The following is a 144,179-nucleotide window of genomic DNA, read 5'->3' as shown; positions in this document are numbered from 1 at the left end:
GAGGCTCAAGAAGTCAATACCCAAGATCGGTTTATATGACAGTTATATCAGGTTTGAACCATACTTGACACAGTTGTCGGATATCATAACAAAATTTTTTCAAATCGGATAAGAATTGAGACCTCTAGTTGCTCAAGAAATCAAGATTCAAGATCGGTTTATATGACAGCTATATCAGGTTATGAACCGATATTAACCATACTTAGCAACGTTGTTGGATGTCATAGCGAAACACGTCGTGCAAAATTTCATTCCAATCGGATAATAATTGCGCCCTCTAGAGGCTCAAGAAGTCAAGACCCAAGATGGGTTTATATGGCAGCTTTATCAGGTTATAGACAGATTTAAACCATACTTGGCACAGTTGTTGGATATCATAACAAAACACGTCGTGCAAAATTTCATTCCAATCGGATAGGAATTGCGCCCTCTAGAGGCTCAAAAAGTCAAGACCCGAGATTGGTTTATATGGCAGCTATATCAAAACATGGACCGATATGGCCCATTTACAATCCCAACTGACCTACACTAATAAGAAGTATTTGTGAAAAATTTCAAGCGGCTAACTTTACTCCTTCGAAACTTAGCGTACTTTCGACAGACAGATGGACGGACAGACGGACGGACGGACAGACAGACAGACGGACATGGCTAGATCGACATAAAATGTCACGACGATCAAGAATATATACACTTTATGGGGTCTCAGACGAATATTTCGAGTAGTAACAAACAGAATGACGAAATTAGTATACCCCCATCCTATGGTGGAGGGTAAAAAATAACTTTTTCTTTTTTGGGACACTCTAATGTGCATACATGTTAAATATGTAATATCTTTACATGGGAGCTATATCAAATATTTTTCTCCCAAATTCTTATTTTCCTTCAATGGAATTCCTGTTATTCCAATATATTCTTGAAAATTGTCCAATCAGCTTTTTTTTGGCCATTGACCTCCCCGAAAAAAAAACTATTTGCAATTTGTTTCTACATTTTTATCTGGCTTTATTAGGAGGAAAATGTCGCTCTAAGCCGCATATCAATCATTGCCTGCTGCCATTACAATCACAAGAATGGGTATTTATGTCATGGCAAAATACAAAAAAAAAACCAAACACATTTGCAGATAACAGGAGCATGTAACAGAAATGAGCCAACCAACCATCAGGATAACAAGTTAAGATGTTTGTTTGATAAATGTGTCGGTCACATAAAACACTTTTGCAGCCAACATGTAGTTGTGATTTTCGCATCAAATGAATGGGACCATGGTGGGTTGTCTGTATAAATGCGTAGATAAGGCAGAGAGGCAGAGAAAGTTTATAGTAAGAGTTGAAAAAACTCTCAAGGTTACAATTCTATTGAAGAAGATTTTAGGGGGATAACATTTTGGGAGTTTAGAAGTGTACCAAGCTTAGGTTCTAAGCTTATTAAAGCATAGTGACCAAAACAATGATTTTACATCATCTCAAACGATTAGAGATTATTACAAATGAATTTGTTTGATTTGAGGGGAGGGGAGGCCACCGTAGCGGACAGGATAGCATGTCCGCCTATGACGCTGAACGCCTGGGGTCGAATCCTGGCGAGACCATCAGAAAAATGTTCGGCGGTAGTTTTCCCCTCCTAATGCTGGCGACATTTGAGAGGTACCATGTCATGTAAAACTTCTCTCCAAAGAGGTGTTGCACTGCGGCACGCCGTCCGGACTCGGCTATAAAAAGGAGACCCCTTATCATTGAGCTTAAACTTGAATCGGGCTGCACTCATTGATATGTGAGAAGTTTGCCCCAGTTCCTTAGTGGAATGTTCATGGGCAAAATTTGCAATAAACACTACTCCCTCTTTCTCCCCTGCAACCATTAACTTTCCTAATTGCCAACGCAATGCACTGCATATAAAGGGGACTTCCTCTGCGTGTTGGTTACGTAAAAAAAGAAAACGGACGGACATGGCTGATCGACTTAATATGTTATGACGATCAAGAATATATTGGGTTGCCCAAAAAGTAATTGCGGATTTTTTAAAAGAAAGTAAATGCATTTTTAATAAAACTTAGAATGAACTTTAATCAAATATACTTTTTTTACACTTTTTTTCTAAAGCAAGCTAAAAGTAACAGCTGATAACTGACAGAAGAAAGAATGCAATTACAGAGTCACAAGCTGTGAAAAAATTTGTCAACGCCGACTATATGAAAAATCCGCAATTACTTTTTGGGCAACCCAATATGTTCTTTATGGGTCTCAGACCAATATTTCGATGTGTTTTAAATTGAATGATGTTGTTTATATACCCCCATCCTATGGCGTAGGGTATAAAAATCTTGAATATTTTTGCTTTCACAAGCATATCTGCATGATTCAGTCAGTTCTGTCAGTTCAGTCAGTTACATATCCAAGTTTGTCATAGTCATTCGCTTTGAATTGAAAGTCAACAAAAACAAATTGAAATGTTTCACAGGCTCATTCACACAATGCTTGTGAGTAAAAGAATTCTTTACTAACACACAAATACTAGCAAATGCAGCCTTGCATATGTCGCATATAAGAGAAGAATGAAGAAAAAAACTAATAGGCAGGCATTAAAAAGAACATTAAATCCTTTGCCATGCACTTTTGAGATTATCTTGCTGATGGCAGCTTCTATGCAACAATGTTACAAACAAAGAAGATAAATAAAAAGCCACTATAATAGTGAACAAAAAACAGGTAAAATAGTGCTAGGTTCGGTCGGGCCAATTCTTCAAAGCCCACCACTATGGATTCTACTGAAAGCTAAGAAAAATGAACTTAGTTGAAGGGCACATATGTACTTTGCGCGCAAAATTGCTGCTTAATAAGTCAAAAATTTAAGCTTCTTGGAGCCGTAGAAGACTTATCAGGAGAACGGTTTATATGGGAGCTATAGCACCATATGCACCAATTTGGACCGTACCGTATCACGCATGTGGTAAGTTCCGGGCAATTCGGATAACCATTGCTGCTTCCAGTGACACAAAATCTCAAATCGAGAGATCGGGATTATATGCTAGCTATAACAGGTTATTCACCGATTTGGATCGTACTTGGCGTGTTGTGGCGTAACAGTACACTATGTGCACTTCAGCCAAATCGAAAAATAATTGCGGCTTGCAGGAACTCAAAATGTTTGACAGTGAAACAAAACACGAAACGAACTTGAGCTGTTTGAACCAGTGTTGCCAAAAAAGATAATAGCTAAAAAATCACTCTTTAGCTACTATGGTTTCATAAACGATGTATTTTTACTGGACTATGGCAAAAGGTGGTTAACATATACACCGGAGGTGGTGGGTATCCAAAGCTCGGCCCAGACGAACTTAATGTCTTACTTTACTTGACTTCAATCTACTCGTGCGCGGATGATTGCAACCTTTGTCAATCATTTTCATCCGACCTTAAGCCGAGTCTTCGAGAGATTGAAAACAGGAGGCGAATTATGGACGTAACACTCTGCCGAGAATTGCTGGCAATTTCTGAGTGGGGTCGATTGAAAAGAGTGGATTTTGAATGCATGCGTGACGCAGTAGCCAACATAAATAAGCGGAAAACCACCGATGAAAAATGTTCACGCCGAGATTTGAACCCAGGCGTTCGGTATCATAGGCGAACATTCTAACCTCTGCGCCATGGTGGCCGCTTTAAGGTCTTAGACCTTACTGATATTTGGCACAATGAGCTGTGTTAGGCCCTTCAACACCCGCGTTCAATATGGCTTCGATCTTTCCATAATTGGAAACTAGTCATCGTCATATGGACTAATCTTCCGATTTAAGGTCTTGACCCATAAAAGTCGCATTTATTATCCGATTTTGGTAAAATTTGGTGCAATGTGTTGCGTTAGACTCCTCAACATTTGTACCGAATTGGTAAGATTGGTTTATATTTCGATATAGCTGCCTTATATACCGATCTCCGGCTTGTAGTCCTTGGCCCCCTAAAAGGGTCCCCATACTCGGTACGTAAGTCGAAGGACTAAACATAAATCGCTGTGCAAGAGTTCAGTGAAAACGGCTAAGAAATGCACCTTTGATGTGCATAAACCCTTAAAACGAAAGATCGTTCTATACGGGGGCTTTATCTATATAATGTCCTACACCTCTCCAGGGGGGCTTTAACTAGATAAAGTCCTATACCTTTCCAGGAGGAGGTCCGAAATCGTAGCATGTCGGCTAGCAAATATGGTGTCGGCAACATCTGCTTTGGCAGAAACCTTAATTTTCTCCGTCTTAAAAGTCCTCTGAAGTCCTTTAGATAACCACAAGACCCAAAAGAGGCGATATTACCCCTGCTTACCGAGTTGATTTAGTTAAAGTCTTCCTAATTGATCTCTCTGGCTTTCGACAGAGTACCCAATACAAAATATCTTTAATTCAGGAATCCTTTGTCCATGAGCGAACACCTTCATATCCTTCTGCCATCATAAGGTCCATAAGAGCCGCCAAAATAGCTTTACAATGGTGAAGATTTGCAGAAACTCGTGCATAGTTAGAGTACAGAATTTCCATCACGGTTTAAGTGGACTCATTGTTTACGTTCGACAGGACCTCAACCCAGAAAACTCGTTTGGAGTTGCTCTAGTCATAGTCTTCCTAATTGAGCCACCCAATCCCTTCTGATTTCGCTCGTGATAGTCGAATACTCTACAGACTTTAACAATGTGGATGATAATTCTGTGTTGGTTGTCCTCTCCTAATACTGGCGACATTTGAGAGGTACTGCACCACTTGGCATGGCAACCATGTACAAACTTCTCTTCAAAGAGGTGTCGCATTGCGGCACGCAGTTCGGATTCGGCTTTAAAAAGGAGACCCTTATCACTGAGCTTAAACTTGAATCGGACAGCACTCATTGATATGTTCGCCTCTCTTCCTTAATAGAATGTTCATTTTACATTTTTACTTCACGTTCGGGACCGATCAATTGGCCGCCTAGATCATGAGATTTAATGCCTTTAAACTCATGTGTTTACAGGCAAGCCCCTTTCAATTGACGCATTGGAAGGCAACATTCAAACATTTATTCTTGAGATACCGGCCGAAATGTTTGAAAGAGCATGTCAAAATTGGGCTAAGCGGAGTCACGGCGCAAATTTTATCGACCGTACTATCGATTCAAATAAAGATTTCATGAATTTTTCTGTTTTTAATTTTCGAGTGATCTTATAAATACAATTCACTGTTCAAGTTTTTTCTTAACAGAATATTGGTCTTTTGGCAGCTATATTTAAATATATGCCAATCTAAACCATGTATGGTGCGGTTGTCCAAAAGCATAACATGGGTCACCATGCCCAATTTCAGTGAAATCGAATAATAAATGGGCCTTTTGTGAGTCTAAGACCTTAAATCGGTAGATCGGTCTCCATGGCAGATATATCCAAGTAAAGACCAATGCGGGCTGTATTGAACGAGGATGTCAATGAGCCAAATACAGCTCGTTTGGCCAAATTTCATCAAAATCGGATAATGAATGCACCTTTTATGGGGCCAAGGACTACAAGCGGCAGATCGGTATATAGGGCAGCTATATCGAAATATAAACCAATCGTGGCCATATTCGGTACATATGCCGGGAGGTCTAATGGAACACATTGCGTCAAATTTTACCAAAATCGGATAATAAATGCGCCTTTTATGGGTCAAGACCTTAAATCGGAAGATCGGTCTAAATGACAACTATATCCAATTATGGAATGATTGGAGCCATATTGAACGTGGATGTTGAAGGGCCTAACGCAGCTCATTGTAAATTCGGGTAATAAATGCTATTTTTATAGGCTTAAGACCTTAAATCGCAAATGTCTGGGTTCAAATCTCGGTGTGGACATTTTTCAGCGGTGGTTTTCGGCTTATTAATGCTGGCTACATTTGTGAAGTATTCTGCCATGTTAAAACTTCTCTATTAAGTGATCGGTATATATGGGGACTATGTCAAGATATATAGTCCGATATAGCCCATTTTTAAACTTAATCTGCCTATGAACAAAAAAAGATTCTGTGCAAATAAATATCTCCATTTTTGAAGATTGTAGCGTGATTTCAACAAACAGACAGACGGACATGACTAGACGATCAACAAGTGAAAGCGTGCAAAGTTGGACCGGGCCGAAACTTATATACCCTCCACTATGGATTGCATTTGTCGAAATCTTTTCTTGGCATCTCTTCTAAGGCAAAAAAAGGATGAAAGAAAAGATTTGCTCTGCTATTAGAGCGATATCAAGATATGGTCCGGTTCCGGCCAAAATTAAATTATATGTTGGAGCAAATGCAAATTTTGCCCATGAACATTACACTAAGGAACAGGAGCAAACTTCCCACATATCAATCAGATTCAAGTTTTAAGCTCAATGATAAAGGGCCTCCTTTTATATCCGAGTCCTAACGGCGTTCCGCAGTGCGACATCTCTTTGGAGAGAAGTTTTACATGGCATAGTACCTCATAAATGTTGCCAGAATTAGAAGGGGAAAACCACCGCAGAAATTTTTTTTTGATAGTCTCGCCAGGATATGAAACCAGGCGTTCAGCGTCATAGGCGTCTATTTTACTCAAGAAGTAAAATAGAGAGGTCGATTTATAAGCGAACTGTATGAGGCTATAGACCGATTCAGACCATAATAAACACGTATGTTGATAGTCATAAGAGGATCCGAAATCGGTTTATATGGCAGCTATATCAGGTTATGAACAGAATTGAACCTTATTTGGCACAGTTGTTGAAAGTCATAAAAAAATACGTTATGCAAAATTTCAGCCAAATTGGATAGGAATTCCGCCCTCTAGAAGCTCAAGAAGTCAAGTCCCCAGATCGGTTTATGTGACAGCTATATCAGGTAATTGACCGATTTAAACCTAACTTTGCACAGTTGTTGAAAGTCATAATAAAATACGTCATGCAAAATTTCAGCCAAATCGGATAGGAATTGCGCCCTCTAGAAGCTCAAGAAGTCAAGTCCCCAGATCGGTTTATGTGACAGCTATATCAGGTTATGGACCGATTTGAACCTAACTTAGCACAGTTATTGGAAGTCATAGCGAAACACGTCGTGCAAAATTTCATTCCAATCGGATAGGAATTGCGCCCTCTAGAAGATCAAGAAGTCAAGACCCCAGATCGGTTTATAAGGCAGCTATATGTGGTTATGGACCGATTTGAACTATATTTATCGCAGTTGTTGGATGTCATAACAAAATACTTTATGCTAAATATCAGCCAAATCGGATGAGAATTTCACCCTCTAGCGGCTCAAGAAGTCAAGACCCAAGATCGGTTTATATGGTAGCTATATCAAAACATGAACCAATTTGAATCATACATGGCAAAGTTGTTGGATATCAAAACAAAACACGTCGTGCAAAATTTCATTCCAATCGGAGGCTCAAGAAGTCAAGACCCAAGATCGGTTTATATGGCAGCTATATCAAAACGTAGACCGATATGGCCCATTTACAATCCCAACCGACCTTTGCAAAATTTGTGTAAAATTTCAAGTGGCTAGCTTTACACCTTCGAAAGATAGCGTGCTTTTGACAGACAGACGGACGGGGACGGACAGACGGACGGACATGGCTAGATCGACATAAAATGTCACAACGATCAAGAACATATATGCTTTATAGGGTCTCAGACGAATATTTCGAGTAGTTACAAACAGAATGACGAAATTAGTATACCCCCATCTTATGGTGGAGGGCATAAAAATGAATGTACTTGATAGGGTCGGAAATAGATATTGTGATGTGTTCAAAAAAGAGAGGGAGAAAGGCCAGTGTTTTGTGGTCCTGCAGTCAATCTATATTCGTCAGATGAGAATCCATCTACAACAACTCTTAAAGTGCGATCTCTAAGAAAGTTCCATATAACTTGAGCGTTTGGAATGATTAAAAAGCTTCAATCGAATTAAAATTATTTTTTCACCATTTCAGGCACCGCCAACATAAATTACTATAAGGAAAGCCGAGCTTTCAATTGAAACTGTAGAAGAAATCGTTAAGCTCATCCCAATGAGCTTTTTCGTATTTCGTGAAGGATGTACAATTTCTAACAAAAACAAAAATATTTTTTATGGTAACTGTTATAGCTCTCTTTATTTGAACTTAATAAAACTTAACGACGGCATTTCCCCATGACTTCTCTAAAGAGGCTCTTTGGTTATAACATTTAATTATATTTTTGGCCAGCCATTGGTTTTCATGTGTTCTTAGGAATCCTTTCTATATGCCTGACAACTTAGTTATTTTTTTTTCTTAGGCATTTAATCCTTGACATGTTTCACCTAACCAATATGAGCAGTTTTGTCACACAAACACCAACAAGAAATAACAACTCGTACGTGTCCTGCATTTTAATACCAGCATAGAGATGAAGAGTACGAGAGAGAGAGATGCTAGCGACAGCAGTTTTGTCACTGTCAGATATGGTCCTGTTAAGATAATTTATATGCCTAATAAGGTTGCCAGTTTGTTTTTGTGTTGGTTTTTCTTCAATCAGAGTTAGTCAACTTAAATTATAACACAATCAAAGGCTGGAATTGCTGTAGGGAATTGTGTTAAAGTTAGAAATATTTTCATGACCCTCACCCTTGTTACCTTTGGGCCAAGTTAGTGATTTTTTTTTCAGCCTTACATCCTTTATTCAGCCCTACATACTTACTGCCTTTTTTTTCGAGGTTTCTTCAATTGTTAACGAAAATTCTTTTATTTTACCTTTATGAATAATTAAACCTGGAACAGCCCTTTTTCGTGGTGTCGATTAATTTTTCATAATTAGTCAAATTTCTCTTAGTATTCTCCGGAGGAAATATATTCAGCAACACGCTCTTTCAATTTATGGTTGTTTCTTTCTGTATTCTATGAAATAAAACAAGTAAGAGCATGCTAAATTCGTCCGGGCCGTATCTTATATACCCTCCACCATGGATAGCATTTGTCGAGTTCTTTGCGCGGTATCTTCTTTTAGGCAAACAAAGAATAATGAATAAGAACTGTTGCTATTGCTATTGGAGCTATATCAAATTATAGTCCGATTCGGATCATTGCGGAAGTCATTGTGTAGTATTTAAGCCCATTCGGATAAGAATTGCGTCTTGTAGGGGCGCAAGAAGCAAAATCGTGAGATCGGTTTATATGGAAGCTGTATCAAGCTTTAAATCGATTCATACCATATTGGACACGTATATTGAAGGTCATAAGAGAAGCCGTTGTACAAAATTTCTTCCAAATCGGATGAGAATTGCGCCCTCTAGCGGCTCAAGAAGTCAAGACCCAAGATCGGTTTGTATGGCAGCTATACCAGGTTATGAACCGATTTAAGCCATTCTTAGCGCATTTGTTGGAAGTGATACCAAAACACCATGTGCAAAATTTCAGTCAAATGAGATGAGAATTGCGCGCTCTATTGGCTCAAGAAATCAAGATCCAAGACCGGTTTATATGACAGCTACACCAAATTATGAACCGATTTGAATCATACTTAGCGCAGTTGTTGGAAGTGATACCAAAACACTACGTGCAAAATTTCAGTCAAATCCGACGAGAATTGCGCCTTCTAGCGGCTCAAGAAGTCAAGACTCAAGATCGATTTATATAGCAGCTATATCAAAACATGTATCGATTTGAACCATACTTAGCGCAGTTGTTGGAAGTAATACCAGAACACCACGTGCAAAATTTCAGCCAAATCGGATGAGAATTGCGCCCTCTAGAGGCTCAAGAAGTCAAGATCCAAGATCGGTTTATATGGCAGCTATATCAAAACATGGACCGATATAGCCCATTTACAACCCCAACCGACCTACACTAATAAAAAGTATTTGTGCAAAATTTCAAGCGGCTAGCTTTACTCCTTCGAAAGTTAGCGTGCTTTCGACAGACAGACGGACGGTGTTAGCATACTTTCCACAGACAGACTAGATCGACTTAAAATGTCATGGCGATCAACAATATATACACTTTATGGGGTCTTAGACCCCTTACACCCTCATCCTATTGCAAATGTTGCCCCTGAACATTCCAATAAGGAACGGCTCAAGAAGTCTAGACCCAAGATCGGTTAATATGGCAGCTATATTAAAACATGGACCCATTTGAACAATACTTAGCGCAGTTGTTGGAAGTGATACCAAAACACCATGTGCAAAATTACAGTCCAATCGGATGAGAATTGCGCCCTCTAGAGGCTCAAGAAGTCAAGATCCAAGATCGGTTTATATGGCAGCTATATCAAAACATGGACCGATATGGCCCATTTACAACCCCAACAGACCTACACTAATAAAAAGTATTTGTGCAAAATTTCAAGCGGCTAGCTTTATTCCTTCGAAAGCTAGCGTACTTTCGACAGACAGAAGGACAGACGGACCGACGGACGGACGGACAGGCAGGACGGATATGGCCAGATCGACTTAAAATGACATGCCGATCAAGAATATATATACTCTATGGGGTCTCAGATGAATATTTTGAGGTGTTTCAAACAGAATAACGAAATTAGTATACCCCCATTCTATGTTGGAGGGTATAAAAATAATGTGCTCTGACTGGCAGATACACCAGTAACGTGGCAGACAGACATTCAAACTGACGGAAGGACAGACGGAAACATGCTAATGAACATCTTTGAACTTGGCAATGGGTGCGTGCTTTACGGAAGAATAATTTGGGCGTTTATCTATTTTGGTATGTTATAAAAAAAAAACATTTAAATCAAAAAGAAATGAAACAACAACAACCACCTCAACCACAAATGATATAGAATGTCTGTCTGTTTGTCTGTAGCAAACTAAATTAAAGTCCTAAATCACTCACACACATCTAGACCACTTTTTTTATTTGCTTGGACCTTCACAAAACAAATAAATAGTAGGGGCAATGAAACAAAAAATAATTCAAGCACTCTCTTTTCGATTTTGTTTACTTTTGTTGCCCTATTGCTGGCCAGGGGGCACACTTCATCTTTAAGGAATATAAGCCCCAATAAGAAATGGTTTGCCGCTAGGGTTTACATGGTGCACAAAAAACTGTCTCACTCTTTAGAGGAGATATTTGTTTTTGCAAAAGGGGAAACGCATACCCTTAGATTTTGTTTTTTCGTTTTGACCCAAATAAGAATAATGAAAACACGATTTCCAAAGTTGGATGTAGTACTTTTAAAGGATTCCTTTGAGGTCTTTAGGTCCTAGCATGAAATTGGTAAACAAAGTTCTCATTTATATGTGGGATTTATGATGAAAAACATAAACTGTACACTGAGCCATTGCTGTAGTTGTGATGCAGTGTACGGTTTGGCTCAGAAATTCTTCGTGATTTAGTTTAGTCATGTCCGTCTATCCGCCTATTCTTTCGGTGCCGTTTGTTTGCCTGTCATTCATTTGAAAAGTATGTGGAGATCGCCTTTGTAACCCAATCATAACGAAATTTTCCATAAATCACTTTTTTAAGCTCAAAAACTAACGCTTCGAATTTTGGTTAAAATCGGTCCAAATTAAGATATAGCTTCCATATGCATACCACATGCCCGATTTTCACTTATAAGGACGCATTAACTACTATTTTCAGTTTGACGGTATTAAAATGTCAGTTCTGTGTTTACATTCTCAGCAAACTACCGCATTTTTTTGCACATTCTCTTTGTTTGAGTTTCTCTTTCTCTCATTTAACTGGCGCACGTACGCAAAAAGTAATTTCTAACCAATTGACCGACACAAACCATAACCAGTTAAAAACCGTGCTAAGTTCGGCCGGACCGAATCTTACATACCCTCCACCATGGATCGCATTTGTCGAGTTCTTTTCCCGACATCTCTTCTTAGGCAAAAAAAGGATAAAAGAAAAGATTTGCTCTGCTATTAGCGTGATATCAAGATATAGTCCGGTTCGGAACATAATTAAATTATATGTTGGAGACCTGTGTTAGCCAATTGGAATAAGAATTGCGCCCTTTGGGGGCTCAAGAAGTAAAATTGAGAGATCGATTTATATGGGAGCTGTATCAGGCTATAGAGCGATTTAGACCATAATGAACACGTATGTTGATGGTCATGAGAGGAACCGAACATACTTGGCACAGTTGTTAGATATTATAACAAAATATTTTGTGCAAAATTTCATTCAAATCGGATAAGAATAGCGCCCTCTAGTGGCTCAAGAAATCAAGATTCAAGATCGGTTTATATGGTAGCTATATCAGGTTTTTGACCGATTTGCACATTATTCGGAACAGTTGTTGAAAGTCATAGCGAAACACGTCGTGCAAAGTTTCAATCCAATCGGATAAGAATTGCGTCCTCTAGAGGCTCAAGAAGTCAAGACCCAAGATAGGTTTATATGGCAGCTATATCAGGTTAGGGACTGATTTAAACCATACCATAGATGTTGGATATCACAATAAACCACGTCGTGCAAAATTTTATACCAATCGGATAAGAATTGCGCCCTCTAGAGGCTCAAGAAGTCAAGACCCAAGATCGGTTTATATGACAGCTATATCATGTTTTTGACCGATTAGACCATATTTATAGCAGTTGTTGGATGTCATAACAATATACTTCATGCTAAATTGCAGCCAAATCGGATAAGAATTGCGCTCTCTAGAGGCTCAAGAAGTCAAGACCCAAGATCGGTTTATATGGCAGCTATATCAGGCTTTGGGCCGATTTGAACCATACTGGATATCATAACCATTGTTGGATATCATAACAAAACACGTTGTGCAAAATTTCATTCCAATCGGATAAGAATTGCGCCTTTTAGAGGCTCAAGAAGTCTAGACCCAAGATCGGTTTATATGGCAGCAACATGAACCGATGTGGCCCATTTACAATCCCAACCGTCCTACACTAATAAGGAGTATTTGAACCGATGTGGCCCATTTACAATCCCAACCGACCTACACTAATAAGGAGTATTTGTGCAAAATTTCAAGCGGCTAGCTTTACTCCTTCGAAAGACAGACGGACGGACATAGCTCGATCGATATAAAATGTCGAGACGATCAAGAACATATATATTTCATGGGGTCTCAGATGAATATTTCGAGTAGTTACAAACAGAATGACGAAATTAGTATACCCCCATCCTATGGTGGAGGGTACAAAAATGTTATCAAAATACTGAAGCTGATTCGCCAAAAATTAAGATATTCGCAAAGACAGACACATTTTGAAGTTTCGGAAAGACTAGAATCGGCCTATAAATAGTTTGTTGGCAAGCAGTACAAAATTCAGCTCTGACTTTAACCAAATGTCACCGACGATGGCCTAGTTCCTGCACCCAGTAGCTATCACAATTTTCAAATAAGTTTGCGGTGGCTTTCCAATTTCTAATATTACTGTGAACAGAAAAATTTTGGCAATTTTCGATTTTGAAAAAAATGTGGGGTGGGTCCCCCCCAAATTAAAATCCTGGCTACGTCCCTGGTTGTAGGGCATAATTTTATTTTACATACCAAACTTCAAAATTAAAACTTCTAGCAGTCAAACAACGATGATCGAGAGACCGGTTTACATGGGAGCAATATCATATAGACCGATTTTGGCCATATTTGGCACAGTTGTTGGAAGTCGTAAAAAAACATCGCATGCTTAATCGAACAAAACTTGAGGCTTGTAAGGTCTCAAGAAGTCACATCAGGACCTATATCAGATTATAGAGCGATTTGGACCGTACTTGATACAGTTGTTGGATCGCGGCTGATCGGATAATATGGGAGCTATATCAGGTTCTTGGCCAATCCGGACCGTACTTGGCGTTATTGGAAGTCATAACAGAACACCACATTAAAAATTTAAGCCAAATCGGATAAAAATTGCGGGTTCCAGGGGCTCAAGAAGTCAAATCGGTAGATCGGTTTATATGTGAGCTATATCAGGTTCTTGGCCGATTTGGACTGTACTTGGCGCAGTTATTGGATGTCATAAGAGAACACCACATGCAAAATTTCTGCAAAATCGGAAAAAATCGCTGCTGGTAAGGGCTCATGAAGTCAAATCGGGAGATCGGTTTATATGGGAGCTATATCTGAACCGATATGGCCCATTTGCAATCCTCAACGACCTTCATCTATACAAAGTATCTGTGCAATATGTCAAGCGGCTAGCTCTACGTGTTCGACCTCTATCGTGATTTCGACAGACGAACGGACGGACATGGCTAGATTCCAACTCGCCATGTCCATCCATCGAATGCCGAGACGATCAAAAATATATATACTTAATGGGGACCTAGATCAATATTTCGTGTTGTCACAAACGGAAAGACTAAATTACTATACCCTCACCCTATGGCGGTGGGTATAAAAAACTACAGGCTGACAAACGGTACAGAAAGGATATGCAGATAGGCGGACATGACTTAACATTAACTTAACAGACAGGCGGATATAACTTAACCGGAAAGATTTTATAAGTTGAATCGAAAGTAGCACCACAGTTGCAGCAATGCCGCAGGCTTAATTTATGCCTTATTAGTAGGTATTTTGTTTACCTATTTCGTGTTAGAACATAAAGACCTCAGAAGGATACTTAAATTAGTATTTCATGCAATTATTAACGTTATGTAAGTATGGGTTATCGCTAACCGATTATCATAATATTTCATATTTTGCTTATTTAGATCAAAAGCAAAAATATTGCAGGTAATACGTTGCAAGAAAAAATGGTTGAGTTTTTTGGGACACTCTAGTGCACAATGAATAAAACAAAAAGTTGGGGTGTTTTTTTGTCATTTTTAAATTTTACAGAAAAATGTTAAGACAGTATCACTCGGAATTGAGCTAAGGAAGCTTTTAAGCACTTGTTTCCCAAGAACAAGGGAAACCATCACTCTTTCACTCAGTGTTGCCAGATTTTGCGCCCCAAATACTACTTTCTAGACTTTAATAATTTTCCTAATTTTTGATAAAAAATTTTCCTACATTTCCCCCATGGTGCTTTGCCACACACTCTTATCTGATATGAGTGCCTCTACATGTTTTCATTTATGTTGGAGCCAAGTTATTGGCGGTTGCAGCCAACGCTTGTGTTTTTCTCCACATTAATAACAATTTTGTTTCCCATTTGTTGCTATTTCAGGCTCTTGAATTATTATATTGTATTTTTTTTTTTGTATTATTATCTCAAGTCATGTCAGGCCGAGAGCATTGTTGCTTCGACCTAAACCACAAACAGCTTCCGTTTTTCTACCAAATACAAATTTTGTTGGGAGTAAAGTGTTGAAATGGCCTATGAATGGAAAATGATGTGGAAAATGATGATGATGATGTGAATGGTGATGATGATTACAATGTTGGCATTAGTGTCGATGATAATGAAGTTGTAGTCGTGAATGATGATGTCTTGTGGGAAAACTCATTCGTTTTTCCTTATTCAATGCCACGGCATGGTGGCATGTGCGTAAACTAACGGTCTGTCTGTTATCGTTGTTGTTGTTGTTGTTGTCTTTTCCCAGCATCATTATTGTCTTTATCAACAACACAGTATCGCAGTTTCGCTGTTTCTGATCTGTGGTCCAAAAAAGCTACCAACAAGCATAGAGACGGACAGACAAACAAAATATTGTTATGATGGGTGATACCCCCGCACTGGGAGGCCTGTTTTGCAGGAGGTTCCCGGGTTGTCAAATTATTGACATCGTTTTTTTTTTTGGAAAAAATTTATTTATCATCTTTGTTGTTGGCCTTTTGCAAAATGAAACCATTTGTTGTTGTTGCTAAAATTTTTATTAATGATTGTGTATCTTTCGGAAATATTTTTGTGATATCGTAAAATAGGTTTTTTTCCCGCTTGAATTGTTTTCGATTGAATTGCTCAACATGCTTGTTAATTGAACTGTTGTTGTTGGAGCAGAACGCCAACAAAATTTATTATCATCTCCAATGACATAACAATCATTCTAAAAACAATTGTAGCAAAACAAGAGTTGAAACGACAAATATTAACTGCTGCTGCAGCAGCAGCCTCAACGTTGGCAGTACCATAAACAATTAACGCGCACAAAACAATGACAGTGAAAATGTTATAATTAAATGAAGTAAAGAAAACTTAATTGGGTTATTATGTTATGATGAAACGTGTAAATTGTAATGCCTTCTATAATAATTTTGATGATTTTGTTAAACGAATAAAATAAATGGATCGTGTTTGCCAAATTCTCTAAATGATTTCTGTGTATAAGCAAAAACCTAAAATGTGTCATTAGGGAACTTTAGCAGGTTGTATACTATTTACAAACCTGGATTTGATTTTTTTATACTCTACACCATTTTGTCACTCCTTTTGTAACACATCGAAATATTGTTCTGAGACTCAGCTAGTAAAAGCGTGCTAAGTTCGGCCGGGCCGAATCTTGGGAACCCACTACCATGGATGCTGCTAAAAATGTATACAAACTAAATTTAGTTGAAGCACATAATTTTTTTCTACCTATCAAACTTCTGTCAAACCAGCAAAAATTAAAGCTTTTAGGTACCGAACAAGGATGACGGAGAGACCGGGTTACATGTTAGCTATATCAGGTTATAGACTAGTTTGGACCGTATTTGACACAGTTGTTGGAAGTCGTAATAGAACACCGCATGCAAAAATTAGTGCCAAATCGAACAAAAATTACGGCTTGTAAGGACTCAAGAAGTGAAATCGGGAGATCGGTTTATATGGGAGGTATATCAGGTTATAGACCGATTTGGACTGTACTTAGTACAGTTGTTGAAAGTCATACCAGAACACCACATTTCAAATTTCAGCCAAATCGGATTAAAATTGAGGCTTCCAGGGGCTCAAGAAGTGAAAACGGGAGATCGGTTTATATAGAAGCTGTATCAGGTTATAGACCGATTTGGACTGTACTTGGCACAGTTGTTGAAAATCATAACAGAACACCGCATGCAAAATTTCAACCAAATCGAACAAAAAATATCTCTTGTAAGGGCTCAAGAAGTGAAATCGGGAGATCGGTTTATATGGGAGCTATATCCAAATCTTAACCGATATCACCCATTTGCAATCCCCAACGACCTACATCAATACGAAGTTTCTGTGCAAAATTTCAAGCAGCTAGCTCAACCCGTTCGACCGCTATCGTGATTTCGACAGACGGACGGACGTACGGACAGATATGTTTATATGGGAGTTTTATGTATATATGGGAGTTTTATGGGTTTATATGCGAGCTATATCAGGTTATAGACCGTACTTGGCACAGTTGCAAAATTTCAGCCAAATCGGACAAAAATTGCCGCTTGTAAGGTGTCAAGAAGTCAAATCGGGAGATCGGTTTATATGGGAGCTATATCCAAATCTGAACCGATATGACCCGTTTGCAATACCCAACGACCTACACCAATACGAAGTATCTGTGCAAAATTTCAAGCGGCTAGCGATCGCTATCGTAATTTCGACAAACGGACGGATGGACATGGCTAGTTCGAATCAGAATTTCTAGACGATCAAGAATATATATACTATATGGGGTCCTAGATCAATATTTCGAGGTGTTACAAACGGAATGACTAGATTAGTATACCCCCATCCTATGGTGGTAGGTATAATAAATTATAAATATTCTTGATCGTCTTGACATTCTAAGTCGATTAAGCCCTGTCTTTCCGTCTCTCCGTCTGCCGAAAGCACGCTAACATTCGAATGAATAAAGCTACGCGCTTGAAATTTTGAACGAACTCTTCCTATTAGAGTGAGTTGGTTGGGATTGTAAATGGGTCTAATCGGTCCATGTTTGGATATAGCTGCCATATAAACCGATTCTGGATCCTGACCTCTTGACTTTCTGGAGGGAGCAATACTCAACCGATTTGAGTGAAAATTTGCAACAACTGTTTTTATACCCTACACCACCACTGTGGTACAGGATATTTTAAGTTTGTGCATTTGCTTGCAACGCTAAGAAGGAGAAGAGCTAGACCCATTTATAAGTGTACCGATCGACTCAGAATCACTTTCTGATTCGATTTAGCCATATCCCTCTATGAGTCCATGTATTCTTGTAATCAAAGTGCAGGTCGTATTTGTTGTCCAATGAACATATCACATTTGTAGCTCAAGGACAAACGCTATTGATTTTTGTAAAAATCGGTTTAGATTAAGATATAGCTCACATATATATGTATCGTCCGATTTGCACTTAAATGCTCGTAGTAGCTAAAATTTTCAACCGACCTGCACAAAATTTGGCATTGATTGTTTTGTTACTGATCTAAACATATTTGCATCATTTCATCAAAATCGGCCAAGATTTGGTATTGCTCCCATATATATATCGCCCGATTTGCACTTAAATGGCCGCAGTAACAACAATTTCAACCAATCTGCACTAATTTTGGCACGGATTGTTTTGCTACTGATCTTAACATATCTGAAAGATTTCACCAAAATCTGTTCAGATTTGGATATAGCTGTAATATATATGTTGGGCCGATTAACACTTATAAGGCTGTAATAAACACAATTTGTAACCGATCTGCACAAATTTAGCACGGATTGTTTTGTTACTGATCTTAACAAATCTGCGAGATTTCATCAAAATCGGTTCAAATTTGGATGTAGCACCCATACATATTTATCGCCGGAATTGCACTTTTATGGCCGTAGTAATAAAAATTTTCAAACGATCTGTTTAAAAGTCGGTTCAGATTAAGATATAGCTCTCATATACATATATATTTATATATTGCCCCAATTTATAATTGTAGGGTGAAGGGTATGATATAGTCCGCCCGACTTTTTTGACTTACTGGTTTAATTCTAACTTCGAACAACTGTGCTAGGTATGGTTCAAATTGGTTCATAATTCGATATTGCTCCAATATAAACAGATCTCGGATCTTGACTTCTTGAGCCGCTAGAGGGCGCATCTATTATCCGATTTAGCTGAAATTTTGCAGAAAGTGTTTTGGTTTGAGCGTCAACAACTGTGACACGCATGGTTCAAATTGGTTCATAACCTGATATAGCTGTCATATAAACCTATCTTGGGTCTTGACTTCTTGAGCCTCTAGAGGGCGCAATTGTCATCCGATTGGAATGAAATTTTGCACGATGTGTTTTGTTATGATATCCAATAACTGTGCTAAGTATGTTTCAAATCGGTCCATAACCTGATATAGCTGCCATATAACCCGATCTGGGATCTTGACTTCTTGAGCCTCTAGAGGCCGCAATTATTATCCGATTTGCCTGAAATTTTGTACGATGGATCCTCTCATGATCATTAACATACGTGTTTATTATGGTCGGAATCGGTCTATAGCCTGATATCGCTCCCATATAAATCGATCTCTCTATTTTATTTCTTGAGCTCTCAAAGGGCGCAATTCTTATTCGAATTGGCTGAAATTTTACACAGGTCTCAAACATATAATTTAATTGTGGTCCAAACGGGACCTTATCTTGACATCGCTCTAATAGCAGAGCAAATCTAATAGCAGAGCAAATCTTTTATCCTTCTTTTGCGTAAGAAGAGATGCCGGGAGAAGAACTCGACAAATTCGATCCATGGTGGAGGGTATATAAGATTTGGCCCGGCCGAACTTAGCACGCTTTTACTTGTTACTATTCCTTTGTTTCTCATATTAGTTCTCATAGTTTTCCGGGGGCGGGATACTGGCCCAGCGCCCCAACCGCATGGGTTTTGTGGGATTGCACATGTATCCCTCGTTGTGGCGAGCCGCTTACTCCAAGATCCGATGATCGCCTAAACGACACTGAAGTTGAATCCCAATAACAACTCCAATGCACATGGTTCCAATGAGGGGTTTTAGAGGCAACAAATCACAGGTAGCACGTAGGACTTGAATTGACCTCCTCAAAATTGATTTCTTCAGCTAGGAGCTTATTGCAATTATTATCCGATTTGGCTGAAATTTTGCATGATAATTTCTGTCGTTGCCTCCAATATCCAAGCCAAGTATGACCTGAATCGATCCATAAACTGAAATAGCTCCCATATAAACCTATCTCTGGATTGATGCTTCTAGAGTCTCAAGAAGTCATATGGTGTCATACCAAAATTCCTTAGCCTGAGCGGAATCTGGGCAGAACAGTTTGAAAATTATATCTTTATGGGTTGTATATTAAACCGCACTTCAAAACATACGTATGTGTGACTCTACAAAGTGGGTTGAGTAATTTGGTTGCCTAAATTAATGAAATTTGGATATTCAATAGACCATTTATATTTCAATAAAGTAATTCACTTTACTGTAGTTATTATTATTAAACAAAACTCCTTTTCCTTAATTAAGTTTACTTAATGAATTTCTTGTTTAATATACACATCGACAAAAGTTTCTAGACTATCAAACTTAAGATCTTGTGAGTAAGCTATTTGACTTTCAGGGTGACTGTACTGCTAATAACCTTTAAAAAACCATTAAAACTAATTAATTTTCTTCTAATGGCAACTGAGTTAATAGTTACTCAACAATAGGCAAGTGATGGCTTTTAATTAACATAGCCAGCCATCCCCCATACAGGTCTCAAAACAAAGAAATATGACAATATGACACTCTTGTGCATATGCGATTGCGTATATTTCGTACTTTAAGGACAGTGGGTAAGTGTTGCTGTTAATGGTCCTTTGACAACCAGCCTTCCAATGTCAATGTCACAATCTGTTTTGTCTTGTCCCCAAAAAGAAGACAAATAAAACATACTACGACATTTTCCCAAATGTTAAGCTAGGACAAATTCTGGGGACAGGGTGCCGTATGCGTTTTATGGCAAAGTTTAATTGGAAAAAATAACTCATACGCCTGAGAGTACCACAAAACAGTACTCGTTAAAAAAAAAACAAGGCACACAAGCCAAATTGCAACAATTTCAATTATGGCTGCGACGCCATTATTTCCCTAATTAAAACAACACGACGCTACAAGACCTGAAACAAATTTTAATTGAATATCTGCTTTAATTCAAAAAACCTGCTGTGCGTATTGTGGTTGGTGATGGTGTTGGTAAGACGACCAAAAACCCCTAACAAATTTGGGAGAATGAGTAGAAGAAAGTCATACCATGGCAAGCAAATGAGAGAGAGAGAGAGCATTTAATGCAGAGTTATTACAAAATAGGTTATGTCAAAATAATTAAAAGATACATACCACCCCAACCAATGTCAACCTTCACATAAAACACCCATCCAAACAACCACCCACCCATTGAATCACTTATAGCTTACTCTACTTCATAATTTTATCGTTCAGTGACAAAAGGTCCCATATGTTTCAAGAAATGCCTACACTCTCGCTCTCTCTCTGTTTCCAGCCGACCATGCCTCCCCCTTACATCTGTGTCTGTGGCGAAAAACTTAAAAGCCGTAACAAATTGGAAATTGTGTATCTGTAGATCCTTTGTGTTAACAAAGATGCAAAGCTTTGGTGTGTAAAAGCTTACAGAGGGCAATGGGAGGCAACACAATTTTTGACATTTATCTTGTAATGTACTCACTCTATGCCAGATTGTGTGAGTCTTTGGGAGGAAAAAAAAAAACAGACAGAAAGAGAGAAAGAGAGAGAGTGCAAACAAATGTTTTGAGTGTAGATTTTTTTAGATTAATTTCTATGAATTTTTGTGTATTTACTATCGACTTGCCATGGTAAATTTCAGTTGCTATGCCTACACACATTTACTATTATTTTTTTTTTCATTTTGTTATTGTTCATTAATTGTTTATAGAATAATGAAGGAAAGAGAGGTGAGTTGCAGGAGAGTTTTTCTATAGTTTAGAATCGTAAGAGTATCAACTAACAACGTGTATAACCTACACCAGAGATCACATGAATAGCTACAAAACATCGATTAAAAAATGAACTTCCTGTGATTCAATAACTGGAGGCCACCGTGGCACAGAGGTTAGCATGCCCGCCTATGACGCGGAACACCTGGGTTAAAATTGGATCGCTATGCGGTATGCCGTTCGGGCTCGGACTCGGACTAAAAAGGGAGGCCCCTTAATATAGGACACTTAGGTGTGATCTTGGACAGGAAACTGAGTTGGGAGTGTTACATTCAGGAGCGTACTGAGAAGGCTTCCAGATGTTGGGCACTATGTAGACGAATGGGTCCTGAATCCAAGAAAAGTCGACTGGCTCTACAGGCAACTCTATATGGCAGCTATATCTAAATATAGTCCAAACTGAACCATAATTAGGTTAAACGTCGGTAGGCTTAATATAACTCACTGTTTCGAATTTCAGCGAAATCGGGTAATAAATAAAGATTTTATGGGCTTTAGACCCCTATCGGCAGATCGATATATATGGCAGCTATATATTGAGAAGGCTCACAGATGTTGGGCACTATGTAGACGCCCCGTAGGCTCGAAATGGGGCCTGAATTCAAGAAAAGTCGACTGGCTCTACAGGAGTGTGATTAGACCAATACTTACTTACGTCTCAGTAGTTTGGTGGACTGCTATGGAGAAAAAGAATAAGGACCATACAACAGGTTCAGAGAACATGTTGTATTGGCATAGGCGGGGCGGTGAGGACCACACCCACTAGGGCACTGCTGACTATTGTAGATATTCGACCCATTACATTACAGATTAAATGTGGGGCAGCCACTGTGGCCATGAGATTTAAGGCGATGGGAGAATAGTTTGAGGATGGGAGCAGCTTATACCATAGCGGTATAATTGAGTTAGGTAGGAAACCTGGAAGGAAGGGAAGAGTTTTCCTATCGGATACCTGAGATGAACCTTGAGGTCGAGGGCTAGCGGCCCAGTCTTAGATTGACGGAACTCTAGTATTGTCATCTGGAAGATCATGTTGCACAAATAGATCAAAGCTAGAGGACATTGAGAACCCAGAGACTGAGATCTGTTTTAGACAGTCTGACCATAATAAGGTCCTAAAGACGGAGATCCGGCGATCACATAATGCGTGAAGTGGTATGGTGCTAAAGCGAGGATGTCGAGTGTGTACATCTTTACGGACAGTAAAATTGCCATAAGGGAAATAACAACCAGGATAGTAAGGTCACGAACAGTCTGGCAGTAAAAGAAGGCAATTAACGCCTTCTCTGAGGATGGCAAAATCCGCATAGTTTGGGTGCCGGGCCATAACGGAGTAAAGGGGAATGAAAGGGCAGATGATTTGGCGGTGAAGGCCAGAGGACTGCCTTGGTGCCGGGTCAAACGTGGTAAGGGGGAATGAAAGGGCTGACGATTTGGCGGTGAAAGCAAGTGGTGTGCCCTCAATAAACTTAGTTAACCCAAAGCCTTTGGGTCGACGCTGTCCGAGTTAAAGGTGTGGGCGATGAATGCGCATGCAACCCTGTGGAACTGCGAAACGGTCGGTAGGACGGTGAAAGTCCTATGGGGGGATACAGATCGTGAGACGACGAGGCTATTACTGATAGGAAGTAAGATGGAGGTCAGGACTATGAGCTCACTTATGTAAAATCGTTACGGCAAGTTTAGGGCATGCGGAGAAGATGATGAGACGTTGGAGCATTTCCCTTGTCATTGCCCGGCCTTTGCGTCTAACAGATACCGGCACTTGAGTGGGGACAGAATGCCAGACATGAACCAACTTTGGGAAGTGGCATGGAAAAAAATTAAGGATTTTGTAAGTAGCACGGAATTCCTTACATAAAATTTTCTTTTTCGAGGTTACTTTTTAGTTTTAAGAGAGCACAACAAGCCGATTACTGGCTAAGGTGTATGTCTATAGTGGCATGGAGCAGATTAATAACTGAACCCTCTTTTCAACGTAACCTAATTTAACATATGAGAGAACTGTCTAGGGATCTAAAAGTCGACTTTCAATTAAGTCGAAAAAAGTTGTAAAGTTGAACCAACTCCTGAAATCGAAAAAAAATTCGAAATGGATTAAGTCTCAAATCCATTGGACTATTTTTTTAGCTATATTTGTTGTTTACAGAGAAAAAAAACCAAAAAATAACTTGAAATGGAGCGTTTTTAAAAAGAATGAGAAAACAAACCCAAAAACACTACCCAAAATCAAAAGTGGACCTATCGGTACAATATGGGTATCAAATGTGTAGGGCCAAATGAAAGGTAATCGTAATCTACCCGAAGATTACGAATATGGCATAAAAATCATGTCCAAGTAATGGGGGTCGCCCTAACTCTAAAAATCTCTCCAAATGGGCATATAAGCCGATCATGGCTATACGGGACTCAAGTGAAAGCTTTTTAGGAGTAGATTACAAATTACGAATTGCATTAAATTTTTTGTCTAGGTCGCGTTTTACCTCGTAAAATCACCTCAAATAGGTTATGACCCATAATGTCAATATGGGTATAAAAAATAGTATTTGAGAGTAGGAATTGAATCAGATATCCAATTTTGGGGCAAGTGTTTGGGGGTCCCATAATACCCCCAAACCGTATATATAGCATTAAAGGCAATATGGGTCTCAAATTAATACCCCCAAACCGCATATATAGCATTAATGGCAATATGGGTCTCAAATTAAAGTTATTTGGGAGTAAAGCACGAATTTGATAACCATATTTAAGGGGAAATGTCGGGGGGGCCATTCCACTCCCAAAAATAAGTCCTTATTGACCTGATTTTCAAATAAGCCAGATCTCGGGGATTATTGGCAAGGAGTATTGTCACTCAAAATTATTTCCTACCAAAATTTAAGAAAAACCGTACCAAACCCGACCAAACCCCACTAAATGTTCTATAACCCAAAAATGCGGTATTTATCGTTAAACACACCACCGAAGAGTTGGCTATTTTGCTATTCCATTTGCATACATTTCATACATTTTCAAAAATACAAAGTATACATACGAGATCGTCGTTTGTTGAAATCACTCTGTTGCCTTAAGTTCAAAGATGACCTTTATCTTGAGCTTGAGAAATCTTGAATATTTTTGCCCCATTTTCAATGAGCAACTTTGTCGAGTTTGGATAAACCGATCTCCCGATTTAAGGGTTTATTCCTAGAAATACGCTTTTACTACCAATTTTCGCCGTTATCGTAAGTTGCATATACCCCTCAACATCTGAGTATGTAACAGATCTGAACAGCTGCCCTATAGCCCTATTTTCCGATTGAAGTTATTGAACGCACGAATGCACGCATTTCTTACCCATAGTGTACGAAATTTGGAAGAGATCCCTTAACACTCGCAACAGTTCCTGTCAATATTAGAACTTACGCCCTTTTTTCCAAAATTTAAAGCAGTGCGCCGCCATGTATTAGTATTTGGTTCTCAAAATCTATGGTTTTATTTTGCTCTCTTAACGAATACACAGTAAAAAATAATTTGTAAAACAACAACAACTTTTGCCAAAAAAGCGACGACAAAATTTGTTAACTTTCCTGCAACAATTTATTTTGAATTTCAACAACCCAAAGTACAAATTTGTTGTTGAAAAGCAAGTCAACATATAACAACAACAACAATATGCCCATAAACAAGACAAAGCCCATTTAACCAACCAGCCACCAAATGTGGCTTTGCTGCACAAGCTTTGTTGTGGTGGTGTTTTGTATTTTTTTTTGTGCTGCTTGTCTCGATCGTTTACTCCATTGCTCTCTGGGTTTTTTGTCTGTCACTCTCTCTACGCATGATTTCATGTTCGGTTGTCTTGCACACATCTTTAAGCCTACCGATATCACTTTATTCATGATGAAATAACTCAATAAGCATTATTGCACTGTAATAAATGTCTCAATAAAATTAGACATAAAAATTTAAAAACCACATTTAAAAAATTTTGATTTCATTACGAAATACGTATTTTTTTAGCCGAATTTTCTAAAACGTGTCATACGTAGAAAAGGCGTTAATCTTCTTCTTAAACTACAAGACTGTAAAATATGTAAGATACTGCGCATATAGAGGGCCATCAAAGGATAGGTGTATATCAATTTTTTTATGCCGTTTGTAACATAGAAATATTTGTCTAAGACGCCATAAAATATATGTCGTGATATTTTAAGTCGATCTAGCCATGTCTGTACGTCCGTCTGTCTGTAGAAAGCACGCTAACTTTCGAAGGAGTAAAGCTAGAAATTTTGCACAAATACTTCTTATTATATTCTTGTAGGTCGGTTGGGATTGTAAATGGGCGATATCGGTCCATGTTTAGATATAGCTGCCATATAAACCGATCTTGGATCTTGACTTGTTGAACCACTAGAGGGCACAATTATTATCCAATTTGGCTGAAATTTAGCTGAAATTTCCACGCAACAATTATGTCTAGTTCATAACCTGATATATGTAGCTCTTAAAGCTGCCATATAAACCGATCTTGGATCTTGACTTCTTAAGCTACTACAGGGCGCAATTCTTATCCGATGTGAATGAAATTTAGATTACAGTGTTTTGTTACGACTTTCAACTACTGTGTTAAGTATGATTCAAATCGGTTCATAATGTGGTATAGCTGCCATGTAAACCGATCTTGGATCTTGACTTGTTGAACCACTAGAGGGCACAATTATTATCCAATTTGGCAGAACATTTTCTTATAGCGTTTTGTCAAGTATGACCTAAATTGGTTCATAAACTGATATAGCTCCCATAGCCGCCATATAACCGATCTTGAATCTTGACTTCTTAAGCCAATAGAGGGCGCAATTATTATCCGATGTGAATGAAATTTTGCTTATACACTATTTGTTATGACTTTCAACTACTGTGCTAAGTATGGTTCAAATCGGTTTATAACCAGATATAGCTGCCATATAAACCGATCTGGGATCCTTACCTCTTGAGCCTCTAGAGGGCGCTATTATTATCCAATTTGGCTGAAAATTTTCTTATAGCGTTTTGTTTTGTTTGGCAACAACTATGCCAAATATAGTCTTAATCGGTTCATAACCTGATGTAGCTCCCATATAATCCACTCTCTCGATTTTAATTCGTAAGCCTATAGAGTGCGCTAAACATGGCTGAAATTTTTGTACAAGGGCTTCTCACATGACCGTCACCATAGGTGGCAAATATGGTCTATAACCTGATACAGCTCCCATATAAACCGATTTCCTGAGTGTATTTCTTGAGCCACTAGAGGGCGCAATTCTTATCCGAATTGGCTTGAAATTTTACTCAATTCTACCATAGTCTCCAGCACTCAATTCAATTATGGTCTGAATTGGATCATAACTTGATATAGCTCCAATAGCATTGCAATTCTTATCCATTATCCTAACAAGAGATACGGGGCAAAGAACTCGCCATATGCGATCCATGGTGGAGGGTATATGAGATTCGGCTCGGTGTAACTTGGCACGCTTTTACTTGTTATTTGTTTTAGAAGTTGATTAGAAAATATATAAAGAATTATTCAGCACATCTGCCTTAATTTAGACTGGCCATTTCATCCAACTGTATCTGAGCCATTCATTTAGCGAGTTATTCATTTAGACAGACATTGCACTTTTTATAACTAAACCAAATAAGATAAAAATTGTTGTTTAACTTACTAATAATGAACGTGATTACGATGATGATGACTATTGTTTCTCTTTTTTCCATGCCATATTTAAATGATTCACAGTGTGTGTGTGTGCGTGTAATAAGCTTACAGAAGAGTATTTGAGTTGTGTTAATGATTGTCTGTGGCATTGAGTATTTTTTGTGTGTTAGGGGTTAAAACGTGTTCAGATAAATTTTTATCTCAGTGCCGACTAAACAACAAAAACAACGGCAACAACAACTAAAAAAAGTTCAATGTTTTAACAATGCTCTCATTGTTGTTGTTTGCTTGCCAATGTTTCGAATTTCTTTAACATGAATTTTTGCCCAACTGTGTTTATCCATGGTACACAAAGAGAGTTTCAGTGAGTGGATGTGGAATTCAGTCTGTGTTGGTCATTCATTGCGGGGTGTTAGACATCTTCCAGTGGTTAAACAAAAACAGAAAACGGTGAAAACTAAAGCAAACAAAATTGCAAAGCACATTTTCAAATAAAAATTATCGAACAAGCAAAAAGGATAACAAATTACGTTAAAAATCTTAAACAAAAAAAAAAATCGAGAAAATAACCAAGTGTCATTTATATAACTTTGGGTAAAAGGAAAACAAAAATTTTGAGTACGAAAAATCAAACTTCCTTTTTGAAATTGTGTTGACTTAACCTTTTTGGGGACTTCTCTAACATTTTTTTTGGATTAATTTGCTGTGCTCTTGGATTTTTCTAAGCGTCTACTAAAGGCTTTGTTTTCGAAGTAAGTATTTTGCTTTCATTTATTTTGTGTAAAAAGTCCCCGCCCTTTGTTACTTATGTAAGTCACTATAAAGGCAGACGACCAAGGCGAATACAACGAGGACGACAGTTTATTATCCACCATGTTCACTATCAGCTTTTTTGTTCATAAAATATTTATACATCTAGCCTGTCTAGCCATCAAAAGTTTTCACAGTTTGGGCATGTGTCCTTACTTCTAGTGCCTGGCAGGAGGAGGAGGAGGAGGGGTAGTTAAACTCTCCCACTCCCACTTTCACCTTCTCTCACACTCTTAGTCAAGCACACATGTGCTTAGTCAAAAATTCATAAAATTCCTAAGAAGTTTGTTTTTCGTTTTTTTTTTTTCTCTTCATAGCACCACATCAGAAAATCGATATTTCATTTGGTTTTGATAGAAAATTCGAATTTGTTTTTTTTTTGGCCTTTGGCCATGTTTTGTTGTTGCCATCACATTACTTGAGTGTTTTGTTTACGCTTAGCCTCAAACATGCCAACACCTGACAAAGTAAACCACCTTTGCCAATAAGGATATAAAATGGATAAAGGCTAAGCCATTTATTGGTCCAAATGCAAGGAATTATTTATAGTTGAAGGAATAGATGGACGGATGAATGGAGCTTAAATTATTTATGAACTGTTGAAGATTTCTTTCTCTTTGCCATAAGCCATTTACCAAGAAAAACATTCTTACTTGAAGCGTTGCTAATCTTCTTTGGAAGCAAGAGCCTGTGTGTGGGTTCGCAAAAATTTTGACCTAAATTATTTTTTGTTTTCGCAGAAATTTGTTGCATAAAGGTGTTACCCAGAGCAGAGGGATTACATTCCATGAATTTTGCCTTTAAGAGCTTGAATTTAATTAAAAAATAATGACTTTGGAAAGTATTGCAAACAGTTTAAAATAGGATTAAAAATGTTTTAAAAGAATTAGTAAATGTAAGCGATTGAAATTGATGGTAATTTTAATGTATCCGATTTAAAAGTAAAAAAAAGCCACACACTTCGACCATACTTGACATGGATTTTGAAGGCCACACTCTTGTGATTTGAAATTTATGTCATATTGGGAGATCATATGCATGGAAGCTATATCAGGAGTTTTATAATAGACCGATTTGGACCATTGAAGACGTTGATATTGGCTATATCAGAAGTCATCAGAAGTACATTTTAGACAAATCTCTTAAAATTTGAGCCCTCTGGGGTCTCAAAAAGTCTAAACGAGAGATCGGTTTATATTGGGGTTCTATCTAAATATAGATCGATTAGGTCATCATCCTATTTTACAATAACTCCACTACCATATCAATAGCTATATCTAAAGAAGGGCTGGTCTAGATAACATCTTCTGAGGCACATCTTCAGTGAAACCAGTCAATAAATCTGTTAAATCCATAGCAGATATTCTATAGTCTCTTCTTCCTTGACGTCCTCACAGCTTTGGCAAAAGTCGTTACTGGCAGCCTTCAGTCTGTCAGCATGATTTCCGATCAGACAATGACCTCTCGTTACGGACACAATGACTGAATCGTCCGTTCTAGCCAGTAACAACAAGGAGGTAGACCCCTTCAATTCTAGACCAGGCCACATCATTTTGCAATGATGTAAATCCCTCCCCCCCCATTGTGACCATCTATCATCCCTTGCCCTTCGGGCATGATCCTGAAAACTTTGCTTACATGTCGCTACCCACAGATTCCGGTTCCCCAGGAATATGTAAGGCAATTCCTAGTCTTGCAAGCTCGTCCGCTCTTCAATTCCCTGGGATCTCTCTGTGGCCCGGTACCCAGAACAGTTGAATTTTAACTATTCAGCTATCTTGTTGAGAGATCTGCGTCAGTCGAGGACAGTTTTTGAATTTTACATAGCCTCCACCATGGATCCCATTTGTCGAGCTCTTGCCACGGTATCTCTTTGTAGGCAAACAAAGGATAAAAGAAAAGAATTGCTATGTTATTGAATCCATATCAACCATAATTGAACTGAATATTAGAGACCATAGTAGAAGTCATTGTGTAAAATTTCAGCCAAATCTAGTAAGAATTTAGAGGCTGAAGAAGTAAAATAGGGAGATCGGTTTATAGGGCAGTTGTATTAGGGTGTAAACCGATTCATGCCATATTCGACACGTATGTTAAAGGTCATGAGAGAAGCCGTTGTAAGAAATGTCATCCAAATCGGATAATACTTGCGCGCTTTAGAGGCTCAAGAAGTCAAGATCCCATATTGGTTTATATGGCTGCTATATCATGTTATGGGCCAATTTGAACTATTCTTAGCACAGTTGTTGAAAGTCATAACAAAACACCTCATGCAAAATTTCAGCTAAATCGGATAGGAATTGCGCCCTCTAGACGCTCAAGAAATCAAGACCCCAGACGGGTTCATATGACAGCTATATCAGGTTATGGACCGATTTCAACCATACTCAGCACAGTTGTTGGAAGTTATAATAAAACACCTCATGCAAAATTTCAGCCAAATCGGATAAGAATTGTGTCCTCTAGCGGCTCAAGATGTCAAGACCCCAGATAGGTTTATATTACTGCTATATCAGGTTATAGACCGATCTCAACCATACTCGGCACAATTATTGGAAATCATAATGAAACTCCTGATGCAAAATTTCAGCCAAATCGGATAAGAATTGTGCCCTCTAGCGGCTCAAGAAGTCAAGATCCCAGATCGGTTTATATGGCAGCTATATCAAAACGTGAACCGATATAGCCCATTTACAATCCCAACTGACCTACAATAATAAGAAGTATTTGTGGAAAATTTTAAGCGGCTAGCTTTACTCCTTCGAAAGTTAGCGTGCTTTTGACTGACAGAAGGACGGACGGACAGACGGACGGACATGGCTAGATCGACCTAAATTGTCGCAACGATCACGAATATATATACTTTATGGGGTCTCAGACGCATATTTCGAGGTGTTACAAACAGAATGACGAAATTAGTATACCCCCTTCCTATGGTGGAGGTTATACAAATTATAAAAATCGTTTCATTTCTAAAGCCAATATGCTTTGAAAACAAAAACAAAAGTAATTTTCTTAATATTTTGTGACATTTTAGCACAGAAAAGTGTATTTTAATGATGGCAAAGGATCTGCGGGTTCTTGAGAATCTTGCACCTTGCTAACATAGGCAATATAACCTTTGCCCCAAAAACGGAATTCAGATTCGTGTTCCTGAGGTCAAAAAGGGGATTCAAAAAATTAAAAAATCGGTGGTGCGCCCTGTAAAATGCATTTTTTCCGACAAGACCTTATATGAAGGGAAATTTTTTTATACCACCACCATACGATGGGGGTATACTAATCTAGTCATTTCGTTTGTAACACCTCGAAATATTGATCTGAGACCTTGCTAACATAGGCAATATAGCCTTTGCCCCAAAAACGGAGTTCAGATTCGTGTTCCTGAGGTCAAAATTAAAGGGGGTGCGCCCTGTAAAATGCATTTTTTTCCGACAAGACCTTATATGACGGGAAATTTTTTTATACCCACCACCATACGATGGGGGTATACTAATCTAGTCATTCGGTTTGTAACACCTCGAAATATTGATACCTGGATCGTCTCGACATTCTGATTCGATCTAGCCATGTCCGTCCGTCCACCCGTCAAACGGGTAAAGCTAGCAGCTTGAAATTTTGCATATATACTTCTAATTGATGTAGGTCGTTGGGGATTGCAAATGGGCCATATCGGTTCAGATTTGGATATAGCTCCCATATAAATAACCTTATTTAGCTCCCTTGTAAACCGTTCTCTAGATCATCTTTGTACAGTTCCTAGAGCTTTAATTTTTGCTGGTTTGACAGAAGTTTGGGATGTAGAATAAAAGAATGCCCTTCAGTTAAATTTATTTTGGATAAATTTTTAGCAGAATCCTTGATGGTGGGTTCCCAAGATTACATTGGGTTGCCCAAAAAGTAATTGCGGATTTTTCATATAGTCGGCGTTGACAAATTTTTTCACAGCTTGTGACTCTGTAATTGCATTCTTTCTTATGTCAGTTATCAGCTGTTACTGTTAGCTTGCTTTAGAAAAAAAGTGTAAAAAAGTATATTTGATTAAAGTTCATTCTAAGTTTTATTAAAAATGCATTTACTTTCTTTTAAAAAATCCGCAATCACTTTTTGGGCAACCCAATATTTATAATTTCCAACATTCATGGTTAGTATTGTCCAAATGGGTTTATAACCTGATATACCTCCAATTAGTAATCTATATCGCCTAAAAACTTAAATTTTTGCCTGATTTAGCAGAAACTTGGTACTTATAGTATACTAGCTGACCCGGGCCTGCTCCGCTGCGCCTTCTTTTACTTTGCACTATATCTTAATATAGCCCATTAAGTTAAATACGGCCCCTAAAAGTTAAATTATTGCCTGATTTTGCAGAAATTTGGTACGTAAAGTTCACCTATGCCCCAAGAATGAGTTCATTTGTGTTCAGTTTTAGCAGAATCTATGGTATTGGATTCCCATGGTGCGACCCTACCGAACTTTTTTACTTATTTTACGTTTGACTCATCATCCTCACATGGAACGGTAACTTGTCAAAGGCTTAAATGCTAAAAATTTAAATTTCTGTCTGTTTTGTCATGCTACGTAAACATTGTCTACAATTGTCAAAGGCCTTGAATGGGGCTCATCCATTTGTCCTCTATACATTCATGCCTGCCAGCATAGAATGATGGCCCATTTTTAGAAAATACCAATCAAATAAAATTGTTGGTTTACTCGGGCCCATGAGACGAACACGAACGTCTTAATCATTGTGTTATGCAGACACAAATCCCACGATTTGGGCTCAAGTTTAACAACTACTTTGGCCCAACCGTTTTCCTGCCGCTAACAAACACTCGTAGGAACTTATGTGGGCATAGGATAGACGAAATGAAATACACAGGTAAACCGCCTATTATTAGTCACCTGTTATTTGTCAATAATTGGAATTTTTCTTTTGAATAATTTACGGTGGATACAAGCAAAGGGTCTGAAAAAAGGGCGCGCACAAAAAATAAACGAAAAGTAAAAAAAAAAATAAAGTTAAGTGTTTAAATGTTTAACATTTTTAAATGTTTTATAAGAAAAGGTTATATAAAGAAGTAAAAGAATGCTAGATTCGGCCGGGCTGAATCTTATGTACCCTCTACCATGGATCGCATTTGTCATTTGTTTTTTTGTACGATCATAGACCTTAGTAGAAGTCATTGTGCAAAATTTCAGCCAAATCGGATAAGCATTGCGCCATTTAGGGGCTCAATAAGTACAATCAGGAAATCGGTTTATATGGGGTTGTATCTGGTGTTCCACAACTTTTACGTATGTTTTAGGTCAAAGGATAGGTCGTTGTACCAAATATCAGTCAAATCGGATAAGAATTGCGCTCTATAAGGCATCAAAAATGAAAATAGTGAAATCGGTTTATATGGGAGCTTTATCATGTTATGAATCGATTCAGATAATATTGGCACGTATATTGAAGGCTATTGTACAAGTTATTGTGCAAAATTTTAGCTCAATCGAAAATGAATTACGCCCTATAAGGGCTTAAGAATGAAAATTGGGAAATCGGTTTGTATAGGAGCTATATCAGGTTACGAACCGATTCAGGCTATGTTTGGTATGTATGTTCAAGGTCATTGGATAAGAACTGCACTCTCTAAAGGCTGAAGAAGTATAATCGGGAGATCGGTTTATATGGGATCCAGGGACGTAGCCAGGGAGGGGCAGGGCTTTCGGGGTCTGGCCAACCCCAAAATTATTTTGTTAAAAAAAATTAATTGAATTTATTCTAAACAGTACATTTAAGTAAAAATTTTTTCTTTAATGACAAGATTTTATATTTATAATAAAGGGTGATTTTTTTGAGGTTAGGATTTTCATGCATTAGTATTTGACAGATCACGTGGGATTTCAGACATGGTGTCAAAGAGAAAGATGCTCAGTATGCTTTGACATTTCATCATGAATAGACTTACTAACGAGCAACGCTTGCAAATCATTGAATTTTATTACCAAAATCAGTGTTCGGTTCGAAATGTGTTCATTCACCGTAACGTTGCGTCCAACAGCATCTTTGAAAAAATACGGTCCAATGATTCCACCAGCGTACAAACCACACCAAACAGTGCATTTTTCGGGATGCATGGGCAGTTCTTGAACGGCTTCTGGTTGCTCTTCACTCCAAATGCGGCAATTTTGCTTATTTACGTAGCCATTCAACCAGAAATGAGCCTCATCGCTGAACGGTGAATGAACACATTTCGAACCGAACACTGATTTTGGTAATAAAATTCAATGATTTGCAAGCGTTGCTCGTTAGTAAGTCTATTCATGATGAAATATCAAAGCATACTGAGCATCTTTCTCTTTGACACCATGTCTGAAATCCCACGTGATCTGTCAAATACTAATGCATGAAAATCCTAACCTCAAAAAAATCACCCTTTATTTTATAAAGACAAAATTTAGTTCAGGCCAGGGCCGCCTAAAAATTATTTTTCTTAAGGATAAAATTGTGAAAAAATTCTTACTAAAAACAAAATTTTGATGACAATTTTCTTTAAGACAAAATTTCAGCGTAATATTCTCTCAGAACAAAACTTCAGCCAGGTTCGAACCCCATTCGAAGTTAGTTTTTTAGACAATAGTTTATTCAAATTTTTTCTTTGCAAATTTTTTCTAGAGACAATGTTTTAATTAAATTGTTTCTAAAGACAAAATTTCAATCAACTTTTTTTTTCTAACATAAAATTTTAATACAATTTCTTCTAAAGACTAAATTTCAATAATTTTTTTTAAGACTACATTTCAATAATTTTTTTTTTCTAAAGACTAAATTTCAGCCACAAAAACTCTCGACAAGTTTTGGACCTACCTCGAAATCATTTTGTAATGCCAAAATTTCAATAAAATTTGTTGTGCCTGCTTAATGCATTTTCTGACACTACATTTCGCATTTTTTTAAGTTTTTCTATTTTGGAGGCCACCGTAGCGCAGAGGTAAGCATGTCCGCCTATGATGCTGAATGATTGGGTTCGAGTTCTGACAAGAATATTAGAAACAAAGTTCTTCGGTGGTTATCCCCTCTTAATGCTGGCGACATTTGTGAGGTACTATACCACATGATATGGCAGCCATGTAAAAACCTCTCCACAAAGAGGAGTCGCACTGCGGCGAGCACCTAGAAATGTTCATCTAAAACCCCATAAAGTGTATATATTCTTGATCGTCTCGACATTCTGAATCGACCTTACCATGCCCAACCGTCCGTCCGTCTGTAGCTTTACATGTTCACGATAGCGGTCGAACGTGTAAAGCTAGCCACTAGAAATTTAACGCATAAACTTAATATAGACGTAGTTCGTTGGGGATTGCATAAGGGCCATATCGGTTCAGATTTAGATATATCTCCTATATAAACCGATCTCCCGATTTGAATTCTTGAGCCCCTGGAACCGTAACTTTTGTTCGATTTGGCTAAAATTTTGCATGTGGTGTTCTGCTTGACTTCGAACGAGTGTGCTAAGTACGGTCCAAATCGGGCCATAACCCGATAAAGCTCCCATATAAACCATATACATAAATAATCTCTAGATTTAAACTCTTGAGCCTTACAAGCATCAATTTTTCTCCCATTTTCCTGAAATTTTGCAAGCAGTGTTCTGTTACGACTTCCACCAGCTGTGCCAAATTCGGTGCATGGTTTCAACTGGTCCATAACCTGATATAGCTGCCATATAAACCGATCTGGGATTTTGACTTCTTGAGCCTCTAGAGGTCGCAATTATTATCCGATTTGGCTGATGGCTGAATTTTTGTACAACGACTTCTCTTGAAGTTCTCCCTATTTTACTTCTGGAGCCAGTAAAGGGCGCAATTTTTTTTCGAATTGGCTGAAATTTTACACATCGACATTTATTATGGTCTCCGACATTCAGTTCAACTATGGTCCGAATCGGACTATAACTTGATATTTAGCTCCAATAGCATACCAATACTTTCCTTTTATGATATGTTTGCCTTAAAAAAGATACCAGCATAAGAACTCGCCAAATGCGATCCATGGTGGAGGGTATATAAGATTCGGCCAGCCGAACTTAGCACACCTTTGCAAATGCAAATTTTGCCCATGAACATTCCACTAAGGAACAGGGGCAAACTTCTCACATATCAATGAGTGCAGTCCGATTCAAGTTTTAAGCTCAATGATAAGGGGCCTCCTTTTTATAGCCGAGTCCGAACGGCATGACGCAGTGCGACACCTCTTTCGAGAGAAGTTTTACATGGCATAGTACCTCACAAATGTTGCCAGCATTAGGAGGGGAAAACCACCGTTCAAAATTTTTTCTGATGGTCTTGCAGGATTCGAACCCAGGCGTTCAGCGTCACAGGCGGACATGCTAACCTCTGCGCTACGGTGGCCTCCAAGCACACCTTTACTTGTTTTTAATCCAATTTCAACCGCTTACATGCCTTAACATTCACATACAGAAACCTTAAGTATTGGTACAGATATTGTAGGTCATAGTGTACAGTATATGAATGAAATTCTACCCGCATTGATAGTAAACCTTGACACCACCTGTGATATTTATTGTTTAAATAAGTCAATATGTGCGAGTATGTAGTTGATACGTGTGAGGTAGGCAGATATAAATAATTTTAACCACAAAGGCACTTAATGTATAATGCTTTTTGAAGTAATTTTATAAAAATAGCAGCCAAATAAGGCATAATGGTAAATGGGGGATAATTGTTATAAAAATTTAACGTTCAATTTGAAGTACATATGAATGTAGTTGTAAGATGGCCCATCTTTAATCCAAAGAAACTGTTTATGTATTCAAAACATTCAATTTATTAGTTAATAATTAAAACATTTCTGTTTATTTAAGCAGGGTACTCTGTTCTGCTTTCGGAATAGTTATGAAAAACTTTAACAAAATATCATTATAAAGGGTGATTTTTTTGAGGTTAGGATTTTCATGCATTAGTATTTGACAGATCACGTGGGATTTCAGACATGGTGTCAAAGAGAAAGATGCTCAGTATGCTTTGACATTTCATCATGAATAGACTTACTAACGAGCAACGCTTGCAAATCATTGAATTTTATTACCAAAATCAGTGTTCGGTTCGAAATGTGTTCAAATTTTGACAAATTTTGTTCAGCGATGAGGCTCATTTCTGGTTGAATGGCTACGTAAATAAGCAAAATTGCCGCATTTGGAGTGAAGAGCAACCAGAAGCCGTTCAAGAACTGCCCATGCATCCCGAAAAATGCACTGTTTGGTGTGGTTTGTACGCTGGTGGAATCATTGGACCGTATTTTTTCAAAGATGCTGTTGGACGCAACGTTACGGTGAATGAACACATTTCGAACCGAACACTGATTTTGGTAATAAAATTCAATGATTTGCAAGCGTTGCTCGTTAGTAAGTCTATTCATGATGAAATGTCAAAGCATACTGAGCATCTTTCTCTTTGACACCATGTCTGAAATCCCACGTGATCTGTCAAATACTAATGCATGAAAATCCTAACCTCAAAAAAATCACCCTTTATATTAAAAAACCAGCAAGGAAGGGCAAAAGTCGGGCGGTGCCGACTGTATCATACCCTACATCTACCCTATAAGTACAATGTGGGAGCTATATACAATACAATTCTGAACCATTTTTGATTGTTATAACTGCGGTTGACAAATGACAACATTATTGTCAATTACCCAAAATCTGACGAACATATATATGGAAGCTATAACTAATATTGAACTGATTTCCATGAAATTCGCCAGTAATGTCGAGAGTCATTAGAAAATCCTTCCTGCCAAATTTCCAGATAATTGGGTAAAAAATGACCATTTTATCGCATTATTACTGCAAATCGGACGAACATATATATGGGAGCTATATCCAAATCTGAACCGATTTTTTCCAATTTCAATAGGCTTTGTCTCTAGGCCGAAAAACATGCCCATAACAAATTTAAAGACGATCGGATGAAAATTGCGACCTGTAGTTTGTACACAAATAAACATGGACAGACAAAATTTGGTCCAAGTAACTGGGGGGGGGGGGGGGCGCCACAACCCCAAAGCCCCATAAAAAAGGTTTTTTGGACGATCATTGACAATATGGAACTCAAATGAAAGGTATTCGGGAGTAGATTGCGAATATGATCAGGAAAGAGAAATAGGCTTTATAGTTTGTTGATTTCGGAAGGGGGCGGACCCTCCCCCGTTACCCAAAAACACCACCCAAAATCAAAAGTGTACCTATCGGGACAAATGGGTATCAAATGAAAGTTATTGGAAAATAAAATACGAATATGGTATTAAAATTTGGATCTAAGTACCCATCGGGCTGCCCCAACAATAAAATTCCCCCAAACAGACATTTTGGGCGTTCATGTCAATATGGGCCTCAAATGAAAGGTATTCGGGAGTAGATTACGAATCTAGCATACAAAATCAGATCGAAGTATAGGGGGTCACCCTATCCCCCAAAAACGCCTTAAATGGGCAATCATGACTATATGGGACTCAGTTTTTTGGTTTGTTCCGTAGAATCAAAAACGGCTGAACCGATTTTCTTACAATTTTCACAGATTGTGTAAGTTTGTCTGAAAGGAAACATACGCTATATAACTTGTAGATATAGGATGGAGGCGGTCCCTCCCCCTTACCCCAACAGCGCCATCCAAAACCAATAGTCGACCAACAGGCACAATATGGGTATCAAATGAAAGGTATTGGAGAGTAGAAAGCGAATATCGTATCATAATTTGGGTTCAAGTATCCAGCGGGCCTCCTCAATCCAAAAACTCCTCCAAACAGATATATTCGACGTCAATATGGGCCTCAAATGAAAAGTATTCGACAGTAGATTACAAATATGGCATTAAAAATTAGGTCCAAATAATGGGAGGTCGCCCTACCACCAAGTACCCCCAAATGGGCCTATTAGCCGACCATGTCTATATGGGACTCAAATGAAAGGTATCTTGGTGGCGCTTTTCTTTCCAAAAATAAGTCAATTAGGTTGATTGACTCATAATGACAATATGGGGCTCAAACGAAAGGTATTTGGGAGTAAAGAACGAATTTGATATCTATTTTCAGGGCAAAGTGGCGGTGGCCACCCCAGCCCCAAAACACCCTCCAAGCGGTTCATATTTACCGGCCATGGCAATATGGGGCTCACATTAAATGGCTGTGGGAGTCCAGCATGAATTTGATATCCATATTTGAGTCGAAATTTCTGAGTGCCACCCCTCTCCTAAAAAGCACTTCTCATTACCATAATTTTCAAAACCACCAGATCTCGGAGATTGGTAATGCGATTCGTTCGAAATTTGTTTGCACTCTCACAATCAAAACAAAACAGGGTTTCTATTGTTGGGATCGGGTGCCTCGGGGGCTAAATGAGTATAGAGACCAATCGCCACAATATAGAGCTCAAACGAAAGGTGCTTGAGAGAAAAAAACGGATTTGATATCCAATTGAAGAGTCATGCATTTATTGTCCGATTTTTCCAAAATTTGGGACAGTGAGTTGTGTTAGGCTCAGTTCAGATTTGAATATTGCTGTCATATAGACCGATCTCAATATTTAATGTTTTGGGACCACAAAAGGCGCATTTTTTGTCCGATTTCGCCAAAATTTGGGATTGTGAGTTGTGTTAGGCCCCTCGACATCTTTTTTCAATTTGGCTCAGATCGATCCAGAGTTGAATATAGCTGCCATATAGACCGATCTCTCGATTAAAGGTCTTGGGCTTATAAATGGCTCATTAGTTGTGCGATTTCGCGAAATTTGGATTAGTGAGCTGTGTTAGGCCATTTGAAATCGCTCTTCAATTTAGCCCGGATCGATTTGGATACAGCTGCCATATAGACCGGTCTCTCGATTTTAAGTCTTGGCCCCATAAAAAGCATACTTATTATCCGATTTCGCGGAAATTTGACACAGTGACTTATGTTGGCCTTTTCGACATCCATGTCGTATATGGTTCAGATTGGCTTATATTAGGATATGGCTTCCAAAAAGGCCAATATTTTGTTCTACAAAAAATTGAACAATGACTTGTACTTATTAGACCACTCAATGTCCGTGCCGAATTTGGTCCAAATCCGATCATATTTCGATATAGCTGTTGTTAGGGCATAAATAATGAATTTTTCTCCAGATTATGACGAAAGGTGGTTTACATATATATCCGAGGTGGCGGGTATCCAAAGTTCGGCCCGGCCAAACTTAATGCCTTTTTACTTGTTTTTGTATTTTTCCGCAATATTTAAAAATCTTTTAATGAAAGGCTTTTTGTGACTGTAAATGGTTTTATTTGCTTTACACAAACCACTCGCATTAACTAATTAAATTTGTCAATTACCAATTTTAATGTCATTTACAAACATTTGTACTTCATGTGCTAAATTACTTGGAAGGTTAGCATTTTATTTTTATTTTATAAATTTTTTTTTTACTCACATGCTTGCTTTTGACATGATTAAATTGGAATCTAAGTGGCATTTTATGTTTTTGTAATATAAGACTTAATTAGTTCCTTTTTTATTATTTTACGGTTTCATGCTTGAGTTCAGTTCATTGGGTTTGTAATTGCAAGCCTTTGTAATGTATTGTACATAGAATTACAATTAATCAATGCTTTGTTGATTTTTGCATAAAAATCTTTTGAGGACATTTGCGATTTTTGTTGCTTGTAGTGTGTTATAAATTATATGATAAGGATGGAATGGTTGGGTTAGTTTGAAGAAGAGGGAACGGGAATTCACCAGTCCGATATGGCCCATTCACAATCCCAACTGACCTACACTAATAAGAAGTATTCGTGCAAATTTCAAGCGGCTAGCTTTTCTTCTTCAAAAGTTTGCGTGCTTTCGACAGACAGACGGACGGACATGGCTAGGTCATGGGAACCAAAAATATATATACTTTCTGGGGTCTCCGAGGAATATTTCGAGGAGTTACAAACAGAATGACGAAATTAGTATACCGCCATACTATGGTGGAGGGTATTCAAATCTTACAAGGTTCCATTCAATATTTCAATAGATTTGCAAAATTAAAGTCTGACTAGGTTCAGCATAGAGTCCGACGTTTGTCTTTCCTTACTCGTTTTTATTTGAGAATACAAGTATAAAGTCCTATTTTTTTATGCAGTCTTAAAAATGACATCGTGTAGATGACAACCCTCACTGTGCATACTCTGATTAAATCGATTTTTGAAGTTCGTATCCACTCTTTGCAGCATATCAATAGGTATGTTGGCAATTTCGTCGTGAATGTTGTTCTTGTGATGGGCTCCGTGGTCGATCGACATATCCTAAGGATTTCAAATTAGAGCAGGCAAAATATCGATGGCACTATCGATACTATCGATATTGAATTTTTTGACTGAATATCGATTGATATTTTTCCGATAGATACCATCGGAAAAGTTAAATTTTTTGCAAAATTAAACAAAAATAAGCGATGCGACACTTATCCTTTAAGATACATTGCGCCTATAGAGGGCGCCACTATCATCCGATTATGCGAACATTTTGTACAATGATTTCTCTCATGACTTCCAACTGACTTTATTAGTCTTGCTTTTATTTAATCTGTGCATTGATATTGCTTTTATATAAATCGACATTAGAGTTTTAAGTTCTCATTTTGGTTTGAAATATAGGAGAAGGGGAAATAACGATATTATCGATACTTTCGATATTTATTATAGGTTAGGTACGAGTGGCAGTCCTTTACAGACTCATTTAGACAATTTGAAGTTCATTGTGATACCACAGTAGCGACAGACCAAGGCTTCTGGCGGGAATCGAACCCACGACCCCTGCACTGGTAATCCAAGCACGCTACCACCTAGGCTACCATATATTATAAAAACTATCGAAAATATCGAATGTTGCGATTATCGATAGTTTGTAAGCTCTATTTCAAATAATCCCATAAAAGCCATTGGAGATCGTCTTTGAGAGAGATAAGGTGGCCGGGGAAATGTCGCCAAAATCGTTGAGTCTTTTTTTATGCGTGGCTATATAGGAATGAAATTTAAGGTCCTAATGGAGAATTCGTCGAACAGTGGTGTCAGAAAGTCCCACAGCAGCTGAGTGTTTGCAAGCCGATCGCCGGGGAGAATGCACTACTGACTGTCTTAATCTTTCGATATTTTTCAGAGTTCTGATGGTCCGTTAAAGTCCATTTCTGAGATTAGCTGCATTTCAACGCTGCCGATATGGTGGTGAGCCTCTAGAGGGCGCAATTCTCGTCCGATTTGGCTGAAATTTTTCATGAGGTGTTTTATTATGACTTCCAACAACTGTGATTAGTATGGCGTAAATCGGTATAGGACCTGATATAGCTGCCATATAAACCGATCTGGGATCTTGACTTCTTAAGCCTCTAGAGGGCGAAATTCTCATCCAGATATGGCTGAAAATTTGCACGTAGTGTTTTGGTATCACTTCCAATAACTGAGCTAAGTATGACTCAAATCGGTTCATAATCTTGTATAGCTGTCATATAAACCGATCTTGGATCTTGACTTCTTGAGCCACTAGAGAGCGCAATTCTCAACCGATTTGGTTGAAATTTTTCACGAGGTGTTTTATTAAGAACTCCAACAACTGTGATTAGTATGGCGTAAATCAGTATAGGACCTGATATAGCTGCCATATAAACCGATCTGGAATCTTGACTTCTTGAGCCTCTAGAAGGCGTAATTATCATCCGATTTGGCTGAAATTTTGTACAACATCTTCTCTCATGACCTTTAACATACGTGTCTAATATGGTCTGCATCTATCAATAGCTTGATACAGCTCCCATATAAATCGATCTACCGATTTTGCTTCTTGAGCCCCCACAAAGCGCAATTCTTATCCGAGTGAACTGAAATATTACACAATGACTTCTACAGTGTTCAGCGTCGTCCAAATCGGTCTATAACCTAATATATCTCCCATATAAACCAATCTCCCGATTTGACTTCTTGAGCCCCTGGAAGCCGTAATTTTCATCCGATTTCGCTAAAGTTTTGCATATGGTGCTCTATTTTGACTTCCAACAACTGTGCCAAGTACGGTTTAAATCTTTGTATAACCTGATATAGCTCCCATATAAACCGATCTCCCGATTTGACTACTTTAGCCCCTGGAAGCCGCAATTATCATCCGATTTGGCTAAAATGTACCTGGTGTTCTGTTATGACACCCAATAACTGTGCTAAGTACCGTCCAAATCGGTCTATAACCAGATATAGCTCCCATATAAACCGATCTCCCGATTTGACTTCCTGAGCCCCTTTTTTATCCGATTTTTGTGAATTTTTGCACATAGTGTTCTATTTTCATTTCCAGTAACTATACCAAGTACGGTTTAAATCTGTGTACAACCTGATATAGCTCCCAAATAAATCGATTCCCCGATTTGGCTTCTTGAGCCCCTGGAAGCCGCAATTTTCATCCGATTTGGCTGAAATTTTGTACATGGAGTTCGGTTATGACTTCCAACAACTGTGCCAAGTACAGTCCAAATCGGTCAAGATTATGATATAGCTTCCATATAAACCGATCTCTTAATTTGACTTCTTGAGCCCTTATAAGCTGCGATTTGGCTAAAATTTTGCATAAAGTGTGCTGTTATTACTCTCAACAACTGCTCTACCTCCAACTTACATTCGGTCTTTAACTAGATATAGCTCCCATATTTTAGCAGAATCCATGATAGTGGGTTTCGAAGATTCGGCCTGGCTGAACTTTGCACGCTTTTAGTTATTTAATACCAACTACATGTCATGAAGGCTCATTTTAGGACAGCCCACGTGTCAAAATTTCCATGTTTTCTGTCGAAAAGCAGAATGGAGCTAATTAATCAGTAGCATATTATAACAACAACAATGGGTTTGGTTATCTTATTAAAAAGGGAAGGCCAAATAACAGACAATAGGAAAAATCGAGGAACATGCTACTGTCATTGGTTTCTATGTTGTCCGAAATTCATTATCAATTCCTTTGAACGACCGCTAATCAGTCTGTCCGATAATTGTATGTAGTATAGCCAAATTTGGCATAATGAGAGATAATCACCTCAGTTGCTCCCTATAGCCACTGTGCATTATCTATCGTTTCGTATTAAACCCACTTAACTTTTCTCTAATCTACATTCCCCTACTGTACCCCAGCCTTCAAAGTAATTTTCGCATATGTGTGAGCTTAGAAGAAAGGGAGCACATTGCGACCTCGCACATTCCTTGTGATATTAATTTCATAGCCAACCATGTGCGAGGACATTGGCCTAAATATTTACCAACCAACACCAATACCAAGATTCATAGTAACGCATACATGAGTAATTCTAGTGTCATACATGTGCGAGTACATACATGTATAAATATTTGCTAATTGAAAAATATGTACTTGAACCGAATACAGCGTGTAGGAGGGAGAGAGTGCGAGTGGACGAGGAGGTTAACCTTATTTTGCCACAGGACATGCTTAAATAATGGCTAAAGTGCAGTGATTTTTTTCTGTCATGGTTAGGCCCCATGGAAACCAGCAACATAGAGGATATGTTGTTTTTTCTGCCATTACTATTTGTTGGATTAAATTTAGTAACCATAGGGATTTAATATAATTTGTAGTTCTATTTATGAAACTACAAACCAGATGCTTAGAGAGGTCGGTTTTAGAAAAGCTAAATGTGATTTGTAAACTTTAAACGAGAAAATGCTTCAATGCTAGGAAGACTTATATGGAGTATATAAATAAATCGCTGTGTTCAGAAACAAATGGTTGTAACACAAAATGGGCAAGGAAGTGTATTATTCCTTTATATTGGGTTGCCCAAAAAGTAATTGCGGATTTTTCATATAGTTGGCGTTGACAAATTTTTTCACAGCTTGTGACACTGTAATTGCATTTTTTCTTCTTTCAGTTATCAGCTGTTACTTTTAGCTTGGTTTAGAAAATAGTGTAAAAAAAGTATATTTGATTAAAGTTCATTCTAAGTTTTATTAAAAATGAATTTACTTTCTTTTAAAAAATCCGCAATTACTTTTTGGGCAACCCAATAGTATTTTACAAAAGGAAACGTTAAGGACAGCCGAATCTTGAGTACTTCCCACCGTGGATACCGCTAAAAATATACTCAGTTTGTATTTTGAACAATCATATCGGCTATTGATTGAGGCTTTCATGGTCTCAAGTAGTCATATTAGGGTAACGGTTTTAAGGGTCTTTGGAAATATGGTGTGTGTATTTAAGGGCTTAAGTTTACTTCTTGTGCCAAATTTCAGCCAAATCGGATGAACATTTTTGGTTCTAGGGGTCAGAGAAGTCAAATAAATGATCGGATTATGTGGGAGGTATATCAGTTTATATATCGATTCGTATCATACTTCGCACGGATTTTGCAAGTCAGAACAGAAGTAGGTGTGCCAAATGTCAGCCAAATTGGATGAATATTTTGACTTCTAGGGGATCGGTTTATATGGGAGCTACATTAGCTTACAAACTGATTGCGATCATACTTGGCACAGATATTGAAAGTAAGAGCGCAAGTTTTAATGCAAAATTTCAGCCAAATCGGATGAAAATTGTGGAACTCAATAAGTAAAATAAGGGGATCGGCTTATATGGGGCTGTATCCAATTCTGAACCCATATGGCCAATTAGCAATCTCCAATGACCGACATCGATAAGAAGCATCTGTGCAAAACTTCAAGCGGGTATCTTTATTCGTTCGAATGCTATCGTGATTTCCATAGACGAACAGACAGACGGACATGGCTATATCGATTCAGAATGTTAAGAATATATGCTTTATGAGATCGCAGATCAATATTTCGAGGTGTTGTAAGCCGAATAACTACACAATGTATATCTTATATATAAAAATCAATTTGTGTTTGTTTGTTTCGTAAAGACTCAAAAATGGCTGAACCGATTACCTTGAAATATTCACAGATTGTGTAGGTTGGTATGGAAGGAAACATACGCCATATATTTTTTTGATATCCGGAGGGGGGCGGACCCTCCCCTTTCCCCCAAAAGTACTACCCAAAAATAAAAGTAGACCGATCGGGACAATATGGGATTTAAATGAAAGGTATTCAAAAGTAGAGTACGAATTTCATAATAAAAGTTGGGTCCAAGTACCTGGGGGGCCGCCCCAGCCCCAAAACCCCTTAAAATAGATTTATTTGACGATCATGGCAATATGGGACTCAAATGAAAGGTATTCGGGAGTAGATTACGAATATAGTCAGGAAGTAGGCATAGGCTTTCTAACTTATTGATAACGGAAGGGGGCGGACCCTCCACCGCTACCCCAAAAACACAACCCAAAATTAAAAGTGGACCGATAAGGACAATATGGGTATCAAATAAAAAGTATGCGGAAATAGATAACGAATCTGGCATACAAATTCATGTCGAAGTATAGGGGGTCATCCCATCCCCACAAAAACGCCAAAAACAGGCACATTAGCCAATCACGGATATATGGGACTAGGTTTGTTTGTTCCCTATAGACTGAAAAACGGCAGAACCGATCTTTTCGAAATTTTCGCATATTGTGTAGGTTGGTCTGGAAGGAAACATAGGTTATATAATTTTTCGGTATCGGAAAGGGGACAGTCCCTCCCCCTTATGCCAAAAACATAACCCAAAATCAAAAGTGGACCGATCGGATAGGTATCAAATGAAAGGTATTGGAGAGTAGAATACGAATATGGTATTAAAATTTGAGTCTAAACACCCATTGGGGTTGGGGCGGCCCAACCCCAAAACTCCCTCAGACAGACATATTGGATGTTCATTTGAATATGGGGTTCAACTGAAAGGTATTCGGGAGTAGATTTCGAATCTGACATACAAAATCAAATCGAAGTATAGGGGGTCACGCCACTCCTCAAAAACGTCATTAGACCCATTATGACTATATATTGGGTTGCCCAAAAAGTAATTGCGGATTTTTCATACAGTCGGCGTTGACAAATTTTTTCACAGCTTGTGACTCTGTAATTGCATTCTTTCTTCTGTCAGTTATCAGCTGTTACTTTTAGCATGCTTTAGAAAAAAAGTGTAAAAAAGTATATTTAATTAAAGTTCATACTAAGTTTTATTAAAAATGCATTTACTTTCTTTTAAAAAATCCGCAATTACTTTTTGGGCAACCCAATAATAGCGCAAGTTTTAATGCAAAATTTCAGCCAAATGAAAATTGTATGATTCAATAAGTAAAATAAGGGGATCGGCTTATATGGGGCTGTACCAAATTCTGAACCCATATGGCCAATTAGCAATCTCCAATGACCAACATCGATAAGAAGCATCTGTGCAAAACTTCAAGCGGGTATCTTTATTCGTTCGAATGCTATCGTGGTTTCCATAGACGAACAGACAGACGGACATGGCTATATCGACTCAGAATGTTAAGAATATATATTCTTTATGAGATCGCAGATCAATATTTCGAGGTGTTGTAAGCCGAATAACTACACAATCTATATCTTATAAAGCGTGATTTTTTTGAGGTTAGGATTTTCATGCATTAGTATTTGACAGATCACGTGGGATTTCAGACATGGTGTCAAAGAGAAAGATGCTCAGTATGCTTTGACATTTCATCATGAATAGACTTACTAACGAGCAACGCTTGCAAATCATTGAATTTTATTACCAAAATCAGTGTTCGGTTCAAAATGTGTTCATTCACCGTAACGTTGCGTCCAACAGCCCCCAAAAGTACTACCCAAAAATAAAAGTAGACCGATCGGGACAATATGGGATTCAAATGAAAGGTATTCAAAAGTAGAGTACGAATTTCATAATAAAAGTTGGGTCCAAGTACCTGGGGGGCCGCCCCAGCCCCAAAACCCCTTATAATAGATTTATTTGACGATCATGGCAATATGGGACTCAAATGAAAGGTATTCGGGAGTAGATTACGAATATAGTCAGGAAGTAGGCATAGGCTTTCTAACTTATTGATAACGGAAGGGGGCGGACCCTCCACCGTTACCCCAAAAACACCATTTAAAAAAAAGTGGACCGATAAGGACAATATGGGTATCAAATGAAAAGTATGCGGGAGTAGATAACGAATCTGGCATACAAATTCGTGTCGAAATATAGAGGGACACCCAACCCCCACAAAAACGCCCAAAATAGGCACATAAGCCAATCACGGATATATGGGACTCGGTTTGTTTGTTCGGTATAGACTGAAAAACGGCAGAAACGATTTTTTTTCGTAATTTTCACATATTGTGTAGGTTGGTCTGGAAGGAAACATAGGCTATATAATTTATCGGTATAGAAAGGGGGACGGACTCTCCCCCTTATGCCAAAAATACAACCAAAATCAAAAGTGAACCCATCGGGACAATATGCGTATCAAATGAAAGGTATTGGAGACTAGAAGATAAATATGGTATTAAAATTTGAGTCTAAACACCAATTGGGGTTGGGGTGGCCCATATAGTCGGCGTGGACAAATTTTTTCACAGCTTGTGACTCCGTAATTGCATTCTTTCTTCTGTCAGTTATCAGCTGTTACTTTTAGCTTGCTTTAGAAAAAAAGTGTAAAAAAGTATATTTGATTAAAGTTCATTCGAAGTTTTATTAAAAATGCATTTACTTTCTTTTAAAAAATCCGCAATTACTTTTTGGGCAACCCGATAATACTTGGCTGAAACGTTTTTCTTAAAATTTTCATAAATTGTAAACGTTTGTCTGATAGATGTCGGGTGGAGGCGGACCCTAATGATGATATCTAATTTAGGAGCCAAGTATTTTGGGGTACACACTAAAGCACCCCTTAAACTGAACTTCATTTACGTTGGGAATAAAGAACGAATTTGATGACTATTTTCAGTGCAAAGTGCCGGTGGCCGCCCAACCCCAAAACACCCTCCAAACGGTTCATATTTACCTGCCGTGGCAATATGGGGCTCAAATTAAAGGGATTTGGAAGTGCAGCACGAATTTGATATTTGAGTCGAAATGTCTGAGGTACCATCCCTCCCCTAATGAGAATATTACCCTAGAAAAACATTACCACCAGGAACCGAGAAGGGGCCAATTCTCACACATCAATGTCCATTTTCCGATTCAAGTTTCAACTCAATGATATGGGACCTTTTTTTTCGGACCTTTTTTGCGGAAGATTTTTTAAATGACCATGTATGGCATTGTACCTCGTAAATGTCGCCAATGTTAAGAGGGGATAAACACTGCTTTATCGGATGTTCTCGCCAGGATTCAAACACATTCAGCGTCATAGGCTACAAAGGCATGAATTCGATATTTGCATTCAGGGCGAAGTGTCCCCACCCTAAAAAAAAAATGAAAGAGTTGAAGAAAGCTAGTGTGTGTATAAAAAGAAAGAGGTACGATAACAAACTTTCAGTTATACGTAGCAAATAAAGGGTGATTTTTTAAATATTACTTTTTTGATAGCACTGTTTTAAACAGCTTACGCACTTTTCGTGTTTTGTTTCACTGCCAAACATCTTCAGTTTGGTCTATAATTTAACCATGAATCGTTTAACAATGAAATAACGCCTGCGTGCCCTGTTAAGAAAGTTCATCGCTCGCTTCTTCCATTTTACGACGAAACTAGTTTCTGGCTTAATGGGACTTAAATAAGCAGGATTGTCGATTTTGTAGTGAAGATCACCCAGAAACATTGCAAGAGTTACCAATGCATCCAGAAAAAGTCACAGTTTGGTGTGGTTTATGGGCTGGTGGCATCATTGGACCGTACTTCTTCAAAGATGATGCGAATCGTAACGTAACTGTGAATGGTGAGCGCTACTGTGAAGTGATATCCTCATTTTTTTTGCTCAAAATTCAAAAGCTTGACTTGCATGACATGTGGTTTCAACATGCCACACAACACGCGTAACAATGGACTTATTGAGAGGCGAGTTCGGTGAACATTTTATTTCACATTCGAGACCTGTCAAATGGCCTCATAGACCGTGCGATTTAAAACCTTTATACTATTTTGTGTGGGCCTATGTTAAAGTTCTATTCAATTGACGCATTGGAAGACAACATTGAACCATTTATTCGTGAGATACCGGCCGAAATGTTGGAAAGAGTACGCCAATATTTGACTAAGCCGATGGACCATTTGAGGCGCAGTCACGGTCAACATTTGCATGAAATAATCTTCAAACATTAAATAATATGGACTGTACTAACGATTTAAATAAGGTTAGGTTAGGTTAGGTTGAAAAGAGGGTGCAGATATTAATCCACCCCATGTCACTATGGACATACGCCTAAGCCAGTAATCAGCTTGTTGTGCGCTCTAAAAACTATAATATAACCTCTAAAAGAAAATTTTAATTTAAGAATTCCGTGCTACTTACAAAATCCTTAATTGTTTTCAATACCACTCCCTTAAGTTGGTTCATGTCTGGTATTGTGTCCCCACCGAAGTGCCTGTATCTGTTAGACGCGAAAGCCGGGCAATGACAAAGGAAATGCTCCAACATCTCATCTTCTTCCCCGCATGCCCTACACATGCTATCTCTTGCCGCACCGATTTAACATAATTGTCCCGTCTTGATACCATTAGCTATACTGACCATCTTCTAGCTTCCTTTCAGTAATAACCTCGTCTTCTCGCGATCTGGATCCCCCCCATAGGATTTTCGCCGTCGTACCTACCGTTTCGCAGTTCCACAATGTTGCATGCGCATTCGTCGCCCACTCCCTTAACTCGGACTGAGTCGACCCGAAAGGCTTTGGGTTAACCAAGTTTATTGACGGCAGTCTTCTGGCCTTCACCGCTAAATTTTCTGCCCTTTCATTCCTCCTTACTCCGTTATGGTCCGGAACCCAAACGATGCGGATTTTGCCATCCTCAGAGAAATCGTTAATTTCCTTCGTACACCGCAAGACTGTTCGTGTTCTTACCGTCCTGGTTGTTATGGCCATTTTACTATCCGTTAATATGTTCATACTTGACGTCCTCGCGTTAGCACCACACCACTTCACGCATTCCGTCATCGCCCGGATCTCAACCTATGGTAAGGCAGTCTAAAACAGCTCGCAGTCCCTGGGTTCTCAATGTAGATCCCCGGGCTCACTCTGTCCTCTAGATTTGATCCATCCGTGTAACATGATCTTCCAGATGGCAATACTAGGGTTCCGTCACTAAAAGACTTTGCCGCTGGCATCAGTGCCTAGCACTCGAGTCTCAGGTATCCGATCGGAAACCTCCTCTATTGCTTCCAAGTTTCCTATCGTCTCCTCGATTATACAGCGATGGTATGAGCTGCTCCCATTCTGAATCCATTCTCCCATCATCTTAAGTCTCATAGCCGTAGTGGCTGCCTCACACTTAATCTATATGTCAATGGGTCGGACATCTAGAATGGTCTTTAGTGGCCTAGTGGGCGTCGTGCTCATCGCTCCGCCTATGCCAAGACAATATGTTCTCTGAACATGTTGTATAACCCTATGTTGGACTTTTTCTCCATAGCAGTAGACCAAACTACTGAGCTGTAAGTCTAATTGGTCTAATCACGCTCATGTAGAGCCAGTGGACTATTCTCGGATTCAGGCCCCATTTCGAGCCTACGGCCCATCTACACAGTGCCCAACATCTGTGAGCCTTCTTAGTATGCGTCTGAATATGACACTTCCAATTAAGTTTCCTGTCCAACGTCACTCCTATGTATTTGACCTTGTCAGATATCGAAATCGTTTTGTTGAGGAAACGTGGTGTGTCAAATTTGCCCACCTTCGTCTTCCTCGTGAACAGGCATATTTCAGTCTTCTCTGGGTTTATATTGAGTCCTCTGGGTCTAGGCCAGCCACATGCCATATGCAAAACCGTTTCGACCCTTCTGCGTAGCTCGTTTGTATCCTTACCCCTATGAAATATTATAAGATCGTCGGCATAGCAGACGTGTTCAAATCCTTCTTCATTCAACATCCGTACTAGGTTATTTATGGTGGTCACCAAAAGTAGGGGCGAGAAAATGCTCACCTCTGGCGTACCCTGTCCCACATTCTCCCTCATATTTATGTCATGGGACCCTCAATTTATCCACCGGTTCCTCGGTCCACCCGTTACAGCCCTACAAAGCCCTATCGATGTCAACGCATACCGCCAGGGTGTACATTTTGGAATCGAAGGATTCTTCTATTTTATGCACAACCTCGTGCAGGGCAGTCTCCACCGACCTTCCCTTGACATAGGTATGCTGTTCGTATTGGAGCAGTTCGCTGTATGTCCTACTCTTTATCATGCTATCCACAATGCGTTCCATGGTTTTGAGCAGAAAGGACTTAAGGCTTATGGGGCTGTAGCTGCCTTGCCAGGCTTGGGTATAAACACCACCCTTGCGTCCGGCCAGGCTTTCGGCACGCTGTGAAAATAATGGCCAGATGAGGCGCCAGACAGTCGGCCTCCTTTTGTAGTAACGCCGGAAATATTCCATCAGGTCCGGGAAACCTAAATGGTTTGAAGCTCTTCAAGGTGTCCTTGACCATAAATTCCGTTGTGATAAACCTTCGGCAACATTTGTGATGTACTATGCCATGTAAAGCTTCTCTCCAAAGAGATGTCGTATTGCGGCACGCCGTTTGGGCTCGGCTATAAAAAGGAGGCCCCTTATCATTGAGCATTGATATGTGGGAAGTTTGCCCCTGTTCCTTAGTGGAATGTTCATGGGCAAAATTAGCATTTTGATAAACCTTCGATAAACCTCATTACTCCAAGATTATTGTGTCTCCCGTCGGTTTCCTTGACAATAAATTCCATTGTGATAAACATTCGATCAATCTCATTATTCCACGATTGCGGTGTCTCCGTGAGTCCCGTCGTATACTGTGGAAAATGCGTTTTCATTAAAAGCCTCAACATGTCCTCCGTTGTTTCTGCTCTCACTCCCTTGTCGTCTACTAACGTTCCAGTTTGGACATGGGTTTTTGAGAGAAACATTTTCATCTTGGCATTGTCATTAACGCTATCGATCTGTTAGCAGAAAAGCTTCTAGGAGGCACGTTTTGCCGCTCTGGTAATCTTATTGTATTCCTGGAGGCGTGTGTAATACACATCCCAAAATACTTCCACTTTTTTACGACATGCTCTGCGTAAAAAGTCTGAGGACCTCTTTTCCAATATTGCGAATCTCCCCGGTCATCCAGGGTTTTTCTTGGACTGATTTCTTTTCTCGAAGAGGACAACTATCTTCGAAAGACTCCACTAGTGTTGACTTATGTTGACATTGTAGTCAATGTTTCTATGCTTGGACAATCTGAATTATCTTGCCCAAGTCTTCTTCTGAGTAGTCTTCCGAATTTTGTCCAGTTCCGTAAGTTTATCGAATTCAGCGCTGACCGTACTATTCTAAACCTAATGCAGCGATGGTCTGAGAAGGAATGCTCCATGCAGACACTTCAACCCTGAACCTTATCGATTAGATTTTCTGAACATATTGCCGCATCTACAACTTCATGACGTCATACAACGATAGTAAAATTGCTACAATACGGTGTATGACGTTTGTTTGAAACTCTAGATTTCCAAAATCTTTTAATTTTTCTAAAGATTTTCATCCACAATTCCTTCACTTCTTTCACTACTCACTATATTAAGTCCTTCTATCATGTCCTTTAACCTGCATTAATCTTTTGTCAATCCTTTTAAATTTTTTCTACGTATTTCCTTAAACGGATTATTCTCCTTATCTTCATTTTTCCTTCATGGTTGCATAAAACTTTTTTCTTGGCGATTTATGCTCGTGGATTACCTGGGGTATTATGCCATAAGGCAATGTCATGTTGCTGGCGTCTTAAAAAAAAAAATGACAATGAACAGAGGAAAAACTATTTTCAATCTCATACGTCTACGTCATGGTCAACTACATCGTCATCATCATCATCATCATCATCGTCATCATAAGCAACAGCGTAAAACATCATCAAATCATAATAAATGATGATGGTCTTTTGTCAACCAGTCACTCATTCACTGATATAAAAAACGTAACTTTATCCTTGGAAGGCAACTCTTGGGTGGACAGTGAGAAGAAAAAACGCTCAAATATTTGTGAAAAAGGGAAATAAACATCACTTGCAAGGGTAGGGAGGGATAGACTTTCTATTTAAATGACCAAAAGGAAACGGAACTTAAACATGTCCGCTCTCTTCCCCAATCCCTTTCGTCAAGCATCTTTAGTTTTTAAATGTTTTTCTACAGGCGGAAACTCGTTTGCATGAGTCAGTGGTAAGATATTGGAGTGGGTCGTAGGAAGTAGTCAATATTGATGGAATGATTTTTGTTTGTTTCTCTTTCGAGACGAGCTCAATGGTCGGAGATGCAAATGGAAAAGGTAGCAAAGATAGCAACACACACCAACCACTCTATGGGACGCGTTTCGTCTTGGGTTAGAAGACTTTTCAACCATATTAGGTATGATGGCTTCAAGGGCAGTGTTAAAAAAAAATGTTCACTTCACATGGGCGTAAAAGGCCCCCAATTTTTAAATCAAATCTATGCTGATGTCTCTTCCACTTATCCACTTTCCCAAGTTAAATGTACATTTTGGCACTGAAGTGTTCTTATAATCCACATTTTATCCATCAAGTGTGACGAAATTGAAAAATTATTACTATTTTTTTATAGTATGTAGCGCAAAGTTTAGTATGTCCGCATACAACGCTGACACAAGGGTTCAAATCCTGGAGGACCATCACCACCGAAGGATGGGGGTATATTCATTTTGTCATTTTGTTTGTAACTACTCGAAATATTCGTCTGAGACATTTTATGACGATCTAGCCATGTTCGTCTGTCTGTCCGTCCGTCCGTCCTTCTGTTTGACGAAAGCACGCTAACTTTCGAAGTAGTAAAGCTAGTCGCTTAAAATTTTGCACAAATAATTTTTATTAGTGTAGCTCGGTTGGGATTGTTAATGAGCCATATCGGGCCATATTTTGATATAGTTGCCATATAAACCGATCTGGGGTCTTGACTTCTTGAGCCACTAGAGGGCGCAATTCTTATCCGATTGGAATGAAATTTTGCACGACGTGTTTTGTTTTGATGTCCAACAAATGTGCTAAGTATGATTCAAATCGGTTTATAATCTGGTATTGCTGTCATATAAACCGATCAGGGATCTTGACTTCTTGAGCCTCTAGAGGGCGCAATTCTCATACGATTTGGCTGGAAAATAGCATGAGGTATTTTGTTCTGTCTTTCAATAACCGTGCTAAGTATGGCGCGAATCGGAACATAACCTGACATAGCTGTCATATAAACCGATCTGGGGTATTGACTTCTTGAGCCACTAGAGGGAGCAATTCTTATCCGATTTTGCTGAAATTTTACACGACGTGTTTTTCTATGACTTCCAACAAATGTGCTAAGTATGATTCAAATCGGTTTATAATCCGGTATTGCTGTCATATAAACCGATTTGGGATCTTGACTTCTTGAGCCAATAGAGGGCGCAATTCTCATCCGATTTGGCTGAAATTTTGCATAAGGTGTTTCGTTATGACTTCCAACAACTGTGTTAAGAACAGTTCAAATCGGTTCATAACCTGATATAGCTGCCATATAAACCGATCTGGCATTTTGACTTCTTGGGCCTCAAGAGGGCGTAATTATTATCCGATTTGGCTGAAGTTTTGTACAACGTCTTCTTCCATGACCTCCAACATACGTGTCGAATATGGTCTGAATCGGTCTTTTGCCTGATACAGTTCCCCTATAAACCGATCTCCCTATTTTACTTCTTGAGCCTCTACAAGGCCCAATTCTTATTCAATTTGGCTGAAATTTTACGCATAGTCCTCTACTGTGGTCTCCAACACTCAATTTAATAAGCATAGCAATTCTTTTCTTTTATCCTTTTTTTTGTCTAAAATGAGATACCGAGAAAGAACTCGATTAATGCGACCAATGGTGGAGGGTATATAAGATTCGGCCCGGCCGAACATAGCACGCTTTTACGTATTTTTTTTTTTGTTCATAATTTTTTACTTTTTTTGTTCCAATTTAAAATTTTTGTTTTACTTCATACGTAACCTTTAAATATCTAGAAAAAATGCGAAAAATGGGGCTGGGGCGGCCACCGGCACTTTGCCTTGATAATAGATAGATATCAAATTCGTTCTTTACTCCCAAATACCGTTGTTTTGAGCTTCATATTGCCATAATCAGAAATTAAGTTCAGTTTAAGCGGCGTTTTAGGGCGTACCCCCAAATACTTGGCTCCAAAATTAGATATCAAATTCGTTTTCTACTCTCAAATACCTTTCATTTAAGTCCCATATTGTCATAATGGGTCAATCAACCTATTTGAATTAATTTTGGAAAGAAAATCGCCACCTAGACTTGAACTCAAATCTTAATGTCATATTCGTAATCTACTCCCAAATACCTATCATTTGAGGCCCATATTGACATTGGAAATGGAAATTTGCCCACGAACATTCCATTATGAACTGGGGCAAACTTCTCACAAATCAATGAGTGCAGTCCGATTCAATTTTAAGCTCAATGATAAGGGACCTCCTTTTTATAGCCGAGTCCGAACGGCGTGCCGCAGAGCGAAATCCCTTTGGGGAGAAGTATTACATGGCAAAGTACCTCACAAATGTCGCCAGCACTAGGAGAGGATAACCACCACTGAAAAATGTTCAGATGTTCCTGCCAGGATTTGAATCCAGGCGTTCAGCGTCATAGGCGGACATGCTAACCTCTGTGCTACGATGGCCTCCATTGACATTAGCGCCCAATATGTCTGTTTGGGGGAATTTTAGGGTTGGGGCGGTCCGATAGGTACTTAGATCCAGAAATTTTAATACCATATTCGTATTCTATTTTCCAATACCTTTCATTTGATACCCATATTGTCCCGATCGGTCCACTTTTAATTTTGGGTGGTGTTTTTGGGTAAAGGGGGAGCGTCCGCTTCCTTTCAAAATCAACAAATTATAAAGCCTTTTTCTCCTTCCTGACCATATTCGTAATCTACTCCCGAATGCCTTTCATTTGAGTCCCATATTGTCATGATCGTCCAAAAAAACCTATTTTAGGGGGTTTTGGGGTTGGGGCGTTCTCTACTCCTGAATACCTTTCATTTGAGTCTCATATTGTGCCGGTCGGTCCACTTTTATTTTTGGGTAGTACTTTTGGGATAAGATAAATTTTCCAATTTAATTTTTTTTTTTACTTCATACGTAACCTTTAAATTTCTAGAAAAAACGCGACCCCTAATTTTCTCCCTATACATTCAAAGGACCATAAAATTGAAATTCCGATTGAAGATAAGTCAGGAACGTGAAATTCTCATACAACAAAGCAACTCATTCGGCTTGCAAACAAGCAAGACAAGACAGAGAAGAAAAAGGTCAAAAGTTATGCAGCCAATGAAAATAGAAACAAAAAACAAAGGAATGAGGCATGCATCATAGTCAAAGAGCCGTGAATTCATGAAAATGCCGAAAAAAATGTTTCAATGTCGTAACACAAACCCCCTTCTAATAGCAACACCCTATAATACAAGTTTTTCTTGTCATCAAACTTTATGAAATAGCCACAAGCCATAGAGCACGAACGTTACTTTAGCTTTCAGCTATCATTTTGCCAGACGTGCGATGGAATTATGGCAGCAGAGCAAACAAACTCTCTCACTTAGCTATTTTCATCAGTGTTTGCCATGGCACATATTTGGTTATTGAGTACCTTTTTCAGTTCGCAGGGATGGATTTGTTTGGTGTGTGCTTTCTACTACGTGCTGTGATGTGTGCTGTGAAAAGTTCAAGGTTGCCCAGGTGGTTAGTTCCACGTGTATGGATGGCTGAATGTTGCATAGGTGTGCATATGCTCTACGTTGAAAATAAAGAAAGAGTGAATGAGTTTGAGGGGGTCCATATAAATTTTTTGGCCTTCTTCAAAGCCCTTTGCATGGGTATGAGATAAAGCCGCCTTCAGGTTTCGTAACACCAATTTTGTATAGCCATGCTTGTGGCTATTTATTAACATCTAAGGAGTGCTTAAATAAATCACTTTAACAACTCCCCCATGATGACGTGGCGAATAGTAAATGCTAGATAGCAGCCCATTAAACTATCAAAGAAAAAAGCATTACAACGTTGTTTAGTAATGTTTGTTTGTTATCTGCTTAATGTCTCTGTAGGATGATCAATTGGCAAAGTTATTGACTTTAATTGATAACTCGTATGTAACTAATTTCGGTTTGGCCCAAAAACATTTAGGGGTTGTTGATAACACTGGTCAACATGACTTTAGTTTCCTCAGATTTTTTTATATTTTTCTAAAAGGCAATGGTTTTTACTTCACCATTTTTTGTTTTTATACCCACCACCATAGGATAGGGGGTATATTCATTTAGTCATTTCGTTAGCAACACAGTGAAATATCATTTTCCGAACCTACAAAGTATATATATTTCGGATCGTCGTAAAATTCTAAGACGATTTTACGATGTCCGGGTATCTGTCCGTCTGCCCGTCCGTCTGTTGTAATCACTCTACAGCCTTGAAAAATTGAGACATAGAGCTGAAATTCGGCACAGATACGTCTTTTTGATGCACGCTGGTTAAGTTCTTAAATACGGTCCAAATCGAACCATATTTGGATATAGCTGCTATGTAGACCACCGTAGCGCAGAGGTTAGCATGTCCGCCTATGACGCTGAACGCCTGGGTTCGAATTCTGGCGAGACCATAAGAAAAAATTTTCAGCGGTGGTTTTCCACTCCTAATGCTGGCAACATTTGTGAGGTACTTTGCCATATAAAACTTCTTTCCAAAGAGGTGTCCCACTGCGGCACGCCGTTTGGACTCGGAGGTCCCTTATCATTGAGCATAAACTTGCATCGGACTGCACTCATTGATATGTGAGAAGTTTGTCCCTGTCCCTTAGTGGAATGATCATGGGCAAAATTTGCATTTTTGCTATGTATACCGATTTTCCGATAAAGGATCTAACGGGTCTAAAGCTTCATTTTTCATCCGATTGTGCTGAAATTTGAAACAGTGAGTAGTTTTGGGCCTCCCGACATCTGACCCAAATATGGTTCAGATCGGACTATATTTTGATATAGCTGCCATATCGACCGATCTCCCGATAAAGAGTCTGAAGCCCATAAAAGCTTTATATTTTTATCCAATTTCACAGAAATTTTAAACAGTGAGTAGTTTTAGGCCATCCGCTATCCCACCCAAATATGGTAAAAATATGACTGTAATTAGATATAGCTGTCATTTAGACCGATATGCCGGTTAAGGGTTTGAAGCTTATAAACGCTTTATTTATTCCCCGATTTTGTTCAAATTTGAAAAACAAAAAAAAAAAAAATTCAACGGACCGTGTCCGTGCCGAATTTGGGTGTAAAAGTTATCCAATTTTCATCGGATTGTGACGAAAGGGTGTTTACATATACACCCGAGGTGGTGGGTCTCCAAAGTTCGGCCCGGCCGAACTTAATGCCTTTTTATTTGTTATACCCTCCACCATAAGATGGGGGGCATACTAATTTCGTCATTCTGTTTGTAACTACTCGAAATGTTCGTCTGAGACCCCATAAAGTATATATATTCTTGATCGTCGTGACATTTTATGTCGATCTAGCCATGTCCGTCCGTTCGTCCGTCTGTTTGTCGAAAGCACGCTTACTTCCGATGGAGTAAAGCTAGCCGCTTGAAATTTTGCACAAATACTTCCTATTAGTGTAGGTCAGCTGGTATTGTAAATGGGCCATATCGGTCCAAGTTTTGATATAGCTGTCATATAAACCGATCTTGGGTCTTGACTTCTTGAGCCTCTAGAGGGCGCAATTCTTATCCGATTTGAATGAATTTTGGCACGACGTGTTTTGTTATAATATCCAACAACTGTGCCAAGTATGGTTCAAATCAGTTCATAACCTGATATAGCTGTCATATAAACCGATCTTGGGTCTTGACTTCTTGAGCCTCTAGAGTGTACAAATATGACATTACAATTTGCATTCAAGTCTAGGTGGCGCTTTCCTCCTAAAGATACGTCAAATGGATGATTTGACCCATTATGACAATATGGGACTCAAATGAAAGGTATTTGAGAGTAGAAAACGAATTTGATATCCAATTTTGGAGCCAAGTGTTTTGGGGTACGCTCTAAACAACACCCTAAATTGTGAATAAAGAACAAACTTGATATCTATTTTCAGTGCAAAGTGCCGGTGGCCGCCCAAAACACCCTCCAAACGGTTCATATTTACCGGCCATGGCAATATGGGGCTCAAATTAAAGGGATTTGGAAGTGCAGCACGAATTTGATATCCTTATTTGAGTCAAAATGTCTGAGGTGCCATCCCTCCCCTAATGAGAACATTACCACCAGGAACCGAGAAGAGGCAAATTCTTGCACATCAATGAGTGTTTTCCGATTCAAGTTTGAACTCAATGATAAGAGCCCTTTTTTATAGCCGAATCCGAACGGCGTCCCTCCGTGCGACACTTCTTTGGGGAAAAATTTTTAAATGACCGTCCATGGCGTTCTACCTCGCAAATGTCGCCAACATTAAGAGGGGATAAACACCGCTTTGTCCAATGTTCCGCCAGGATTTGAACGCGCTCAGCGTCATAGGCTTCAATGGCACGAATTCAATAACCGCATTCAAGTGTCTCCACCCTAAAAAGGTATTAGAGAGTTAAAGAAGGCGCAGCGGAGCGGGCCCGGTTCGACTAGTCTTGTATAAAAATGAAAATCGAAACGCAAACTAATCATAGCCGAAATTCCAAAAAAAAAAATATAACCTGTTTGTCGATGTCGAACGGTTGCTTTTCGTTCGTCTGGGCTTCTTTTTACGATCTATTGGGTTGCCCAAAAAGTAATTGCGGATTTTTTAAAAGAAAGTAAATAAATGCATTTTTAATAAAACTTAGAATGAACTTTAATCAAATATACTTTTTTACACTTTTTTCTAAAGCAAGCTTAAAGTAACAGCTGGTAACTGACAGAAGAAAGAATGCAATTACAGAGTCACAATCTGTGAAAAAATTTGTCAACGCCGACTACATGAAAAATCCGCAATTACTTTTTGCGCAACCCAATTTATTCGTATATATAGACTGTTCTTAGTATTTTTTTTTTTTTTGATGAGTTGTTAGCTTTTTTGACTCTGATGACTCCATTTATACAATGAAATTCTTTCCTTGTTGCTCATATTGCAGTTAAAACAAACTCTTGAATTAGGCGAAAAAATTCTTTTCTTTTCTATAGAGGCCACCGTAGCGCACAGGTTACCATGTCCGCCTTTGACGTCGAACGCCTGGGTTCGAATCCTGGCGAGACCATATGAAAAAAATTTTCAGGGTTGGTTTTCCCCTCCTAATGCTGGCAACATTTGTGAGGTACTTTGCCATGTAAAATTTCTCTCTAAAGAGGGGTCGCACTGCGGCACGCCGTTCGGACTCGGCTATAAAAAGGAGCTTAAAAAAACTTGAATCGGACTGCACTCATTGATATGTGAGAAGTTTGCCCTGTTCCTTAGTGGAATGTTCATGGGCAAAATTTGCTCTTTGCTATATAGACAAACATGCTATAAAAATCGCATATCCCGGAAGCCAGTGGAGATATTGTATACCCCAAAAGGGTTTTTTTATAGGGATCAAGAAGGCAAAATCCGAGATCGGTTTATATGGAAGCTATATCAGGTTAGGAACGATTTAGACCATACTTAACATAATTGTTGGTAGTAATAAAACACTTGATGCAAAATTTCAGACAAATAGGATAAGAAATCCGCACTCTAGAAGCTAAGGAAGTCAAGATCCAGGATTGATTTATATGGCAGCTATATCATAACTTCAACCGATATAGCCCATTTACGATTTCCAACCGATCTACACCTATAGAAAGTATTTGTGCTAAATTTCACTCGCCTAGTTTTATTCCTTCGAAAATAAGCATTAGACAGATAGATAGACGGGCGGACATGGTGAAATCGAATTTGAATGACAAGAAGATCAAAAATAACTATACTTTGTTGGGTCTCAGATCAATATGTGTTACAAACGAAGTGACGAATATAATATACCCTCATCCTATGATGGAGGGAGGTTCACTTCATTCTGCATTTTAATAAGAAGATGCAAAAATTTTGCTATTTTTGTGATTTTTTAAAAATTTTAATTTTACTTAATCAAATATTTCTTAAATTTTTCTAAATTCTATTTTCTTTTCAGCTTCTTCATTCCAGGAAACTAATCTAGAATCATCATTTACAAAATGTCTTTACTGACCAGCAACAGTCACTCCATGTCCGAGGAAGAAATCGATGAGTAAGTACCTACCTAGCCACAACTACCTTTATGAAATCCAATAAAAAGTCCAACAATAAAATAATGAGCTTTTAAAAAAAATCCTTAATACTTTCTAAACTCTTTTTTAATATTATGCTGATTATGAAAAACTTTATTAAAAAAGTAAAAAATACAACAGGGAAGAAGAGAATTGTGGCGAAATTCTCAGAGCTATTAAGTGCCCTTTGCAAATAGCTTTTTGCATTCCAGCTTTGGTTAACCCAAAATTTCCATAGAAAGTTTCCTTTATACGTGTATGAGGCTTATGATTGTGAGCTGAGTACTCTTAAAATGTTTGAAAACTTTTTAATGCAAAAAATTTGTTTTTTTTTTCTCCCCTTCGAGCTGAGCCAAAAAGTTTGCACAAAACGCCAAAGCCAAAAAAAAGGAAATTTTCTGGCTGTTCAAGAAAAAGGTTTCGTTCGACACCTACAAAACACACTTTTCGCATTAATCGTTGGGAAACTTTCCTTTGGCAAAGAGAAGGTGAGAAAGAGATTACAACTGAAGAGAAAGGGGTATACTTGGGTCGTTTTCGTATTAAATAAAACGAAATTAACGGCTTGTCTTCACACCATTTGGAAATAACAAAAATGCAAAATTCTTTATTTGACATGCTACTTTGTATAAGCCTCCCTCCTCTGCCTCCCTTCTCTTAACCATCGAATCTGAACCAAAGCAAAGCAAAGGGATTCTTTTGCTCATTTTGTTCAGAAATATTTTGAAATTAATTCTGTTCTAAAATGGTTTCATGTTCTCAGTTTTGACATATGAAAAATGCCCTAAGTCCCCTTCCGTTCCCTTCCATTCCTTTGCCTCCCCGTTATGCTTAGGATGATTGAAATATAACACATTTACTTTGACGGCCATTTTAGTTCGTTTTGGCCATCCTTCACCATTCCCTCTTACCTACAACATGGGATTTATTTAAATTGAAATTAAAAGCCAAAACCCCACGTCTGTAATAGAGTTTGTTATAGCCTTACACAAAAAAAAATCCCTTGTAAGTTTGGCAAATTCAACCAACCACGTTCCAAAACGGCACATCCTTGGCATGGCCAAGCCATTGGCCACGGACATGTAGGTCGTTGGTTTTTACAAAACACGAACAGCACACCATTGGGTGTTGGGCAACAAGGAAGATCTACATTTTAATTTTAACAAATCAACAGCTTCCCGTTGACGCCTTAAAGTGCGAAACCAAAAACCACAACTAGCGCGTTCCAAAGCACAAACCCTCATCAAGTACAATTTATCCGAAACATGAACAATGCAAAAAGTTACACAGTGAAACAAATTTTTGTGTTTTTGCTGTTTGGTGAACAATTTTATGATATTACTTTCTTCACATATCTCTGTGGAACACAAGTTATAATAAAATAAGTAAAAGGGTGCTAAGTTGGACTGGGCCGAATGGATGGCATTTGTCAAGTTCTTTGAATGACTTTTTCAAATATACAGCATCAGCCAAAATCTAAGCACCACCTCAGTACTATTTTTAGTAACACCTCGAAATATTGATCTAGGACACCATAAAGTATGTATATTCTTGATAGTCTCGACATCCTGATGTCCGTCCGTCCGTCTGTTGAAATCACGATAGCGGTCGAACGCGTAAAGCTACCCGCTTGAAATCTTGGACAGATTTTTAGTATTGATGTAGGTCGTTGGCCCATTTGTAAGGGCAATATCGGTTCAGATTTAGATATAGCTCCCCTATAAACCGATCTCACGATTTGACTACTTGTGCTCCGGGAAGCTAAAATTTTTGTCCGTTCTGGCTGAAATTTTGCGCATAGTGTTTTGTTATGACTTAGAACAGCTGTGCTCTGTACTGTTTTAATTGGTCAAGGACCTGATATAGCTCCCATATAAACCGATCTCCCGATTTGACTCCTTGAGCCCATAAAAGCCACAATTTCCATCCGAATCGGCCCGGCCGAAATTAGCACGCTTTTACTTGTTTAACATTTTTATACCTTCCACCATAGGATGTATACTAATTTCGTCATTCTGTTTGTAACTACTCGAAATATTCGTCTGAGACCCCATAAAGTATATATATTCTTGATCGTCGCGACATTTTATGTCGATCTAGCCATGTCCGTCCGTCTGTCTGTCCAAAGCACGCTAACTTCCGAAGGAGTAAAGCTAACCGCTTGAAATTTTGCACAAGTACTTCTTATTATTATTGTAGGTCGGTTGGTATTGTAAATGGTCCATATCGGTTCATGTTTTGATATAGCTGTCATATAAACCGATCTTGGGTCTTGACTTCTTGAGCCTCTAGAGTGCGCAATTCTAATCCGATTGGAATGAAATTTTGCAAGACGTGTTTTGTTATGATATCCAATAACTATGCCAAGTATGGTTCAAATCGGTCCATAACCTGATATAGCTGTCATATGAACCGATCTTGGGTCTTTACTTCTTGAGCCTCTAGAGGGCGCAATTATTATCCGATTGGATTGAAATTTTGCACGAAGTATTTTGTTTTGATATCCAATAACTGTGCCATCGGTTCAAATCGGTTCATAACTTGATATATTTGACATATAAACCGATCTGGGATCTTGACTTGTGGAGCCTCTAGAGGGCGCAATTCTTATCCGATTTGAATGAAATCTTGCATGACGTATTTTATTATGACTTTCAGCAACTGTGCCAAATAAGCTTCAAATCGGTTCATAACCTAATATAGCTGCCATATAAAGCGATCTTGGGTCTCGACTTCTTGGACCTCTAGAGGGCGCAATTCTTATTCGATTTGAATGAAATTTTCCACGATGTGTTTTGTTATGATATGCAACAACTGTGTTAAGTATGGTTCAAATCGGTCAAAAATCTGATATAGCTGCCATATAAACCAATCTTGGGTCCTGACTTCTTGAGCCTCTAGTGGGCGCCATTCTTATCCGATTTGAATGAAACTTTGCATGACATATTTTATTATGACTTTCAACAACTGTGCCAAATAAGGTTCAAATCGGTTCATAACCTAATATAGCTGCCATATAAACCGATCTGGGATCTTGATTTCTTGAGCCTCTAGAGGGCGCAATTATTGTCCGATTAAAATGAATTTTTGCATAAAGTATTTTATTATGATATCTAACAACTGTACCAAGTATGGTCCAAATCAGTCCAAAACCTGATATAGCTGCCATATAAACCGATCTTGGGACTTGACTTCTTGGGCCTCTAGAGGGCGCAATTCTTTTCCGATTTGAATGAAATTTTGCAGGACGTGTTTCGCTATGACTTCCAACAACTGTTGCTAAGTGTGGTTCAAATCGGTGAATAACCTGATATAGCTGCCATATGAACCGATCTTGGGTCTTGACTTTTTGAGCCTCTACGTCTCCAACATATAATATAATTGTGGTCCGAACCGGAATATATTTTTATATTGCTCGAATAGCAGAGCAAATCTTTTCTTTTATTCTTTTTGCCTAAGAAGAGATGCCGGGAAATGAACTCGACAAATGCGATCCATGGTGGAGGGTATATATGATTTGGCTCAGCCGAACTTAGCACGCTTTACCTAGATTTAATATAATTTTTTTGTTAAAAAATTTTTGATATTTTGTTCGGAGTCGGAGTTGATGTAATTTTTTTGACACCGACTCCAGGGAAAATTGCTCGACTTCGACTCCGCAGCCTTGATTGCGACCTGTACTTTCTTTCTACGCAAATTAAAATGGACAGCCCGATGGACAGACATAGCTGAATCGAAACAGAAAGTGATTCAGAATCGAGATCGTTACGATTTTCAATGGGTCGGTCTCTCTTCCTTCTGGATGTCAAAAACAAATGCAAATTTGCCGGTGAACAATTCATTAGGGAACAGGGGCACAATTTTCACATATCGATCAATGAGTGCCGTCCGATTTAAGTTTAAGCTCAGTGATAAGGGACCTCCGTTTTATAGACGATGAGAAGTTTTTACATGGCATAGTACCTCACAAATGTCGCCATCATTGGGAAGGGATAACCTCTGTGTTACGGTGCCCATCGTTCTAAGACCCTGCACTAAGTTATTATAGCATGCACCATAGTAGTGGTGCAGGGTATACAAATATGCCAGAGTGGGTGCGCTGAAGAAAGCCATTGTACGGGAATGTACAAAAAATACCGTAGCGCAGAGGTTAGCATGTCCGCCTATGACGCTGATCGTCTGGGTTCGAATCCTGGCGAGACCATCAGAAGAATTTTCAGCGGTGGTTTTCCCCTCCTAATGCTGGCAACATTTGTGGGGTACTATGCCATGTAAAACTTCTCTCCAAAGAGGTGTCGCATTGCGGTATGCCGTTCGGACTGGGCTATAAAATCGAGGCCCCTTATCATTGAGCTTAGACTTGAATCAGACTGCACTCATTGATATGTGAGAAGTTAGGGGAATGTTCATGGGCAAAATTTGCAATTTTACCAAAAATACCGGCAGAATACATTTGTGCAGCTTGTAACTCGTTTTTTGACTGACTCAAGTCAAGTCCTTCTGAAACTTAGATAACTTTCACACATTTTTGTCGTGTTAATCAATAAAAAAATGTTGTCACACAAAATATGTGGTTATACGAATTGGTTACACTTTGGTTCAGCTACCTTGTATTCGGTTTGGCGGTATCACAGCTCAGTTCGTCAAATTGAAAGAAAATCGGTCCATTTATGGGCGAAAGACCTTAAATCATAAGATCGGTGTATATGCCAGCTATGGTCCTTTCCACTTAAGGATGTTGGTACTTCTTACTCTAACCTTCAATTCAATCCCCATATTCTCTTTCATCCTAAGTTTTGATGAGGCATTTGAAAGAAAAACGAGATTTCCGGATCAAAAATGGTTCTATTGTTTTTCAAAGTCCAGCATGATTTATACACTGATGCCCAGGCTAGAAACCTGGCTTCTACATCAGAAGCCATCCCAATCGTCTTCTCAGGGCCGAAACTGAGGCCCTGCAACCAACCTTCAATCCATTCTCCTTCGTTCTCAGTCACTCCTTCAGAAGTGCTGCCTCATCCTTTGTTCGTCGATGTCGATGGGCTTTAAGTCTAAAATTGTCGTCATCGTCTTCATGGTTCTCATAGCCACGGTCCCTAGCTAAGACTGAGGCTCCCATAAAAACCTATCTTCGAATTTAAGATCTTCAGCCTCAGGAAACCGCCTTTTTCATTCAAATTGGGTGAAATTTTGAACGCGGTGTACTGTTACCGTGCCAAGTACGTTTCAAATCGGTCTATAATTTGATATAGCTCCCATATAATCCAATCTCCCGATTTTAAAACTTGGGCACCTAGAAGCCGCGATTGTTTTTCAAATTGCTTAAACATTTGCAGTGCTCTGTTACCTCTTCTGAACAATCGTGTCAAGTGCTATCCAAATCAGTCGATATCCTGATGTAGCTTCCATGTTAATCGATCTCCCTTATAGAGACTTAAACCGCTGGAAGCCAAAATTGTTATCCGAGAGACTGAAATGTTGCTCCCTGATTCGACTTTAATCACTTATTTACCAAATTTGACTTTTTTTCCCATTGAGCTTAAACTTGAATTGCATTGTTGTATGAAAAGTTTGCTCCCGTTCCTTAATAGAATGTTCATTGGCAAGTCTGCATTTACATTGACTTTTATTCTCCATGTAAGTTTCCGTCATGATTTGGCATCCCTCTAAATCAACCGGAAATTGATTTGAATTCTGAGTTAAAATAAGTTTTCCCTTTCCGCTTAATGGGAACTTTTGTAATCGGTGTTTAGTGTATTTTAGGATAGCAGACTTAACCTGCCTTTCATCTCTTTGTTATTTTTGTTAAGGTGATGAGTGATGATGCCTTTTCAATGAAATAAAAGTGTGATGGTGCTGTCGGAAAATGTTCTTTTTTATGAGGAAAAGGCTGTTGCTTAGGTTATCACTGGCACCTTAACCCAACACAAATTTTGCTTATGGCTTTAAAAGCTTTTGCCAGGAAGGAAGGAATGTCAAAAAAAAAAACTACTTAAAATCTGTTCTGGGACTAGTTAATAAAATATCCCAGAATGGGCCACAAAAATGATGCGTTTAATGGATTATATTAACCGTTCCATTTTATTTTCCTCATTTCCTCTTTTTATGGCAAATTGTAACATTTCATTTCATAGAAGAATTAAAATGAAAATAAAAAGGATGTGAAAGAATTCCAGAGACTTTGAATCCATCGTTCAGAATAATTGCAAAAGAAAATCGAAACTAACAAAAAAAAGGGTTCTGAGCAAGAGTTAAGTCCTGCAGGGCAGACTTTTACAAAAACAGAATGACGAAGTTTGTATACTGTCCATGCCAGTAAACACGGACAAATATTGTTTGCATCATTTGTTACGCCAAGCTGGTCTGTAGCGACTGTAGGATATGGCAACAAAATGAACAAACTTAGCCGGATAGTTTAACAAGTATTGTGATTCTGCTAAGAGATCTAGCAAGGGAAGGTTATATCGAACAAGTAAAAAGGCGTTAAGTTCGGCCGGGCCGAATTTTGGATACTCCCCCCTCGGGTATATATGTGAACCACCTTTCGTCACAATCCGGTGAGAAATGCATACCTTATGCTCCATAGCACCTATATCGAAATATGTTCCGACTTGGACCAAATACTAATAAGTACAAGTCATTGTTTAATTGTCTATAACAAAATATTGGTCTTTTTAGTAGCTATATCTAAAAATAAACCGATCTGAACCACATACGACACTAATGTCGAAAAGCCTAACATAAGTCACTGTATCAAATTACAGTGGAATCGGATTATAAATGCGCCTTTTATGGCCCCAAAACCTTAAATCGAGAGATCGGTCTACGTGGCAGCTATATCCTAATCAGAACCGACCTGAGCCAAATTGACGAAGAATGTCAAAGGGTCTAACACAACTCACTGTCCTAAATTTCGGCGACATCGGACAATAAATGCGCCTTCTATGGGCGCAAGACCTTAAATCGAGATATCGGTCTATATAGCAGCTATATTTAAATCAGGGCCGATCTCAGCCAAATTGAAAAGGATGTCGACTGGTTCAACGCAACTCACTGTTCCGAATTTCAGCAAAATCGGATAATAAATGTGGCTTTTATGGGCTTAAGTCCCTAAATCGGCGGATCGGTCTATATGCCAGCTATATCCAACTCTTGACCGATGTGAGCCAAATTGACAAAGAATGTCGAAGGGCCCAACACAACTTACTTTCTCAAATTTTGACGACATCGAACAATAAATGCGCCTTTTATAGGCCCAAAACCTTAAATCGAGAGATCGGTCTATATGGCAGCTATATCCACATCAAGACCGATCTGAGCCAAATTGAAAAAGGATGTCGATTGGCCTAACACAACTCACTGTCCCAAATTTCAGCAAAATCGGATCAAAAATGTGGCTTTTATGAGCTTAAGACCCTAAATCGGCGGATCGGTCTACATGACACCTATATCCAAATCTTGGCCGATGTGGCCCAAATTGAAGAAGAATGTCGAAGGGCCCAACACAACCCACTGTCCCAAATTTAGGCGACATCGGACAACAAATGCGCCTTTTATGGGGCCATGGCTTTAAATCGAGAGATCGGTCTATATAGCAGCTACATCCAAATCTGGACCGATGTGGGACAAATTGAAAAAGGATGTCGAGTGGCCTAACACAACTCACTGTACCAAATTTCAGCAAAATGGGATAATAAATGTGGCTTTTGTGGGCTTAAGACCCTAAATCGGCGGATCGGTCTATATAGTAGCTATATTAAAATCTGGACCGATCTGAGCCAAATTAACGAAGGATATCGAAGGGCCTAACACAACTCACTTCCCCAAATTTCAGCAAAATCGGATAATTAATGTGTCTTTTATGGGCTTAAGACCCTAAATCGGCGGATTGGTCTATATGGTAGCTATATTAAAATCTGGACCGATCTGAGCCAAATTGCCGAAGAATGTCGAAGGGTCTAACACAACTCACTTTCCCAAATTTCAGCAAAATCGGGTAATAAATGTGGCTTTTATGGGCCTAAGACTCAAAATCAGAGAATCAGTCTATATGGCAGTTATAACCAAATCTGAACCGATCCGGGCAAAATTAACGAAGGATATCGAAGGGCCTAACACAACTCACTGTCGCAAATTTCAACAAAATCAGATAATAAATGTGGCTTTTATGGGCCCAAGCTCCTAAATCGGAGGATCGGTCTATATGACAGCTATATCCAAATCTGGACCGATCTGGGTTAAATTGAAGAAGAATATTGAAGGGGCTAACAGAACTCACTGTCCCAAATTTTAGCAAAATCGGATAATAAATGTGGCTTTTATGGGCTTAAGACTCTAATTCGGGGATCAGTCTATATGAGAGGTATATCCACATCTTGACCGATCTGGGCCAAATTGAAGAGAGACCTCGTGTGGCCTAACACAGCACATTGTCCCAAATTTAAATGTGTCTTTTATGGGCCTAAAAAGCCACATATGGCTTTTATGGGCCTAGGACCCTAAATCGGCGGATCGGTCTATATGGGGACTATATCAAGATATAGTCCGATGTAGCCCATCTTCGAATTTAACCTGCTTATGGACAAAAAAAGAATCTGTGCAAAGTTCCAGCTCAATATCTCTATTTTTAAAGACTGTAACGTGATTTCAACAGACAGACGGACAGGGCTAGATCTCCTTAGATTTTTACGCTGAACATAGGTTCGGAAATGGATATTTCGATGTGTTGCAAAGGGAATGGCAAAATTAATATACCCCCATCCTTCGGTGATGGGTATAAAAAAGCACCACCTGATTTGAAATGTATCGAACATTAACCCACTTTTTCCAAACGATTTTGAGACAACTTTGCCTTTTTGGTTCTTAGGAGCTGGAAAAGCTCTTTGCAAAATATTTTGAAAATCAATTCACGCTTAAAGATTACCCTCCATATAAATGTCCCCTTGATAGAAATTTTTCTTTAAGAATTTTGCCAAAATTTCCATCAAATTGTACATAAAATACAATATTTAAAAAATATTTAGAAAATTTTCAAAAATTACGTAGGAAGATTTTTTTTTTTTAATGAATAGGCAAAGCATAACCATTTTGTTTGCTGGGTTTTTGTATTTATTTAAATTTGGTCCCCAAATGATTATGTTGTGTCACATTTGTGTGCACAAAATGATTGAATTGGATGGCGGAGAAAATGACAATGGAAATTCGAACATAAATCAAAATGTCAATTTTTCGTAGTAAAGTACACATATCACACTCCACCACCTCCCCTCACTGTTGTCTAAATGGATGTAATGCATGAAACACTTCAATGAAGCAAAGCCCTTCAGAGGCGCTCGATTGTGTGTAACATGAAACAGCAGATGAGGCGAGTGTTTCTTTGACGATAACAAGTACCGCGTAGGCCTATTAGGCAGCCCTTTATGTAAAAATATTGAATTTCAATATAATTGATGTGAGTTTGAAGGCAATGGCCTTCCAATATCATCACCATCGGCAGCGGTGGCATTGTAAATTGAATACTCAGCCAATCTGCATTTAGAGTAAATTGGATTTTTGTTTAATTAACTCAATTTATTTATAGAAGTAAGAACAATAACAAGCAATCTGACGAAAATGCGGAAATATGTTCCCATATCAATTTCCTAATTTTTCAATATAAATATGATCCTTAGCAAAGGAGTAAGATTTCCCAAGAGTATTTTATCTAAGTATACCAACTTCCTTCCTTCTGTTCCTTGATATTTTGCAGCAGTGGATATTTGTCTTCAATGTTTTTGCAAGATGATGGTACATGGTTTCAATTTCAAGTTTTAATGGAATTTCTTACTTATCTGCTAGCATGAGCAAGTAAGGAAGAACGTGTCTTGGAAGCCAAAATAAGTAGTTTTGTTGGTAAAACTATTTCTGCTTCATTTCCTTACTTAGGGGAATAATCCTTCATTATATGCAAGAAGCGTAGAGTTGCCGGCCTGGTAATCCAATCCAAAATAAAATAAAATAAAATAAAATAAAATAAAATAAAATAAAATAAAATAAAATAAAATAAAATAAAATAAAATAAAATAAAATAAAATAAAATAAAATAAAATAAAATAAAATAAAATAAAATAAAATAAAATAAAATAAAATAAAATAAAATAAAATAAAATAAAATAAAATAAAATAAAATAAAATAAAATAAAATAAAATAAAATAAAATAAAATAAAATAAAATAAAATAAAATAAAATAAAATAAAATAAAATAAAATAAAATAAAATAAAATAAAATAAAATAAAATAAAATAAAATAAAATAAAATAAAATAAAATAAAATAAAATAAAATAAAATAAAATAAAATAAAATAAAATAATATAAAATAAAATAAAATAAAATAAAATAAAATAAAATAAAATTAAATAAAATAAAATAAAATAAAATAAAATAAAATAAAATAAAATAAAATAAAATAAAATAAAATAAAATAAAATAAAATAAAATAAAATAAAATAAAATAAAATAAAATAAAATAAAATAAAATAAAATAAAATAAAATAAAATAAAATAAAATAAAATAAAATGAAATAAAATAAAATAAAATAAAATAAAATAAAATAAAATAAAATAAAATAAAATAAAATAAAATAAAATAAAATAAAATAAAATAAAATAAAATAAAATAAAATAAAATAAAATAATATAAAAAAATGAAATAAGATAAAAACAAATAAGAGCGTGCTAAGTTCGGCCGGGCCGAATTTTATATACCCTCCACCATGGATCGCGTTTATCGAGTGACTAATAAAGTAATGACGAATAAAGTAGGGGCTAGAGAAGCAAAATCGGAAGATCGGTTTATATGGGAGCTGTATCAAGCTACTGATTGATTCAGACCATATTAAACATGCATGTTGAAGGTCATGGGAGAATCCATTGTACAAGATTTCTGCCAAATCGGATTAGAATTGAGCCCTCTAGAGGCTCAAGAAGTCAAGATCCAAGATCGGTTCATATGGCAGCTATATTAGGTTATGTACCAATTTATGCCATACTTAACACAGTTGTTGGAAGTCATAACAAAACACCTCATACAACATTTCAGCCAAATCAGATGAGAACTGCGCCCTCTAGCTGCTCAAGATCCAAGATCGGTTTATATGGTACCCATAATAGGTTATGAACTTAACAAAGTTGTTGGAAGTAATACCAAAACACTACTTGCAAAATTACAGCCAAATTGGATAAAAATTGCGCTCTCTAACAGCTGAAGAAGTCAAGACCAAAGATCGGTTTATATGGCAGCTATATCAGGTTATAAACCGATTTCAACCATTCTAAGCACAGTTGTTTTAAGTCATACCCAAACAAAAAGTGAAAAATTTTAGTCAAATCGGACGAGAACTGCGCCCTCTAGAGGCTCAAGATGTCAAGACCCAAGATTGGTTTATTTGGTTGACGCCTGTTTCGAGGAGTTACAAACAGAATGACGAAATTAGTATACCCCCTGTGGTGGAGGGTATAATCCTATGGTGGAGGGTATGATAAAATTAAATGCACTACAACTGTTTGGCCTGAATATGCGTCGCTGGACGGCTCCAACGGAGATAAAACCTGCATCCTTTCTCGACCTTGGATTTGGTCACAAATTAGTACCCGACTTTTCAGGTAGTTCTTTATATTTCTCATCAAATATCTAGGTACATGGAAGATCGTCTCTAAGGCTTGTATTACGTCTGCCCACCTCAGACTGTGAAAGGCATTCTTGATGTCTAGGGTAGCTAATAATATGATCGCCCTCGTAAATTGACTGGTGTCTACTGCCGCTTGCACTCTTTTAGAGCTTCTAGTATCGATTTCCGGGTCGAAATCCGCAATGTCTTTTGGCTTCATCAAATCTTGGCCTATTAAGTTGCTAAAGCAGTTTGCCAGATGTGTCTACCATACACGGTGGTTTGTACGACGATGGTGATGCTCGGTCCTCCTTTCTTTTGCTAATTTAAACCAGCTTTAGCTCCTTGCAAGCGTCAGGAAAATATGCCATCTCCGAGACTGCTCGTGTACATTGCGAATTAGCTGCTGTCACTTTAATGACCTCAGCGGGTATGTCTTCAGGACCCGGTGTCTGCTTACTCTTAGGGCTCTTGGCAGCGGTTCCCAGTTCCTTAGTGGCGAACATGGCTCTGCCTTAGCGTCGTCCTCTCTTTTAAGAGCTGGCAAACTATCGATAACCGCAATTCTCGATATTTTTGGTATTTGTTATATTAAATATCGATAGTATCTATACTATCGTTAATTTCATGATTATAGATGGGCGATGGGTAACTAACTGTTTCAAATTTCATCAAAATCGGATGATGCTCCTTTTATGCATATCGGGAGATCTGTCTATATGGCAGCTATATCTAAATATGGTTCGATTTGGGCCACATTTTATAGGAATGGGAAGGGGTCTACCAGAACTCACTGTGACAAATTTCATCGAATTCGGGTAATAAATGGATATTTTATGGCCTCAATACCATATGTCGGGAGATCGGGCGATTGTTCTAAGGGCAGCTATAACCAAATATAGTCCGACCTGAACCACACTTCACAGAAATGGGTAGGGGTCTACCAGAACTCACTGTGCCAAATTTTATCGAAATCGGATGAAAAATTACCAATTTATTGCCTCAAGACTTTAAGTCTGGAGATCGGTCTATAAAGCGGCTATATGTAACTAAAATCCGGCTTTATGAGATCAAAAGATCAGGTTTATATACAAATAATACGAAATTGTTTAGAAAATATTTTTATGTCCAAAATATCGCAAAATTTAAAATACCTAAATAAATACCCCAAAGAAGTATTTATTGGGTATTTACCCAACAAATACCCGGTAGACACCCATCTCTTATTATTGTTTAATTTTGCAAAAGAATTTAACTTTGCCGATAGTATCAATGGCACAAATATCAATCATTCAGACAAAAAATAAAATACCGATAGTATCGATAGTGCCATCATTATACAATATTTTGGAGCTCTATCTCTTATATCATGCCCGAGGAATGGTGTGTTCACTAGGTTGCACATGGTATCCGCATATATCGTGTCTGCTGAGCTTATCATTCCGTACGAGCAGACATTGCTCGCATCTTAAATCGATATTGCTGGGTGTTTTAAACGTAATGATGGGATTAGTATTCTCCTATCCTATCGACGTTGTGGTAACACCGCTCAAAGGCTCACCCATACATATCTTTTTTGGCAAATATCCTGTCTACCCATCTCCATGCCAAATGTCAAATTGTATGAAAAATTGCTAAAAGTTTTATTGAATTCATTTGCTAAATAAAAACAAAGAAACCTAACTTTTTGTTTATTTTAGTTTCCCCCCAAAAGCAATATTAAAGGCGTGAAGTAAGTGGCAGCCACTTGATTTAGGGCACAATTCATAATTTTAATGTGTTCTCTGCATGGGTGTTTGAAATGAAGAAGAAGACAAAGAAAAAACAAAAGTTTTGGAACTTTGTCAAAAATTCGTAAATGGGATTAAAGTTCATTTTCAGTGATAACTCAATGAAAACTTAAGCTACCATAATAAACTCCAAAATTAATTTAAATACAAGGTTCACTCTACAAAGGGTTAAAGGATGCTTCCACACTAGCGGAAAAGGGGAATACATCAAAAGCCCAAAATAATTAATAATAAATGTCTTTTGCCATAAGATTATTTTATTTTAATTACTTCCCATTGCCTTTAAAAATTCTCGAACTTTTTTATTGTTTCTATGATAAATTTTATTTTAGCTCATGTTTTCGGGGTCTTCTCTCAAAGTTTAAAGTGACAATTGTGGTGAGAGAAGCAGTGCCACTTCCGTTTCCTCTATGCAAGGTTTCAGTGTGCTCGCAATTTCTTTGTCAAAGTGTTTAGGTTTTTTCTTTCGCATTTTCTTTGTTAACGGAAATTGCATAAATGATTATTTTTATACCCACCATCATAGGATAGGGGGTATATTCATTTAGTCATTCCTACAAATCTACAAGGAATATATATTTCCGATCGTCGTAAAATTCTAAGATGATTTAACGATCTCCGTGTGTCTGTTGTTATAACTTTATACCCCTCAAAAATTGAGATATTGAGCTGAAATTTGGCACAGATGCGTCTTTTTGATGCACACTGGTTAAGTTCTTTAACAGGCCAAATCGGATCATATTTGGATATAGCTGCTATATAGACCGATCTTCCGATAAAGGGTCTGAAGCCCATAAATACTTTATTTTTCATCCGATTTCGCTGAAATTTGAAACGATGAGTTGTCTTAACCCTCCCGACATCCGAACTATATATGGTTAAGATCGGACTATATTTGGATATAGCTACCATATAGACCGATCTGCCGATAAAGGGTCTGAAACCAATAAAAGCTTTATTTTTGATCCGATTTTTCTGAAATTTGAAACAATAAGTTGTCTTAATCCTCCCGATATCCGACCTAATATGGTTTAGATCGGACTATATTTGGATATAGCTGCTATATAGACCGATCTCCCGATAAAGGGTCTGAAGCCCATAAATACTTTATTTTTCATCCGATTTCGCTGAAATTTGAAACGATGAGTTGTCTTAACCCTCCCGACATCCGAACTATATATGGTTAAGATCGGACTATATTTGGATATAGCTACCATATAGACCGATCTGCCGATAAAGGGTCTGAAACCCATAAAAGCTTTATTTACCATCCAATTTCGCTGAAATTTGAAACAATGAGCAGCTTTGGGCCTTCCAATAACCGACGTAAATATGGTTCTGATCGGATTATATTTAGATATAGCTGTCATATAAACCGATCTACCGATAATGGGTCTGAAGCCCATAAAAGTTTTATTTTTTGTCCGATTTCGCTGAAATTTGAAACAATGAGTTGTCTTAACCCTTCCGATATCCGACATTAATATGGTTCAGATCAGCCTTAATTTAGATATAACTGTCATATAGACCGATCTCCCGATAAAGGGTCTGAAGCCCATAAAAGCTTGATTTTTTACCCGATTTCGCTGAAAATTAAGGCTACCAGGGACTCAAGAAGTCAAATCGGGAGATCGGTTTATATGGGAGCGGCTAGTTTTACGCGTTTGGCCGCTATCGTGATTTCCACAGACGGACGGATGGATATGGCTAGGTTAGGTCACTTAGACGTTTTCGTCTATTGTTATACAACAGGAATAGAAATAAGAAGATGCCTTCTAGTTCCTATCGTTGAACCATCCAGATCGCTTTGAAAAGGCCAATAACTTGCGAATGTTCACATCCGCTAAATCAGATAAGGAAATGAGAACCTAAAGTGGAACTCTTCTTGACTGCTAGTTAGGAACACACACACAGAAGGTGTTGTATAGTCTCTTCTTCCTCGATATACCTACAGCTTCTGCAAAAATCGTTGCTGGCAACCTTCAATCTGTCAGCATGTTTTCCGATTTCACCTGTCATGACGGACACAATGACTAAGACGTCTGTTCTAGCTAATGACAGCATAGCAGTAGACCTCTTCAAGTCTAGATTAGACCAAATAGTTTTGAAATGCTCACAGCTCCCTCTTTGTGACCATCTATCATTCATTGCCAGGAGAATTTTGAACTGTTCAGTCATCTGAACAAAGAGAGATCTGCGACAGTCGAGGGCGGTTTTTGTGTTCAGAAATACGTTATCCAGGGATTTAATGGCTGCCTGAGAAGATATTTATGCTAATCTTCTTGTATCTTAGCCATTCCACCACTTCCTTAATTGCAGGGATCTCTGCTTGATACACACTGCAGTGGTCGGGTAACCTCTTCGATATGACCAGTTCTAGATCTTTAGAGTACACCAAAGCCCCCCTGGTCGTTTAGTTTGGAACCATCCGTATAGAAGTCTATGTAGCTTCTGTTACCAGGGATATCGTAGTTCCAATCAGCTCTATCAGGAGTAGTGGTACAGTAATTCTTATCAAAAATCGGCTCAGGTATGGTGTAATCCACACTGCCTGGAACATCGAATATTGTATCAAGGATAACACAGTGTCCGTAGCCGCCACATGACCAATGAGAAAACTCCCTTAATCTCATGGCAGTGGTCGCTGCAATTTGGGTAGCCACAATGTCCAGAGGCATAAGATGTAGCATTTTCAGGGCACCAGATGATGTCGTCCTAAGTGCGGCTGTGTTAAAAAACAAACAAGCAATCCTTTGGATCCTGTTAAGTATTGAGCAGTAGATGGATTTTTGAAGCGCCGTCCACCAGACCACAACACCATATAGCATAATAGGTCTGACAACTGCAGTATATACCCAATGCATGACACGCGGTCTAAACCCCCAACTTTTGCCAATGGGTCTCTTGCATGTATGTGTATAGGGCAAGAGTGGCCTTTCTTGCCCTTTCCAAAATGTTGGATTTGAAGTTCAATTTCCTCGAATCAGAATTTCAAGACGATCAAGAATATATATACTTTATGGGGTCGTAAATCAATATTTCGAGGTGTTACAAACGGAATGACTGGATTAGTATACCCCCATCCTATGGTGGTGGGTATAAAAAGGCTGATTATTATATCCTTGATGGAGGGTATCCAAAGTTCAGCCCGGCCGAACTTAACACGTTTTTACTTGTTCTTCTTATTACCTACATATGAAGAGTGGAGCTGGCTGTTAAAAGCTCGTGCAGAAAATCTCCAGTGGCTCATACCATTTTTTAAACAGGTGAATGGGGAGGTTATATGCAACGGTTTAGAGTAAATTGCAAGATAAGAAAAAAAGTGTGTGCAACAATAAAAATTATTTTATTTTATTGCAATGCTTTTGCCTTGGATTTTATTTCACTTTTATTATACGAGCTCTTGTTATTCCAACATCTGAGTCTTAATGTTTATGGTCGTTTTGCCATAGTGATGTAGAGATTTATAATGTCCAAGGAGATGTATAAGGATGTATGTACATACATAAAAGCACAGAGATCTGCAGAACTTTAATTGCATTTCATAACCATTTAAAAACTTCTACGGAAAAAGAGAACTTAAATTAACTTATCTTAGCCTTAGCTTAGTTTAATTATCAAATTATGAAATTAAAAACAAGTAAGCGCGTGCTAAGTTCGGCCGGGCCGAATCTTATATACCCTCCACCATGGATCGCGTTTATCGAGTTCTTTGCGCGGTATCACTTTTTAGGCAAACAAAGAATAATGAATAAGAACTGTTATGCTATTCGAGCTATATCAAATTATAGTCCGATTCGGAACATTAATGAATTCAAAGCTGAACATTGTACAAAATTTCTGCCAAATCGGATTAGAATTTCACCCTCTAGAGGCTCAAGAAGTCAATATCCCAGATCGGTTTATATGGAAGCTATATTAGGTTATGTACCGATTTACGCCATACTTAACACAGTTGTGGGAAGTCATAACAAAACACCACATGCAAATGCATTTCAGCCAAATCATATGAGATCTGCGCCCTCTGGCGGCTCAAGATCCAGATCGGTTTATATGTCAGCTATATCAGATTATGAACCGATTTGAACCATACTTAGCACAGTTATTGGAAGTAACACCAAAACACCGCGAGCAAAATTACAGCCAAATCAGATAAAAATTGCGCTTACTAACAGCTGAAGAAGTCAAGAACCGAAATCGGTTTATATGGCAGCTATATCAGGTTATGTACCGATTTCCACCATACTTACCACTGTTGTTGGAAGTCATACCAAAACAAAACGTGTAAAATTTCAGTCAAATCGAACTAGAACTGCGCCCTCAAGAGGCTCAAGAAGTTAAGACCCAAGATCGGTTAATATGGGAGCTAAATCAGGTTATAAAACGATTTCAAGCACACTTAGCACAGTTGTTGGAAGTCATAACAAAACACCTCATGCAAATGCATTTCAACCAAATCATATAAGAACTGCGCCCTCTAGCGGCTCAAGATCCAAAATCGGTTTATATGTCAGCTATACCAGGTTATGAACCGATTTGAACCATACTTAGCACAGTTATTGGAAGTAACACCAAAACACCGCGAGCAAAATTACAGCCAAATCAGATAAACATTGCGCTCACTAACAGCTGAAGAAGCCAAGAACTGAGATCGGTTTACATGGCAGCTATATCAGGTTATGTACCGATTTCCACCATACTTAGCACAGTTGTTGGAAGTCATACTAAAACAAAACGTGCAAAATTTCAGTCAAGTCGGACTAGAACTGCGCCCTCTAGAGGCTCAAGAAGTCAAGACCCAAGATCGGTTTATATAGCAGCTATATCAAAACATGAACCGATTTGGACCATTTACAATCCCAGCCGACCTACACTAATAAAAAGTATTTGTGCAAAATTTCAAGCTGCTAGCTTTATTCTTTCGAAAGTTTGCGTGCTTTCGACAGACAGACGGACCGACAGATGGACGAACATTTCTGATCGACATAATATGTCACGACGATCAAGAATATATATTCTTTATAGGATGTTAGACGCCTATTTCGAGGTGTTACAAACAGAATGACCAAATTAGTATACCCCCATCCTATGATGGAGGGCTTAACACCATTTAACTTTGAAATGTTTTGCAATACGGGGAGAGCTGATCGTTGATCTTAACATCATGAAACTACTAAACTTTGAAATGTTTACAATACGAGCTATTGTCGTATATCATATGGCACACAAGCAATCCAAGTATTCGTAAAACTAATGAAAATAATGGTACTCTCTTATTATAAAGTAGTACTTCATGTGCACCAAGAGCAGCAGCAGCAGTCGCAACCATCACACAAATACACACTAAGTTTTGAGTGTACAGAAAACCTCTGCAGCAGCAGAACTGCAGTGCACATTTACCCATATGCGATTACACAGAGCCATACATACGTTTGTTATGGCAAAGAATAATAAAGTTTTCTGAGAAACCTGTTTTATTATATTATGCGTTGTCGTTGTTGCTCGCGTTTGGCAGTGTGGTTATTTGACTTGAGTTTTGTTTTTTGTTTTAATTCAAGCGGCAACCTTCAAAAAGGGGGCCTGGCTGAGGCTTGTCCATATATGTGTATTCACGTACATATGTTTGTTTATAGATTGATGTGTGAGTAAGTGGTTGTTTTCTTAACTTATTTTATTTCTCTTTGTTTACATAGTTGTTGATTTTGTGTTTACCTCCCTGTTTCCGTCGTGTTTTCTTTTGAATTTATTTAATTTAATTGTGTGTTTGTGTATTAGGTATTGCCCTCTCACGTATGACTAACGTTAAGAACAGTGTTGCCATTTGTGGATTTCCCTGACATTAAAATGGTATAATTCCAAATGAAGATGCAATTTTTTAGAAAACCTGAGGTCAAGGAAAATCGAATAAAACATTCCAATGAAAAATTAGATTAATAGCGTAAATTTTTATAAAGTTTTTTGAAAAATATCTGGATTATAGTATCTGTAATAAATTTTGTTGCTTTGGAGTGGAGAGTTTTTAAGAAGGGTTTCATTCCTCCTAATCCTTTATGGACGAGCGGGTAGAACAACAAGAAAAAAATGTGCTAAGTTCGACCGGCCGAATCTTGGGAACCCATCACCATGGATTCTGCAAAAAAATTTCCACAAATAAACTCAGTTGAATACATATGCATGTGAATTTTATGTACCAAATTTGGTACAATGAGGCGTTAATTGAATTTTCTAGGGGCCACAGAAGACTAATCGAGAGATCGGTTTATATAGGAGCTACATCAGGTTTAAGACCGATTGGGACCGTACTTGGCACAGTTGTTGGAAGTCGTAACAGAATTACTTCATACAAAATTTTTGCCAAATCGGGCAAAACTTGCGGTTTGCAGGAGCTCAAGAAATCAATTCGGGAGATCGGTTTATATGGGAGCTATAGCCAAATCCCCATTAAGATCTATAGACATGAGTGCGTTTGAACCATTTGTCGAAGCACTTTTGCCACTCTAATCAACCTTTGACCTCAAATTTTATACCCTCCGTCTGTTAAAATCACGATAGCATTAGAATGAATAAAGATATTCGCTTCAAATTTTGAACAGATATTTCTTATCGAAATGGGCCGTTGGGGATTGCAAATGTGCCAGATCGATTTAGATTTGGATATAGCGTCCATATAAACCGATCCCCAATTTTGACTTCATAAACCCTTAGAGACCTCAATGTTATCCCATTGGTTCTGACTTTCAACATCAGTGCGGAGTTTAATCCGAATCGGTCTATGAACTGATATAGCCCCATTCCCGGACTTGACTTCTTGAGCCCCTTGGAAGCCTTAATTTTCATCTGATTTCGCTGAAATTTGTCAAAAAGACTCCTATTCTGATTTCCAACGTCAGTGCCTAGTAAGTTTTGAATCGATGTGGTACCCCCATATAGACTGACTCCCGTATGTGACTTCTTTAGCTCATAAAAGCCTAATTTTTCGTCCGATTTGCCTGAAATTTGGCATAAGGACTTCCGTTTTGACTTCCAGCATCAGTGTCGAGTATAAATTGAATCGGCCTACAAACTGATATAGCCCCCATAAAATTCGTTTCGAATCCATGGTAGAGGATACCCCAAATCCGGCCCGGGCATATTTGGGTGCAACACATAATTTGGAATGCCCACAACCAGTCTGAGAATATATTTATGCTATTCGTCGTTCTCCGATCTCCGCTGGATACACGCTACAGTGGTCGGTTAAACTTCTCGATATGACCAGTCCAAATTCTTAAAAGTACACCCCAAAGCCTACCTGGTCGTCCAGTTTGGAATCATTCGTATAGAAGTCTATGTTACTATTACCACGGATATTGTAGTTTCAATGGATTTTATCAGGAATAGTGGTACAGTATTTTGATACCTTACACCACCACTGTGGTACAGGGTATTATAGATTTGTGCATTTGTTTGCAACGCTAAGAAGGAGAAGAGCTAGACCCATTAATAAGTATACCGATCGACTCAGAATCACTTTCTGATTCGATTTAGCCATGTCTGTCTGTCCGTCTGTGAGTCCATGTACAATATTTTTGTAATCAAAGTGCAGGTCGTATTGTCACGAAAATTTGCACATGTCACTTTTTTGGCCCAAGAACAACCGCTATTGATTTTGAAAAAAAAAATCGGTTCAGATTTAGATATAGCTCATATCTTTCATCCGATATGGCTTTTTAAGGCTGTAGAAGTCACAATTTTACAAAAACTTGGCATTGGGTATTTTATTTGAGGTTTACATATGTGCGCAAAATTTCATCAAAATCGGTTCAGATTTAGATATAGCTCCCATATATATCTTTCATCCGATTTGAACTATTAAGGCTGTAGAAGCCACAATTATGGTCCGATCTTCACCAAATTTGGCGTGGAGTCGTTTTTGTAAAATCCCAATTTATGTATGTTCCGATTTACAATAGATATAGCTCCCATATAAATTTTTCATCCGGTTTGGCCTTTTATCCGATATGGCCTTTTAATGAAATCCAACTCTTTTCTCCTATGGTAGGAAAATCTTACAAGGTTCTAAATTGCTATTTCAATTGGTATCCAAATTAAAGTCTGACTAGATTTCGAGAAAGTTTTACATAAAAATAGTACAACATGCACTAGGAGGTGTAGGGTATTATATAGTCGGCACCACCCGACTTTTGCCTTTCCTTACTTATTTTTTTAACAAAAAGCGGTTAAAGCAGTGTGTAATCCACACTGAGTGGCATATCGGGCATTATATATGGGATAACACAGTGTCCGCACACGCCATATGACCAAAGGGAAAACTCCTTTAACCTCACAGCAGTGATCGCAGCATTTTGTCTAACCACGATACCCAGAGGCATTAGGTAAACTCAGTGCTTTAGATGATGTCGTCCTCAGTGCGGCTGTTATGCATAAAAGTGCCATCCTTTGGATTCGGCTGAGTATTGGGCAGTAGGTGGACCGTTGAAGCGCGGTCCACCAGACCACCACACCATATAGCATTGCAGGTCTGACAACTACAGCGTATACCCAATGCATGACACACGGTTAAAACCACCAACTTTTATCAATAGCTCTCTTGCAGGTGTGTAGGGATAGACTTCACTTCTTGCCCTTTCCAAAATGTTGGATTGTGTTAAATAAAATAAACGCAAAGGATAATCATGAACTCGCTTTTAACAACAATGACAACTTTATGGGATCGGAATTGTATTTATATTATCCGTGTTCCAAGTGGAATTACAAAGTGAATATGGCCCCATCCCATGGTGATGGGTACCACATTGCCACTACTTCCTTTGCGGTAACCCTGCCTGCTGGTAGAAAGAATTCCCCTCATCATGGGTTTATTTGTGCTTTTGCTGCTGGTACATACGTTGCTGCTTTCAGCGTTTTGTTGGCGATGAGTAACAGCTGCTTTTTGTTCTTTTACAGTTTTGTGGCTTTCACGGCTTTAATGGGTCTACGTGAGTTATGCCTTACAAACCTACTTAAATGCAGGTTTTTTTCTCCTTTTTCTCTTTACTGCTTTCCCATAATTCACTAAAAATAAAGATATTGGGCACCTATGATAAGTCAGATTGATTTACCTATTTACGTTTTACTCGTATACCTTGTGATTACTCTTTTCAAACTTCATTTGTTGAAACCATCCAAACCACCTTAAAATGACATTGAAAACTAACTCAGAAAAAATAAAAGAAAATACTTTGTATGTCAACATCGAAAGTGGCTGGGACTCATTGCAATGACAAAAGGAGGTCAAACTTACTAATGGAAATTAAAAGTTCTTTATACAAACCTGTTTTAGGAAACAAGTTTTATTTGCGTATGTAAAATTTTGAGGGAAAAATTAAAAAAAAAACTAAATTCTATTTTTCATGAAAATCGGTATTTTACCACAATTTTAAGATTTTTTTTTATTTAGAGAAGATTTTCTACATAAATTTAACTTATTTCTTAATTTTTTCAATAAATTGTTAAAATTGTTCTAAGAATTTCTTTGATAAAATCTATGGTAATAAATACTTTATATTTGTAAAGTTTTGAACTCTTGTTGTAGCATGCCATTCATGGTTCCCGTTTTATTTTTATACCCACCAACATAGGATGGGGGTATACTAATCAAATCATTCCGTTTGTAACACCTCGAAATATTGATCTAGGACCCCATAAAGTATATTAATTCTTGATCGTCTCGACGTTCTGAGACGAACTAGCCATGTCCGTCCGTCTGTCGAAATCGCGATAGCGCTCAAACGCGTAAAGCTAGCCGCTTAACATTGATGTAGGTCGTTGGGGATTACATATGGATCATATCGATACAGATTTGGATATAGCTCCCATATAAACCGATATCCCGATTTGACTTCTAGAACCCATGAAAGCCGCAATTTTCGTCCGGTGTGGCTGAAATTTTGCATGTAGTATTCTGTAATGACTTCCAACTGCAGTGCCAAGTACGGTCCAAATAGGTCAAGGACTAATATAGCTCCCATATAATCCGATCTCCAGAGTTGACCTCTTGAGCACCTGGAAGCCGCAACTTTATTCCGATTTCGATATGACTTACTACTCTGTTATGATTTGGCCTGGCCGTTCATTTCCGTTATAAAAACTGAAATAATTTTTTGGAGTTGCAGAAGAATAAGAATTGACGTAATAGGTCATTTTGTATTCTATTTTTATACCCTCCACCATAGGATGGGGGTATACTAATTTCGTCATTTTGTTTGTAACTACTCGAAATATTGGTCTGCGACCCCATAAAGTATATATATCCTTGATCGTCGTGACATTTTATGTCGATCTAGCCACGTTCGTCCGTCTGTCCGTCCGTCGTCTGTCTGTCGGAAGCACTCTAACTTTCGAAGTATGGTTCAAATCAGTCCATAACCTGATATAGCTGTAATATAAACCGATCTGGGGTCTTGTCTTCTTGAGCCTCTAGAGGGCGCAATTCTTATCCGATGTGAATGAAATTTTGCACGACGTGTTTTGTTATGATATCCAACAACTGTGCCAAATATGTTTCAAATCGGTTGATAACCTGATATAGCTGCCATATAAACCATTCTTGGGTCTTGACTTCTTGAGCCTCTACAGGGCGCAATTCCTACAAGATTTGAATGAATTTTTGCGCGACGTATTTTGCTATGATATCTAACAACTGTGACAAGTATGGTTCAAATCGGTCCATAACCTGATATAGCTGTCATATAAACGGATCTGGCGACTTGACTTCTTGAGCTTCTATAGGGCGTAATTCCTATCCGATTTGGCTGAAATTTTGCATAACGTATCATGACCATCAACATACGTGTTAATTATGGTCTGAATCGGTATATAGCCCAATACAGCTCCCATATAAATCGATCTCTCTATTTTACTTCTTGAGCCCACAAAGGGCGCAATTCTTATTCGAATTGGCCGGCATTTTACACAGGTCTCCAACATATAATATAATTGTGGTCCAAACCGGACCATATCTTGATATCGCTCTAATGGCAGACCAAATCTTTTCTTATATCCTTTTTTGCCCAAGAAGAGATGCCGGGAAAAGAACTCGACAAATGCGATCCATGGTGGAGGGTATATAAGATTCGGCCCGGCCGAACTTAGCACGCTTATACTTGTTATATATAAGATTGTTTCACTTCATTTCACGATAAATAAATGTTGCCCCCTCCTAGTATAAAAATTTAAAACTATTTATCGGAAAATGAAAAATGTTATATTTGGTAGTCTGTAGAAGGCCGTTTTAGGCATTTCACACTTTTCATACCCACCACCGTAGGATAGGGGGAATATTCATTTAGTCATTCCGTTTGCAACACATCGAAATAACTATTTCCGACCCTACAAAGTGTATATATTTCGGATCGTCGTAAATTTCTAAGACTATTTAACGATGTCCGTGTGTCTGTCCGTCTGTCCGTCCGTCTTTTGTAATCACTCTTCAGGCTCCAAAACTTGATATATAGTGCTGAAATTTGGCACAGATACGTCTTTTTGATGCACGCTGGTTAAGTACTTAAACGGGCCAAATCGGACCATATTTGGATATAGCTGCCATATAGACCGAATTTCCGATAAAGGGTCTAATGCCCATAAATGCTTTATTTTTCATCCGATTTCGAAAATTGAAACAGTTAGCAGTTTTAGGCCTCTCGACTATATTTATATATAGCTGCCATATATATGGACTATATTTATATATAGCTGCCATATATATGTTCTATATTTTTAAATAGCTGCCATATATACCGATCTGCCCATAAAGCCCATGAAAGCTTTATTTATTACCCAATGTAGCTGAAATTTGAAGCAAGGGGTTATCTTAAGCCTCCTGATATATTACCTAAATATAGACCAATCGGACTATATTTAGGTATAGCTGTCATGTAGACCGATCCCCAGATAAAGGGTCGGAAGCCCATAAAAGCAGTATTTTTTAACCGATTTCGCTGAAATTTGAAACATTGAGTAGTTATATGCCTCTTAACATAGGACCCAAATATGGTTCAGATCGGACTATATTTAAATATAGCTGCTATGTAGACCGATCTCCCGATTAAGGGTCTAAAGCCCATAAAAGCTTTATTTTCCAATCGATTTCGCTGAAACAGAGGGTTATCTTAACCCTCCTGCTATCTGACCTCAATATGGATCAAATAGGACTAGTTTTATACCTCCTAACATAGGACCCAAATATGGTTCAGATCAGACTATATTTAAATATAGCTGCCATGTAGACCGATCTCCCGATTAAGGCTCTGAAGCCCATAAAAGCTTTATTCTTTAACCGATTTCGCTGAAATGTGAAACAGTAAGTAGTTTTACGCCTCCTAACATAGGACCCAAATATGTTTCAAATGGGACTTATTTAGATTCAGCTGTCATATAGACCGATCTGCCGATAAAGGGTCTGAAACGAATAAAAGCTTTATTTTTTATCCGATTTCGCTGAAATTTGAAACAATATGTAGTTTTAGGCTACCCGCCATCCGACCTAAATGTGTTAAAGATCGGACTATATTTAAATATAGCTGTCATATAGACCGATGTGCCGATTAAGGGTCTGAAGCTCATAGAAGCTTAATTTATTACCCGATTTTGTTGAAATTTTAAATACAAAATTCAACAGACCACTCAATATCCGTATCGAATTTGTGTGCATAAGTTATCCAATTTTCAGCGGTTTGTGATGAAAGGGGGATTTCATATATACCCGATGTGGTGGGTATCCAAAGTTCGGCCCGGCCGAACTTAATGCCTTTTTACTTGTTATCAAGTTAGATTTAACTATTTTTAAATCTATTTAAATATTATGGCTATGGTAAAGGAGCAAATCTTTCTAAATTTTAAGACAAAAAAACATCTTTAAAAAATTTAGTCTGACCATACAATCTACTGCTAAACATTCCTTTAAAAACACATATTTTATGTAAATTATTTTCTAAAATATCTTAAGAGTGAACACAAAATTTTAAAGATCATTAAATTTCCTTTCTATTAACGTATTATGTTGGGCTGGTCTTCTATTTTCGCAGCACAGGTAAATTTATCTACAATTTCAAAATTAAAACAAGCCAATTTTGCTTTGTAAATGAGACTCCTTTTAGAAGGAGTATGAATTGATATTTCATACTCCTCTATAATTTCAAGTCATAAACCAAACCTTCGAGTTGTTCAAGTTTTAATATTTCAATCGAGATATATTTAATTGCATGAATGCTATAATATCGAACATATGTGAAAAATACTAAATGACTTATTGAAAACAAATAAAACATCGTTTTCAATATTTTATACAAATAAATGTTCTTAACAATTAAGAAAAAAAAATTGTTTCCACTGCATATGACGATTTATTTAAGAAATTTGTAATTACACTAAGCAAATCTTGGTATTCCTAAAACGTCTTTGGTGTTGCTTAGTTCAGTAAAAAAATCTTTCAAACGAACTCCATTTTTGAGTTGCACAAAACAGTTCAAATTTAGGAAATTTTATGAACTCATTTTTAACGAAATTATATTCAACTTGAAGAAAATCGATTTTACGGAACTGAAAACAACGAAGCTTTTATCTTGAGTTAATAAAAGCGTTGTCCACCAACAAAATATTTTACTTGTTGAATAGAATTTTGGTTTAGTAATCTTACTTACTTACAAAATTCAAGTTTATGAACTATTTGCAACAAACTAAAGATGTGTCAAATTTATTTAACACTTGCAATTTTTCCTTGTTTTATGCAAAATTTTACCAAACTACATTAAAATTGGCTTACTTAATTGGAATAAGTTTTTTAATTACTTCAGTGAACCACTTTTTTCTGAGTGTAATTATGTATTGTATAACTGTTTATCCCCAGCCCATGTCTTCGTTTAAATCCCTTAATTGAATTTTAATTTCTCCTCTCATAATCCTCTCATGTTCATCGAACTACCTTGCAAATGCTTAACCATAATGCAATTAAATTGAATTTAATTGAAGCAATTAGAATTGGATATCTCAAGTTTGCAACACTTAATTACAACACTTTATCACGACATATAAGATGCTTTTATAAATCTCCCACAATCGTAGTATTATTTAATAACATCATGAGCAGCGAGATGGGGTTATAACATCTCAATTTTCAGCACATAAATCAACGACTTCACCATACCCCACACTACTACTCTTCCTGTGCAATGATATAAAAACATGCATTGCCCTGCTTTGTGTCACTTTATCTGCAAAGATAAAATGACAATTTTGCATTCATTGCTTTTAATGTCAAAGATGATAAATGCTAGATAATAGATTTTATGACAGTTTGAGTGTGCGGGTGTCTTTGTAGTGGCTGTGTAGTGTCTGTGTGGTTGGTTGTGCCTGAAATAACATTCATTCACATAAAGCTCTCTAGAGAGCAACATGAGAGTGGAAGCAATGCGGTTATAATATTTATTTCCTGCAGTTGATATTGCGACATATCTGCATATTTATATGCAACTTCATGCGTAAATGCATTTTGTTGATGGCATCGCTGCCATATATCAGGACAAATGTCATTTACATATGCTCTTAAACCCATACTCTAGGTCGTTTGCATATGTAATGCAAATTTAACATTCCCTACCCCCTCCTCCACCTACGAAACTACGTCACAAACTGTAACTGCACCTTTTGAATTCTCACTTGCTCGTTATATGAATAGGTCAACATGAATGAAGCAGAGCATAAATTTTATTACGTTGAATTGCGTAGTATACAGAAACTTACATATGAATGATACAGCCAAAGATGAATAGATTGCAAACAATGCAACTAATCAAAGGCAAAATAAAATCTAAAAATAAAATGATTCAAATGAGATTTAACTAAAGAATGAATTGAAAACCGGTAAGAGCGTGTTAAGTTCTGCGGGGCAGAAGCTGAACCACATTCGCATTTTATGCCAATCAAAACCGCATAGGGATGACTCGTGCCCAACTCGGGTTAGATTGAGACAGTTCTATTTTCGGTTACTTTTCTACCCATTCGTTGTTAATAGGTGAAATCCCAAAATCGGTCTACATTGCAGCTATATACATCTAAATCAAGCCCCATTTGGACCTGGGATAAAAGGTCCAATAAAACTCGCTTTTGCCAATATTAACCAAAATCGAGTAATAAATGCGTCTGTTATGTGCCTTAGGTCTAAAATCGGCAGCTCAGTCCATATGGCAGCTATATCTAAATATGGTCCGATCTAAACTACAATCCCAATGGAAAGGTTTAATAACATCTAATTGTTCTAACTTTGAACGAAACCGGGTAATATATGAAACTTAATAGGCCCAAGGGCATAAATCAGGCGATCGGTCGATATGACAATTTATCAATTTGCCAACCAATGCTTTATATAAGACACTAGCTGACCCGGGCACGCTCCGCTGCGCCTTCTTTTACTTTATATGGAACAAAAGTTTCATTGGAATGTTTATTTTCGACAATTAAAGATCTTTTAGTGAAATACCATGCTAAATTGACTAACAGTTTAACAATATAAGTGCCTTTATCTGAATCCCACATGATCTTTATTGGTCTACGAGTTTGGATGTAAGGTTTACTCCATTCTTAAAATACTTCATTTCAGCCCGATATTCTCATGATGTCTGATTTAGTGGTGTTTTCGGGGTAGAGGTGGTCTCCCAGATACTTGGCCCTGAAAAAAATATCAGCATCGTGCTCTTCTCTCAAATACCACTTATTTAAACCCCATATTGCCATTGGCTTAAGAGTAGTTTACAGGATAAGGCAAAAGTCAGTAAATATGTCCGGTTTGGGGTATTGTCCCTAAAAACTATGAATATTTAGTTCCACTCCCTTTAAGACCCAAATTGTCTTGGTGAGCAAATACGTCCTATTTTGGGGTTGTTATGGTGGTGGGACGTCCGCTAGACAGTTGGCCCCTAATGTTGATATCAGATACGTGGTCTACTCCCACATACCTTTAATTTGAGCCCCATATTTCCATAGTCGGCAAACATGACCGGCTTGGGGGTGTTTTGGGTCTCATATTGCAATAGTCAGAAAATACTTACAATTTGGGTGGTGTTGTGGGGGTGGCGTGGCCCCATAGACACTTTTCCCGAATATTGATATCAAATTCATGCTTTACTCCCAAAGACCTTTCATTTTAGCCCCCTATTGCTATGGTCGTAAATTTTCCCTCTTTGGGGATGTTTTTGGTGAGACGCGGCCACCCAAACACTTGGTCCCATATTTGGATATCAAATTCGTATTCTACATTCAAATACCTTTTATTTAAGCCCCATATTCCCATGGTCAGTAAATAAGTCCAGTTTGGGGGGTATTTTGGGAAAGGGGTGGACCCCCAGAAACGTGGTCTCACATTTGGATATTAGATTCGTATTCTACTCGCAAATACCTTTAATTTGAGTCTCATATTGCCATGGTCGGTAAATATGTCCGAATTAAGGGTGTTTTGGGGCTTGGGGTGGTCCCCCCTAAACTTGGTCCGACAATTGGATATCAGATACGTTTTCTTATCCTGATACCTTTCATTTGTCGTGATTGGTCTAAATATATGTTTGGTAGGTTTTAGGGAGGGGCAGCCCCCCTAGGTACCCCATCCGAAATTTGGATAAAAAATTTTTATTTTTAGCGTACTATATGAGTTCACACAAAATTTCGCTTAAAGCGCACCACCCATCTCCGAGATCTGGCGTTTCTGAAAATTAGAGTAAGGGGGAGGGTCCGCCCCCCTTTTCAGATATCAAAAAAATTTAGTACCCTATTTTCACCACGGGATTATTATGCACCATCTATGAAAATTTTAAGAAAATCGGTTCAGCCGTTTCTGAGTCTATAAGGAACACACAAACATACAAAAAAACAAACATACAAACAAACAAACCTACAAATAAACACAAATTGATTTTTATATATAAGATTGTCTTTTGTATGGGTTTTATCATAATAAAATACAAATACAAAATTCAAGTACAAATTGAATTTGGACCATGCTGAGGCGTCAATTCTACAAAGTCGGACCACAATATTGCTTTTATGAGCGCAAAAAGTCTAATAGCTAAATCAGTCTACAGAGTAGCTGGCACAAAGTCTTACCAATTCAAACGAACACATTTTTCATGTAAAAGTATTTTTAGAATTTATCCTAATCTCACTTTTGCTCGATATGGTGACTATTTGCTTCAACTGTTGCTCTGAGTAGATTAAACAAATCAAAAAGGTGCTAAGTTCGGCAGGGCCGAATCTTTGGTACCCACCCCATGGATTCCCCAAAAATTTACCCTAATTAACCCAGTACGTATTTTAATTAATTTATAACAATCAAGTCGGGAATGATTGCGGCTTCTTTGGTCTTAAGAATTCCTATAAGCTCTCAAGAAGTCTTATAAGGTCTCAAGAAGTCTTATCAGGGCATCGGTTTTTAGGGGGTCTTTATCATATCATATTTGACATAAATTCTGGGAGTCTGTGCCAAAATTCAGCCAAATCTGATGAAAAATAAGGCTTTTAGAGGGTCAAGAAGTAAAATCCCGGGATGGATTTATACAGAGGCTCGGAAACCAAATACTTTGAAGCTACAATAAAACAGAAGTCTTTGCACCAAATTTCAGCCAAATCGGATGAAAATTAAAGTTTTTAGGGGCTAAATAAAATCAAATCCCAGGATCGGTTTATATGGGGGGTACATCAATTTACCGATGGGGATCATACTCGACATGGATACTGGAAGTCAAAACAGGGACTCAAAAAGTCAAATCCCATGGCGGCTGCATCAGATTATATACCAATGGGGATCATACGCGACATGCATACTGGAAGTCAAAACAGAAGTCCTCCAAATTTCAGCCACATCGAATGAAAATTAAGGCTTTAGAGGCTCAATTAGTATTATCCCTGGGTCGATATATATGGGGGCTATATCAGTTTATTGACCGATTCGAATCATACTCAGGAGTCAAATACTTGGAGGCCACAACAGAAGCCTTTGTTCCAAATTTCAACCAACTTGGACGAAAATTGAGGTTTTTAGGGGCTAAACAAGTCAAATCCCTGGCTCGGATTATATGGGGGCCAAGTTTTAATACCGGTTCGGATCTTACTCGGTATAGATACTGGAAATCAAAACAGAAGTCATTGTATGATGAAAATTGAGCCCAAGAAGTCAAATTTGGGGATGGGTTTATTTGAGGGCTATATCAGTATATTGGCCGTTTCAAAAAATTATTGGAACGGATATTGGAAGTCAGAGCATAAGACTATGTGCCTAATTTCAGCCAAATTGGATGAAAGGTGAGCCTTCGGGGGGTTAAGAAGTCTAATCCCAGTATCAGTTTATTGAGGACTATACCAGTTTATAGACCAATTCGCATCATACTAGGCACCGATGTTGGAAGTTAAAATAGAAGTATGTACCGAAATTTATCATCTCGGATCAAAATTGTTTCTAAGAGCTCAAGAAATATAATCCGGTGATGGGTTTATATAGGGGCTATAGACCGATTTAGTACTTACTTGGCACAGATATTCGAAGTCATATTTATTATCTAAAATTGTGTCAATTTTAAACCAAGTCGGATGAAAATTGAGGAAGGCACTAGAAGTAAAATCCGAAGATAGGTTTCTATGGAGGCTATATCATTATATAAACCAATTCAGAACATACTTGGCACGAATATTGGAAGTCTGATCATAAGCATTTGTATCAAATTTCAGCCAAATCGGATGAAAATTGAGGGTTCTAAGGGCTCAAGAAATCAAATCCCAGGATCGGTTTATATGAGGGCTATATCAGTTTATATTCCCATTCGGATCATACTCGGCACCCATATTGAAAGTCAAAACAGAGGTCTTTGCGCCCAATGTTAGCCAAATTTTATGAAAATTGAGGCCTATACAGGCTCAATAAGTCAAATCTGGGGATCGGTTTATATGGGGTCTATATCCACATCTAAACCGATATGACCCATTTGCAATTTCCAACCACCTATATTAATAAGAAGAATCTGTGCAAAATGTTCAAGCCGATATCTTTATTCGTTTGAACGCTATCATGATTTCGATAGACGGAGGGATATAGAACGAGTCAGTCTTATTAAAGTAATTCACAACCGACTATTGTTGCGAACTCAAACACCTCAAATTTAACAAAATGTTTGTGTATCGCACTATAAATCGCTACTGGCAATCACTGAAGGATGTTTATATGGGAGCTATATCAAGGTTTGGATTGGTTAGAACCATAATTAGTACATCCGTTGGATGGAAGTCATAAAAAAAGTCATCGCGCAAAATTTCGTCCAAATCTGGGCCATATTAAAAAAGGATATCGAGGGCTTAACACAACTCACTGTCCCAAGTTTCAGCTAAATCGCGCAATAAATGTGGCTTTTAGGGCCCAAGACCTTACATCAAGACATCGGTCTATATAGCAGATATATCGTAATCTGGACCAAATTGAAGAAGAGTGAAAATTTCGCCAATATCGGACAATAAATGAGCTTAAATCGGGAGATCGGTCTATATGGCAGTTATATCCATATGTGGACCGATCTTGGCCAAATTGAAAAAGAACATCGAAGGGCTTAACATAACTCTTTCTCCCAATTTTCAGCAAAATCGGACAGTAAATGCACCTTTTATGGGCCCAAGAGCTTTAATCGAGAGATTGGTCTATATGGCAGCTATATCCAAATCTGGACCGATCTGGGCACAATTGGAAAAGAATGTCAAAGAGCTTAACTTAACTCACTGTCCCAAATTTCGGCAACATCGGAAAATAAATGCGCCTTTTATGGGCGCAAAACCCAGAATAAGGGTGTCGAAGGGCCTAACACAACTCACTGTCCCAAATTTCGGCGACATCGGAAATAATTGCGCCTTTTATGGACCCAAAACCTTAAATCGAGAGATCGGTCTATATGGCAGCTATATCTACATCTGGGCCGATATCGGCCAAATTGATGGAGGATGTCGAAGGGCCTAACACAACTCACTGTCCCAAATTTCGGCGACATCGGACAATAAATGCGCCTTTTATGGGCCCAAACCTTAAATCGAGAGATCGGTCATATGGAAGCTATATCCAAATATATTAAAGGGGCTAGCACAACTCGCTATCCCAAATTTCAGCGAAATTGGACAATAAATGTGGCTTTTATGGGCCTAAGACCATAAATCGGCGGATCGGTCTATATGGCAATTATATCCAAATCTGGGCCAAATGGGAGAAGGCATCTGCCTTTCCCAAATTTCAGCAAAATCAGACTATAAATGTGGCTTGTATGGGTCTAAGATCTTGAATTGGTGGATTGGTGTATATGGGGGCTATATCAAGATATAGTCGGATATAGCTTATCTTCGAACTTAACCTGCTTATTTTATTATACCCCCTTCTTCGGTGATGGGTATAATAAAAATAATATGCTGTCAATAAAAATATATCATGTAGCTATCATTTCTATTGTAGTTTGACAGAAAATATACCAGTGTGAACTTGTTGTTGTAGCAGTGTGGTCAATCATAGGGTCAATCCAGTACGTACAACCGGCAGAAATGGGATGGACCAGTTTGAACTTGAAAGCACTTAGCATCAGCTAACCTGTATTTATCTTATCCCGAGTCTACAGTAGTACAGTTGTTGTTGTTGTAGCAGTGTGTTGGACACTGAGCCAGCAGCCCTTGCCGATGAAAGAATTCATCGGTTCAATGGGATTGCCCATAGTACTCCTTCCGGTATATTACCGTTTTTTACTGGAAAGCCTCCATCCTAGAGTGAGTGAAAATCAAAATTTCGTTATTGCTCAAAAAAGTATACAAATTTTTTTAAAGAATAAAGAAAACGGAACAAATCCAGAAAAATTGCCTTACATACTACAATTTTTTTGGAGTATCTATTTTCTAAAGTATTATTTATTTTGTTTACATTTTGTGTGTATAGAAATACAAAAGTTCTTAAATGGGTCAAGTGTTTTATTCTACCCGAGGCAATGCTTCCTCTCTGCTTAAAACAAGTTCATGGTGATTCCCCACATTTGAATTTTAGTGTAATAGTCGACAATTGCTGTATTGAAAAAGCACACAGCCTATCTCATTTGAATGCACGCGATGTCTCGCAATGGCTAAGAAAGAAATCAAGGTTACGCCAGACCTGCATATCACGCTTCGTAATGAGGCACAATGCATGTGTGCTTACATGCATTCATTCGATTACGTATACATTTGGCAATGATCGCGGTGACAGCTGATTGTGAAGAGGAGACATATTCATATTCATCAACCCATTCAACAATCGCTGTTGAAAAATGCCTACAATAACGGTTTTAATGGATTTTTATTTTTGTAATCCAAAACAAAAGTGAACAAACAAACAGACACTAAAACCAATTTCCGCTGTAAGGAATTCTTGGAAGGTATGGAACAAAATTTCAAAATAACAGTTAACTGAGGATGCGAGGTGCAGAATCAGAGTTAAGGTAGATGAATATATGAACTCATAATAAGAATGAGACATGATTTTGACTATTTCTTCAATAGTTAACTATAACATAAAGGTCTAATGCTGTTTTTAAAACATCAGTATGGGGAGCAATATTCCCACCAATTCCTCTCCTTGCTGTTCATAATTCTCTAAGTCTTATAAATTTGTTATTTGTACAACATTTGTGTTTGTTTTAAATATTTTTGTATAAAAATATCGGGAGTCCTCAATGTTTGTGAATCACGAGATATGCTATGCATGCAATCAGTCGAATGTTTAAAAATAAAACAAAATCTTTGTGATATCATTTGTTTTTGTTTTCACGGGTTCGGCTAAAGAGATTGTCCTACAAATGACAATCTGTTGCCGACCACGTGCTTAAAATGAGCACGCAAAATATCACCTGTGGATTGTCGTTTCATCAACATATTGGTTATTTCTATTGTTTCGCCAAATACTTTTTTCAATAACCAGCCAACTAACACAACTACCTTACCTAACAAAAGATGTCAGTTGAAGACACATTCTTTATGTTCCTCAGTTAGATTGTGATATTACAGTAACTAAAAGTCAAACTCTTTTAGTGAGAAACGAACCCACGATCCATCCTCGATAATCCGGGCTGGCTAAAAATTTAGTTATGTCATTCATGTATTTATAATTTTAAAAGTAATAAATGTTTGCATTTTTTATACAAAACCAATTTATTCGCACTTAGTCCCTTTGTCCAATTAATCGATTGTCTGCTCTCAGGAGAACATATCTCTGAATATGATGAGTGCATTTAAAAAATAATCTAAAACAAGAGCAACACCCGCCACATCGCAGAGGCGGCATCATAAACGCCAGCATGAGCAGCAGCGGCAGAGCACTTAAACCTGAACTTGTACTCGTTGGTTATCTCAATGGACCCTCCTGTAATAGCACACTCCTATACACATGCACACTATGCAAAAGTCCATATGCTTTATGATTGTGTGTACAGTGTAGATGCTTTGTGCGCACATGATGATTGAATGAACATTTAAAGCATATACAGAGAGATGGAATAACAAGTTGATAGACGATTTGTAATAAAAAGCCCTTGTGACAAGGTGTTAACGATGTAAGCCACATAATGCAATAGAAAGTAATGAAATTGTCGAATGAAAGAACAAGTAAGAGCGTGCTAAGTTCGGCCGGGCCGAATCTTATATACCCTCCACCATGGTCGCATTTGTCGAGTTCTATGCGCGGTATCAATTTTTAGGATACAAGAAAATAATTGCAAAGGATAAAAGAAAAGAATTGCTTTGTTATTGGAACAATATCAAATTATGGTTCATTTCGGACCATAATTGAACTGAATATTGGAGACCATAGTAGAAGTCATTGTGTAAAATTTCTGCCAAATCTAGTAAGAATTGCGCACTTTTGGGGCTGAAGAAGTAAAATAGGGAGATCGGTTTATAGGGGAGCTGCACTAGCCTATAAACCGATTCATGCCATTTTCGACACGTATGTTAAAGGTCATAAGAGAAGCAGTTGTACAAAATTTCAGCTAAATCGGATAATAATTGCGCCCTTTAGTGGCTCAAGAAGTCAAGACCCCTGATCGGTTTATAGGGAAGCTATATCAGGTTATGGACCGATTTGAACTATTCTTAGCACAGTTGTTGAAAGTCATAACAAAACACGTCACGCAATATGTCAGCCAAATCGGATAGGAATTGCTCCCTGTAGAGGCTCAAGAAGTCAAGACCCAAGATCGGTTTATATCGCAGCTATATCAGGTTATGGACCGATTTGAACTATTCTTAGCACAGTTGTTGAAAGTCATAACAAAACACCTCAGGCAAAATTTCAGCAGGTTTTTTGTTTTTTTTAAATCTTATCTCTATATAGAACTTCGACCAAAATCCGTACATATTTGAGGAGGAAAGAGTTGTGCAAAATGTTGAGAAGATCGGTTGACAAAAGCGCTTGCAAGGGCTCTATAGCTATATCTTAGTCTGAACCGATTTGCAGGAAGTTCACTTGTTATCAGAAGAGTCATAAGAGAAACCTTCGTGACTAATTTCGGGAGGATCGGATGACAAATGACAACATTATTGCTATTATTGCACATCTGAACCGATTTCTTCACTAATTAACATACACAGAAAGACAAAGTATTTTAATCCAAATAAACCATATTTCACGGCCTACGAGGAGTTAGAAAAGAGGTAAATTGGATGAATGAAACTAGTTTACAAAAAAATTCCACCCATATAAGGTCATATTTTGAAGGAAAATTGGCTTGTCGAAAGTCTGCAATTTTTATACCCACCACCGAAGGATGGGGGTATATTCATTTTGTCATTTCGTTGGCAACACATCGAAATATCCATTTCCGAACCTATTAAGCAGTGACGGGCAAATACACATACACTACTACACATATTTGTGTACTCGTACAAGAACATAAGCCCATGTGAAATATTGCGAACACTAGCATATATGCCCAACACAGCTATAAAGAGTGTATTGTATATTCTTGATCGTCCGAAAAATTTAAGACGATCTAGCCATGTCCGTCCGTCTGTCTGTTGAAATCGGGCTAAAGTTTTTAAAAATAGCGATATTGAGCTGAAGCTTTGCGCAGATTATTTTCTTTTGTTCATAGACAGGTTCAGTTTAAATATGGGCTATATATGACCATATCTTGATATAGCTCCCATTTAGACCGATCTGCCGATTTAAGGTCTTAGTCCCATTAAAGCCACATTCATTTTCCGATTTCGATGAAATTTGGAACAGTGAGTTTCGGTGGGCCTCTCGACATCCTTTTTCAATACGGCCCAGATCGATCAAAATTTGAATATCTATACGGCAGCTATAGACCGATCTCTCGATTTAAGGTATTGCGACCATAAAAGGCACATTTATTGTCCGATTTCGCTGAAATTTGAGTTATGATAGGCTCCTCGGCATCCCCGTTTAATTTGCCCCAGATCGGTACAGATTTGTATATAGCTTCCACATGGACCGATCTCTCGTTTTAAGATTTTAGGCCCATATATGGCGCATTTACTAACCGATTTCGCTGTTATGCCCCTCGATATCCTTGTTCAATTTAGCCCAAATCCATTCAAATTTGGATATAGCTGTCATATAGACAGATCTCTTGTTTTAAGTTCTTGGGTCCATAATAGGCACATTTATTTTCCGATTATCCTCAGAAATTTGGTATAGCGAGTTGTGTTGGGCTCCTCAACATCCCTGTTTAATACGGCCCGGATCGGTCCAGATTTAGATATAGCTGCCATATATAACGATCTCCCAGTTTAAAGTTTAAGGCCCAAAAATGAGAATTTATTAAAAGTTTTTGCTGAAAATAGGCACAATGAGCTCCATTAGACCCTTTGATGTTAGTACCGAGTATGGTTTAGATCGGTCTATATTTAGATAAAAATGCCATATAAACCTCAATTTAGTTTTAGGTCCATAACAGGCTTATTTATTATCCGATTTCCCTAAAATTTGAGACCGTAAATTCTGATAGGTCCCTCAACATCCCTGTTTAATGAGGCTTAGAACGGTCCAGATTTGGATGGAGGTTACCTATATTCCTACTTGTGAAAGCAGATGAGGGAGTGCTTGGAGTATTTGAGAGAATGATTCTTTGTAAAATATATGGACCAGTTTGCGTTAATGTAGAATATAGGCGACGTATGAACCACGAGCTGTATGACGACGATAGCATAGTTACTCGCATCAAAATACAATGGCTGCGTTGGCTAGGTCATATTGTCAGAACGGATGAAGAAGTTGCTGGAAGGCAAACACGGTGGTACACGCAAACCGGGAAGACCAAAAGCCCGATGGAAAGATCAAGTTGTGGGAGACACATCGAAACTGGGTGTCAGAGATTTTAGAATGAGCGCAGAAGATCGAGGCGCTTGGAACGCTATTGTATACATCCGAGGTGTTGGGTATCCAAACTTCGGCCCAGTCGTTCTTAATATGCGTTTTTGCTTGTTTGTAGCGTAAAAAATCAAACAAAAGATGAGCTAAGTGGTCATAAAATATTAATAAAATATTAGGTGGTCATAAAAAATAATATTGGCTTAGAATTTTTTTTTTTTTTTTAATATTTTTAAAATTTAAAAAACAACAAAAAAGTTGTTGAAATATTAAAAAAAAAACTAAATGCTTGGGGTCGACTCCGGAGTCGGGCAAATTTTACTCGACTCCGCAGCCCTTATCATAACGGGATAGAATAGGTGCGGCAAGTGATAGCATATGCATAGCATATGACGATGATGATGATATACTGGAGCATTTCCTATGATGTATGTATTATAATATTATCGACTTAGCATTTTTAGTGGTCACCCACAAGAGCACCGAATGTCCCGCAATGCTTGTACTTATTTATGCATCTCTCTGTATAAGTAATTTAGCATTTTAAATAACACATGTCATTTAAGTCCCAACATTTGCATGCAACAGTTTCACCCCATTCGATATTTGGGAACTACATACATACATATTGAGGAATATTGCCACCAAATTGTCCACACTCAAACATTCGAAAACACATTGCTCTCTTAAGCCAAAAAGTAGTATGGCTAAGAAATTTCTTCCCTTATTAAGAAGTGGTGAGAATTAAAAGAATCCTGTAAGGAGTTCATTGTCCTTACAGGGGTTGAATAATGTGCGTAAATTTATTGGCAATAGTGCTATGCAATTGTGAAATAAGGTCTGAGCAACTTGCATCTGCCGACTGAATTGTTTTTTTTTTAATCATTTTGGTGAGAGTGAGTAGTTTTTGTAAAAGTGTTGGTATGTGTGTTTTATTTGGTTGATATGCTTTGCTAGGCACATATTTGAGAATGGATATTTATCTGAGTTTGTGTGTACTCAGAAAAAAAAACGTAAAAAAATTTTCAATTAAAAATTTAATTGAAAAAAGTAAGAATAAGAGACATAAAAGGTGAATTTATTAAGCGATTTTGCTGAAATTAGGTACAATGAGTTGCATTGGGACCTTCGACATTCGTACAGAGTATGGCCAAGATCGAGATATATTTGTATATAGCCGCCGTATGTATCGATCTCCTGATTTCGGTTCTTGGGACATTTATTACTCGATTTCCCTGAAGTTTGACACAAATTTGGATGTGTTAAGCTCCTCGACATTCGTGTTCTATATGGTTCAGATCGGTTTATATTTGGATATAGTAGTCATATACATATACCGATTTCCCGATTTTGGTTTTTAGGTCCTTAAAAGGTGAATTTTTAACCAATGAATGCGGTGCAATGAGTTGTTTCAGACTGTTACAAATCCTTCTTGAAAATGGAGGAGATCGGACTATATTTAGAAATAACTGCTTTGGAATCATGACGCATTTTTCGGTGTATTATGACGAAAAGTTTTTAATATATATTTATATCCGAGGTGGGTATCCAAAGTTCGACCCGGTCCAACTTATTGCCTTGTTTATATTACTTTTTCAAAAACTGTGATTGATATTATCATTTTAGTGTCTGAAGCAGTTTCAACTAAAAAATTAATTCGATCAATTAATTTCGTGATTGAAACCGATGTTAATTTTTTTTCTGTGTATGCCAGTCTGTGATGTATGCTTGCATTTTGTGGTATTTTTTTCAGTTTTTTGTTTTGTTTTGCCATTCATCCATCTATTATTTTGCCTGCTGACTAGCTATTGCATACTTACAAACATTCGCATTCGTACGTTTGTATGTATCTCTTATATGCGGTGCCTATACGTAAGGCATAGTAGTGGCAGAGATGTGGTACTGCTATTTTGCTTTTTTGTTGTTGCCGCTTCTTAAACCTAGTCCCATGTTTGCCCACAGTCAGCTAGCTGCTCTCAACGTAATTGTGTTTGTTTGGACGTTGGCTGTTTCGGTGTGTTTACGTTGTTGTGTGTTGTGTTAATAAAAGATCTTCAAACAAAGCTGAAAAACATCAGTTGATATTTAGACGTTGGCGCGTTCAAATCATCCGTTTTCGTTTCGTTTCTTTGCCTAACTACCCTACCTCACAGAGCAGTGTGTGAAAAAATTGAAGACAGTGTAAACAGAGAAAAATATAAGAAAATCTAGAAATTTCATAGCTTTGTCTTTAAAGAAAAAAAGTTTAGTGTAGCAAATTGCCTTAAAAAAGGTCCTGTGTTTTAGAAAATATCCTTTTTATATACGTAAAATTAAAAAAAAAAAAAAAACTTTCAAATGCCACCCACCGGTATTGCCGTTGATGTCACAGACCATCATCACTCACACCAGGATTACAAACATCGCTTCGATCCCACCCATGCAAACGGAAATGGAGCCCAGATTGCAGAGGACGAAGAAGAGGATATTTACAGAGAAGTTCGCAAGCAAACAAGGTAGGCAAAGGATAAGCCGTTATCAAGGCAAAACAATTTTGCTTTAAAATTATTAAAAAAAAAACCAAGGAAATTGAAGTTAAGCTAGTCTATTAGTCTTTAAAGCTAAAATCTAATAAGCTCAAGGAATTAACATCAGGTCAGATTTCCTTCAAATTGTTGTCCCTAGGAAGGTTAAGTTCAAAGATGGGCTATATAGTACTATGATAAAGTCTCCACATAGATCCTGATTAGGTCTTGGTCTTATATGAGGCGCATTTATTACCCGATTGGATAGAACAAGTTCTATTGAACCCTTCCAAATGGTCTAGATTGGTCCATATTTGGATAAAGCTGCCTTATAGTCGATCTTTCAATTTGATGTCTTTGCCCCATAAATCGCACATCGATAACCAGGTTTCACTGAAATCTTGTACAGCAGTTGTATTCGTCCTGCTGACATTCGCGTCGAATATGGTGCAGACCGTACCGATTTGCAATGAAATTCGATATTGTCAGATCTCATCACCGGTCGTAAATAGTTCAAATGGCTACCAATCGGCTCCTGCTGCCTTGCAGTTATTCAGCATGGATACCGCTACGCTTATCTCATTCGGACTCCCGCATATTATTGACGTGGATCATATTCGTTAATAATATGCGGATCAAATCACCAGTATTGAATGGTTCGCTGGCAATCCATTGGTTTCTGCTGCCTTGTTGTTCTTCAGCCTGATTACTGCTACGCTGATCTCATTTGGACTAGTAGTTATAGACCGATTCGGACTGAACTTGGGTGAAGGGTTGGGAGTCTTTATAGAACACTTCGTGTAAAATTACCGTCAAATCGCATAACAATTACAAATTTCAGGTGCTCAAGACGACAAAAAGGCAGGTCGGTTTATATGGAAGCTATATCTGGTGAAAGATTAATTTGGACTGAACTTAGAGCGCTTATTGGGAGTGTTAAAAAACCTCTTCGTACAAAATTTCAGCCAAATCGGATAATAATTTCGGCTTCCATATAGAGCTGGTAAACTATTGATTATAGCAAAATTTGATATTTTCGATATTTAAAAAGTCAGTTGGCCGTCATGAGAGAAATCATTGTACAAAATTTTAGCCCAACGGATGAAAATTGCGCCCTCTATAGGCGCAATGTAGCTTATAGGATTCAATGTCAGATAGCTTAAACAATTTTCAATCTTAAAACAATTTTCAATCACAATATTGATTGAATTTGTACAAAATTTCAACCAAATCGGATAATAATTTCGGCTTCCATATAGAGCTGGTAAACTATTGATTATAGCAAAATTTGATATTTTCGATATTTAAAAAGTCAGTTGGCCGTCATGAGAGAAATAATTGTACAAAATTTTAGCCCAACGGATGAAAATTGCGCCCTCTATAGGCGCAATGTAGCTTATAGGATTCAATGTCAGATAGCTTAAACAATTTTCAATCTTAAAACAATTTTCAATCACAATTTTGATTGAATTTATTAAAATTTTCAATTAAAAAGCTTTTGAATCAATATTTTTTTTTATTTTGATATGAAATTTTTTCAATCACATTCGTGATTAAAAATTTTGTAATTTTCATTAAAAAAATGTTAGTTGATTCATTCATTTTTAATCGACGATTTAACGATGTCTGTCCGTCTGTACGTCCGTCTGTTGAAATCACTCTACAGCCATCAAAAATTGAGATATTGAGCTGAAATTTGGCACAGATACGTTTTTTTGATACACGCTGGTTAAGTTCTTGAACGGGTCAAATCGGACCACATTTGGATATAGCTGCTATATAGACCGATTTTTCGATAAAGTGCTAATGCCCATAAAAACTTTATTTTTCATCCGATTTTGCTGAAATTTTAAACAAGGAATAGTTTCAGGCCTCCCATCGACTGACCTAAATATGGTCCAGATCGGACTATATTTACATATAGCTACCATATAGACCGATCTACCGATTAAGGATCTGAAGATGAAAAAAGCTTTATTTATTACCAGATTTCGCTGAAATTTGCAACAGTGAGTTATTCTTAGCCTCCTGACACTCGACCTAAATATAGTTCAAATCGGACTATATTTAGATATAGCTGCCATATAGACCGATCTACCGATCAAGGATCTGAAGATCTAAAAACTCTATTTATTACCAGATTTCGCTGAAATTTGCAACAGTGGGTTATTTAAAGCCTCCCAATATCCGACCAAAATATTGTACAGATCGGACTATATTTAGATATAGCTGTCATATAGACCGATCTGCCGATAAAGGGTCTGAAGCCCATAAAAGCTTTATTTTTTAATCAATTTCGCTAAAATTTGAAACAGTGAGTTATTTTTAGCCTCCTGACACTCGACCTAAATATGTTTCAGATCGGACTATATTTAGATATAGCTACCATATAGACCGATCTGCCGATAAGCGGTCTGAAGGCAATGAAAGCTTTATTTATTACCCGATTTCGCTGAAATTTGAAACAGTGAGTAGGTTAAGACCTCCCAGCATCTGACCTAAATATGGTTCTGATCGGACAATATTTTGGTGTAGCTGCCATATAGACCGATCTGAAAATTAGTACAGAAGATTATTAATGGTTTTATAATTCAGATTGTTATAAAAGTTAAAATTAGGATGATGTTTGCTGCAAAAACTTGGTTTTTATTCTTTAAGGTATTTCTCATTAGTTTTTCCTCATGTAAAAATATTTTCTTTTTCGATTTCTAAAAGAAATAACCTCACATTATTAGGGAATACCTAACATGCCCTCATAGGCTTGTACATTGGTATTTTATGTTGATATTTTATTTTTGGCAACATCATCATATATTGGCTAGATACCAAGAAATTTGAATTATTTCTTATTTTGGGTTCGAGCTAGAAAACGTGACTGCTGTACTGTTTTTGACGAATTTTATGGTATTGAAAATGAGACTTTCAATTCATTTCGCTTTTGTTAGAACGTTTAAAAAAACAGATAAATGGGTCACATATTTTTTTTTTTTTTTAAAGTTATTAGGTTTCATATTTCTTCATTTATTGGTATATCGTATTTTTTTGGTGCTTCTTAACGCAAAGTCATGGAGCATATTACAAAGGTCTATGAACTGTATCGCATATATATTTTTTTTTTTTTGATTTGTTATTATGCTACACATTTTTCAACTTTATTTATATATTTTTTTTTTTTTGCATATATGTTATCAAAAAAATCATGCCATTTAGGTTTTGTTTATAACAATAAAATGAAAATAGACTCTCAAATATAATTGGACGTTAATCAAAATATTTGTGCTATGCAAAGAAACATAATATACGTCATCATTGTTGTGAGATTATTTCCCATTTCGATTCATTGATATGAATACTATGCCGGTTGTTATAGTTATTGTATTCGGTTTAATCTTGTATGCCTTAGATGGTATAAAAGAAATTTAAAAATACTATTTACACTTAGTTTTGGTGTTCATTGTGAAGGTGACAAGTTGAAATTTTAAGACGAAAATTTTTTGGCCGAACTTTATCTTCCCCCAAAAAAATAAGCAACGCAAAATGTTTTCAAAGACAGCAACGATTATGTCCTCCATGTAAGTAGTCATAACAGGAGAATTGCTTTTAAAGACTTTAGTATTATATTCCTGACAAAATTTCATTGTTAAGTAAAGGTGGTGAAAGGGTGACAAGCATAGATTTCGTCTATCATTAACTACTCAAAAAAAGCAAACAAAAAATGTGTTCTCAAAAACAGCGATGGTTTTGTCCTCAACATAAGCCTCAATAGTAGATTCAAAAATGTTTGACTATTGTATTACATTAGTCCTTGAATTTTATAATATTCTTGCCTAAAACTTATCTAAGGCAGTTTATAAAACTTTGTTCTGAAGAAGATGATTTGAAATTGCAGCAAACACAAATTTCGTTAATTGTTATCTATCTCAAAATCAGCGACGAATATGTCCCCAAAGCAAAGCAGAAATATGTTCCCAAAATAGTTACGGTTATGGTATAAAACTTACATTGCAAACTTATAAAGCAAGGGTGTCATTATCATAAACCAACGTCGTTGACAAAATTGTTAACTTGAGGGTATGATTTAATGAACACGTGTTATTGATTTCATGCAGCTACAGTTATGAACATTATCCTAAATGTATATGTGGTTGGTATACATACACATTCTGTAGGGAAGATATTCGTAAAGGCCTATGCATGATATCAACAACGTGCGTTCACAAAATCATACCCCCAAGTTAACAAAATTGTCAACAACGTCGATTTTTATACCCTTCACCATAGGAGGGGGGTATACTCAATTCGTCATTCTGTTTGTAACACCTCGAAAAATGCGTCTGAGACCCCACAAAGTATATATATTCTTGATTGTCATGCATTTTAAGTCGATCTAGCCATGTCCGTTTGTCCGTCCGTCCGTTCGTCTATCTGTCGAAAGCACGCTAACTTTCGAAAGAGTAAAGCTAGCCGCTTCAAATTTTGTACAAATACTTCATATTAGTATAGTTCGTTTGGGATTTTGAATGGGCCAAATCGGTCCATGTTTTGATATAGCTGCCATATAAACCGATCTTGGGTCTTGACTTCTTGAGTCTTTAGAGGTCGCAATTCTAGTCCGATTTGACTGAAATTTTGTACGTGGTGTTTTGGTATAACTTCCAACTAATGTGCTTAGTATGGTTCAAATCGGTCCATAACTTGATATATGTAGCTGTCATATAAACCGATCTTTGGTCTTGACTTCTTGAACCTCTAGAGGGCGCAATTCTTATCCGATTGGAATGAAATTTCACACGACATGTTTTGCTATGACTTCCAACAACTGTGTTAAGTATTTTTCAAATCGGTTCATGTTGTGATATAGCTGCCATATAAACCGATCTTGGGTCTTGCCTTCTTGAGCCTCTAGAGGTCGCAATTCTAGTCCGAATTGACTGAAATTTAGCATGAGGTGTCTTGTTATGACTTCCAACAACTGCGCTAAGTATGGTTCAAATCGGTCCATGTTGTGATATAGCTGCCATATAAACCGATCTTGGGTCTTGCCTTCTTGAGCCTCTAGAGGTCGCAATTCTAGTCCGATTGGAATGAAATTTCGCACGACGTGTTTTGCTATGACTTCCAACAACTGTGTTAAGTATGTTTCTTAATAAGGCTGTCGCAATGCTTGTGAGCAAAGTAAATTTAAATCGATTTTTCTCCTAATTATTATTACAATTTCAAAATTTCTAATCATTAAATGTGACCTAATTTGTCTTCAATTTTTTGCTTTGTTTCCGCTATGATTGTCAGCCGCTGTGTTGAAAATTTCAATAACAAATTTCGCAACTATTGCAAATAGTTTCCTTATTTGCCTACATGTTTTTCGATTGAAAAAATTCTACTTTCATGTGAATGTTTTTGTTTGTCACCTTACATTCTTATCACTCTAGTGATTCACCTAATTTGCAATTAATTCTAAATAGGTCAAGTAAAACAGAAGCACATAGCAAAAGTTACACACTTTTGCCTTGAATTGAAATGTAATAGAGAAAATACGTTAAGATCGGCAAGGACGAGTCTTATATACACTTCTTGTACAGGGTATCTGACACGGCACCAATTATTGCAAATTTGCCCATGAACTTTCCGTTAGGGAACAGAGACATAGATAATATATTCATGGTAGTCGGTATGCTGAATTTAATTTTTTTTTTAAATTTTTTTTTCTTAAATAACACAGAAAATGTTTAATTAAATTGAGCATTCTAAATGTTCAATGTTTAAAACAGATATTCATATTTGTCAATATTTATTTATAATTTGCGTCAAAATGACGAAATGCTCTTCGTAAAAATTCTTAACTTTGCATAAAAGTTTTATATATAAATTTTATAGAAACATGGATTTGTTTGTTTATTTAATAAAGACTGCCACACTTCTTCAAAAAGTATGTTTTTATACGAGTAATGGGGTTTTTCCAACGAGTGCTTTGTTTGAAAAAACAAAAAACTCTCCAGGTTGCGTTGGTTTTGCTAACAAATTTACTACACGCTCCCATGGCAAAAATCTGCACCAATTGAGTCTATTGTTTGTACAATTGCAATTTTAAAGTGGATTACCGCATTGCATTACGTGTTTTGTAGGCATTCTCTAAGTGAAGCAAATAAAGTAGAATTTTTTTATGGCAGTTTGTTCTATGCCTATTTGTCGTAATTTAGAATGGCAAAAAAAGAAAAAACTTGGCCTTGTATTGAATTGACAAATGATTCAACAGGAATATAGGAAAAAAGGAGCAAACCCAGGCGAACGTATTCACAGAACTTAATAAAGCCTTCTTTAAAGGAAATCAAGTCAAATAAACCTATATCAAATCTATATTCAGTTTTGTGAATACCGGCATAAGAAGTTTTTTTTTTTTTTTTTTTTTTTTTTTTTATTTTTTACTTATACGTTATAAAACTTACAATTAGTTTTTATAAACGCCTCAGCGCCATTAGGCATAATAGAGGCTAGTTGGCAAAATAACAAAATTCAATTATTTTAATACAATGTTTGATCAGTAATAAATTAAACGATGTTAAAGGTTAATGATCTTATTAGAAGAAAATTAATTTAATTTACAAAAGTGTTTCAGTTTGTGTTTTAAGGTAATTCCTTAGCAATCTTTTAAAAATTGAAATTGGGTTAGACTTTATATCGCTCGGTATATCATTAAACTCATGACTGCCAGAATATTCTACTCTCTGTTTTGTGGTCTCTGTGCGGCACAATGCTACTCTCAGCTGTTGATTGTTGCGGGTGTTGAATGAAACTTGGTTTAGATTAAATTCAATTGTGTGGTGCCCTATGTGGTGAATGCATTTATATACGTACAGAAGAAGCTGCAACTTATAAATTCCATGAATTGGCAAAATAGTTGGAAAAACATTGTCGTATAATGAAACGGTGGGATAAAGTAATGGTAAGTTTGCAACAGTTTTCAGAGCTTTGTTTTGAAGCCTTTGCAATGATTTTAACTCGCCTGTGTTCCTGTATGCATAGACCACAGCCAAATAGTTAAGATGGCTCTGTATTAATGTTTGATAAATTAGATATTTGGTTCTTTCGTCGAACTTGTATTTGAACTTATACAACAATCCAAGTGCTGGAGATATTTTCAACTTTAGCTGATTTATGTGATGATTCCAGTTAAGGTTTGACTGCATATATATGCCCAAATATTTGACAACATTCACTTCGTTTATAGTTTCTCCATCCACAGTGATGCTAAAGTCCATATTATGGCCAGGGTATGGTTTAAATCTGATTAATTTAGTTTTCTTTCTATTTATAAACAATTTGTTCAGTCGCATATACTCAAAAATTAATGCAGAATCTCGTTCCATATAAGTTTTAACCACGGTCGTGGACTTGTACGGATAAAAAAGACATATGTCATCCGCATACATAAATAGCCGTCCTTTTAGCTCCAAATTGCATAGGTCATTAACATAGATTAAAAACAGCAACGGGCCTAGTACACTGCCTTGCGGTACACCATGTTCAATAGAAGCCAGTTGGCTTTTACTGTCCCCCATTTGCACAAATTGTTTTCGATTCACCAGATAAGATTTGAAAAGCCGTAGTACACTACCGCGAATGCCATAAAATTCCAGCTTCTTTAATAAAATGTTGTGATCAATCATATCAAAAGCTTTAGATAAATCAAAGAAGATGCCTACTACGCCATTGTGACCTTTATCCAACATTTTGCATATATAGTTTTGTACATTAATAACAGCTTCGTCAGTTCCACATCCTCTGCGAAAACCATATTGACAATCAGTAAGTATTCGGTTCGTTTCTAAGAATGCAGCCATTTGCCGATGAATAATTCGTTCATATATAATATTTATAGATGGCAACACAGAAATAGGTCTTAAATTTTCAATAACTGTTGAATTTCTACCCTTAGGAATGGGTATTACCTTATGTATCTTAAGGCTTTGTGGGTAAGTTGATGTCGCTATCATGCTGTTAAAAATGTTCAGCAAATAATGATTGACATTGCTACTGCAAACTTTGAGTACGTTGTGCGGCAAATTATCATGACCACAACTTTTATTTAATTTAAGCGCTGAGATTTCACTTTCTATTTCACTTTGTGTGGTAAAATGTAAATCAAGATGGTTTTGGTTGTAACATAGGGTTCCCAATGAATTGCAACTGTCTCCTGGGTACATCGGTATCATATTTTTTAGATTTATAACAGACTTAAGAAAGAAAGTGTTACATAGCTCGGCCTTCTTCCTATCATTCGTTATGATATTACCATCATCATCTTTAAAAGATAGCTGTGTTTTAATATTTCTTCCCAGAGTTTCATTTAAAAAGCGCCATGTTTTCTTTGGATTATTTTTGATGTCAGCCAGATTATTTATATAGTAATTATTCATTGAATTTCTTGACGAATTTCTAATAACTTTACTGATTCTTTTCAATTGGCTATTTATACAGTCATTATTGCGACATTTCCTTCTTAATTTCAATAATCGATTCTTATAGTCAATCAATTTCAAGAGATTCCCATTTATCCATGGTGCAATGGCATTTCTTTGGTTTACATTTAGGGGTTTTGTGACGGTAGAACAATCTACAGCAGTTTTTACATGCGTAACAAAATTATTAAGGTCCTCGGTGGGTGCTCCCAAGAGAGAAAGAGTCTGAAGGTGGGAATCAATAGTAGTCTTCAATTTATCATAATCGCAAAAGGAGTAATTATGTCTGACAATATTATCTAACTGTTCATCAATATTCACTTGGCAGTAAATTAAATTGTGATCAGTTAACATGCATCCAACCGCCATGATTGACATGGACCCTAAAATATTCGAATACACATGGTCAAGACAAGTACGGCTAACAGGTCTTGTTATCATTTCATGGCAGTTTCTAAAATCATAATTCAACAGCATATTCGAAACAGCACTGAAATTTTCGTTATGCAGCGCATCAACATTCGCATCACCAGTTAAAACACAAGGTGTTCTACCATACGCATAAAGTAATTGCTCCAAAAAATCAACAAATTTGGATGAATTACATTTTGGAGATCTATAAAACGAAATATAAGTGACTGGCTTTCCGTGCAGTTTAACATTATGGAGTTTTAGAGCAATTGAATCAATCAAGTCCTCACTTTTGCATTGAGAAACTGTAAAATGCAAATTTTCCTTAACAAATACTGATGTTCCGCCATAACCATCAGATCGGCAACAATGAACAGATGTATATCCTGGAATGTTATATATACCAACAACATCCATTTTGAACCAAGTTTCTTGGACCGCAATTATCGTAGGCAAAGCAGAAATTTTGGCAATCATAGTTTTAAATCTATTAAATTTTGTTATTGAAGATATACTTCTAATATTTACAGAAAATACGTTGAAAAGTTTCCTATTTGAAATTTGTATATTATTGAAATCCGAAAGATTAGATATATAATTATTATTCATCATAAAAAAAAAGATATAAAATATTAGAACAAATTCTTTAATATTTAAAAGCTACTTATGATGGTGATTCATACTCGTTGTCAGATTCCTCTACACGTATCATCATTTGCTGGGATCGACGTTTCTGGGGCTGATGCGTAGTTGCTTCTGCCAATAAATTATCCACTTCATCCTCATTCTTCAAAAGTCTTGGCTTAGACAACTCACTCCGTTTTGCGAAAACCTTATTATTTGCTGTGTAAATAGCCCGAAATCCAACATTCTTCAATGACTTTGCGTATTTAAATAAATTCATGGTTTCTTTGCTTGAAAAATCACTAACAAAGATATTTTTAGATTCCTCTTGAGCTTTTAATTTAGGTTTAACAGCCATCAGTTTCGATTTTGCAATTCTCAGTTATTTGTTGCCTTTAGCCATGCTTTAACCCCATCTGCTGGAGAGAATCAGCACAATTCTAAACATAGAGAGTTAATATAGATTTCATTTTGCAATGTGAAATCTATTGGTTTTACCAAGAAGTCATCGTTGTGAATGAATATACTTGTAAGATTCAATACGTAAAAACCACTACACAGAAAAAAATAAAAATCAGTTTCAATCACGAAATTAATTGATTCAACTAATTTTCTAATTGAAACTGTTTCAAGCACGAAATTTATTGACCAAAATATACGATTTGTGAAAAAATCATGTAACCTCCCAACATATATTTCATAGTTGTACCTACATGTCAAATTTCAGAGCTCTAGCTCAATCCGTAACAAAAGTGCCAAATGGTACCAATTTCGGCACTAAATGTATGTTTTCTCCCGATTCGAGATCTTTTTTCAAATTTTGTTGTTCCTATCTTCTTTCAATGGCAACAGATGTCTTTTATCCCAAATTTCGAAGTTCTAGCTCTATCTTGTCGCCCTGTGTGAAGTTCACAATTTTCATGTCTTTTTATACCCACCACCGTAGGATTTATTCATTTGGTCATTCCGTTTGCAACACATCGAAATATTAATTTCCGACCCTACAAAGTATATATATATTTCGAATCGTTGTAAAATTCTAAGACGATTTAACAATGTCTGCGTGTCTGTCCGTCCGTCCGTTGTAATCACTCTACAGCCTTCAAAAATTGAGATATTGAGTCGAAATTTGCCACATATACGTCTTCTTGATGCAAGCTGGTTAAGTTCTTAAACGGGCCAAATCGACCATATTTCGATATAGCTGCCATATAGACTGATTTTCCGATAAACGGTCTAATGCCCATAAATGCTTTATTTTTCATCCGATTTCGCTGACTATATTTATATATAGCTGGCATATATACCGATCTGCCGATAAAGGGTCTGAAGCCCATAGCAGCTTTATTTATTACCCGATTTTGCTGAAATTTGAAACAGAGGGTTATCTGAAGCATCCTAATATCTGACCCAAATATGGATAAAATCGGATTATATTAAGATATAGCTGCCATAAAGACCAATCTCCAGATAAGGATCTAAAGCCCATAAAAGCTTTATTTTTTTACCGATTTCGCTGAAATTTGAAACAATGAGAAGCTTTAGGCCACCCAACATTGGACCCAAATATGGATCTGATCAGACTGTATTTAGATGTAGCTGCCATATAGACCGATTTGTCGATAAGGGGACTGAAGCCCATAAAAGCTTTATTTATTCTAAGATTTCGCTGAAATTTGAAGCAGAGAGTTATCTTAAGCCTCCAGACTATATTTAGGTATAGCTGCCATATAGACGGATCTCCAGATTAAGGGTCTAAAGCCCATGAAAGCTTCATTTTTTTAACCGATTTCGCTGAAATTTGAAACATTGAGTAGTTTTACGCCCCCTAACATAGGACCCGAATGTCTTTCAGATCGGACTATATTTAGATGTAGCTGCCATTTAGACCGATTTGTCGATAAGGGGACTGAAGCCCATAAGAGCTTTATTTATTATAAGATTTCGCTGATATTTGAAGCAGAGATTTATATTAAGCCTCCTGACTATATTTAGGTATAGCTGCCATATAGACGGATCTACAGATAAAGGGTCTAAAGCCCATGAAACTTTATTTTTTAACCGATTTCGCTGAAATTTGAAACATTGGGTAGTTTTACGCCTCCTAACATAAGACCCGAATGTCTTTTAGATCGGACTATATTAAGATATAGCTGCCATACAAACCGATATCCCGATAAAGGGTCTGGAGCAAATAATTTATTCCGATTTCGTTGACATTTGAAACAGTAAGTAGTTTTAGGCCACCCACTATCCGACCCAAATACGGTAAAGATCGGACTGTATTTAGATATAGATGTCATAGAAACCGATGTGCCAATTAAGGGTCTGAAGCTCATAAAAGCATTATTTATTACCCGACTTTGTTGAAATTTGAAAATTCAACAGTGACTTATATTTATTAGACCACTCAATATCCGTGTCGAATTTGGGTGCATAAGTCATCCAATTTTCACCAGATTGTGCCGAAAGGGGGTTTTCATATATACCAAAGTTCGGCCCGACCGAACTTAATGCCTTTTTACTTGTTTTAACGTTGTAGTACCTAAATGTACAAAAGTCCAAAAAAAAAAAATTTGGTTGCTATAATGAACCTATGAGGGTGCGCCGGTAGCCGAGTTCGTGGGTTCGATTCCCGCCAGAAGCCTTGTTCTGTCGCTACTGCGGTATCACAATGGACTTAAAATTTTCTAAGTGAGTCTGTAAAGGACTGCCACTCCTAATGTACCTATGTACCAATATTTAGAGCTCTAGCTAAATTTACAAAGAAAGTACCAAAGAGTACCAACTGCGGCACTAGACGTACTATTACTATTTTCCCGTACTATTTTCCTTCTAGCCCTTTTGGTTGGGCCCGGCCAAGCTGTCACCATTTTCGTACTATTTGGTACTTGTTATAACCCAAACGTACGAAAGTCACCAAACTTCGTCTTACCTCGCGCCTACAACCAAAGACCCAGTAGAAGATATATGCCCCAATAGAGAATATATATGTCCCTTGATCGTTGTCTTGATTATATTTACCTTTAAGTTAATAACTGTAAATTTTTAGCGGATTTTTTGGCGGTAGGTATCCAATATTTGGCCAGGCCGAAATTAGGACTTTTTACTTGTTCTTATGATATTTTTAGAATTTTACAAATTTTATTTTAAATATTATACTAACCCGCTCCAATTGATCTCTGTACCCTATATATATTTCACATTTTCCTTCCTCTTCACACAATTTGAGATTTGTTCATCATTTGACTGAAGTAGCCAAAAATCTAGTATAGTTTTTATAAAAAGAAAAAAAAAACAATTTGGCAATGTTTTTATAGAGAATATAATCAATGTCACTATAATCGAATTTTTTTGATTAAAAAAAAATCATCCTAAAAAGCCACCTAAATATAAATAAATCACACACAAAATGTGTAGTCACAGTTTTTTAAATAACTGGGTATAATAAATAAGCCTGTTTCTAAAAATTTATTAAATTAGGCAAATTGACTTTTAATTGTGAAATTAGTGCTCTAGAAAATTACCTAATTACGTGGTGCACTTGACAAGTGCCTTTAATTCCCATTTAACAAAAAAATTAAACTTTAGACTTTAACATGACCACCACACGAAAAAAAGACATGCCTCATGACCATTCAAAACCATTCTAGGAAACGGCTATCGCTGCAAATTCTTCACAAAAAATGATGGCCAATTAATAAACTCAGGCACAACGTTAGTTCTTTGCAAAGCAATATCTAAAAGCCATCATCCATCAATTATTGATTCACCTTTTATGTTATGACTTCAGTCCGATAACGTCCTCATGATTAATAATAACAGGTTCTCAAGTTCTTATGAAAAAAAAATCACAATTAAAAATAAACACTTACTTCTATATAAACACACAAATATGCAATGCGTCACAATCAACTAGGGGGTGTGTTTCTCTTATTTGTATTAAACCGTTTTGTTTATTTGGTATACTTTTTTTTTGGGTGGGGGTGGGGGGTTTTGCCATTATGGGATTTCAGTAGCCAAAAGAATGAAGACAATAAGTGACATTTGTTATAAAAGGGGATTTTTTATTTTGGCGACCACAAACCCCAAAGATAAAGCCATAGCATTTATCGCACTCATAATTGTTTCTCGGTGCTCTGACGTTATTGTCTCATCCCTAGAAATGTGAGCGGCCAACTAACCACTTGTTTTGGCAACATTTTTATGGCTTTTTGTCATGAAATGGCACTGCAGATAAAAATGTGACTGCCACACGGATTTCCATATGGCATAGGCCCTACTGAAAGGTAGGAATAGGAACCACCCCCACACCGACAAAAAACAATAAATTAATGATAATTGCCTATGCTTAAATAAAATCTGGTAAAGTATATGGAATGTCTATACTTGGAATTGGTATGGTAGAGGAATTATTTGGTAGTTGGATTTAATCAAACTTAAAATTTTGTAGATACAAAGGCCTTGTTCAACTTACTGTTCTAAATTTCATCAAAAATCGGAAATCGGGTTATAAAAAATTGGAAATCGTCTATAAGCCTTAAGACCCCAAACCGACAGATCGGTCTATATGACAGTTATCCGTTCAAGATCTTAACCTGCGTATGGTAAAATACTGATCTGTACCAAAAGTCGGATGGGCCGACAGACACACATATATACACTTAGTAGCGTCTGAAATGGATATTTCAATTTGTTCCAACCGGAATGAGTTAATGAATACACCCCCTATCCTATGGTGGTGGGTGTAAAAAAACGATAGGGCGCATGATAGGGATGAGATGAAATGGAACTGGAAGACATAGGATGGGGTATGATAAAATAGCTCTACGTTAGGGTTGGAAAGGGATGTGATAGAGATAGAGCAGTTACAGGATAAGGACAAGATAAGGAAGGGTAGGAATAGGGTATAGAATAAGAATAAGGAATATAGCAGAAATAGGAATGGGAAATCGATAGGGTAGTATGAGGATAAGATAGAGAGGATAGTTACAGTATAATGATAGGATAGGAATAGTGTATAGAATAAGAAGCGTTAGGTTAGTTATTAGTTATTGATAGTATGGAAAATAAAGTATAGGTATAGAATAGTAAACGGAGGCCACCGTAGCGCCTATGACGCCTGGGTTCGAATCCTGGCGAGACCATCAGGGAAAATTTTTCAGAGGTGGTTTTCCCCTGCTAATGCTGGCAACATTTGTGAGGTACTATGCCATGTAAAACTTCTCTCCAATGAGGTGTCGCACTGCGGCACGCCGTTCGGATTCGGCTATATTATTGAGCTTAAACTTGAATCGAACTGCACTAATTGAAATTTGCAAATTTGCATCGATAAAATAGCAAACAATAAGATAGGGATAGCTAGGAATAGGGTAGGGAAGGGATAATATGGAATAGGATATGGGTAAGATGACGATGAGAGAAAAATGATAGGTAGAAGATAAGAAGAAGTTTGCCACTGTTCTTTAATGGAATGTTCATGGGCAAATTCGACAAGAAGAAGGTTACATGATAAGGATAGGGTACTGGTGGGGTACGGATAGAATAAGGATAGGGGAGAGATACAAAAGTTAGGGAAGGGATAGCATTGCATATGATAGAATACGATATGCGTGGAGTGGATATGATTAAATAGTAAGATGGAATTAAAGATTAAGATGGATATAAATGTGATAATGATGGGATAGGGACGTGATAAAGATCGAAAGGCATAGGAAAATGATACGGATGAAATAGGGTTAGGATATCCATAAGGTATTGAATAGGATGGGGATAGGGTTAGAATAACCATAGTGCTGAGATAGCGTGGAGATTGATTTGGATAGAGATAAAGATAAATAATAGGGAATAGATAGGGATGAGAAATAGATTGTGTTAGAGAAAGGAAAAAACAGGGTTAGGGTTAGGGTTAGGGTAAGGGTTAGGGTTAGGGTTAGGGTTAGGGTTAGGGTTAGGGTTAGGGTTAGGGTTAGGGTTAGGGTTAGGGTTAGGGTTAGGGTTAGGGTTAGGGTTAGGGTTAGGGTTAGGGTTAGGGTTAGGGTTAGGGTTAGGGTTAGGGTTAGGGTTAGGGTTAGGGTTAGGGTTAGGGTTAGGGTTAGGGTTAGGGTTAGGGTTAGGGTTAGGGTTAGGGTTAGGGTTAGGGTTAGGGTTAGGGTTAGGGTTAGGGTTAGGGTTAGGGTTAGGGTTAGGGTTAGGGTTAGGGTTAGGGTTAGGGTTAGGGTTAGGGTTAGGGTTAGGGTTAGGGTTAGGGTTAGGGTTAGGGTTAGGGTTAGGGTTAGGGTTAGGGTTAGGGTTAGGGTTAGGGTTAGGGTTAGGGTTAGGGTTAGGGTTAGGGTTAGGGTTAGGGTTAGGGTTAGGGTTAGGGTTAGGGTTAGGGTTAGGGTTAGGGTTAGGGTTAGGGTTAGGGTTAGGGTTAGGGTTAGGGTTAGGGTTAGGGTTAGGGTTAGGGTTAGGGTTAGGGTTAGGGTTAGGGTTAGGGTTAGGGTTAGGGTTAGGGTTAGGGTTAGGGTTAGGGTTAGGGTTAGGGTTAGGGTTAGGGTTAGGGTTAGGGTTAGGGTTAGGGTTAGGGTTAGGGTTAGGGTTAGGGTTAGGGTTAGGGTTAGGGTTAGGGTTAGGGTTAGGGTTAGGGTTAGGGTTAGGGTTAGGGTTAGGGTTAGGGTTAGGGTTAGGGTTAGGGTTAGGGTTAGGGTTAGGGTTAGGGTTAGGGTTAGGGTTAGGGTTAGGGTTAGGGTTAGGGTTAGGGTTAGGGTTAGGGTTAGGGTTAGGGTTAGGGTTAGGGTTAGGGTTAGGGTTAGGGTTAGGGTTAGGGTTAGGGTTAGGGTTAGGGTTAGGGTTAGGGTTAGGGTTAGGGTTAGGGTTAGGGTTAGGGTTAGGGTTAGGGTTAGGGTTAGGGTTAGGGTTAGGGTTAGGGTTAGGGTTAGGGTTAGGGTTAGGGTTAGGGTTAGGGTTAGGGTTAGGGTTAGGGTTAGGGTTAGGGTTAGGGTTAGGGTTAGGGTTAGGGTTAGGGTTAGGGTTAGGGTTAGGGTTAGGGTTAGGGTTAGGGTTAGGGTTAGGGTTAGGGTTAGGGTTAGGGTTAGGGTTAGGGTTAGGGTTAGGGTTAGGGTTAGGGTTAGGGTTAGGGTTAGGGTTAGGGTTAGTGTTAGTGTTAGGGTTAGGGTTAGGGTTAGGGTTAGGGTTAGGGTTAGGGTTAGGGTTAGGGTTAGGGTTAGGGTTAGTGTTAGTGTTAGGGTTAGGGTTAGGGTTTGGGTTTGGGTTTGGGTTAGGGTTAGGGTTAGGGTTAGGGTTAGGGTTAGGGTTAGGGTTAGTGTTAGGGTTAGGGTTAGAGTTAGGGTTAGGGTTAGGGATAGTGATAGAGATAGTGATAGTGATAGTGATAGAGATTGGAATTGGTTTCAAACTAATAGTTCTACGTGTTACAAACGTTCGCCCAGAAAAAAGTTGATGCCAAACATGCTCATTTCAAAACCATACGGTATTGATAGTAAAGCAACACCGTATGGTACAAAAACATTACCGGATGGTATGCATGAACCATGAAATGATTAGTACAGTTTGGTACTAGCCTTATTACCGAACTGGTATTGGTTTAAGTACAAATCTGTTATTGATTTTAGCACCAGACCGTTATTGGTTTTAGTACCAAACCATTATTGATTATTCCACCACCTAATGAACCAAAAAAATATATAAAAAAAATAATTTTATTCCTATTATTTATGTTAATAATTACAAAAAGTCATGACTAACCTCAATTCTCTGTATTCATCAATTGATTCCATATCCATCGATTTCCAGAAATGGTTTTCATACAAATACACCAACACAGCATCGTTTTCCAAACAATGGACTATCATGTTTTTGATGTAGAATGCCCTTAGAATTTTGTACAATTACGATTTTCCCCGCTTTTGAGAATTTGAACAGGTTTTTACGAGCTCAAATTGTATTAAAACATTTTATATTTCTTTAAAAGATATTGTATAATGGCGACAATATTTTAAGTACAAAGCTCAATAACACTTCTGGTGCGATGACAAGAATATAAATGTGACGACGTCAATTCTTAATAGTCTACTTTGTCTGGTATTGAATTGATACCAATTGGTATTAAAAATCTTTTCCGATGACGCGAACAAAATAATACCATGCATCGTGGGCAAAGTACCATCATTTTTCTATCAGTGTAATGATGATCATAATATAACTCCCCATTCAATGATGGAAAATATAAAAAAAAAATTTAAAGATGTTTTTTGCACTAAACTTTTAAATTTGGATAAATATTTTTTCAGCACAGATGAATAAAGCTAAAGTTATATTTAGTATAAAAATGTGTCATTTATTATTTCATTGCGCATTTCATCTTCTAAAAATTGACAAACTAATCGCTGGATATTGCTTTATATTACCCATATTGAAACTAAGATTTTGCACAAAACATGTTAGTAACAAGTTTTAGCTCCATTGTAAAAATTCAATGATTACAACCGACATAAGGACAGAGAGAAAGCTTTCATTATTTTGTTGTTCTGCTTTGAATTTGAACAATTAATCCCTTTGGAAAATTCAACCCTTCAATACTCGATCTAATGATATAGCAAATTTCAAAGATTTTAATTGTTGTACGATATATACTTTGATCTTTATAATCATAGCTTAAATAAACCCTTGACCTACACGTTATTCAAACCACTTGTGAAAATACTTATTGGCATAAGAGTAAGGTTCCCTCTTACTAATTACCTTTCTTCTCTAGGCGCTTGAAGAAAATTCTTAGAATTCGAATGTTTCAATATTGATAAGGCTTTTCAATTTTATTACGCAAATGGTTTCAAATTCCGAACTTACAGATAAACGATATCATTTTCGTTTGTGACAGCTTTCTACAGCTGTAGAACAACTCAGGCGGCTATTACGTGCTGCCGCACTCTGTTCGAATTTAGAGTGATTTCGATTAAGCTATCTAGACATTTCATCAATGATAAATTGCTAGGTGGTAGATGGAATAGTAGGCCATTCAGCCGAGTGCAGAGTCATTACAGCGATTAAAATCTGTTAATGCATATTTGAATGATTTTCATGCTATAATTTGGACAGCTATGTACTTATAAATGCGGAAAGGTATTTCATTAGGCTTTTTTAGTTGCAGAAATACATTTTGTAGTATGGTTGTGATAAAACTCAAAAAAGTCACACTTAATGTATTTTTGTTTGTTTTTTTGTAATTCCATGTTTTAGATATTTTTTACTATTTGTATGTAATTATCTATGACTTGATTTCTTACAATTACACCTGTGTTAACGTTGAAATTTTCAAATGACGATTTGAATGACTGAGTGTAACGTTTTTTACTCATGGTTCACAGGTAATTTGGTTTATTCGAAACATAGGAGACTATTACCCCCATTGTTTGCCAACTGAGTTTTGCTTTTTTGTTGTGTATTCCAACTTAGTTTTGTGTTGAAATTACTGCCAATCTGTAATCATTAAATAAAGTTGCAGTTTTTTCATGCAGCGCAATTGCCATAAACTTAAATTGACTGGCATAACATCGTATGATGCATTATTGAGTTTCTTTTTTTTTCTTGAAAATAAAAACTTTCTAACAAAGTAAAAAACCAAAAAAAAGTCATCATAAAGGAAAGAAGAGAAAAAAATAATTATTTTCCATGCTTTTTCTTTAAGTTGTTAAACATAATCAGTTAAAAATTTTGTAGATGCTTCCTGGATAAATAAGATGGAAAATCTCCTTTGTGAAAATAATTTGCATTTTGATCTTCCCTAAAAGATTTTTGTCTTCAATAATTAAACGCAAATGAAGGATTATGTTACCAATGAAGACAAAAATTTCTTTTTACCAAGTAAAAAAATCTTTGACAAAACGAAATGTTTTCTAATAATGTTAAAAGACGAGGCTGTTACTGAAAGGAAATAAGAAAGAGGTCAGTATAGCTATTGGTATCATGACGGACTACGAGCTCACTTATGTAAAATCGGAGCGGCAAGTGATAGCATGTGTAGGGCATGCGGGGAAGATGATGAGACGTTGTAGCATTTCCTATATCATTGCTCGGCTTTCGCGTCTAAAAGATACCGGCACTTAAGTGGGGACAATATACCAGACTCGAACCAACTAAAGGGAGTGGCATGGAAAACAATTAACGATTTTGGAAGTAGCACGAAATTCCTAGCTTAAAATTTTTTGTTCGAGGTTACTTTTTTATACCCTCCACCATAGGATTGGGATATACTAATTTCGTCATTATGTTTGTAATACCTCTTTGGTCTTGATTTCTTGAGCCTCTAGAGGGCGCAATTATCGTCCAATTTGACTGAAATTTTGCACGCGGTGTTTTGGTATAGCTTTCTACAAATGCGCTAAGTATGGTTCAAATCGGTCTATAAGCTGATATAGCTGTCAAATAAACCGATGTTGAGTCTTGACTTATTGAGCCTATAGAAGGAGCAATTCTCATCCGATTTGGCTGAAATTTTGCATGAGGTGTTTTGTTATGACCAATAACTGTGCTAAGTATGGCGCAAATCGATACATAACCTGATATAGCTGCCATATAAACCGATCTGGGATCTTGACTTCTTGCCCTCTAGAGGGCGCAATTTTCATCCGTTTTGGCAGAAATTTTGTACAACGGCTTCTCTTATGACCTTCAACATACGTGTCTAATATGGTCTGAATCGAACTGTAGCTTGTATACAGCTGCCCATAAAAACCTATCCCCCGATTTTGCTTCTTGAATCCCTACAAGGCGCAATTCTTATCCGAATGAACTGAAATATTACACAATGACTTCTACAATGTTCAGCATTCATTTATGGTCCGAATCCGACTATAACTTGATATAGCTCCAATAGCATAACAGTTCTTATTCAATATTCTTTGTTTGCCTAAAAAGAGATGCTGCGCATAGAACTCGACAAATGCGATCCATTGAGGATATATAAGATCCGGCCCGGGCGAACTTAGCACGCTCCTACTTGTTAACAAACCGATTACTGGCTTAAGTGTATGTCAATAGAGGCATGGGACAGATTAATATCTGCACCCTGTTTTCAACTAAACCTAACCACCTATGATGCTGAATGCCAGGGTTTGAATCCTGGCCGACCATCAGAAGAAAAATTTTTTCAGCAGTGGTTTTGCTCTCCTAATGCTTGCAAACATTTGTCAGGGAACTATGCCATTTAAAAACTTTTCTCGCAAGAGGTGTCGCACTGCGGCAAGCTGTTTGGGCTTGGCTATAAAAAGGAGTCCCCTTATCATTGAGCTTAAAACTTGAATCGGACTACACTCCTTGATATGTGAGAAGTTAGCCACTGTTCCTTAGTGGAATGTTCATGGGCAAAATTTTTAGGTTTGTTGTATTTCAAATCTTTTCAGTATATAATTTGTTTTTTTAATTGTTTACTTTCCATAACTAACTTCTTATTCGATTTACTTTTTTTCATTTTAGATATTCCGATGGCACTGTCAAATTGCGTAACCCCAATATTGAACTCATGGATCAGGATATTTTGTATCATTTGGCTTTGGGCAGTGAATCGCATGATCTCAATGAAATGTTCGGTGATGTTAAGGTAATTGTCAAATTATATTTTTCCATTTATTTTAAAGACATTATTTTGTTTTGTTTGAAACTTTTTGGTTTTGTTTGTTGGATTCCCAAAATTGCGTGTTAAGTTGTTTTGTTGTCCATCTAAGAATCGGGCTACATTTTTTTTGAAATTTTTATGTTGGCACTTAAATCATTTTAATGACTTCGTATGATAAGAAAAAGGTCAGTGTTTTGTTTGACAACAATTTTTGCGCATTATTCGTCACCTAGAAACAGATTAAAAATCAAAAATTTTAAGCGCATATCGTCAATGGCATACTTGAGTGTCATCATACGTCATTTCTTTGTAGGTAAGGTCATAGCAGCTTTCGGCAATCATACTCACTTAAATCAATTGTATAGATCAATGATACCACGGGAGCAAGATATGGCATGAATCTAAGCATGTAACATGCCCCTCATTCTTGGTCTAAATGGCAACTTTTTCGCTCAAAACTCGCTGTCTTTCGCTTGGTCATTAGAATCGCTATCGGGGACAGTTACTCAACGAGTGAGAATGACGTCGGTGTATTGAATATGTCAAACGATACATTTGTGTCGAACAGGGCCCCAGCGTGGGCCCTTTTCGTGTCTCCTATAAGTTTGGAAAGAGTCGAAATAGTGGACAGTGTCTGCCGGCTTAGGAGCGTTAAGTTGCCGGGGAATGGGTGGTATGCCCGGACAGATGTTTCTAATTATTTGGAAGATCATGTCGAATCGATTCTCACCCGGTGTGCCGAAGAATGTTATTTCCCTCGTTCGTGGAAATTTGTTCGAATGGTGGTCTTTCTGAAATCGACTTATCGATGAAGGAAAATCAGTATCCTTTCGTACTTGCAAAAGTACCGGAGAGGAGTTTTCTCGAGTGCAACGAAATTTCTGCCAAATCGGATGATAATTGCGACATCTAGAGGCTCAAGAAGTCGAGATCCCAGATCGGTTTATATGGCAGCTATACCAGATTATAAACCGATTTGAATCATACTTTGCACAGTTATTGGAAGTCATAACAAAACACCTCATGCAAAATTTCAGCCAAATCGGATAAGAATTGCGCCCTCTAGAGGCTCAAGAAGTCAAGACCCAAGAACGGTTTATACAGGGTGGCTGATGAATATTGCTACAATGATGAATATTGCTACATTTTTTTTTCGGTGTATGGAATACATTTTTCTTTTATTCATGTTAAATTAAATTATTAAATTAATTATTAAATTATTATTAATTAAATTAATTAATTAATTAATTAAATTAATTATTAAATTATTATTATTAAATAGAAAAAAGGTTATTACATTTTTTTTTGGTAGCGGCTTTCATCAGCCACCCTGTATGACAGCTATATCAAAACGTAGACCGATTTGAACCATACTTAGCGCAGTTGTTGGAAGTGATGCCAAAACACCGATTCCAAACACTGCGTTCAGCCAAATCTGATGAGAATTGCGCCCTCTAGAGGCTCAAGAAGTCAAGACCCAAGATCGTTTTATATGGCAGCTATATCAAAACATGGACGGATTTGGCCCATCTACATTCCCAACCGACCTACACTAATAAGAAGTATTTGTGCAAAATTTCAATCGGCTAGCTTTACACCTTCGAAAGAGAGCGTGCTTTCGACAGACAGACGGACGGACATGGCTAGATCGACTTAAAATGACGTAGCGATCAAGAATATATATATTTTATTGGGTCTCAGACGCATATTTCAAGGTGTTACAAACAGAATGACGAAATTAGTACACCCCCATCCTATGGTGGAGGGTATAAAAATTTTCGGAAACTTTCTCTCCGACGTAGTTAGAAAGAGCTGGCATGCTTGATGCAAACAAAACGGTTTGCAAGGATATTGAGCAAGGCTGTCCTAAGGGGGTCCTTCGGTGGTCCATGTATATAAAATTTCAGAATGGTGGCACTGTTATAGAGATTGACAAGACGAGTTATCGGCGCCTTTAAAACCAATGGCTGAGCCATTGAAGATCAGTGTATATGCGGATGACCTGTTCATCCTAGTTGAATGATTTTCCATACTTGAAAACTCGAAGTCAGCTCGCCAGGGTATTGTGTGCGAATGGAGCGAGGCCAGTCTGGGGTTCATACTACCTGGACATGGCAAATTTAATGTATTTTTGAATCGGAGGAACCTAATACACATAGAGACCACCGTGACGCCTCGGCACTGGTAGCTATGAAAAACACACAGGCTGGAGCTACGAGGTCTGATCTGAAAACCAGTTCATTGCTGACACGAGAAGCTTAGCTGCAATCTACCGGTCGCGTCCACAAGTTGCGGATAGTGGAATGCTCCATACGAAGTATCTGAAACGGCTGCCGCGAACAATCAGCACTATAGAACGGAGACTCTCAGTGAGAGACCGGGCATCATCGGCTCTTGCATAAATGCTGAGTGCTTCCGATGCTCGATATGACAAGACGAGTTATTGGCGCCTTTAAATAACCAATGGTTATCCTGTTCCCGCGGTGATTGAACCTTTGGATCGGAATGAGCTTGCTGACCTACAAAAGCTTGACGAGGATCACCACCACCCACATACAAATTTTGCTACAGCAAAACCAACACTACCGCGTGCGCGGAGTAACCATATCCATATATGCTGTTAAAGGTCTGACTTCAAACCTTGGTGAGAATATCCGAAATAAATTTCAGCGTTGGTTATGCTCTCAGCCCTGTAAAACTTCTCTACTGAGTGGTGTCGCCCTCCATCACGCCATTACCAAATTATCTCATATAGCGGTGACATGGAGGCCACGGTTGCGCAGAGATTGCATGTCCACCTATGACGCTGAACGCCTAGGTTCGAATCCTGGCGAAAACATCAAAAACAAGTAAAAAGGCGTTAAGTTCGGCCGGGCCGAACTTTGGATACCCACCACCTCGGGAATATACGTAAACCACCTTTCATCAAAATCCGGTGAAAATTGTATACCTGAATTTCGGCGACATCGGATAATAAATGCACCTTTTATTGGCGTAAAACCTTAAAAAGAGAGATCGGTCTATATGACAGCTATATCCAAATCTTAACCGATCTGTGCCACATAGAAGAAAGATGTCGAAGGGCCTAAGGCAACTCACTGTTCCAAATTTCGGCGACATCGGACAATAAATGAGCATTTTATGGGCCCAAAACCTGAAATCGAGAGATCGGTCTATATGGCAGCTATATCCAAAATTGGTCCGATCTGCACCAAATTGATGAGGGATATCAAAGGGCCTAACACAATTTACTGTCCCAAATTTCAGCAAAATCGGATAGTAAACGTGGCTTTCATGGGCCTAAGACCCTAAATCTGAGGATCGGTCTATATGACAGCTATATCCAAATCTGAACCGATCAGAGCCAAATTGACGAAGGGTGTCGAAGGGACTAACACAACTCACTGTCCCAAATTTCAGCAAAATCGGATAATAAATGTGGCTTTTATGGGCCTATGACCTTAAATCCGAGGATCGGTCTATACGGCAGCTATATCCAAATCTAGACCGATCTGGCCCAAATTGGCGAATAATGTCAAAGGGCCTAACACAACTCCCTGTCCCAAATTTCAGCAAAATCGGATAATAAATGTGGCTTTTATGGGCCTAAGACCCTAAATCGTAGGATCGGTCTATATGGCAGCTATATCCAAATCTGAACCGATCAGAGCCAAATTGACGAAGAGTGTCGAAGGGCCTAACGCAACTCACTGTCCCAAATTTCAGCAAAATCGGATAATAAATGTGGCTTTTATGGGCCTATGACCTTAAATCCGAGAATCGGTCTATATGGCAGCTATATCCAAATCTGAACCGATCTGAACCAAATTGACGAAGGATATTGAGGGACCTAACACAACTCACTGTCCCAAATTTCAGCAAAATCGAATAATAATTGAGGCTTTTATGGGCCTTAGACCCTAAATCGGAGGATCGGTCTATATGGCAGCTATATCCAAATCTGAACCGATCTGGGCCAAATTAACAGAGGAAGTCGAAAGGTCTAACACAACTCACTGTCCCAAATTTCAGCAAAATCGAATAATAAATGAGGCTTTTATGGGCCTTAGACCCGAAATCGGAGGATCGGTCTATATGGCAGCTATATCCAAATCTGAACCGATCTGGGCCAAATTAACAGAGGAAGTCGAAAGGCCTAACACAACTCACTGTCCCAAATTTCAGCAAAATCGGATAATAAATGTGGCTTTTATGGGCTTAAGACCCTAAATCGGAGGATCGGTCTATATGGGGGCTATATCAAGATATAGTCCGATATAGCCCATCTTCGAACTTAACCTGCTTATGGACAAAAAAAGAATCTGTGCAAAATTTCAGCTCAATATCTCTATTTTTGAAGACTGTAGCGTGATTTCAACAGACAGACGGACAGACGGACAGACGGACGGACATGTCTAGATCGTCTTAGATTTTCACGCTGATCAAGAATATATATACTTTATAGGGTCGGAAATGGATATTTCTATGTGTTGCAAACGGAATGACAAAATGAATATACCCCCATCCTTCGGTGGTGGGTATAAAAATGTCAACGGCGGTTATCCCATCCTTATGCTGGCGACATTTGTGAGATGGTATGCCAGGTATAAACTTCTACCCAAAGACAGGAGAAGATGGTCAGAGTGGGGTTAAGAGGCAAGATGGGACTCAGCGGATGGTTGCCTGTACCGCTAAGGAGCTCTGGCCTGTCTTCGACTGGAGGAGGACGAAGGAGTTACTGGGGATCGATAAAAGGTCGCTGAGCACATTGGTATGCGTCATAACTGGACACTGTGCATGGGGGCGCGCATGGCAATACCGCACAATGACTTCAGCAGGAGTTGAATTGATGAAGAGGAGGAGGAGACTATCGAGCACTTGCTCTGTGCTGATCTGCAGGGATGCAGACTTTCTTTTCTGGGGAGGCGGTTCTTCTGCAATCTGGGTGATCTTGCTGATATACCTATGGCATGTCTCCTACGAGGGATAGACGTTATCTTTCTTTTCTGGGGAGGCGGTTCTTCTGCAATCTGGGTGATCTTGCTGATATACCTTATACGTTATACGTTATATACGTTATCAACCCTCCCCCCACCTATTCTCCATTTATTCTGTCTTTTTTATTCGTGTATAACCTCTGGATATGTTCCGAGGTTCTACATCTTTCTCTTCTCTTTCTTTCTAGTATGAACACATTTCGAACCGAACACTGATTTTGGTAATAAAATTCAATGATTTGCAAGCGTTGCTCGTTAGTAAGTCTATTCATGATGAAATGTCAAAGCATACTGAGCATCTTTCTCTTTGACACCATGTCTGAAATCCCACGTGATCTGTCAAATACTAATGCATGAAAATCCTAACCTCAAAAAAATCACCCTTTATTTCAAAGACAAAAATCTTTCAAAGAAGATCAAAGTGTATGTGAATGTTAAAAATTTTACTTTGAGATAAGGGTATGTTTGTTTTGTAGTTAATGATACAGAAAAGCGACTTAAATTTAAAGATAGCATATACTAGAAATCATTATCAAAATACTTCGATCAAGGAAAAAATCTATAACATTGAGTAAACTTTGTTTTGAGTGTATGAAAAAAATAAAAAATAAAAACTCTTGAGAGTTCTTTGCTGCGCTATTCTTGGAATAGAAAGCATTGAACGAAATTGTCTATGCACGGACAATATCCTGAGCTCGACAAATGCGATCCATGGTGGAGGGTATATAAGATTCGGCCCGACCGAACTTAGCACGCTTTTACTTGTTATTAATGAAATCGACTGCAGTAGTAGGTGGGAACAGTAGGAACACGCTCTTAGCTATTAAACAAGACGCAATTGTTATCACAATTTCAAAAATATTAACTTAGCTGTACTTTTGTTCAACAAAGGCAACAATTTAATTGAAATTCAAACATTTCAGCTGCATAAATTCCCCATCTAATTTTTATGACAAAAAATCAAGTGTTTTAAACACTTTCAACTTTTTTTAACTGTTTCAACCATTAATTACTTCTAATATCCGCAAATAACAGAGTATGTTCTAAAATGGGTTCACCTTACCATAGAAAGTATAACGCATAAAAACAGTAATTAAACATTTGCAATATTTAAATAACGCTCACTAATTAAGGAATCAACAAACGGGCTGCAAAGTAAAAGAAATCAAAAAGTAATGGACGCTAATCAAAACGCCGACAATGACTAACACACACGACCATTGCGAAAACCTGAATATGACAAAAATCTCAATAATCTTAAAGTGCAATATTCATAATAAATTATGATAATTATATGCTTCTTTCAAATTGAAGACAAAAAAAAAATGCTAAACACAAAACCAACTGACTTCGAGTTTTGCTTCTTTTTCAAAAAATCACCACACCATTTTTTTTGGCGGCTCTGCTTTGGGGGTCCGAAACACAAAACGAAAAACTCTACTAAACTGGACCTATATAACCTTGATATTGATATCAGTTGGACGGATGCCAGTCAAGCTGAAGTTGAATTTCTTGCTCGGTAACGTAAAAGCTGCCATAAAATTTAATTTCTTCAAATTTTAATCGCAAGAGCCAAAATTGAGAGAAAAATATGCGCATTCATAACGAACTGGACCGAGCCAAAACTCATCTCAGTCACAAATAAATTAAAAGATAAGAAATTTTCTAAAATCGCAAACCTAATTTAAAAAAAATACGATTTATTTAATGCGTTGTAGGAGCTTTTGTTAGATTTTCAATTAATTAAGCACTAAGCTTTAGATTTGTGAATCTTTTGTAATGGACGTAGTCTATTTATGGCAACAAGAAAACAATTGCAAATAGTTACATGACATTTACATTGTCATTTGTTACATGGTATTGTAGTTTATTGCCATTTATGATGCTACTACCCACTTATGAAACTGATAGCATTGACCACACGGCAGTGCTTCTTGATTGTGCATTTTCTTTTCAAGTGATCACCATAAATGGTGAACTTGACTTAGAATTGTTATGATCTATTAAAATTAATTGACATAATGCAATTATTATCAATGGGAGAGAGAGAGAGAGAAAAAAACAAGTATAGGCGTACTAAGTTCAGCCGGCCCGAATCTTGGGTAGCCACCACCATGGATTCCGCAAAAAATGTACCCTTATTAAGTTTGAATTTGAATTATTTTGGTCTCCAATAGTCATATCGAGATATCGGTACTTAGGGGGGCTTATATCACCATATTGACCGATTGGGCCAAATTTCACCCAAATCAGGTGAAAATTTAGGGCTAATGAAGTCAAATCCAGGGATCGGTTTATATAGGGGCTATATCTTCTTATAAACCGATAGGGATCATACTTGGCATGTATGTTGAAAGTCATAAGACAAGTCTTTGTTCCAAATTTCAGCCAAATCGGATGAAAATGGATGCTTCTAAGGGCCCAAGAAGTCATATCCGGGGATCGGTTTATATGGGGGCTATATCTGTTTATAGACCGATTGGGATCATACTTGGCATGGATATTGGAAGTCATAACTCAACTCTTTGTTCCAAATTTCAGCCAAATCGGACGAAAATTGAAGTTTCTAAGGGCTCAAGAAGTCAAATCGGGGGATCGGTTTGTATGGGGGCTATATCTTTTTATAGACCGATTCGGATCATACTTGTTACAGATGTTAGACGTCATAACTCAACTCTTTGTTTCAAATTTTAGCCAAATCGAATGAAAATTAAGGCTTCTAGGGGCTCAAGAAGTCAAATCGGGGGATTGGTTTATATGGGGGCTATATCTGTTTATAGACCGATTCGGATCATACTTGCTATAGATGTTGGAAGTCATAACTCAAGTCTTTGTTCCAAATTTCAGCCAAATCGGATGAAAATTAAGACTTCTAGGGGCTCAAGAAGTCAAATCGGGGGATCGGTTTATATGGTGGCTATATCTGTTTATAGACCGATTCGGATCATATTCTTCATGGATATTATAAGGCATAACTCAAGTCTTTGTTCCAAATTTCAGCCAAATCGAATGAAAATTGAGGCTCCCAGAGGCTTAAGAAATCAACTCAGGGGATCGGTTTATATGGGGGCTATATCTTTTTATAAATCGATAAGGATCATACTTCGTATAGATGTTTTAAGTGATAGGTTAAGTCTTTGTTCCAAATTTCAGCCAAATCCAATGAAAATTGAGCCAAAATTCAGCCAAATCGAATGAAAATTGAGGCTTCTAGGGGCTCAAGAATCAAATCCGCGGATCGGTTAATATGTGGGCTATATCTGTTTATAGACCGATTCGGATTATACTCTGCATGGATATTATAAGGCATAACTCAAGACTTTGTTTCAAATTTCAGCCAAATCGAATGAAAATTGAGGCTTCTAAGGGTTCAAGAAATCAAATCCGGGGATCGGATAATATGGGGGCTATATCTGTTTATGGGCCGGTTCGGATCATACACGGCATTAATATTTTAAGGCATGACTCAAGTCTTTGTTTCAAATTTCAGCCAAATCGGATGAAAATTGAGGCTTTCAAGCGCTCAAGAAATCATATCTGTAGATCGGTTTGTATGGGGGCTATATCTGTTTGTAGACCGATTCAAATCATACTTGTTATAGATGTTAGAAGTCATAACTCAAGTCTTTGTTCCAAATTTCAGCCAAATCGGATGAAAATTGAGAATTCTTAGGTCTCAAGAAGTCAGATCCGGGTATCGGTTTGTATGCCCGCGATATCAGTTTATAGACCGATTCGGATATATTATAAGGCATAACTCAATTCTTTGTCCCAAATTTTAGCCAAATCGACTGAAAATTGAGGCTTTCAAGGGCTTAAGAAGTCAAATGGGGGGATCGGAAATCAGGGGATCGATTTATATAGAAGCAATATCAATGCACAGATTGAACAAAACCAAATTTAATAAAGTCGGTTGGAAGTAATGAGAGAAATCATTGTACAAAATGTTATCCCAATTAAATGAAAATTGCGCCCTCTATAGGAGAAATGTATCTTATAGGATACTGTCAGGATCGGATGGCTTATTTTTGTTACATTTTGCAAAAAATCAGTCAAAAAATTAAATATCGATAGTGCCATCGATACTTTGCCAGCTCTACACCGTAGCGCAGAGGTTTGCAGCTCCGCCTATAACGGTGAACGTCTTGGTTCGAATCCTGACGAGAACACCAGAAAAAAAATTCAGCGGTGGTATCTCCTCCTAACAACAACAACAACGACACTGCTACAACAACATTTAGCTTAAACTTGAATACCACTGCACTCATTGATATGTGAGAAGTTTGCCCCTATTCCTTAATGTTCATGGGCAAATTTGCATTTTACGTAAAGAAAGTAACATTTTGTACCTTTTAGTGCCCAAATGTACATACCCAAAGAACTGTCAAAGTGTACCTGCATCACAAATTTCAGAACTTTCGCTCATTAAGCAAGAAAATACCATTTCGTACGTTTAAGTACCGAAATGTACGAATTTCAACACAAAAAAATCTTCTAGACTCCTTATATACTGTCAAAGAGTACCTGCATCCCTAAGACTAGAGTTGTATAGAATCAATTAGAGTACTAAAGGACGTTTTTGTTCCACTACTGGTAGGGCTTTTACAACATATAGGCGTTGCGGGACTAAAAGTACGTTTTCTCGCGTTTCGTAAACTTTTTTCTTCTAATATTCTCTCTATTCCCGTTTTTACGCAACAGCATGCTTAAGTCCGAATTTTGAAGTTCTAGCTTTAACCGTTCGCCCTGTTCCAAGTTCACTTATTTCGTTTTGGTACCTAATTGTACTAATGTTCAAAAACTCATTTAGTCGCTAATTTAGGTTGCTATAGTGTACCTAAGTGTCAAAACTCAGAGCTTTAGATCCACCCGCAATGAAAGTACTACAAAATGGTACTTAACGTAGTATTTCTCAAAATTCCGGTAAGACATTGGAATTTTTTTTCCAAACTTTCGCACCAAACTCAATAATTAGAGCTTTAGCCGTTTGTGCTGGGCTACGATCAGTCAGTCAATCAGTCAGTCACGTGTCCCTTTTATATATGTAGAAACAATTCGAACAGAATATCTTTTAAAATCACGTTTTCATTGCAAATTAAATCATTTTGATTTAAATAAATCCAAAAACCAATCCACATCACTTACACTGCGTTCAAGGCAACATGCGTATATATGTATCTACGTGCATATCACAGACATGTTAAGGGTACTTCCCATGGCACATCATGATGCGTGGTCATTGTAATAGTGTTGGTGAAAATAAGGGTATATCCGTCACATGTACACATAACCATCAGTCATGGCTGAAAAATCGAAATCATTTGATTTTTTCAATGATTGGCGTGTATTGATTTCAGTTTACACAGAAATGTGTAATCTTTACTTAACACGTCTTATTTAAAATAAAGTTCTAAAAAAAGAGAAAATTATTTTCTTTAAATTTTTTTAATTATTTTCTTTCATTCTCTCTCTCTTTCATATTCTCATTGCAGTTCGTTTGCATGGGCGGGACACCAAAGCGTATGGAGAACTTTGCACATTTCATCATGAATGAAATCGGCTACAAATTACCTGCAGGCACGATGTTGCAGGACATCAGCGCCTACTCGTATCGGTACTCGATGTACAAAGTTGGACCAGTGCTTTGTGTCAGTCACGGCATGGGAACGCCCTCTGTTAGCATTTTGATGCATGAAATGATCAAACTGATGTATCATGCCAAGTGCCAAGACCCGGTCTTCATACGTATTGGCACTTGTGGTGGCATTGGTGTAGAGGGTGGTACTGTCATCATCACCGAGGATGCATTGGATGGTCAATTAAGGAATTCGCATGAGTTTGTAAGTATGAGGAGGCGGCAATTCGCCAAAAACATTTATGAAGTTTAATTACCATATTTGTTTTTATTATTAATTACAGACTATTTTGGGTGAAACCATACATCGCCCTGCTAAATTAGATAAGAAATTGGCTCGTGAACTTAAGGCTTTGGCCAGTCCAGATGATCCTTATGACACCATTATTGGCAAAACATTGTGTACCAATGATTTCTATGAAGGTTTGCCAAAACTATTTTCCTTTCATTAAATGGTAACAATTAATTATTTTTAAATTTTGTTTTGTTATTCTAGGTCAAGGTCGTTTGGATGGTGCTTTCTGTGATTTTAGCGAAAGTGATAAAATGGCTTATTTGGAGAAATTATCGGCAAATGGTGTTGTCAACATTGAAATGGAAAGCACCATATTTGCTGCTCTCACATATCATGCTGGTATTAAAGCTGCCGTTGTATGTGTAGCTTTGCTCAATCGTCTAAATGGTGATCAGGTAAGAAGAGGGTGCTGAAAAGCAATTGGAGTTATTTTCTAAATGCTCATAAATACAATGGGGATAAAGTGGTAACAGATATACAGCACTTATTTTATTAGTTAATATAACAAAATAATAATATTGTAATGAAAACCCTTGCTGATAGTCTATATTTTGTAGGAGTTTTTGGTTAATAGCATTTAGAATGTTGTTTTCTAGTATAGATCGTAAGTAGAAACTATAGTTGTTATTTTGTACCCTTTAATAAAATTTAAAATATTATTGTCCCCTTAGATTGAACATAACCAAAAGTAGAACTTAGCTTCATACAGTTTGGTCTTAAATATTACCTGCTTAGATAATCCAAACTTTGAGTTTAGGATCATTAAAGATTGGCATTAGCAATTAAACAAAACTTTAGTGTGCATCTTAGCACCTTCATATATTTTCGGTTTTTAAGTCGTCTTTTTTTATACCCTATTTTTAATTTTTTCTCTTATGGAGAGAGGCGAAAATCTTGAGAGGCAACCTTGGCGTAGATGATCAAAACGTATCCTCAAAATGGTTTCGACCTGAGGCACTCAGTTCGCATTCGACTATAATATGAAGGCCCCTTGCGATTACACCCGAATTGGTCAGCGTATGAATCGAATACGTCCGAAGTCAATTCCGCAATGATGTTGAAAGTCACAATGATCTCTTCCTTACAACTCCTCAGTCTGTGCCTCATTTTTTCCCTCCAAATTTTCTCTCTTTTCGTTTTCTTTTCGACCATCTCATGGATTCTCGGTGCCACATGCTTACTTGTCGGCCACGCAATCAACGCGCATCAATCAATTCAAAGGCTTTGCTTTCGCCAATTATATCGACGGCAGTTCTCTGGCCATTACGGCCAAATCGTTTGCCCTCTCATTCCTCTTTACTCCGGTATGATCCTGCCTGTAAATGATCAGGGCCGTGTCCTTCTTAGAGAATACTCCCAGACCGTTCGAGACCTTACCATGGTGATTCCTATTCCCCTAATGCTCAATTTGTTCTCATTAAACATGTTCTCACCCGACAACCTAGCATGGACACTGCACAATCTCACGCATTCTGTGATCGACCGAATTTCCGATTGCTGCGCTATATTATGGTCAGGTAGTCAAATCTCTCCTTTACGTTCGATCCATTCATGTAGATTGAACTACCATATGGCAATGCAAGAGTGCCGTCCTACCAAGGCAGTTATGCTGACAACAGTGTCGGACCCGACTTCAGGCGCCGTCTCAGGTATCCTAACCGAAACCTGTTCCAATCAATTGAGCTTTCCTATCGTTTCCTTGATTGTATGACCAGTTCATATCTTGTATCCACTTTCCCATCGCCCATCTCAAAGCCGCAATAGCTGTCTTATACTAAAACTTTATGTATATGGGTCGAACATCTAGAAGTGCTGTTGTCAGCGTGGTTCTCGTCATCTTATCTATGCCAAACCAACACGGTCTCTGAACTATTTAAATATCCTCATGGTCCAAATTCTTAGCTTCCTCAATCATTATACAATACTACCGAGGCATAAGTTAGTTTTGATCTGATTATGCTGAAACTGTTTGTCTATGTGCCGGATACATAGAAGTGCCGAAGTAGTCGTGGTTCTCATCACCCCGCCTATGCTAAGACAACACGTTCTCTGAACCTATTGTCATATTCTCATGGTGCACATTCTCAACTTCCCCATCCACCATACTATCGAGGCATAAGTTAATTTTGATCTGATTACTGTCCTGCAGAATCAGGATCCATCTCGTGGCTATGGCCCGCCTACTTAGTCCCAACATCTGTGAGTATTCTCAGTACGTTCCCAAATTTCATTTCAGTTTCGTTATGTTGAGAAAACCTGTAGGTTGGTATTGGCCAACCTTTGCCTTCGTAGTAAGCAGTTTTCTCTTGTCTATAATATTTTCCTCTGTATAATTTAATCGTTTGCAGTAGGCAGACCACATTTTATAAACCTGCTGCTTATGGTGTGGCTTTCCAGTCTCTGAGGACTCGGTCCACCCGGTACTGGTAGATTAAGATAAAATCAAGTTATTGTAGGAAATCCACGATCTCTGCATTGATAATCCGAGCTCGTTAACTCAACTGCAAGGAGATCTGAAACCTTAGGAGAAATAAATCCATACAGATTTGACTTAAATCATTACAGATAGAATCGTTCTATACCATTAGTGAGCAATTATACTCTTAATTTTTATATCATATTATTGATGTACGTTTGGCTTAGCGTTTCTGAGTTCAATTTCAATCTGTGAACTTGAATAACGCTAGAGTTGAAACTGGATAGAATTAATGCAAGACAATACCAAAATACAAATACAATTAAATCCTTGAAGACGGTATTGGGTAGAAATTTACTGTCATTGTATATATATCTATGCTCTTATGCGGTATGCTTTGCTACGAAGTCAGTAGTCGGTAGTGCTTGAATATATTGGCTATCAAATTCTTGAAATAAATTCCCTGTTTTACGACCATATCTTACTGCGGTAAAGTATGTAGTTGACGAATTATGTAGAAGAATCATAACTTCCGATTTTCTAAGACCATTATTTATATAAGCGGATCCATAGTAAATCGAAAAGATTCCTTTTATTAAAATTTCTCTTAAACGAAAGTTTATATGCCCATTGACTTTTTAGAATTACACTTGGTTTAGAATTTGCGAAAATTTTTGAAAAATTCAATCGACAGAACAGATCACTTCAAGGGCTTCCGAGGCATTTAAACTAATAAAGTTGTGTTCCACCATTTACCGGAACTAGTAAATCAGTCAAAAAAAATCTGTGGACCCCTTTTTATATTCGGAAAACAACCTTCATTGTATGTATTATGCTTCAATGTTAGTTCCGAATGTTGGATTATTTAAGAACAAATTGCTGAAGGAACAATATTCTGTTATTAGAAATATATGGCCACTAGGCCAATGATGTTGTAGCTCAACAACAATAAATTTAATCCTGGGTATGTCTACCCAGGATTAAATTTACGATCACAATGCACTTGTTATAGATGACAATATACCTCTCATAGATGATCTTATCATCAATACTCATTCAATGAATGATAACGTTGAATGCCTGAATCAAACCGGGAACATACGAAAAAGATTCCTGCAGTAAATATCCCCTAATTTATGCTGTCGAACTTTTTGGGATGGAGTATTATTCAGCTATGTAAACATTTCTTTTAAGGATTCAGCTTTTAGTTCAGTTTCGTGTGAAGAAGTAAAGTTTTCATCGTAGAATACTCATTTATGGGAGATATATCTTTACGGAGTTTTTTAAGGGAATACGCATGACCAAGTACGTAATGTGGACTTTTCATTGTAACTAAGAAAGCATGTTTATAGGACCTTATTGAAATAAATATTCAGCAATTAAAAATCATATGAAGTAGATGACTTACAATGATTGTCAATAGAAAGTAGACACATTAGAACATTAGATATTAGCACAATTTGTTTGCAGTTAATAATCCAGCCTTTATATTCGTTTTTATTTTGTGATTATCTTTAACTCTTGAATAATTTCATTAAACTTTATTTTTCCTCTTTCAGGTGAATGCTCCAAAAGAAGTGATGAATGAATGGCAAGCACGTCCCCAGATACTGGTGGCGCGATACATACGCAAAGTATTAGCCCAAAAGGGTCAGCTCAAGGGAATCTTTGGGGCGCAGGGTTCCATAAAATCGCCCAGACGTTTCAAATTGGTGCAGCAGGAATCTCAGGCTCATGAATAAATCTCATGACAGCAACTTGCTCTCTTTTTCTCCCACACTCAAAACATACCTACATATATGAAGAAAGCGATATATTTAATATGTAATATGTGATGAGGTCTATACATACATAGAGTTATATGTGTACAATTCTTTTTTCTATTGTAGTTAAATTATTCACTTACGTACATGCATATATATATGTAAAACACACACAACTATTATACATATATGTATATGTTATATACATGTTTAAATTATATATATATATATATATATATATAAATATTAAACTATTATTATTATATATTATATGACAAGACAGGCATAAAGGACATAGAACCAAAACACAAATAGAATATACATACCAAAACAAACAACCATAACTTAAGACATGTTAAACTTTATCTATAACAAAACCCAACATACTATACATAAACATAGTTTTATCTTGAATTCTAACACCGTAAAAAAGTATAATACTGCTAAATCAACAGCCCCATGATATATGTAATATATGGATAAACTTCAACTTAACTCCTTAACCAATGATAAAATGCAACTCAGAATTCATATTCAATAATTAGGCGCCAATTGTGTGGTCCCCACTTTCCAAGAGGCCCACGGGCCAAAGTGCGCAATGTTTGCGCCAGCCCTTGAGACTTTGTTGAAATGATTTGAGACATTTTTAAATGGCAAATTCCATATTTATTGTAATATAAGCATTTTTCATATATATGTACTATATTATAACAATATATTTGATTTCCTACTTGTTGTTTTAAGAATCCACTTAAGTCAGTCGGAGATCTTTTTGCTTTTCTATTATTTTACTCTTGTTTATTATTCCCCCTTTCCTTGTAGTTTTGTTTTTATCCTAGTTTTAAGTTCAAAAACTATGTATACGTTTATGTTTTATATTTGTTTTAAGAAAACAAAAAAAAGAAGCATTTAGCAAAATAATTGAAAAATAAATCAATTTAAGTCAAATTAACTAATTTGTGTTCCTATTTTAATTTCATTTATACTGCGATAGCAATTTTTTTATTTATGAGTTGAGTTAGTTTTGAGTTCTTTTATTCCAAGGAAGTAGAAAAAGTTTTCTCAATTGTTTGCTATTTTAATAATTAAAGTTTTATTCAATTCGGTTTCTGTGCAGAAGAAAAAACATACACAATTTTTGATTCAACCATTGAGTTATTAATTTTTAATTTGTTAGAGTTTGTTTTATACCCACCACCGAAGGATGTTGGTATATTAATTTTGTCGTTTGCAATACTGCGGAATATCTATTTCTGACCCTATAAAGTATATATATTCTTGATCAGCGAAAAATCTAAGACGATCTAGACATGTCCGTCCGTCTGTCCGTCTGTCTGTTGAAATCATGCTACAATCTTTAAAAATAGAGATATTGAGCTGAAACTTTGCACAGATTCTTTTTTTTCCATAAGCAGGTTAAGTTCGAAGATGGGCTATCCGACGATCCGATCCGATCCGACGATTTAGGGTCTTAGGCCCATAAAAGCCACTTTTATGTTGTTGTTGTAACCACATTTTCATGTGGAGGTGGCGATCCTCGTCAAATTCTTGTAGGTGAGCAAGTTCGTTCCGGTCCAAAGGACCGATCACCGCTGGAACAGGTTGCCCATTGGTAATTTAAAGGCGCCCACAACTCGCCTTATCATATCGAGCATCGTAGGCACTCAGTATTTGTGCAAGAGCCAGTGCCATCCGACCTCTCACTGAGACTCTCCGCTCGGTACCGCTGATTGTCTGCGACTGCAGTTACAGCTACTCCGGGTGGAGCATTCCACTTGTGGACGCGCCCGGTAGCTCGCAGCTAAGCTACTCGTGACAGCAATAAACGCCACACATATCGTACCTGATATGTGTGCTCACAGCTATCCCGTATCAGGGCCATATTTATTATCCGATTTTGCTGAAGTTTGGAACAGTCAGTTAAGTCAAGCCCCTTGACATACTTCTACAATATGGCACAGATCGGTCCAGATTTGGATATAGCTGTCATATAGACCGATCGCTTGGTTTTAGGTTTTGGGGCCATAAAAGGCGGATTTATTGTCCGATGTCCCCGAAATTTGGCACAGTGAGTTAAGTCAAGCCCCTTTACATACTTCTGCAATATGGCACAGATCGGTCCAGATTTGGATATAGCTGCCATATAGACCGATTTCCCGATTTAAGGTTTTAAGCCTATAAAATTTTGGCGACATCGGACAATCAATGCGTCCGATGTCGCCAAAATTTGAGACAGTAAGTTGTGTTGGGCCCTTCGATTGGACAATCAATGCGTCCGATGTCACCAAAATTTGAGACAGTAAGTTGTGTTGGGCCCTTCGATATTCTTCTTCAATTTCACTCAGATCGGTCCAGATTTGGATATAGCTGCCATATAGACCGATCTCTCGATTTAAAGTCTTGGCCACATAAAAGGCGCATTTATTATCCGATTTCACTGAAATTTGGCACAGTGACTTATGTTAGGCTTTTCGACATCCGTGTCATATATGGTTCAGATCGGTTAATTTTTAGAAATAGGTACTAAAACTATCAACATTTTGTTATACACAATTGAACAATGACTTGTACTTATTAGTATTTGGTCCAAATCGGAACCTTTTTCGATGTACCTGCTATGGGGCACAAGGTATGCAGTTTTCACCGGATTTTGACGAAAGGTGGTTTACATATATACCCGAGGTGGTGGGTATCCACAGTTCGGTCCGGCCGAACTTAATGCCTTTTTACTTGGTTTTGGATGCTTATCTTTGGATAAAATTTTTTTTATTGAAAAGTGTACAGAGCCCAATTATAAGCTATTTTTATGAGGATTTTCCTTAAAATTCGGGTTAATTTTAAGTCTGCGGCTTTAAAGGGTGTGAGGCTTAACTATGATTCTCAATGGGATAGTAAGGTGGAGAACATTGTTAAGTTACTCCAAAAAAGTAAAGTATCCTAGTGCATAGAGGATTTTAAGGCATTGCCACGTCTAGGGTTAGACTTCCAAAGAAAGATCGCCAATTTGGGAAATTCTGAATGTTTCCTTTTATAAAAAAAAAAATCTTTCGATACGTTTACCCTCATTGTTCGCTGTGTTATGCATTTGAAAACGCTTTTTTGAAAAATAACATTCGAATTATATATCAGAAACAAAAGTGATTGCAGTCTTTTATAAAAGCCTGGTTATGTTCTCGTAAATGCACTGTAAATGTAGAAAATCATGTCAGCTGTTTTATTTTGCCTTATGAAAACACATCAAAACGATTGTCGAACGTCTGTCGACCGTAACCGGAAAGTGGAATTCAGTAAAAACTAAATTTTACGTTCCGTTTTCGTGTCAGCTGATAAAATTTGAAGTTTGAAGGAAAGTCAAAACCAACATTTTTATTTAGAAAACTGTTATTCCTGTTTTATGATTTCTTCATGGAATTTTTTACAATTTATTGTCAATAATTTGGGTTAAGTTTGTATGTCTAGCCCACCATGAAAAGGTACATATACATAAAGAGAAATTACAAGATGAGTGTTGGGGTCTTTTGAGGGATTCCACCCACTTCGGCATATATCCTGATTTCGGACACTCTAAATCCTTTCCCAGAATTTCTTTTGTGGCTATCGTTAAGGCACAAAGCCCTGCCTGAAAGAACATACACTCGTCCAGCAATCTCACGTACATACCGATGTTGTGTGTGTCGGTGTATAGAACTAAATACATTCCCTGTCCGCATCTTGGAGCTTCCATAAAAAGACCCATTTATAATTTTCTCCTCTTTCGGTTGGAAAGACGGCTCGACTTCTCACACCACTTCGCGATAGGCCGTCTTCTCCCACCTGCCCTTGAGGAATGCATGTTGTGTCCTTAGGGCATGCCTGAAGTTCTCCGACGTATGACCCACCCTCACCTTCAAGTCTATTTTGGTAATAAAATTGTTTTGTTTCAAATGTCAAATGCTCCTATTTTGTAATAACCATAATTGCTTGTTGTGAAAACAATTTCATGTGGCAGCTATATCTAATAAGATCTGATATTGACCATAGCC

The 144,179-nt window shown here is 37.6% G+C and overlaps 1 protein-coding gene across 3 annotated transcripts; it reads left to right on the top strand.

Annotated features, from left to right (window-relative positions):
- Positions 1–27,828: 27,828 nt before the first annotated feature.
- Positions 27,829–141,109, top strand: LOC106081852 (uridine phosphorylase 1). Of its 3 annotated transcripts, XM_059364145.1 has the most exons (7): positions 27,829–28,196; positions 62,498–62,593; positions 124,913–125,036; positions 135,541–135,888; positions 135,968–136,106; positions 136,180–136,373; positions 139,954–141,109. In XM_059364145.1, exons 2-7 carry the CDS (start codon positions 62,541–62,543, stop codon positions 140,134–140,136), a joined length of 1,041 nt encoding a protein of 346 aa, XP_059220128.1. In that variant the 5' UTR covers positions 27,829–28,196; positions 62,498–62,540; the 3' UTR covers positions 140,137–141,109. The 3 variants fall into 3 exon arrangements, with proteins under 3 accessions (XP_059220128.1, XP_013099530.1, XP_013099532.1); XM_013244076.2 differs by lacking the exons at positions 27,829–28,196; positions 62,498–62,593 and adding an exon at positions 103,516–103,940; XM_013244078.2 differs by lacking the exons at positions 27,829–28,196; positions 62,498–62,593 and adding an exon at positions 107,433–107,521.
- The last annotated feature ends 3,070 nt before the right edge of the window (positions 141,110–144,179 follow it).

The sequence above is a fragment of the Stomoxys calcitrans genome, chromosome 2 (genome assembly GCF_963082655.1).
Source record: "Stomoxys calcitrans chromosome 2, idStoCalc2.1, whole genome shotgun sequence".
NCBI lineage: Eukaryota > Metazoa > Arthropoda > Insecta > Diptera > Muscidae > Stomoxys > Stomoxys calcitrans.
This window is presented reverse-complemented; position numbering and strand designations above follow the sequence as displayed.

Coding starts and splice junctions, on each gene's coding strand:
- LOC106081852 (XM_013244076.2), top strand. CDS start 103,783: ATGCCACCCACCGGTATTGCCGTTGATGTCACAGACCATCATCACTCA. Junction 125,037..135,540: donor AAATGTTCGGTGATGTTAAG/GTAATTGTCAAA, acceptor TTCTCATTGCAG/TTCGTTTGCATGGGCGGGAC. Junction 136,374..139,953: donor ATCGTCTAAATGGTGATCAG/GTAAGAAGAGGG, acceptor TTCCTCTTTCAG/GTGAATGCTCCAAAAGAAGT.